General features: G+C 37.9%; 9 protein-coding genes across 14 annotated transcripts in view; 4 read left to right on the plus strand and 5 right to left on the minus strand.

The window, feature by feature from the left end:
* Positions 1-3,230: 3,230 nt before the first annotated feature.
* sh3glb2a (SH3-domain GRB2-like endophilin B2a) lies at positions 3,231-35,956 on the minus strand. 4 transcript variants are annotated; one of them, XM_067414510.1, is made up of 13 exons: positions 35,797-35,955; positions 35,369-35,510; positions 31,332-31,460; positions 19,924-20,057; positions 18,951-19,043; positions 15,851-15,862; positions 15,183-15,245; positions 13,157-13,180; positions 12,455-12,544; positions 11,422-11,522; positions 11,206-11,220; positions 10,903-11,113; positions 3,231-5,033 (listed from the first exon to the last, which is right to left on the minus strand). In XM_067414510.1, the coding sequence occupies exons 1-13, from the start codon at positions 35,857-35,859 to the stop codon at positions 4,926-4,928; spliced, it is 1,185 nt and encodes a 394-aa protein (XP_067270611.1). In that variant the 5' UTR covers positions 35,860-35,955; the 3' UTR covers positions 3,231-4,925. The 4 variants fall into 4 exon arrangements, with proteins under 4 accessions (XP_067270611.1, XP_067270612.1, XP_067270614.1 ...); XM_067414511.1 differs by lacking the exon at positions 15,851-15,862 and having other exon boundaries at positions 35,797-35,954; XM_067414513.1 differs by lacking the exons at positions 13,157-13,180; positions 15,851-15,862 and having other exon boundaries at positions 35,797-35,956.
* Positions 35,957-36,267: 311 nt separating this feature from the next.
* LOC137038317 (uncharacterized) lies at positions 36,268-40,665 on the plus strand. Its single transcript, XM_067412799.1, has 5 exons — positions 36,268-36,290; positions 38,063-38,321; positions 38,453-38,562; positions 39,164-39,379; positions 40,360-40,665. The coding sequence occupies exons 2-5, from the start codon at positions 38,125-38,127 to the stop codon at positions 40,497-40,499; spliced, it is 663 nt and encodes a 220-aa protein (XP_067268900.1). The 5' UTR covers positions 36,268-36,290; positions 38,063-38,124; the 3' UTR covers positions 40,500-40,665.
* Positions 40,666-40,762: 97 nt separating this feature from the next.
* On the minus strand, positions 40,763-88,260 carry eeig1a (estrogen-induced osteoclastogenesis regulator 1a). 3 transcript variants are annotated; one of them, XM_067414527.1, is made up of 12 exons: positions 88,139-88,260; positions 87,638-87,900; positions 58,480-58,600; positions 58,180-58,209; positions 55,317-55,433; positions 54,388-54,434; positions 54,123-54,247; positions 53,734-53,829; positions 50,434-50,602; positions 46,933-47,054; positions 44,381-44,450; positions 40,763-44,272 (listed from the first exon to the last, which is right to left on the minus strand). In XM_067414527.1, exons 2-12 carry the CDS (start codon positions 87,778-87,780, stop codon positions 44,227-44,229), a joined length of 1,086 nt encoding a protein of 361 aa, XP_067270628.1. In that variant the 5' UTR covers positions 87,781-87,900; positions 88,139-88,260; the 3' UTR covers positions 40,763-44,226. The 3 variants fall into 3 exon arrangements, with proteins under 3 accessions (XP_067270628.1, XP_067270626.1, XP_067270627.1); XM_067414525.1 differs by having other exon boundaries at positions 54,102-54,247; XM_067414526.1 differs by having other exon boundaries at positions 54,102-54,247; positions 88,045-88,157.
* Positions 88,261-90,062: 1,802 nt separating this feature from the next.
* On the minus strand, positions 90,063-97,430 carry naif1 (nuclear apoptosis inducing factor 1). Its single transcript, XM_067412800.1, has 3 exons — positions 96,693-97,430; positions 94,841-94,888; positions 90,063-90,975 (listed from the first exon to the last, which is right to left on the minus strand). The coding sequence occupies exons 1-3, from the start codon at positions 97,351-97,353 to the stop codon at positions 90,503-90,505; spliced, it is 1,182 nt and encodes a 393-aa protein (XP_067268901.1). The 5' UTR covers positions 97,354-97,430; the 3' UTR covers positions 90,063-90,502.
* Positions 97,431-109,727: 12,297 nt separating this feature from the next.
* On the plus strand, positions 109,728-116,523 carry slc25a25a (solute carrier family 25 member 25a). Its single transcript, XM_067414514.1, has 10 exons — positions 109,728-109,983; positions 110,766-110,892; positions 110,982-111,069; positions 111,538-111,649; positions 112,409-112,567; positions 113,613-113,765; positions 113,933-114,040; positions 114,471-114,638; positions 115,173-115,323; positions 115,418-116,523. The coding sequence occupies exons 1-10, from the start codon at positions 109,825-109,827 to the stop codon at positions 115,600-115,602; spliced, it is 1,410 nt and encodes a 469-aa protein (XP_067270615.1). The 5' UTR covers positions 109,728-109,824; the 3' UTR covers positions 115,603-116,523.
* A 1,721-nt stretch (positions 116,524-118,244) lies between these two features.
* On the plus strand, positions 118,245-125,499 carry zdhhc12a (zinc finger DHHC-type palmitoyltransferase 12a). The gene is made up of 5 exons (XM_067414518.1): positions 118,245-118,581; positions 119,481-119,617; positions 120,180-120,275; positions 120,365-120,531; positions 122,723-125,499. Exons 1-5 carry the CDS (start codon positions 118,485-118,487, stop codon positions 123,036-123,038), a joined length of 813 nt encoding a protein of 270 aa, XP_067270619.1. The 5' UTR covers positions 118,245-118,484; the 3' UTR covers positions 123,039-125,499.
* A 1,714-nt stretch (positions 125,500-127,213) lies between these two features.
* Positions 127,214-130,579, plus strand: seta (SET nuclear proto-oncogene a). Its single transcript, XM_067414515.1, has 8 exons — positions 127,214-127,517; positions 128,395-128,452; positions 128,558-128,700; positions 128,781-128,884; positions 128,966-129,079; positions 129,170-129,340; positions 129,513-129,635; positions 129,760-130,579. Exons 1-8 carry the CDS (start codon positions 127,445-127,447, stop codon positions 129,781-129,783), a joined length of 810 nt encoding a protein of 269 aa, XP_067270616.1. The 5' UTR covers positions 127,214-127,444; the 3' UTR covers positions 129,784-130,579.
* Positions 130,580-130,669: 90 nt separating this feature from the next.
* si:ch211-51h9.7 (uncharacterized protein LOC558400 homolog) lies at positions 130,670-133,141 on the minus strand. The gene is made up of 2 exons (XM_067414516.1): positions 132,546-133,141; positions 130,670-130,877 (listed from the first exon to the last, which is right to left on the minus strand). Exons 1-2 carry the CDS (start codon positions 132,910-132,912, stop codon positions 130,723-130,725), a joined length of 522 nt encoding a protein of 173 aa, XP_067270617.1. The 5' UTR covers positions 132,913-133,141; the 3' UTR covers positions 130,670-130,722.
* Positions 133,142-134,626: 1,485 nt separating this feature from the next.
* Positions 134,627-144,179, minus strand: part of gle1 (GLE1 RNA export mediator) — a 26,428-nt gene continuing 16,875 nt past the window's right edge. The window contains exons 10-16 of the mRNA XM_067414517.1: positions 144,083-144,179; positions 143,815-144,005; positions 137,867-137,996; positions 136,281-136,385; positions 136,117-136,199; positions 135,183-135,246; positions 134,627-135,102 (exon numbers count right to left, since the gene is read on the minus strand). The exon at positions 144,083-144,179 is cut by the window's right edge and continues 46 nt beyond it. Of these exons, the coding sequence (XP_067270618.1) occupies positions 135,034-135,102; positions 135,183-135,246; positions 136,117-136,199; positions 136,281-136,385; positions 137,867-137,996; positions 143,815-144,005; positions 144,083-144,179 (739 nt within the window). The 3' untranslated portion in view covers positions 134,627-135,033. The remainder of the gene's footprint in view (positions 135,103-135,182; positions 135,247-136,116; positions 136,200-136,280; positions 136,386-137,866; positions 137,997-143,814; positions 144,006-144,082) is intronic.

Raw genomic sequence — 144,179 nt, forward strand, 5'->3', positions numbered from 1 at the left:
AATCATTGATAGAGCTTAGAGCAGGGGTCTCCAACACGTCGCTCGCGAGCTACCAGTAGCTCGTGGCCTGATTGGAGGTAGCTCGCCAAGACGTACTTTGCATCTAATCAGAGTGAGCTAATTTAGACTGACTTACAATTATTATTTTTTACTTATGAACAAATGTAAATGTAAACATGCAAATGTAGAGTTGTCACAAGTACAGGTAGGCTACTTTAGTACTATGCAAGTAGCGAAATAAAAAAAAACAAAAAAACAAAAGACGATACCAGCATTTCTGTTGCCGGTAGTAGCCTACAGACTCCCGAATATATTTGGTACACGCATATTTCGTGTTAATTCAAGCGCAGGGCTCCAAACTGTAGCCGAATATATACTAGTGTCTGTGAATATTAAACTGCAAATTACTATTTAAATATTACTCCCGCAAATTCTGCGTCTCTGTGTGAATAACGGGCGCAGATGCGAGGGCGCGGCAGCGCGCGCCCACACACACTGAACGCATAAACTGTCACTTCATGAGAATTAAACGTTTCGTTTAAGAAAGCTGTCATATGAACACAGACACTCAAAGGTCTTCACGGCAACCCATCAAAATAAAAGTTTAGTTCAACGTGAAGTTTAACATGGAGAAATTCACAGGCTGCTATTGCAGCCCATACAGTAGATTTAACTACACCTCTATGTAATAATAATACGTCTCTACTAATAATAATAATTATGGCTAGATGGTTCCTTATTTTTCACTTGATATTTTATGTATAAACAATGATTACTTTTTAAACAGCATACAGTCTTTAAATGTTTATATATGATTTACTTATATCGCTGAATAATTATCATTGTAATATAATAATAAACGTATTGCATTTAATTGATTTTTTAAAAAAAAGTTAAATAAAAATAAATAAATAAAAAAGCATTTTGCTGTGGTACCAAAATTGGTACTTAGTAGCGTAAAATGTTTATGGTATTGGTGCAGACTACTGGAACTTACTATACTCTTTCAGGTGTAAAACTGTTTGGGTTGTTGTTAATATGAGAATTATGATGCATTATTTAAGAGTTTTAAGTATTGTAGAACATGAGTAGCTCTCGGTGACTTTCATTTTTAAAAAGTAGCTCTCAAATAAAAAAAGGTTGGAGACCCCTGGCTTAGAGATTATGTAATTTCTTCATAGAATCGGCACTTCCTGTCACCGGTAATTAACCTTGTGTCTTTGTTGACTTTATTGCGTGATACCATCATCTATAATTGCTAACAAACAGAATTATGTGCACAGTGATTATATCAATATATTTAATAAGCACTATTGTGTGAAATGTATTGAATTTATTCCCAATTTAAAAAAAAGCTATTTGTGTGTTTAAATGATCAGTGATGACCTTGAAAAGAAGATATAAATATCAATAAAATGACTTTTATTACATTGTTAAGCCTGATTCTCTCGGCATGGTTTGGAGAGCCTGCATTAAACACAACAAAGAGCAAAAGAGAGCTGGAAAAACCGGAAGTGATCAAGAGAGGGTGTCACTGCAGACGAGAGAGACTTATTAAAACCTTCTTGGCTTATATGGGTTCATGAATTCAGTTTTGGCTATTATACATAAACCACAATGATTTACAATCAAAATTAAAGAACAAAAACATCAATACAATAAATACAGCACATATCTAATTAACGTCACAATATCTAAATAATGTTTTGTAGCACTTTGGCACTAAAAATATAAATAAATAAATAAATAAATAAGCATGAAAAAAGCTATGAAGCCAAACACTACACCAAGAAAGGTCTGAAATTAATTTGAAATAAATACATCAATAGGCATCATATAAAACAGGTTGTGCAGTCAGTGGGTTCATGATGGCATAAATCAATCAAGTATGGTTTGAATCAACACTCAGAAACTAAATAAATAAACATAATTGTGATTATTATAATTACATCAGTCAGAATAATTTGAGCATGGCGCTGCTATTATAGAGCAAAACTCATTTAAATCAGTAGATGAGACTTAGGGTGTGTTCACACTTGAAGTACGGTTCGCTTGGACTGAAAAAACCCCAAAATAAATTCAGTTCTGGTCCGCTTCGTGTTCAAATTGGCATCATAACCGAACCTAAAGGCATAGGGACACGTTCACAACCCGATTGATCGGCTTTTATGATGCATATTTCACATCGAAACTTACCGAACATCCAAAACAATGCTATGTTCTAGGCTTAATGCGCTTGCATTTATCTATACACACACACACACACTTTTCATTTGTAAAAATAAATAAATCACATTTTAAATAGCAAATAACAATTTTAACCAGAATAATCGCAGTTAGATCTTTTCTCCAAATCGTGCAAGTCTAATTCACCCTTTGCTGGAGTTTGATTGACAGGCGATCTGACCCAACATAATCCGCCATTTTTGTCCGACAAAGCAGTCAAGAGAGTTCGTAGATTAACATCGGTGGACTTGAACTTGAAAAACGGTGTACTGACGTCTTTCCGCGGTTGAAACAACATTCCTTCTGAAGTTCATTCATGTTTATTTGATACTATACATTTAACTAGGAGGAAGAGATGATCAGTTCACGAGCCGATTGAACTGAGGCGTTATAGTGACCTGTCACCACGCATTTAAGAGCCACAATATGGTATTTATTGTTTACATTTCTTTACAAAAATTACACAATTTCAGAATTGAGATTTTGTTTCATACTAAAAGTAACCTGCTCTGTCCTGTCTGTCAGTGCGTTGTCATTATCTTTGCTCTGTGATGTGTTTTTCACTGTAAGAAGAACGTGCGAGCATGTGTGTGTGTGTGGGGGGGGGGGGGGGGGGGCAGCTTGTCAGACATAGTAACAGTAACTAAAGGGGGCGGGTCTTTGCAAACAGTCAATTCACACTTATTCAAATGAAGCGCAATAATGGAGCAGCGGCACAAGGGCCCGTTTGGAAGCGGAGCTAGACCCATTTTTTCAGTGATCTCGGTTCGCTTGTTTGGTTCAGATGGCAGCGTTCACACTAAGGGCGTTTTCACACCTGAAAGTCCGCAACAAGGTCCGAACCAAAGTTCGTGTTTGGACATTTGGATCGTTTTGGTTTGCTTTCACATTGCAGTTATGTCAGCACACCAAAGAACTTTACATGAGGCACTGGCGTCCTGTCTCCATCATCTATGTGGGCTGCATCTTAACATTGATTGGTTTGTTAGCGGACGTGTCAAACAATGCATTTTATTTTATAGTTATGTTTAAATATTATAATGTTATTTTTAAATTTCCTCTAGGCTATATTGATTATGAAACATGCACAGATGTACATGTCAAAGGGTCAGAAATAATTTTGACCACTTCATTAGGATTTGTTTTGTAGAAAGCTTTGTATTTTGTATCTTAATTTTAATGAATGTTTCATCATTTGCCTGAATTTAATAAATAAGCTTTAATAAATAATATAGCAGACATCCCGTGACGGAGCGATCATTTGCGTTGCACATGAACTGGAGCGGTCTCATAAATAAACCGAAACTCAGCATACAGGCTACTTCTCACAGACATTAGAAATATATATATATCAAGCAGGCACGCTGTTCACGCGAGCTGACATGACTACATAAGCGGTTCTGTTTAAAATGCTGCGGCTCCATCACTGTGTGTGCTGTGAGTTTAATCTGTGTTTTTTCACTAATCCTACACCAGAACTTCCAGTAAATGGTCTGAAAGTCCAAACTATACAGAAAATGCTTTCACACAAGAAACGAACCGAACCTTTGTTCTGTTTGGTCCGGACCGAGACGGTTTCACACCTGTAATTTTGGTTCGTACCAAACTGAAAAGTCAGAAAATCCGGACCAAACAAGGTAGGTGTGAAAGCACCCTAATTCAAATGTAATGCGCCAACAGATCTACGGCACCAGGCAGTTTGAATCAAATTAACATGCCAAGTGTGAACACACCCTTAAAAGAACAATGGAATGTGGCAAGAGCACTTTTCAAAATAATAATAGTTACAATAAAATTGCACACATATCTGGGCAAAGCTGAGCCTTAAAATGGAGTTACCGTCTAATTAAAAGAGATTAAAAAATACTTAAGTGGCACTTTTCTGAGCAGCTATTAGTGTCAGCTTCTTCATGCATTAAAAAACAAGTTTTGCCAGAGAAGATTTTAAGGCTAGAGATCAACATTCATATTCTGGACAGTGCATGGAATATTTCATTTGACGTTGTTTACATCGGTCTGTATGAGACACGGTTAAGGCTGCGTTTAATCTAGGCGTTATATGAATCTCTCTCACTAAACAGTGCAAATATGTTAGTGCTTAGACGGTGTAGATTAACATTCAATATTAAGTGAATATTTAATATCAGTGGTCAACTTAAGGAGAACCTGAATAATGATCATTAACTGTGTATTAAAGGCAGAAAAGACATTCTGACAGTTTCTAGTGCAGAAGACAGGCACATACAAGCATGTGCTCGTAATGAGTGATTGTTCCAGGCATTTGTGAATGAACTATCAGTTTTTTACTGGCGAATATTTGTGTGATTTAATGTTAGTCTGAAAATTAAAAAGAATTATATGTTCTATGAATTATAATGCTTTGGTATTAACATCATTTAATAATTCGTAAGGGTTTGAGGTTCGGTATTAAAAAAGAAGAATGGATTATAATATTACTGTGATGCCCTGATTTCCACTCAACGTCTGGCTTATCCAAAACTGTCAGAGACATTGAGAACATCTTAAATATTCAAATCGAACAGAAACAAAAGCCCCCGACATGCATGTAAACACACAATGCTTTCCGGTAAATAAACCCACACATGGGTCGATCTCACAAGCGTCCGTGATTCTGTTTGGGTGTTGAAGCTGGAAACTGTGTGTCAGGACGTGGAAGAGTGTGTGTTTTTCTCGCCTCTTTAACTCAACAGCTCCAGATATGTAACAGGCACCTTCCCCTTCTGGTTTCCTCGCTCTCCGATCAGCCAATCAGAGTCCATTCCAGGCACTGTGTACACTGTGATGAGCTGATCGTCCAATCAGAGGATGGAGAAAAACATTTAATCAGTTCAGAGTCTTATGCTGCCTTCACGTGCTATGGCAAATTTCGTAAATCCCACTTCAGAAATTGTGATTACGACCTTGTTGCAATCAAGTGCTTTGTTGTAGGAATTAACAGGAATCATGGTGGACACACGATTTATTCTTCACTATTTATTGGAAAAATTAGCCTAGAAATCTAGACGCACCCTAGCGGCAGCAAATCTAATTTGCAGCTAGTGTCGTCTAGCAACTCTCAATAGACTTACGAGCTGTAAAAACCAAACTCTGGTCAGGCCAATCACATCGTGTATAGAGTCGGTGGGAGGGATTAACAAAGACAGCAGAGTTGCGTGCTACTTGTTAACAAAGAAGCTGGCGAACGGCGGTCTTTCGAATCAGCTTTGGCCGCGACTCTGGAAGGCTTGGAGTTAAGCTTTTCTTTGAGAAAAGAACAAAGAACGGCACTGTAGTCAATCTTAAAGGGGGGGTGAAACACTCAGTTTCAGTCAATCTTAAAGGGGGGGTGAAACACTCAGTTTCAGTCAATCTCATGTCAATCTTGAGTATCTATAGAGTAGTATTGTATCCTTCATTTCTCCGAAAAGTCTTTAGTTTTATTCTATTTATAAAAGAAATATAGGCTGTACCGAGTCTTTCCGGAAAAAAACGAGCGCCTGGAGGCGTATCATGTGGGCGGAGCTAAAGAATGACGAATGCGCACAAAGTGGTGACGTCCTCAAGCGTGGAGAAACTCATGGCTATCGAATGTCAGCTAATAGATATATGATCTAGAATCAAATTCCGAGGCTGAAATAAATTGAACAGGAGAAACAACAACAGCAGGACGTCCGTCTCTGTGGTATGGACTGTATTTAGTGGCCTGTCAACATTTGTGTGTGTTTACTCGCAGTTTATGAGGACATGATTCGGTTTATGGACTATTGTATGCGACTAAACCTTAGCAGTAGCAAGCAAAACGGTTTTGCACGTCAGACTAGTGTAACGTTATACACAAAACAACAATGGAGTAACCGTTAGCGCATTTGAATGACGAAGCACGCGATCGTGTGGTTTACTGATGTTTACTCACGCGACGATAGCCAACAGCACAGGCATTTGAAGCAGTTTTACTCACCGACTGCTTCCAAAGCAGGACCGAACCTTTATCGCTGGGACCGCTCCGTCAAAAACACACTTCTTCGGTATGATTTGGTGAAGTCCTGTGACAGCAGTGGCGTGTAAATCCACTTTGAGACGCGACTGAAGCGATGTTGTGAAGCTTCCCGTCATTTCTGCGTTCAAATCGGTTCAAATGCAGCGCTGCCTTCCCGGAATGCTGTGCTGAAGCGTTGAAGTCGCTCGACGTCACCCATAGGAATAAAGTGGAGCACGGCGCGGACTATAGCGTCATAAGTGTTCACGGACGACTGGATTTGCACCTGAGAGAGCGTTTATGGGCGTGCATTTCCTCTCTCGCTCTAGTCGCGCGCGCGCAACCTACCGGGAGAAGAGCCCGTACGGCCCATACAAGGACCTTCCGCTCTGTTCACGTCAAGCCGACCCATACTCGAAAAAAACTCTCTGAAACTTGTGAGAAACCGGAAGGAGTATTTTTGACACAGAAATACTCCATCAAACGTCCAACATTAGTTTTTGAAACTTTGTCTATGTTTAGGATGGGAATCCAAGTCTTTAACAGTGGAAAAAGCTCAGTATGTATGAAACAGCATTTCACCCCCCCTTTAAGAAAGAAAGATGTGTTTGGAGTTTTGCCGACCGGATACTTTGAAAGTTTAATTATCAACTAGCTTCGCTTCACCTTCTTCGCTGCTCTGGTTGGTTGTAGCACTATCCTATTGCATACAGAGGGAGTTTGAAGGATAATCATTTATCCGCCCCTCGGATTGAGCACTGCCAAATCAATGGTGAGTTCCCAAACCCAACATTTTAATGTGGATCTGGCTTGTCAGGCTATAGGAAAATCTTATTAAAACCAAAATTGTATGTAGCGTCACATGCACTGACATTTACCTTGTTTATATGGTTGTCATATTTATCTAATCCAGCCTTTCTCAAACTTTTTTCAGTCAGGGCACCTTTCAAAAGTGCATACAATTTCAAGGCACCCCAGTTTAAAATATAATTTAAAAACACTGCATAACCCAAATTTAAATGCAAATGTCCTGTTTACAGGGTTGCCAACTTTTAAGTTCAGGTTGGAGTGAGATTTTTTGGGGGCCGGGGGGGGGGGGGGGGGATGCTTTTGATCTTGATTCAGTATCAGTTTATATCTAGTATATATACTGTACATAATAATATGTTTGTTTTAGCACTAGTTTAAAGATTTCTTGGGTCAAATTATATGTGCCATTCCTTAATATTCACTTGTGAGTGCTTATATAAGTATCATTATTCATTAAAAAGATTAGGATGCAAGTTATTTAAGTTTTGAAATTTCACATTTAAAGAAATCTAGTGTTTGATCATCATATCTAAATATTTATTAGAATGCAAAGACTGCAATATATTTTTGAGCAACTAGATTAGATACATGTATATTTATTAAAGAGCCATAAGGCACCTAATGGCATTACAAATAAACATTAATATTTTTTAGCCACAAAATGACTCTAATTTGCCTCTTTGAATTGGAATTCTCTATTTTAATATTAATTACTACACTAATTGTAATATAAATTTTAGAAGAAATACAAATATTAGAAGAAAAATATTTTAAGTGGTCATTTATTGAAAATAATTGTTGCACAAATAGTATTTAGTACCAAAAGATCTCCTCAAAATATTCAATAAATATAATTTAATGAGTATGAGTGTGACCTATTAGTAAGGAATACCTGAGGTCTAAATACAAGAATAACATTAATGTTAACAATGTTGAATCTCTATCACTCTCCATAATAAAACGATCCTGTAAATATGGCTGACTTAATAATCAATAAACAAAAACACTATGCTGTACTGTTTACCAAAACTTGCAGCAAACATCTATATGGTGAAACTGTTGTGTATCCGCTTAAGCCATTTTAATTCATTGGCACAGCGCTAAAAGTATTGAGCGCTCATGGGCCACGTGACCAGCGCGCGCCGCAGGGAGACGAGAGCCTGCAACTCCGCTTTTCAACGCCTCTGGCTTTAACATTATGCCACATTAGCGCCAAAACGCTATTTATTGTTTGAATTTCATTAAAACACATTAAAAAAAATTAAAGCTTATAGCTTTGTTTAATATCAAAAGCAGGTTTGGCAATTTGGCGTGAGATTGAGTTGGGCGGAGTGAGAGCGTGAGACAGAGCCTGAAAGCGTGAGAATCACGCCAGATGCGTGAGAGTTGGCAACCCTGTGTTTATTTAGACAGTAATGAACAGAGTATAATCCGCTAATATGTTTAACCCTTTCACACATAAATTTAAAACATTCTGGCTGACCTGACCCCCCAGCGTGAGTTTTCAAAGCGACCGTTATTAATGTGTCACTTTATGGTTTCCATGGTGACGCGTCATTGCTTGCCACGTGACACACACCGCAGCAACAACAGAGAATGAATGATGATCTGCTTTTATGTCATTTTTCCTTTTTTATTCAAAATATTCACAAATTTTTTTAGATATGGCCTGAAATATCTGATATTCCGATTGTCAAATATATACAAGTGGCAGTGTTTTATCGTTTAAACAACTATATAATGATCGCGTTAGTTGAGCTGTATGCACGATGGGCGCCGCCATCGCCGCCACAGGGGCAGTTCAGAAAATCGGATCTGTTAGATTTAAGTTACAAGACGTGAATTCATCCACTTCTCCCAAAATACATAAAAGTAAGTAGCAGGTGAACTGGCAGAAGAATAGAGTAAACTTTAAAGTTACTTACACAATGTGTATCTGATATGAATAAAACTAATTATAATGGAAATTATCATTATTGCCTCTTCATTTTTCATCATTGTGTATTTTACAAACTCTAAATGTATTGTTTTTTAGTACGTATTAGGGATGCACGATATTATCGGCACGACATCGGAATCGGCCGATAAACGCTTAAAATATAAAAATCGGCATCGGCCGATATGAAAACATTATGTCGATATGCCTTGCCGATATGATAACGTGTTGATATGCGCCTGCAATAACTCACGTGTGCAAGGAGTGCTACAGCCATGAGACCATGTCAGCACTGCGGTCATTCTTCAAGTGAAAACAAGAAAATACATTGCATGTACAGTGTTTTATATTGACTCTTTTTAAATGCTGCCTTGAATTTCTGAATGCACGTACAGAAGGACGTGACCGTCAGCAGCAGATTTGCCACGTTTTCACAACAAAACTAGCCCAAAACAAGCCCAATCGCGTCTCCCCACTCTCTAGCGCGTGCGGCAGCCTCCACAGCAGCAGAAGCTCCTCCAGGTCCTAGTGCCTGCCCCAGCCCGCTGTATATTTATACATGTAGTGGGGGCGCTGTTGTTACAGTAATACAATGAAAAGTAGAATACATAAATAAATTGAAGTTACTTCTTGTTCTGAATAAACAAATCAGTAATGATGTCATAAATCACAAGCATGACACTTGTAAATTAAATACTTTTATATACAGTGTATTAATCTGTAATAAATCTTTACGAAATGGATGATGAAAAATAATCCAAGGAGCTCTACAATAATTGTAGAGTTGAAAGACAGCATCAATGGATGTCATGCCACCCCCACTTCATGTGCACAAACGTTAAATCCAAAAATACAATATTTAGGTTACAGCTGCATCTGGGGTGAAAAATTACTGACTTTATTATTGTTATTTTCAGAGCTTTTAATATACTCGTATCATAAAAAGAACTTTATTAACATTTATTTATCTTCAACAAGAATCCTTTTAGTAAGGATACCTCAGAAATCTGAAACCAGAATGAAAAAAAAAAAGTTCTTGCTCAAAATGGTGTTGTTTCCATACAAAGGGAAAAAATAAACATATATCGGCATCGGCCAAAATGAGCTGAAAAATATCGGCATATCGGATATCGGCAAAAATCCAATATCGTGCATCCCTAGTACGTATATGTTTGAAACCTACAATAAACATTATGTGGCTGAAAACACTGAAAAGTTGTGATATATGACAGCTCTGAGCGCGCCTGTCTCTGGCTCAGTGCAAGCCAATGCGAAAGCACATTTGAATGAACGTGATGCACTGACCGTTCTAATCACATGCGTGTATGTGTGATCATACGTGCGAAAGAGTCAAAAAGAAGAAGAATGTATTTATGTAAATTCAAATATATTCTATATATGAAATTTCAGATTATTATTATTATTATTTATTTTTAGCCAACGTAATTTTTTGGCGGCACCCCTGACACAGTCACGGGGCACCCCAGTGTGCCGCGGCACCCACTTTGAGAAAGGCTGATCTAATCTGTATTTATCCAGTCCGCTTTCTGTCGATTCTGTAATTTCGGTCAAATGCAGGCTATTCTTGCAGTGTACAACATACAATGTGCTTTAAATAATTATTTGTATATGTAAATATGCAAGACCAGACAAGTTAATGACCAGACAAGACGATCTAGCTGTTTTTAGGGGAAAAACTAATAAATCATACCTTTCACAACAGTAGTTCTCCCCTCCCACCATATTTTAAGTTTATGGCACGCCCATCTCGGGAATTTTGGTATCAAAATTATTTCCGAACTTCCCAGGGGTAAACACGGCATCAGTTTTTACGCACGATTTACGATAATTCTGATAGCACGTGAAGGCAGCATTAATTTTTTTTAACTAAACAGTGCTGAGCGATTAAGTGAAAATTCTAATATGCAACAATATCCATACGTCTGTTTTTTACCTCGTCAGCCTGCAGCGAGAGCTCACTGGAATCTCCAGCATCGTAGGCATACAGGACTTTGGCCTTGCGTGTGCCGCTGGCGGGCGGCTGCACTTCTTCAATCTGAAGAGCGTCCGTGTCTGGAGATGGAGAGTTTAGTGGCAGGAAGGCAGATGGGTCTGTGGGGCTGCCGACACCGTGGGAATTCACCTCCAATGAGTCGGGGCATCTTCTAAAAGAGAGAAGATTTATGAAGGAGATGCATTGAGTGAGGGCTCTGCTGACTCGTGTGTCCACTAACAAGAAGACAAACTCAAAACTCACATGTCTCCACTGGAACTGCCAGCAGACAAGTGGGAAAAGTAAAACGGCTGTTTAGAATAATGTCTATAATATCATATAATGAAGTTAATAAAGTCTATAATATCATATAAAGAATTACTAGGATATTGGCTGTTTATTAGCACTTATTAATGCCTTTAATAGTTTCATTTTGGAAGAATTATTCCAATGATTGGATTAAATGTGAGGTATGCCCACCTGCCCAGCTCTCTCTGCAGCTCCTGCATGTATTTGTGGCACTGTTTGTAATAGACCGTCTGCGCTTCCACAAACTCACACAGGCAGCGCAGATGATTCACCTGCGCAGACACAAAAGACATCAACCTCTTTAAAACCCTCAGCATGCTGTGCAAACATAGACTGCACTTCAATTGTTTGCATGAGGATAATTACAATAAAAAGCCTTTTGAACTACGAGTTAACATCACTGAGTGATGCTTTGATATTCTTTGAGTTTCAAAGTGTGCATGTTTTGAGGGGTTATATAGAAAGCCTTAAAGCCAATCCTGGCAATGAGGGTTAACCGTTTAAAGTGGCTTGTTTACTTAACGTTAAACTATTCAACCACACACTTCTGTTTAGGTGTGTGTAGAGTTGGGTATCATTCATATTTTTGTGATTCTAATTCTTATTTATTCCAGTTTAATTAAGTATTTTTTACTTATTTTTGCAAAACATGTCTATGAAAATGTCTATGGTTTGAACAAAAATACCACAGCAAAAACAATTAACTAATATACATTTTTAAAAATATATTAAAGAAAAGCAAGCAGTCAGTAATAAAACAAGAACAAATAAACAAAGCAATAGCACAAATACAACTCAGCTAAGTTTTTCAGGCATGTCCAGTATTTAGGTACAGAAATTGAACTCAAATGTAAAATAACACTCCATAGCCATAACTTTCTACTGTAAATAATATATAGACCTAATAAAGTTACAAAAGTTGTTCAGTAAAGAACCGTGTTTTTCTCTTTTCTTTTGTTCTTTGACTAACGTTATTGACTCGGAAAGCAGCAGGATTATCAGGCTGCCGTCACTTTAAGGCTGAATGCACGGATCCAATATACTGTAACACATGCGTTTTCTTTCTCAAATGTTTATGTTCACTAAAGACAAACCTGTCTTCAGACGCACAAGTGCTGAATTGAGTTATCGTTCACTTCTTCTAGCGCTTGAATGGTTTAAAAATCACATTAAAATGCACACACTATATTTTGAATAGACTAACGTGTGTGCTGCTGATGCCCTCCACAAGCAGTCTGGTGACCTCAGCCTGTCTGTCAAACTCTGTCTGAGCAACACGCAGTTCATGCTCCGCCTGCAGAGAGAGAGAGAGAGAGAGAGAGAGAGAGAGAGAGAGAGAGAGAGAGAGAGAGAGAGAGAGAGAGAGAGAGAGAGAGAGAGAGAGAGAGAGAGAGAGAGAGAGAGAGAGAGAGAGAGACATTGCATAAGTAACATTTGCATTTAAACTCTGATCTGATGAAATCATAAAAAGTTCACAAGGAAAAAACAATGCATTGTTTTGCACAATTTCTGCATGTGTGACTATTTTTAATATTAAATTCTCATTTTCTCAATTTTGTTTTTCAAAAAAAATGTTTTGCCAGTTATGGAAATAATCTCACAATGTGAAACTTTTTAAAAGTCTTCACTATTAAAACGATGCAAAATATTTATTTTATATTAAAATATATAATGCATAATATTTCATTTCTTATTTTGAAATATGACCTGACATTTCATCATGAAATTCAGTCAAATTTAAATTCAAACTAACTTAATACACTTAAGAATGCACATAAGCATGTACAAAGTGACCTGTGATGACGAATGAATGACAACCAAACCAGAAGACAGCAACAAAAAATTATGACAGAATTCATATAAACATCAATGCATATATATATAAACATGGTGATGTCACACTTACTTTATCAAGCTCCTCATGCCAGAGCTGATCAGAGGAGAAAAAAAATGCAGATAGTATAATTCTGAACGCTGAGCAACTATAAACGTGTAATAAAACTTTCCAATTAGGAAATGCATTAGAATATGTGATTAGTTTGGTTATAGTGGTGAACATGAGGTTGCTCTTTAACTGTACTGTACATAAAAAAGACCAATGTAGATTTGTATCATGGTAAAATAATTACAAATAATCCCAATCTCTGGATGTACAGAATTAGTGCCTTTGACAAAATGTCAGGAAAATGAATGACAGATTGTGGGCCCTATTTTACCAATCTGAGCATATGGTCTGAAGCACATGGCACAGGTTCACTTAGGGCATGTCCGAATCCACTTTTGCTAGTTTGACGACAGAAAAAAAGCGATGTGCCCTCCAGGCGCATTCGCTATTTGCAAGTGGAAAGACTAAAGAGAAATCCTTTTATTTTTAATATTTAAAATTGTGCGTGTGCTACTCTGTGTGTGTAATAAGCAGTGTGTATGTACATTGTGAATTATTAGTAAAACACCCTTTAAATAACAAAAATATTGCCCCATTGACTTTAGAGCAGGTTTGTGTTAGTCAATTGCTCAGTCGTTTACAGTTCCTCAAAATTGCAACACATCAACAATGCTCCTGAACTAGTGTTGTCACGATACCACATTTTTGACTTCGATACGATACCAGACTAAAATACCTCGATTCCGATACTAAATCGATACCACAGTAAAAAACAAACAAAAAACAGGTAATATGAATAATATGACAACAGAACTTATTCATTGTTTAATTTTTTTACTAAATATTCACTTGGCCAGCATGTTCCTGCCCTGGTTTTTGACCATTCCCTTCTTTTATTGCTATAATAACTGCATGCCAGTGTGAAGATCTTTACAGAGATCATCATTATCACTCGTTATCATTCACTAACCTTTCACTTCTCAACAGGTTGGGATGACCAAAATCTTATTTTATGATACGAGTAATTGAATATTTTTTAAACGTAATCTTATAATTATAATATAGATTTTTAATAGTGCTTTATTTTTCAGCTTCATTAGGTCTATTTAACAGTAGCAAGTCAAGAAAGAAATTAAATAATCAAATATAAAACTGCTTACTTAGTCTCCACTCTATACTTTAACTATACACTGATTCTTAATAAATATATTTTAGTTATTTAGCCAAGCATGTTGTGGTTTTCTATTTTTCATTGTTGGCTTAAGACCTGCAGTGATCTAATTACCTCAGCTATATATGTTTACTAAAGACATATCCGATTGTGTTAACCTGAATACTCGCCAGAGCGTGGATTTTTACATATGTTTGACCATTCAAACCCAAATAATAATTCGCGAAAGAACTGAATGGCGATCACAATCGCATGTTTGTTGTCTGAACAGCGTGTGCGCGCGCTTCAGGTCAGAGTCCGGCAGCGCGAGCACGTCCCGCGCCCTGCTTTTTCTTCTCATGCGCGCATATTTCTGTTCCTTTCTCTGTCATGCGCTGCGGGTATATATTTAACTCTTCTACTACTTCCAATGTTTAGTTAACAGTGGAAGCAGAGCTCTGCACACACGTCCTGACACCTGCTGTCACACATCCATCCACGCACATTAATACAGCTCATATTAGCGCTATCCTTCTTAAAGTACCGGTACTAATAAAAGTCCATATCGTACCGTTTGTAATAGCAGGGTATCGCAATAGTTTTCTAGTACCGGTATATCGTGCAACACTATCCTGAACACACCTGGTTTAGACCAGACGCCCATGGGCAAACACTAGTGCATTTGCTATTTAAATAACGTGGCGCTGGACGTAAAAATGAGAACTGCGTCAGGCTGAAACTAGTCAAAAAAGACTTGTGTCGTGCCTGGAGTCGCATTGCACCAAGTGAATGATAGGGCCCTGTGTTTCTATACTGTAAATGTAATAGAGTATGTGCATATATGTGTGTGTGTGGAGGTGGACGTCTCAGACAGTGAAGATCGCAGGATGTTCTTACCGCAGATGCACTGGCAGACAGCACATAATTACGTGGTCTAGTCTCTTGAAAGTCTGGAGCAGCCTAAAACAGACAGCAACACACTTTGATGAACACCTCATTCCAAAACACACTCATCAAACCCATAATGCAGCAGATATTTTAAGTAAGAGGCTGACTGGCACCATTGAACTATGGGAAGATAACTGCCGTGCATTGTGAGAAGCTTCTAAATATCATGCTTCAGAACAACAGATACAAAGATCAGAATATTGTGTTCAAATCTAGATGATATTTAACTGATCTTTAAAGAATATGAGAATGAAAGTATCTGATCTCTGATCTTGCTGAATGGTAAAATGCTGAATGGTAAAAAAAATAAGTGTTCTCTATAAGTTCTGTTGCATTAATGAATCCCAAAACAATTAGAGTGGGTATATATGTTATGATATGATGGAAGAAATGATTACAATCACTGAAAAAAATTAAGCTTGTTGCAATGCATTTTGAAAATATTGACTTTAATGTTTACTCAGATGCATGTAATTCCATCATATCATTCAAAAGAAGATCTTATGTAGCTCCTGGCAAGCGTGCTGCATGAAAAATGAGGAACAAAACTGAAAAGCCATTCAAAAATGTTAAAAAGGCATTAAAAGCGTAATGAGGAAATTCCCTGCAATACTCACTTCTCCCTCACACTGTGAAGGTTAAAACAGAGACACACGGTTAGTGCTTGTAGTGTCAACAGGGGAGGGGAAAAAAACGCTAAATATTCACAACAAACACGAGGCAATAAGGAAGGGGAATGAGAGGGATGGGAATCGAGAACAGGTTCTTATTAAGAACTAATTACATCTAAGATGCAAGTCTTCGAGATTAACAAAGCTGTAAATGCACCTTTCTGTGATGGAAATGCAGAGGAAAGACATCTTTTGGGGTTTTTTTACAGACGTGGAGCATGTTTTTCTTCATGAATTATAATGTTTATTTCTGATTTGGCATGAGCGCTCTGTTGAGTTCATCATTTGACAAAACTTGAGGTCAGTAAATGATAAAGAGAATTAATTAATTAATGATAAAGGACACTCATCTTAATCACGACCAGATTTAGATTCTCTTAAGTATCCAAGCTGACAGAGCGTGTTAAAGTATAAAATACTGTAATTTTCTTCTATTAAAGGGGTCATGAACAGCGTTGTTTTTTTGTTTTATGTTGTTTCCTGGGGTTAACTTAAACCATTAGAATGCTTTTTACATCAAAAATTGTCATCATTTTGAAATAAAAGGCATTTTTCCTACCCTGATTTTAGCCTTCTGCTCAGAACTGCTCTTTCCATTTGAAAAAAAATATTATTTTCTCTTTCAGCACGTTTTTAAGATTACAGTTAACTAATCTTATTACACGGCTCTGTGAAATACTGGATTCTGATTGGTCAATCGCGCATTCCAGCGGTATATTATTTCCAGATAACACCCGCTCATCCGGGGAATACGAGTTATCTTGACCGGTACTACTTCTATGCTTAACGCTGGCGCCATCTTGTGGCTTAAACAGCCGTGGGTTACAATGGAAGACTTCAAGGCAGGTTTCCTTTATAACGTTTTTAATATAGATCTTTTTCTTACACACACGCATCGATTGGAATCAGAAGGCTCTATTAACCCATCGGAGTCGTGTGGAGCACGTTATTTGACGGACAGCTGCATTTTTTATGGACTTCAAACACAACTACAACTACTGCTGGGATTAACGTTAGCCTGGACTTTTTAAATATAACTCCGATTGTATTTGTCTGACAGAAGAATGTCCTATACACCTACGATAACTTGAGGGTGAGTAAATCATAGGCTTGGTTTCATTTTTGGGTGAACTAACCCTTTCAGCGTTCATTTTCAACATTTAGCAGCAATAGATAAAGGCTTAAAGCAGGTTGGAACTGTTTTCCTTCGCGGAAGCTTTGTGTAAGAGCTAATAAAATATTTAATCTCGAGACAATATTTTGTGTCTAATAATTATTTATTTGAGAGTAGTAGCCGTGTAATAAGCGGGATAATGTACACCCAGCCGCTTTTTAATCGCAGAATAAACCCCTTCAGAGTGATGCAAGACCCCTCCGCGATCACTCTGTCGGTGTTTATTCTGCGATAACAACCGCCTGGGTGAACATTATCCCTTACGTGAAAAGTGTTGAATTATATTTAGATCTATGGCATTATACTGAGATCTAGGCATGAAAGGTTACAGATATGATCATTATAGGCGATCACAGACACATGTTGAGCGCATGAAAGCAGGATCTCTTCATAGCAACTCAGTTTCTGTACACTAACAAATGCTTTCATCTTCACTGACAGTTTAAACGTGATATAGTTAATAGATTTGTTAAATAAATCGTGAGTCACTGATAAACTCTCGCTGTTTGATTGACAGCTCCAGCGATTGCAAGGGAGCTTTCTTTGATCGATTTTCTTTATAGAATTGAATCGCCGTTAAATAACTTATTTATTGTATTTATACCTTATGTATAACTTATTTAAATAACTTGATTATTTTCATCCTAAAAGAAATAATGCAAGTTGACGTTTAGCCACTGCTTTAATTTACTGACACACAGATAAAGAACATCTGACTACATGAATCATTAGGCCTACATTTCAGATCAGGCTAGGGGTGTTCGATTCCAGGTTTTTTGGAGTCGACTCCGATTCCCGACTCCAAGGAGTCTTTACATCACTTTACTTTACATCAAAACTACTATTGTTACCCACTTAAATTATTCCCCCTGACACAAAGTCCTAAAATCCTCTTATTAAAACCTCACACGTTTAGAGTGGCCGTCCAAATTAGTCCAATTTAGCGAAGACTTTGAGGCTATCAACGTTTCTGTATCTATTGCCAATGCATAATTTTCCATTAGAAAAGTCCCGAAAAAAGCTGTTGTCGAGTAATGGCGCTAAACGCACATGATCTTTGTCTTAGAGTGCGTTCACACTTGTCATGTTTGGTTCAATTAAAACGAACCCTGTGCGATTGCTCATTTAGTGCGGTTCATTTGAACATATGTGAACGCTGCCATCCGAACCCTGGTGCGCACCAAACAAGCGGACCGAGAGCGCTAAAAAGATGGGTCTCGGTCCGCTTCCAAACGAACTCTGGTGCGGTTCGATTGATATATGAACGCAACACGGACCAAAGACATGTAAACGAACCAAAAACCGGACGTAATGTCACAAGATGCGACGCATAGTCAGCTGATTTGACGACGCGGAAAGATCGGTGTATCGAAAATGAATAACGTTAACGTTAGAGGGCAAACGTAGAGCAACGAGGAAGTGCCTCATCAATATTGTAATGTGGTAATCAGTGACGGTTTTAATGATAATTAAATTTGAAACAATATTACTAACCATCAGTACATTTCATCACCAAATCGTTCCATCCCTACTCTAGAATAGCCTTCCTGATAATGTTTAGGGCTCAGACTCACTCCCCCAGTTTAAATCTGGATTAAAGATGTATCGCTTTAGCCAAGAATTCTCATAATGCATCTCATATCCTTAATACTCTAGATGAAATGCACATGAGTATCTTTTGCTTGAAATGTTATGAACAGCAGCACAAATTATTTTCCTTTTTTTTTTTACCTCGGGATGCCATTATCATTCAGCGAACTGCTCATTTAGTTCAGTTCAATATTAAAATTTGACTGTTAACCAGAAATGATAAATACCCTATGATTCCTATCCCTTGAAAAATGAGGAGAGAATGAGATAAATAGGTCTTACAGCCGCTCTGGCCTCGGCTGCTTTGGCCTTCTTGAGTCGAGCTTTACAGGCGTCAAGATCCAAGCGCCGATTCTCCAGGAGTCGCCGCTCTTTCTGTAAAGTCAAGAACATTTGTTCAAGCAGAATCGTGCTAATTAAAGGGGTACTTCAGCACTGGGAAGATGAATCTGTATTTAAACTGGGTCAGAAATGTTGTACAAATGTGAAATTATTTTTGAATTGGGTGCTTTCAAAAGACAGAAAATGTATTTTTGTCTCATGGGGATGAAGGACAACAATTCCCAGAATGCTTCGCTGCCCTACGAGGCCACTCCCAAAGCCACCGCTACTGAATCTCTGATCACTTTCCCACCAAATAACAATATGTTTATTTTCATAAAATCAGTTCAGTTAGAGAACAGACACTAAAATTAAAAAACGTAATGTGTGTTCAATATAATGTGATTTAGCCGCTGAGGAAGTGTCAGAGCACAAACGCTGCAGGAGTCAGATTACATTCACCGTGATGACTGAGCTGAATGAGCTCTCACCTTCACAGCGCGTGTTTAGTCTGGAGCATTTTCAGTTCATGCATTTGGCAGCTTAACTTTTAATAGGAATAAATTTGAGAATTTAAGACACTTACTTTGCTCCACACCGCTCCGCTAACATGAATGTACGCAGCTGCCTGAGCTGAGTCCTGTGAGTGTCATCCCATCCTCATGTGCGGGTTAAAAACACGTGTATATATCTCCCTCTGCTGGCTGTAGTCTTTAGCCTCCGGCCAAAAATTCCCCCGATGATGCAAATTGACGATATTTGCGTCATCGGAGGAATTTTTCCAGAAATAAAATGCATAAATCTCGTCACTCTTGTCACACAAGCACAATCATTCGAATATACTCCAGGGGTTTCTGATACAAAGCCATATGCTAATCGCTGAAGGAACCCTTTAACATAAATACCATCTCTCAAATCTATGAGTCAAACTCACAGAAATGGTCCTCCAGTCTCCCTCCAGAAAGTTGCGCAGAGGTGTGAGGAAGCTAATGGATGAGGTCTGCAGGAAGTCTCTCTCCGCGCCGCCCAGCCTCCTCTGGCAGTCGCCCACTTTGATCAGGGTGCTTCCTACACAGCCAAAGCACAGATGAGTCACGGTGTGGGCAGATTCAGAGCTCGACTCAAAATGACTTTCCCACACAAATAAATAAAGAGCATTAGGAATAGTTGTCAGATTTGTCCTGAGTGCAGACCATCTACTGAATTGCAATCAATGCAGAGTTTGTTAGTTAGTTTTTTTAACGACATGCCAGCCTTTGTGGCTAATTTCATGCTGTGAAAATAATCAGAATTGTCCCAACACAGAGACTAAGTTTGTTCATGGTGTACAGATCCCACTATGTTTGTTTATAAAAATAAAATAAAATAAATAAATATAAATATATATATATATTTGTAATTTTTCATTAAAGGGGGGGTGAAATGCTGTTTCATGCATACTGAGCTTTTTACACTGTTAAAGACTTGGATTCCCATCCTAAACATAGACAAAGTTTCAAAAACTAAGTTGGATGTTTGATGGAGTATTTCTGTGTCAAAAATACTCCTTCCGGTTTCTCACAAGTTTCAGAGTTTTTTCCGACTATGAGTCGGCTTGACGTTAATAAGAGCGGAAGGTCCTTGTATGGGCCGTACTGGCACTTCTCCCGGAAGGGTGTGCGCGCGCGTGACTAGAGCGAGAGAGGAAATGCACGCCCATAAACACTCTCTCAGCTGCTGATCCACTCATCCGTGCAACACTTCTGTCGCGCCGCGCTCCACTTTATTGCTATGGGTGACGTCAAGCGGCTTTAACGTGTCCGCACAGCAGTCCGGGAAGGCAGCGCTGCATTTGAACCGATTTGAATGCAGAAATGACGAGAAGCGTCACAACATCGCTTCAGTCGCGTCGCAAAAGTGGATCTCCACGGTCACTGCTGTCACAGGACTTCACCAAATCAACAATGTTACCAAAGAAGTGTGTTTTTGACGGAGCGGTCCCAGCGATAAAGGTTCGGTCCTGCTTTGGAAGCAGGCGGTGAGTAAAACTGCTTCAAATGTCTGTTGTTGGCTATCGTCGCGTGAGTAAACATCAGTAAACAACACGATCGTGTATAACAGGGCTATTCAAATCTTACCCTGGAGGGCCAATGCGGTGCAGAGTTTAGCTCCAACCCTAATCAAACACACCTGAACTTGCTAATCAATGTCTTCAAGATCATTAGAAAATCACAGGTGGGTGTGTTTGATCAGGGTTGGAGCTAAACTCTGCACCGCATTGGCCCTCCAGGGTAAGATTTGAATAGCCCTGGTGTATAACGTTAGTTAATTTATCAATGGAGCATGTGATGTATGGTGTGTGTTTAAATACATTTGTTTAGCTGACTAATATGTCAGTTTGTTTATTGTAAAACCACCCAAACATAAACCCTAGTGGACGTTCTCACAAAGCGTGCTTCTTTATTCAAATGCTCTACTACATTGTTTTTTTTATACACTCTGACGTACAAAAGCGCTTTGCTTGCTACTGCTAAGGTTTAGTCGCATACAATAGTCCATAAACCAAATCATGTCCTCATAAACCACAAGTAAACCCACAGAAATGTTGACAGGCCACTAAATACAGTCCATACCACAGAGACAGACGTCCTGCTGCTGCTGCTTCTCCTGTTCAATTTATTTCAGCCTCCGAATCTGATTCTGGATCGTATCTGTATTAGTTGAATCTGATTGATAGCCATGGTTTATTTGGGGTAACGTTTTCTTTTCCACGCTTGACGATTTCAGCTTTCAGACGCTCTCGTGCAGTAGCTGCGTGCTCGTGATTCTTTTTTAAGTTTTAAGTTTTTTCTTTCTTAAGTTTTTACTGTCGCCTTTGGCTTGGCTTGCTCAGTTGGGGACACTAAAAATATGATTAAAGTTATTCAACTTATTATACAAATAAAATGTATTAATTAGGTCTTATTTAATTCTATAAACTATAATACTGATCTGCCAACATTGTCGCTATATGATAAATTAAAATAAGCTGATAACATCACTGTTTTCTCCAGTACGACTGTACAGCCAAATCTAATTTTGTCGCAATATTGTCCTGTTTGACACTGTGAAGCTGCTTTGACACAATCGTGATTGTAAAAGCGCTATATAAATAAAGTTGATTGATTGATTGATTGATTAAATTTTTTTGTGCCTTTTAGTTATATTTGTGTAAATTTAAGTGTCATTATTGCAACAAACAGACACTTCAAACAACAACAACAAAAATTCTAACAAATTTATAATGTTTAAATCAATATATTCACAAAATTGTATATTATATTATATATATATAAAGTTGTGATAGCCACATCCAGAAAATCAGCCCTCTGCCGGATATATTTGGTCAAAAGTTTCTAAAACTGCATATTCCTAAAGATTTTCTTCTAACCAGCAGAATTCTGCCTCTTGCACCTAGATCAATATCCAGAAACACCTCGTATTTAATTTAGATCATCATTAAAGTATTTATTCAGAAAGAAAAAAATCTATGTAATATGCAAGCTAATGGTGTAGTTGAGTAATTTTGTAGCAAACAGATAAAATGATACCACGAAAAGATCTAACCCCCCGAAACGAGGCATAAATGTATAGTTGTAAAGTGAATAAGAAAAACATGTTAGATCTTTTTGTACAGTTTTTATACAAATCGCTCCATAAATATGGACCGTATGGCAGGAAATGAGGACCATACGGCGGTTAAGACAGACGCTTTATACATAACGGTCATCAGTTAACATTAGTTTACATTATTATATAGGATTGTGAGCAGAACCAGAAAATATGACCATATCACACCAGTCCTCAGGTCTTTACACTGGCTTCCAGTTACATTTAGGATCGATTTTAAAGTACTATTACTTGTTTATAAATCACTCAATGAGCTAGGACCCCAATACATCGCAGATATGCTGATTAAATACAAACCCAACAGATCACTCAGATCAGCAGGATCAAGTCAGTTAGAAATACCAAGAGTTCACTCAAAGCAAGGAAAGTCTGCTTTTAGCTATTATGCCAGCCGTAGTTGGAACCAGCTTCCTGAACAGATCAGATGTGCTCCAACAGTAGCCACATTCAAATCCAGACTCAAAACACATCTGTTTAGCTGTGCGTTTACTGAATGAGCTCTGAGCACTGTATGTCCGACTGATTGCACCCTATCTTATCTCTTTATTCTTTTTATAATTATTTTAGTTTACCTTTGTTCTTATCTTTGGTTATTGTTTATTTTATATGTTCTTTTGAGTTGAATATGACGAGTGAAAACTGGGTTTGATGGAAATAGTAAGTTTGACAATAAGGTTTGAGTATGTGTAAATCTGTGGAGGGTATGATGAGCGAGTAAGGGTTTTAACAAGAAGGTTTCTGAGTAAAAATCAGGGAATAGTGATTAAAATGGATGTTATGAACGTGTTTGAGAAAGAAATGAATGAGAGGTGTTCTAATTAAGATGGTACATGTATGTAGGCTGTAAACTGAAGAATGTTTATTTTTATATCAGATCATTATTGTGGATCTGACCATTTTATTATTATTTTTTTTTATTTTTATTTTTTTTATTATTATTATTTTAATTACTATATCTTTACGACTGTTTTAACTATGCTTGTTTTTAATTCTTTATTCGTCCATATGGTATTCTTTTTTTTCTCATGCATTTGTTACCACTATTTTAATTAATTTCTATGTAAAGCACTTTGAATTGCCATTGGGTATGAAATGTGCTATACAAATAAACTTGCCTTGCCTTGCCTTGCCTACATTAACTAATAATGAACTGCACTTATAAAGCATTTATTTATCTTTGTTAAGTATAAATAAATAATAAATAAATAAATATTTCAACATTTACTAATGCATTATTAAAATCTTGTTAACATTAGTTAATGCACTGTGAACTAACATGAACAAACCATGAAAAGCTGGATTTTTATTAACTAATATTAACAAAGATGAACAAATATAGTAACAAATGTACTGCTCATGGTTAGTTAACATATTAACTAATGTTAACTAATAACAATTATTCTAAAGTGTTGCCATTTGCGCTGCTCTTGGTAGATTGTGTTAGTCATTATGGAAATAATCCATCATATTTTTGTAAATTGCACGTCGTCAGTAGATCATGCGCTGAACTTTCCACTCCCATCAGTGCCTTTTAGGAACTGCGCTCTCATTCTAATTTGCCCTGTTTTGTAAATCTGGCCCTTGATGTGGATGCAAAATGGAGATTGGAAGGAATTGTCACAGCTGGTTGAGAGAGGGACGTTCACAAACACACATTAGTCAGAGCAGCTGTTCGGCCCACTGGATCAATAATCAATACTGAACGCCTCTACATCGACAGCACACTGTGGTTTTAACTGCAAATCAAATTGGCTAATCTAATCTTGTTTTAACCTCAAAATAAAGCTTTGAAAAAGCTCAGTGAAACCAATCAAATGCAATTCAATGAGTATCATGTGACTTTGTACAGATGGTCAGATGTGGATCATCCCAAATCCTGCTGGAGGACATTTTGGACAACTTTTAAATGTAATGGTTTTAAACCTGTATGTGAAAATGATAGCGTGCTTTCTTGCTTTAAGCAACCTAATAATGGCCTACAGCAAATCCAGTCAAAAGATTCATCCATTCATTTTACAAATAGACAAGGTTTTTTTATACTCTAGATCGGCTGCATTGGTCCTGTACTTATAGAGATAAGCCGTGTATTTCCACTCACACTACAGCCCACCCTAAAGCATGTGGTCAGTCACGGGACGTTAATGAGCCATTTAAAACCACTAAGTGCACTTTAGTTGGAGAACAGACAAACAAGAACGGCACTGTTCCCTCTCTACTGAATGGATCTATTAGATAGGAGAAGTGCCAACCAAACACAGCATTTATCATATGGATATAAACAAAACAAAAACACCTAAAAAATGTTTTTAAAACATATTGATTCACTTATTAATGGCTATTTACTAGTATATCCATATTTAATGTAGTTGAGTCTAAATTATTTGTATAGTGTTTTTGACAAGTGCTTTTGTCTCTTTATATCAAGTTGGATATTTTATTTTACAATCTTTTACCATGGATTTCTTCAATCAATCAACTTTATTTATATCGCGCTTTTACAATGCCGATTGTTTCAAAGCAGCTTCACGGTGTTAAAGCCGCACTTGGCTATTTTTGCTCTCGGGGTCCCCCTACAGTTTGGAAAAAATAATGTCCTCAACTACTATCCGTAAGAGCTGTCATCCTACAACAGGGGATGCCATCGCGTGTGCATTTGTTGACATGACAACCCTGATAGCCCTGAACTAGTGATGCGCGGGTCGTCTCATAACCCACGGACCCCGTATGTCTATTTAATGGTCGCTGGTGCGGGGCGGGTTGTAAAAATATATACAGTGGTGCGGTGCGGGCCAAATAACTTCATAAAAGTGGCGCCGCGGGTTGGTGCAGCACTAGTTCCCCTGAACACTGCAAGAGGAGTTGGTTCTTCTGGCGTCGCGTGTGAAATGTCTTCATCCCAGGTAACGTTACAGTCAGTGGCTTATGTTTCAGCATGTCATATGACATTATCATGGGTTTTATTTTTTTCAAACGCCAAATAATCACGATGCTCACGTTTACAAGCCAGCGTCATTATAGTAGTCTATTGGTTAGCGTTTTACAGAATCTATATGATACTTCAGTTCAATGTTTGAGTGGTCGGTAATCACCATAACAAGCAGGACAGCATCGGTCGGGCACACCTCCTTCAGCTCACGCCAACGAGCAAACACTGGTCACATGGTGATCCTCGTCCTGCCTTTAATCACATCACTTTTTCATTTCCTCTTATTGCTTTCCTCCAACAAAACCTTTTCTTTCTTATTTGTCTCTGCTGCTTCGGACATGACTATATTATCCGACGAACAAAGTTGGGCTCGCACGTCCGAATGTAAGGAAGTGTGTGTGTTGGTGGAAGTGACGTATATGCCGTAAAGCAGTCGAATTTTGTAGTTCTTTTTAGTCTCGGGTTACTACCCGAAACCCGAAGTTTAAAAGTACGATTAAAAACGATACAGACCCCATCAGGCTATGGCAGACGTGTCATTCAAACTATTGTAAGTCGATGTATCATCACAAGAGTCTTGAAAATATATTATGAAGGTTGAAAAGTTACCTAGTGCTGCTTTAAACAAGACAATATTGCAACAAAATTTTATTTGGCTAGATTGATTTGGATAGTTTATAGAATTAAATATGACCTAATTAATTAATTGTATTTGTATATTTAGTTGAATAACTTGGATCATAATTTTACTGTCCCCAACTGAGCAAGCCAAGCCAAAGGCGACAATTCGTGGAAAGATTCATTCATACCAGGGCCGTACCCCCCGGATTTTCTAAATACCGAGGTCCAAATATGAATTTTGAAAGGTTTGAAAAAAAAACATTTCCCTCCTTTACATATGCATTTTAAGACATAAGAAAATCAAAGAATCAGCTAACTGTAGCTTTAAAACCATGTCAGTGTGTGCAGTATAAATTATTTTAAGAAGACAGATTTTTATAAATGAGAATCTGGTTGAATGTTGCAAAAAAAAATTGACTCCAAATTAGAAAATCTGTTTTGTTGTTAAATTGAGCCACAGACAACATATGTGTGACTCCGCCTTTGAAAACCTAGCTAAAGTTAATTTTTGTGATTTACATTATGTAAAGAACATTATTTGAACATATAACCTTGATATATTTAATGTTGAATGAGTAAGATCATGTCAAAGATAGAAATCAATGAGAAAATATAACCAATGAGAGAAATCAAAATTTGATGCTCCTAATCTCAATATTAGATTATGAGACTTTAGCCTGGATTTCACAGACAAGAATCACATTATGTGTAGCAATTAGGAATATATTGTAGGCTAATGCTTTTTCTATTCTGAGCACAGTGGGCTACCTGCTCTTTCTGTCTCATCGCCATCATCTTCTCTCTTACTTTTCTCCCTCCTTCTCTTGCCCTGTATCTTTTCAAAGCTGAGCTTTGTTTGTTTGTTTTTGAAGCAGTCTTTTCATTTTCGTCTGTATCGGTAAAAACAAATGTAAATTTTCTGAAGGCTTCCAAGAAAACCAGGTCAAGAAAACGTTATTAGTTTGCATCCCTGATTATTAAGCGCTCTTGCGGTGTTGTGATGTCAAACATCAGTCGTTGTTCGAAGCGCCGGTTGGTGGTTGTGGCATTTGTCCCGCCTTTCCTCCACTGTGATTGGACATTGATGTTCACCCAAAGTTGAACCGTGGGCGCTCAACGCGTAAAAATGGACAAAACCTGCCAGCAGTTGGCGCTATTGAAAAGTGCGGCGCATCCATTGGAAACAATTGAAAACATACGTCGGGCGAGGCGAGAACACCTGTTTGTACATGCCACCTTAATAAGCTATTAGTTTGCAACTTCTATTATCTACACCTCGGAGAATTACCGAGGTCCAGACCTCGGGGACCTCAATGGTGGGTACGGCCCTGATTCATAGTGACATGAATTTTGCCCCAAATTATTATTCATGTATTTTTATGGTGCACATAACCTTTGGTTGCGCTTCATATCTACTGAAAGTTATAAACGCAAAATCTCTGTGGAATAAGAAAGCTGGCCAGGAAATGACATCAGACACTGCTGTGACCTTTATTGAAGACTGCGACGGGGAACATTGAGAAAGACCATGCATGGAGATTTATTGGTTTGGCTGTTTCCACACAGCCTGCAGGAAAAAACCAGAGACGGCGAAATCAATTATCAACTCAATCCCACTGAAAAACTTCAACATCACAGACTGTGCCATTTAATTATTCCAGCACTTAAAGAGCGCGCCTATTGTGTTTTCAAATTACATCTACAAGCAGCTTTAGAATTACAAACACTACCTTATGTTAATGAATTAAGTTAAGAGCAACCAAAATCAATGTATTTGTCCTCGTCCCAGCGGTGTTCAACTTATTTTACTCTTCCAGACAAAATAAATCAAGCATTTACTTGGCAGCCAAAACTGCACATGAACAACCCAACACTGAGGTGTGCAAAGATTCAACTTAAGCTAATTAAAGGCACAATATGTACGATTTTTGGATTAAAATATACAAAACCCACTAGAACAGTGTTATATATTTTGTTGACTAACTTGTTGTGTACTTACATTATCCCAATGTTTCCAAGAATGTTTAAATCCAGAGAAATAAGCAGTTTTAACCAGGACACTGACCGTGTCCGTACATCGCCTATCAATAAAATCATCCCCGCGTTAACCGAGAGTTCCGGTTTTATTTTGTAGAAACCATAGAAATACCAAATATGCTAATATATAATGTGTTTTATTAGGCAGGTGAGCAACTGTTTGACTCGCGGTCAAAAATGGTCTTTAGTGGTGGCTGACAGACATGGTCATCCACACACAGTAAAAAGTACCCTACCCGCACAATCTGCGAACCCAATTCTGACAATAAATGCAAAATAAATGTGCGGAACAAGAGGCAACATTTTTTTGAGAGCAATTTACATCCAGAGGTAATTCAAGTAATAAAAAAAATGTCCAAATGCACATGCAAAATGGATTTAGTCTTCCAACCTTTTTACTAGGGGTGTAACGATTCACCGACTACATCGATGTATCGATTTATATTCCTATGATCCAACTACATCGATCTGTGCTCGGCAAGTTGGCCTTCCAGACGACATATATCGATTTAATATCGCTTTAAAAGGTAATCAATCGATAATAGGAAATAACGCGTTTGATTTAAGCGCGTCAGACTTTATGTGGATGTTTTTTCTTAGCCCTTAGTAACACAGTCTGCCTATATGTGACGTCAGCCGCACGCGCCAGCAGCAGCGAGCGCAAAGAAAACAAAACATAGCGCGGACAGGATTTATCACGACAGCGGAGGAAAGAGCAGAAGCCAACAAGCGAGAAATGACCTAGCCACCATTGCGGTCCAGTGTGTGGAAACACTTTAGTAAAGACGGAGCTGTTGTAAATAAGTCTCTCGCTGTTTGTAGTAGTAGCAGGTTTAGCCACTGCTCATTCAACCTGAAGAAATGTTGGTTGCACTTTATTTTTGATATTAATATTATATTTGTATTATTTTTATGTTGAAAAACAATAGAAAAAGTAGAAGGTAAACCTACTGTTAATTAAACCTGAAGAGGTGTTAGTTTCACTTTATTTTTGATATTAATATTGTAACATTTTTATTTTGAAAAACGAGCAGCAGTAGCAGTAGGCTATGTTGGTTGCACTTTCTGAACTATTTGAAAATGAGCAGAAAAGGGTAACTTCCTGTTAATTCAACCTAAACTGTTGGTTGCACTTGTGAACACATTTGCCATTAATTGGTTACTTGTTTGTTTATAGCCATAATTAATTGATAAAAGAAACAACAGGAATCTAGGAAACTTCACCTGCACTTATATTTCAGTCGCACTGATTAAAATTTTTGGCTAAAAAGTTACTGAATTGATTTCAAGTCACTGAATCGTTTAGGATCGTATAGTTCAAAATGAACCAATATCGTCCTTGAATTGTATCGACAACCTCAAATCGTGATTCGAATCGTTGTTAAAACGAATTGTTACACCACTACTTTTTACCATTGTGTCAGTTCAGTTGATTTTGATTAATGTGTGAATGTGTGTGTGTGTGTGTGTTTGTGTGTGTGTAAGAGTTAAGACAGTGCTTGGTTTGAAGACAAAAGACTTGTTCGACTTCATCAAGCGATGAGCAGACCGATCGGCGGCTGACTTGAAACAGTGCGTGCCGGTTAGAAATTTTGTCCGACTTGAGGCAGCGGCGACGGCACGTGACGTGACGTACATCACCAAAGTACCGCAAGAGCGATTCGAGACCAGCCGGCTGATGCAGATTCTCAAGAGTGGTTGCTTTTAGCCCCGCCCTGCTTCATACTACAGTAACGTTAATAAATCTTTAATACATAAGCTCATCCAAGAATATGATTTCTGCCCGAGTCACATCAGATTCTTTTCCGTAGATGTAGGGCTCTACATAACGCCCATTTTGGGCGCATTTACGCCTAAAAACTACTGCGTGCGACTGTGAAAAAATATTTAGGCGCACGGGTGCGAGTGACCCGATCTATTCTCATGAATCGATGTGTAATACAATCGGAATAAAAACTACAACACTGAGTGAATCAACACTGAGAAACTGATAGGCTACGTTTCCTACTGCAATCAACTGCTTTTCATGCCTTCAGTCAGCAGAAGAAGTGCAAAAAACGACGATTGTTTACAAAGTGAAACGAGTGTGACGACACAGCCATGCGCACTTTATCAGACGCCTCGCGCTGTTGATTTACAGCCAAATCCAAATGAACTGGAAATACCACTCTCCCGCGAGACGCATGCGGTTCTGTTTATGAAGCGCCAGAGCGCCAAAAGTTACGGCTTGCTTTATCTCCGAGTATTGGCATGATTGCATGTGTGATACTGATCTCGTACAAAAATCTAATAGACAAGTTGATATTGAGTAACAACGTTTTAGCCACAACACTGTCTATTTGTGAAAATCAAAGGCACACCAGAACTGATTCGCATCTCCAAGCGATTCGATTCAAATGAATCTTGTGTTTTGAACTATTGACTGAATGACTTGCCGCCACCTACTGGCGGTTTTATTTTCATATTTATACTTTGCATGGGCTTTTTGTTTAAAATATTAAACTTTTAAAGTTTAATTTGTACTTATTTCTAAATTCAAAAACTTAAATGTTAAACATTCATACAACATTAACCCATGCATTAAATGCATAGGTGTTTGATTGTATGAAGTCCAGTTCTGCTTTGTGTGTGTGTGTGTGTGTATTTGCGCTGTACTCTCAGAAGTTAATGATAATATTATGTCAGAATTATGTTGAATTTAAGAAATTGATAGGACACATTTAATAAGATTAGAAAACATTCCTCTTATAATGGTAAAAAGGACCCTGGACATTAAAGGACAAATATCGTCCTGTAATAGGAAAGTTATAATTGGAATGTGTTTGATGGATTAGAATGTGCTCCTAAATTTTTGACTGTGCTCCTAATTTTTTTTAATTAGAAGCACAAGTGCTCCTCAAGAAAAAAGTTAGCGTAGAGCCCTGAGATGTGAAGACAACAACTCCCATGATTACGCAAAATCAAGCGCAGGCTTTTGTTTTGCCTCTAGCATCGAAAAATTACATATTGTACCTACAGTATTGATGCAAAAAAATGAATGGATGAATGCAAATTGTGAAGACACAAAAACAATAAATGAAAGGTGAACATGTCTGAGTTTGGATTCTTACCATACGGGGTTCCTGGTCCGAACTCCTTTGCTGCCTCCAGCATGAACTGGCCTAATATTTCTCCATTAGTAGCCCGTGGTGGAACCTTCCGGTCCAGCTTTTCATACAGGAACTCTTCGATGCGAGAACCTGCCGCACAAACAGACAAATAATCAGTCAGTGCTCCTAACCTTTATTTGATTTTTTTACAGGCCAATCTCGATCCCATGACGCCGTTACTACAAAGCGTTGGGAGATCCAGTGAGTGAATTAACAAAATCACAGCGAGATATGGTGAGATGCGTTTAGCGCAGAATCCGTTCCCTGAGTCCACTGCCTTTGTTGTTATTGTGAGTGTACACAAATAAAAGTAGACAATTTAACTCCCATACCCCGTTCACTTAACAGCCCTTAACTGTTCGTTCGTGGACAAATGTGGGCACAGAGGTCTCAGGTGTGATATTTTTTTTTTTTAATTATTATAAATGTTATATCACTGTCTTTCGATAAAATTTATTCTATCCACTTATGGTGTTTTTTTTATTTATTTTTGCGGTATTTGAATTTATTTACTCCTAAGAGTACCACATTTTCTTTGTAAATTATGTTTATTTTTATGTTATATTTAATATTTATTTAACTACATTAAAAATATAATTTCATTAAAGGGGGGGTGAAACACTCAGTTTCAGTCAATCTTGAGTACCTATAGAGTAGTATTGCATCCTTCATATCTCCGAAAAGTCTTTAGTTTTATCATATTTATAAAAGAAATATGGGCTGTACCGAGTCTTTCCGGAAAAAAACGAGCGCCTGGAGGCGTATCGTGTGGGCGGAGCTAAAGAATGACAAGCGCGCAAAGCGGTGACGTCCTCAAGCGTGGAGAAACCCATCTATCTCAGCTAATACAGATAATGATCCACAATCAAATCTGAGGCTGAAATAAACTGAACAGGAGAAACGGCAACATCAGGATGTCCGTCTCTGTGGTATGTACTGTATTTAGGGGCCTTTGTGTGCAGTTTATGAGGACATGATTTGGTTTATGGACTATTGTATGTGACTAGACCTTAGAGGTAGCAAGCAAAACGGTTTTGCACGTCAGAGTCAGAATAGTGTAACGTTATACAGAACAACAATGGAGTAACCGTTAGCGCATTTGAATGACGAAGCACGCGATCGTATCGTTTACTGATGTTTACTCACGCGACGGTAGCCAATAGCAGAGACATTTGAAGTTGATTTACTCACCGGCATCTTCCAAAGCAGGACTGCTCTGTCAAAAACACACTTCTTTGGTATGATTTGGTGAAGTCCTGTGACAGCAGTGACCGTGGAAATCCACTTTGCGACGCGACTGAAGCGATGGCTTGAAGCTTCCCGTCATTTCTGCGTTCAAATCGGTTCAAATGCAGCGCTGCCTTCCCGGAATGCTGTGCTGAAGCGTTGAAGTCGCTCGACGTCACCCATAGGAATAAAGTGGAGCGCGGCGCGTCATAAGTGTTCACGGACGACTGGATCTGCACCTGAGAGAGTGTTTATGGGCGTGCATTTCCTCTCTCTCCCTCTAGTCACGCGCACCCTACCGGGAGAAGAGCCCGTACGGCCCATACAAGGACCTTCCGCTCTATTTAACGTCAAGTAGACCCATACTCGAAAAAAACTCTCTGAAACTTGTGAGAAACCGGAAGGAGTATTTTTGACACAGAAATACTCCATCAAACGTCCAACATTAGTTTTTGAAACTTTGTCTATGTTTAGGATGGGAATCCAAGTCTTTAAAGGTGTAAAAAGCTCAGTATGCATGAAACAGCATCCCCCCCCCCCCCCCTTTAAGTTCTGAGAGTTAAAACCTAAAGATGAGGTGTCTTTACTGCCATCTAGTATCTCATATTGGTATTAAATTAAGAAAAAACTAATTATATTAATAGATGGCTGTATAGTACTCAATGGCTGCATATAGGCTGAACTCTGTGAACCACTGTATAAAATGAATTTGACCTCTGAAGTTTTTGATTATCACAAGTTAAAATTGCAATTTGAAGAAATATATATCTGTGTTAGGTGAGACTATACAAAGATGCCAAAATATGCTTAGATAAATAGGACTATGCTATAAGGAAAAGACAAAGTAGTAGATCATTTATAATTTATTTCAGAGAAAGAACATCAAATTTTAATTTTAAAACTAATTAGTACCAAACGGGTAAGAATGTATATATATATAACAATAAATAAGTAAAACAGCTAAGAACAAAAAGGTAAGAACAAACAGTTTAGAACAATCAATAATAATTATTTACATTATTTACATGCACTTGTGGCAGCAGGTACTTGTAACCGAATGTTCTTTGCAGATATATTCTCTGCATTTTCCACATACAGTTCTGGTTTTCTGTTGGAAGTACAGACTTACTCATTGTGCTGCTTGCAGTAAACTGATAAAATAACTGCCACTGCAAGTTCAGGTAGCATATGCTGCATAAACGTATTGTTTCGAAGTAATAAACACACCTTGCAGTAGCACTTTGATCTGACTCTGAAGTGTGCCTGCGTGTGTGTGCGTGTGAGAGAGAGAGTCTGATGAGCCAGGTGGATGATTGGTTCATACCAAAAAAACAAGGTCAGACATTGGCTCATTCAATTCTTTGTTTTTGTATGTGTGAGTGAGTTTTTATTTGAAAAAAGCCCATCTCTGTCATAGGCTCATTGAATGCATTGTTTGTTTGTGTGTGTGTGTGTGTGTGTGTGTGTGTGTGTGTGTGTGTGTGTGTGTGTGTGTGTGTGTGTGTGTGTGCCGAGGGGGTGATGAGCCAGGTGGTTTATTGGATCATTTCATTGGTTGTCATCATTGATTGGATCATTTTTTGTATGTGTGAGTGAGTTTTTATTTGAAAAAAAAAAAAAAAAAAAGCCCAGGGGCCTATTGCACAAAACTAGGATAAGGGATTAAGCCAGGATATCTTAGTGATCTTGTCAAAATTTAGTACACTACTGTAATGTAAACGTACCCTGAAGGCACACTCACACCAAGAATGATAACGATAATGAAAAATAACTCTATATTAGTGAATAAATTGAGCGATGATCACCAAGATATCCCGGCTTAATCCTTTATCCCAGTTTTGTGCAATAGGCCCCTGGGGCTATGGCTCTGTCATAGGCTCATTGAATGCGCTGTTTGTGTGTGTGTGTGTGTGTGTGTGTGTGTGTGTGTGTGTGTGTGTGTGTGTGTGTGTGTATGATTGAGAGTTTTTGCCATGTTGAGAGGATCAGCCCTTCATTTGTGTGTATGATAGATATACATTGCATAGGATTTAAATTTTTTTTTTTTTTTTTTTTTTTTACAAAAAAACATCAAGAATGCTCTAAATTACAGTTTTTCCCATTCATTCCTATGGGTGGTCATTTTTGTCCACGAACGAACAATCAAGGAGTTTTTTTTTTTCACCAACTTAACATTGCAGCATCGAGTGTTTTTTTTGTGTGTGTGTTCAGGTGGCAAACTTAGGAAAAGTAGCTAAGTCTTGTACCGCTCAGATCAAGGGAAGTATTTTTTAAAAATTAATTAAAATAATTTTGCCCACATTTGTCCCCAATAGGGTATTAAAGTTTATAACTATGTATTGAAATTATCTGTGTGGCTAAAAATTATGGAGTATTGTGAATTGCTTCCGCTGTCTTAAAGGGAAAAAAGTCAGGACATTTTTTAATATAACTCAGATTGTGTTCATCTGAAAGAATAATGTCATATACACATAGAATCAGGCATGTGAATAAAGCTGTTATTTTTGTGTTTGTTTCTCGTGGCTTCATAATTTGGCTTCCTATTTTAGCAAGGTTTTACTACATTTCTGGACCTTGAAAGTGTTCATTAAATTGCAGTCTACGGAGGGTCAGAGAGCTCTCAGATTTCATCAGAAATATCTTAATTTGCGTTCAAGGTTTGGAATGACAAAGTGAACTTTTTTTGTTGGGTGAACTATCCCTTTAACTGAAGCAGGTGTGTGTGTGTGTGTGTGTGTGTGTGTGTGTGTGTGTGTGTGTGTGTGTGTTACCAGGGTTCGGCTGCAGCAGAACTTCGGTCTGTCTGTAGATTTTCTCGGTCCAGTTTTTGGTGCAGTCGGCTCTGGTCAACAGACTCTCAAAGTGAGTGTCCAGCTCGGTCTTCTCAGCCTGTCCCAGTTTCTCCTCTGTAAACTGGAGCAAAAGTAACGAGAATCTATATTATATCCCTGAGAGAAAACGCATCAAAATAATAACAAACAGCCTAAAATGTGTAAATAAGCAAAATATCACTAATTGTCTGTTGTTAATAACGGATGTTTTTGTTGTACACAGTACACTGCATTTGTGATGATATCTGTGTGAAACGGTTTCTTGTTTTGGTGTAAACGCAGAGTCACGCGCTACACATCAACTATCACCGACACTCTAACCGTTGCGTTTAAACTCACATATGTATCGTTAAAATGGCTTTTTTTACCTGAACAGCCCGAGAGAAGAATATCCCAGCATCTGTAGCGAGTTTCCTCACGTTGAAATCCATGTTGTAAACGGAGAAAGAGGCGGAATCCCCGCGGCATCAGGCGTGTGTGTGTGTGTGTGCTGTGTGTCTTTCCGACCGTTTCTGTTTGGTCCAATAGGGGGCGCTGAGTGGCCTACAGATCAGTAACATTCAAATCTTTGTTGAGTTTAATTTTTTTCCTGTTGGAAACATTTGTGCAAGAAAGAGCATGATTGTAAGAATCTGTTAATTCTAATGATTAAAAGCTGATTTACAAAGAAATAAACAAAAATCTATCACATCGAATGACAACCGCTGGCTGTGATTGGTCCATTCTAACAGCGCTGAGTAAAGTAACAGGTATCACGTGAGGTGACGCAGTATATATTTCGTGTCGTTTTAGCCCATATCCCGATATTAACTAATGCTGCATTCGTGTGCTCTCGGAATTATTGTAAATACGAGTTTCCTAGGTAAGAATTGAACATGAACACCCTCCCATTTCAAAATTTGAATAGGATGAGTTCGTAATCACGAGAAGGGTCTGACTACAGAGCCACAGTTTTACCCCAACCATAGGTGAAACTGCGGCTCTGCAGACAGATATTTTTGGTAATCACGACCTCAGAAGTGGGAATTATCAAATTTCCGATAGCACGTGAAGGCGGCATTAGTCCTGAATATTGACATAGACACTGAGAACTACATAATTAAATATTATTACGTTTCAATTACTGACAGCTCCAGTTCCCACCTATTTGTAAAACTTTCATGTCTAGGGCGCTCATCATCAGTCTACAGCTAAGCCTGATTTAAAGGGCAATAGCACCATTTAGTGCATGCATGAACCTGTGTACAATTCCATTCATGAATGCTCTTTGGAAAGTGATTGATGTGGGGAATAATTTTGTAAATTATATATATATTTTTTTTCATGTGGTAAAAAATTCGTGCAAACACATAAAATGCACTATACTGACAACATTATTGGGACGCCTGCCTTTACATGCACGTGAACTTTAATGCCATCCCATTCCTAATCCATAGGGTTTAATATGGAGTCGGCCCACCCTTTGCAGCTCTAACAGCTTCATCTAGCACTTTGAGATTTTGTTTAATATAAAGTGCATTATAAATAAAAAATATTATTATTATTATTATTATTATTATCTCTTCTTGGAAGGCTTTCCACAAGGTTCAGGAGTGTGTTTAATAATAATAAATTAATAATAATAATAATAATAATAATAATAATACATTTTAATTATAATGCACTTTATATTAAACAAAATCTCAAAGTGCTACAGAATTTAAAAAAAACAATCAACAACAATAAATAAATAAGTAAATTAATAAAATAAAATAAATAAAACTGAAAAATAAAATAAAGAAGTAACAAGTCAAAAAAACAATAAATTTAACAAGTCAAGTAAAAAGCTCTGCTAAAAAGGTTTATGGGGATTTTTGCCCATTCTTCTAGAAGCTCATTTGTGAGGTCAGGCGCTGATGTTGGATGAGAAGGCCTGGCTCTCAGTCTCCGCTCTAATTCATCCCAAAGCTGTTCTATCAGGTTGAGCTCAGGACTCTGTGCTGGCCAGTCAAGTTCCTCCACACCAAACTCACTCATCCATGTCTTTATGGACCGACGCTTTATGCACTGGTGCGCAGTCATGTTGGGACAGGAATGGGCCGTCCCCAAACTATTCCCACAAAGTTAGGAACATGAAATTGTCCTAAATGTCTTGGTATACTAAAGCATTAACAGTACCTTTCCCTGGAACAAAGGGGTCAAGCCCAACCCCTGAAAAACAACCACACACCATAACCCCCCTCCACCAAACTTTACACTTGGCACAATGCAGTCAGGCAAGTACCGTTCTCCTGGCAAACACCAAACCCATATTCGTTCATGGGATTGGCAGACAGAGAAGCATGATTGGTCACTCCAGAGATGTCTCCACCCCTTTAAAGTCCAGTGGCGGTGAGCTTTACACTCATCAGACTGCTCACTGTCCTATACATCACCTACCATTATCTATCGGTCGGACGGACGGACGGACAGACAGATAGATAGATAGATAGACTCTTTATTGTGTTGTTGGTTTGAGCTGTTGGAATCTCACACACTGATGTTCATTATTATCACTGGTGTGTTAGCGGTCAGCGCTGCAGTGAGTTGGTCGTCAGACTCAGTGAACGTTCACTATGGTTCTCTCTGCTCTAACTCTGCTTTATTTCTCTTTAGGCCTCATCGCAGCGGATCCTTCGAACCGCGGCTGTATTAAAGTGAACCAGTGTAAATGTCTGATGCGGGATGGATCCGGGCTCATCGATCTGGGCTCAGTGGCGGATGAGGACGGGTTCTTACAGCAGATGAAGCCCCTTCCGTCAGCGCCGCAGGACTCGGATGAGCTGCTGTCCTTCAGCCCGTGTGTGGCCTTCTCACAGCCCGAGAGCTTCAGCGCCACTGACTGCACAGACGTGGCCGCTTGTGTCATTAGAAGGTCAGTTCAGCTCAGCTCATGTGCATCATCAAGATCAGAATATTTCATCGTCAACTCATTGTCAGTCTTATCTATAAATGTTGGGATGTGGCATGATGTTATTTAGCCCTATGTTGAAACTCTGTTTATAGGGTTCATCAGGACAGCAGCTTCATCACTCAATACTTGAACTACGGCAGACACGAGGGCAATACATTCAGCTATAACGACTCACAGAAGACGCTCTCGGTGTCTTATTACAGTAAGCTATCTATCTTTTTGTCTGTCTGTTTCTATTTTTATTTGTACACATAGTATTCTTTTTCTTATGCATTTGTTATCCCTATTTTAATTCATTTCTATGTAAAGCACTTTGAATTGCCATTTTGTCTGAAATGTGCTATATAAATAAGCCTGTTAATTTAGTTTAAAAGTGAAATATTGTGTCTTTTAGTTCATGTCTGTAGTTATGAGCACTTCTACATTCTATATAGGCTGACCTCAACAAAACATTATTATTATTTTCTTTTTTGCAGATTCAGTATTGTATATGCATTTAGATATTAGAGCATTTCTCTAGCTGGAAAATGGAGCAAAAATATTCTGCACCTATTGTGTCCAAAATTATACCTTCTTATAAAGTGAAACATGTTTCATGGCCTTAAAAACAAAAGGCATAATAATATGAGAGTAATATATAATTGTTTGTGGTGAACAAAACTGCACTCGACCTCAATGAATTCACAAGATCTTTGAGTGGCACTCCTCCTCCTTCATAATTCAGAGCAATTTAGATAAATGTTTCATGCTCTGTAAAAGCAGTATGTCTGTCATATATTCAGCTGTTGATTGTCTCTCCTCAGTGTTTGCTGACAGCGAGCCTCAGACTGTGGTTCATTACCGATGCAGCCCGAATCCCTCCGTCACGTCCAGCCTGAGCTTCAGCGCACGGGCGCCCCTGCAGATGTGGGTGGAGAGTCCCTGCGTGTGTCCGAACGCGTGCGCGCCGGTGGACGTGGGTCCCGGGACCGTCCTCCTCATCATCCTCTGCCTCAGCGCGACGGCTTACTTCATTATAGGTCATTCTGCATCTCTCGCTCAGATACATGTTGTGTTGAAGTCCAGTAGACAAGCCCAGTGTTGGGGGTAACGCATTAAAGGGTTAGTTCACCCAAAAATTTAAATTCTGTCATTAATTCCTCTCCCTAATGTCGTTGGACACCCGTCAGACCTCCGTTTATCTTCAGACACAGATGAAGATATTAGTGTTGAAATCCGATGGCTCAGAAAGGCCTTCATTGACACCAATGTCATTTCCTCTCTCAAGACCCATAAAGGCACTAAAGACGTCGATACAAAGCCCATCTCACTACAGCGGCTCTACAGTCATTTATAAAGAGACGAGAATAGTTTTTCTGTGCAAAAAAACCTAAATAACGACTTGTATAGTGATGGGCTGATCACGTGATCACGCCAATGTCACGTGATTTCAGCAGTTTGGTAGTTTGACACGCGATCCGAATTGATACACTGATTCGTAACCATTCGAAACATTGTTTTGAAATTGGCCCATCACTATATAAGTCATTATTTCGTTTTTTTTGCGCACAAAAACTGTTCTCATCGCATCATAAATGACTGTAGAGCCGCTGTAGTGAGATGGGCTTTGTAACGACGTCTTTAGCGCCTTTATGGGTCTTGAGAGAGGAAATGACATTGGTGTCAATGAAGGCCTTTCTGAGCCATCGGATTTACACATAGAGAAAAAACATCTCTCTCAATCCTGAGATAAAATGTCAGAATTGTGAAGAAAAAAAACTTTTTCACAAAAACTCAAACATAAAAGGTACTTTTTACTTATTTAACTTTATATGCAAATTCATAGACTACTTTTTTTTTCTCACACACTTTTCTTCTCAGAATTGCGAAAGTCTGAATTGTAAAACGTCAGTTACCACAGTTATTTTGTATATTGTGTCAGAATCACAAGCATCCACAAATGGCATTAGTACAACCCCCTGGATATAAAGGTAATGTGTGTCCTCTCTTGTACCTGCAGGATCATGTGCGCTCCGGCCCTTCAGGACCAGTAATGGTGTTCAGATGGCTCCAGAAGACAGTGTGTGGTGTATGATCTGCTGTCAGCTGACCGTCAGGAGGAGGAAACGCCACTGCTCGCTGAGAGAAGACACACTTTGACCAACTCATTACACCATTTCACTCACTTCAAATGCATGTACATGGAAATTCAATTGGCTGAAGTATGAGTAGCCTACACATTATTTTAAATACATAAGTAGGCATGTTCCTCTGGTAAGCAGAAGAGACTTCTTTCAAAATATTACACATAATCTAACCGAGCCCAAAATTGTATTACCTATACAAGCAATTTTGTTTCCATCTTAAAGTTACAAGCAGGAAAAGAGACGATGCTAATTTAATGACAACAAAACGGCAATGGGTAAAAGAACTTCTCAAAATTTATTGATTAAAAACACATTTGAGATTCACAAAAATAGTGTGCTACATATAGAACTACAAGTGAATTTCACTGAAATTATAGACATTTATTAAGTTATAGGTCTATTTTATTAATATAGCATTAAGCTGTTAGCTTATTTGCAAGAGATATGCTTATTTGCTTGTGCATTTTGTGCTCAACGGTTAAAGAGCATGTGAAGATCTCAGTGTTGGTGCTGAGAGGATGAACGTCATTCTGCTTGTATGATCCAAAGCTGAGCCTGCGTATAGTTTAGTGCTTATGATCGTGATTTAGCAGGCCGAGATGCTGAGGCACTAATATTAATGCGAGTATATTCTCATTCGAGTAAATGAGAATGGTTTGAAAGCTTAAAAAACCCTACAAGCAGTCAGTTCATATGAGCAGCACTGTCCGTCACAGCTTATCAAGTGCACTTGAGAAACACAAAACACACTTCGTCTGTCCTGTCCTGCTAAACTCGGCACTGTTTGTCTCTAGGGATAGTTTGTGAAGGATCTCACCAGCCAGCTGGCTCTGGATTGGGAAACGAGTCTTTGAGCTCAGTTGAATGATTTTAAAGGGATAGTTCATCCAAAAATTTTAATTCCCTCATGTCCAAACCTGTAAGACCTTCGTTCATCTTCAGAGCACAAATGAAGATATTTCTGATGAAATCTGAGAGCTTTCTGACCCTTCATAGACAGCAATTTAATGAACACTTTCAAGGTCCAGCACCGCAAAAAAATGCATTTCTTACTTAGTATTTTTGTCTTGTTTCTAGTCTAAATATGTATAAAAATCTTACATTAAGAAACATTTACTAGACAAGTAAAAATTATTGTCTTGTTTTGGGGAAAATAACTCAAAAGTAAGAGAGTTTTTGCTTAAAATAAGTTAAATAATCTGCCAGTGTGGTAAGTAAAATAATGTTGTTTTAAGATTATTATGCTTATTTTAAGATAAAACTCTTAATTTTGAGTTATTTTTTCCCAAAACAAGACAATTACTTTTCCTTGTCTAGTAAATACTTCTTGTTTTAATAATTTTTAGATGTTTGGACTAGAAACAAGACAAAAATACTAATAAAGAAAAGCATTTTTTGCAGAGAGAAAGGAAGTAAAGACTTTGTTAAAATAGCCCATGTGACTCCTGTGGTTCAAAATTAATGTTATGAAGTGGCGAGAATACTTTAGTGTGCAAAACAAACAAAAATAAGGACTTTATTCAATGATTTCTTCTCATCTGTGTTAGTCTCGTGCACTGTTGGTCAGCTCCTGTGTCATCATCACACACGTCACATGAACAGCTTCGGCCAATGGTAAGCCGGCGTTTACTACATCAACGTCGGAGTCACCGGAGAAGAAATCATTAAATAAAGTCACTATTTTTGTTTGTTTTTGTGCACTAAAGTATTCTCGCCGCTTCATAACAACAATGTTGAACCATCGGAGTCACATGGACTATTTTAACTTTGTCTTTACTTCCTTTCTGGACCTTGAAAGTGACTCAGATTTCATCAGAAATATCTTCAATTGTGTCTGAAGATGAATGGAGGCCTTACAGGTTTGGATCAACATGAGGGAGAGGAATCTTCATTTTAGGGGTGACCTGTCCCTTTAAGAGCAGCTGAAACTCACTCAAGACAGACTTTACTGCGTGTGAACCAGCAGCGGCTGCGATCATGATTACGATGTTGTGAATGATCAAACGGCCGCTGACTGCATTCAGAGAAATCAACAGCTCTTCATATCTGAACACACTGAGACTTTTCCCAGTAAACAGGCTCTTATAGAAGTTTCAAAAATGACTTTCTTACAAAGTATTTCCAGCACACATACAACATTCTCAAATCAAGATGGATTTGCTGGAGATGCAAAATGACTAAAGAAATGAAGTCTTGTTTTCTAAAAATGTGTCAAAATGAAGAGTTTGTGCTCAAAACAATAAACAAACGTCGGCCAATGGGGTCAAAAAAATGCAAAGGGAACCATTAAACCAGACTTAATTTCTTCAGTCATTTTGATTATATTATGTATTTTCTATTATATGTAAAAAGTATTTGGGGGTATAAGTGAATCTCATGAAATCTCTCAAGAAACGTCCAAGTCACATTTCATCCCAAATTCAGAAAATAAGACTATTATTAGTACCATTAAGATTTGTGACTCGTTATGATAAAGCACATTACCTCAAATGTCTTGTAATGCAAAATATGTCTGTGAGTGTGTCTGTGAGTGAGTGTGTGTGTGTGTGTGTGTGTGTGTGTGTGTGTGTGTGTGTGTGAGTGTGTGTGTGAGTGAGTGAGTGAGTGTGTGTGTGTGTGTGTGTGTGTGAGTGTGTGTGTGAATAAGCGTGTCTGTGAGTGTGTCTGTGAGTGAGTGTGTGTGTGTGTGTGTGTCTGTAAGTGAGTGTGTGTGTGTGTGTGTGTGTGTGTGTGTGTGTGTGTGTCTGTGAGTAAGCGTGTCTGTGAGTGAGTGAGTGAGTGAGTGTGTGTGTGTGTCTGTAAGTGAGTGTGTGTGTGTGTCTGTGTGTGTGTGTGTGTGTGTGAATAAGTGTGTGTCTGTGAGTGAGTGTGGAAGTGTATCTGTGAGTGAGCGTGTGTGTGTGTCTGTGAATTAATTCTATGTCTGTGAGTGTGTGTGTGTGTGTGTGTGTGTGTGTGTGTGTGTGTATATGTGTGAAAGTGTCTGTGTGAGTGTGTGTCTGTGTGTGTGAGTGTCTGTGTTGGTGTGTGCGTGTGTATATAATATATATCACATGTATTTGTACATCAAGACAGTATCTATTATACTGCCTATGCATTTAATCTAACTAAGAAAAAAGATATTGCAATGAAAGGAAATTACAAATATGCTCAATTATCATTGATGTTACAATAACAAAAAATCTTAATGATCCTAAAATAGTAATTTTCTCATCTTTTTGATTTTGATTTACTATGTGTCCCAGGCGTGTTTTCATGAGATTGCCCTGTAAAGTGCATCAGACTGGTTTTTATAACTCTATAATCTGTAGAGAGTGAGTTTTGCGTCGCACAGCAACACAGAAAAACAAGACGAGACAAGACGTCCAGTGGGTCAGAGAGCATCTCTGGTCCTTTCACAGCATTCAGACCGGCTGATACTCCAGGACAAACGCCCACGTCACACATCACAGCCTGTGTCAAAACTTAGTGTTTGCCGCAAATTAGAAACGTGCCATCGGATGTGCAAAAATACACGTGAAACCTCATTCAGAGACAAAGAAACATGTATGTTAACACGCAGCTGTAAGTAGACGACATACATGTGTCTGAAATGTTGTGTTGTCAGTGGTCTGGTTCAGGCACCTGCAGTGGTTTGGCACTTAAACATTTGGAAATGAAAACGCAGGAGGTGATTTGAATAGATCAGAGTGTGTTTGATTGTTCCAGTGATAAAACAGGACACACACTGTTGAATAACTCTAATGGCTCTCAATGACGACTGGCTCGTACACACCAGCTGAGACCCTGTGAACACAACACACAGATTGATCAGTACACTTTGTGTTTTTGCAACAGCAGAACAAACCCCGTTCCCGTGTGTGTGTGTGTGTGTGTGTGTGTGTTTTGAGCCACCTGTTTCCCAGCTGGATCCCGCTCAGCGCTGTAGTGCCGTCTCTGCTTACGAACAGTCTCAGGTTACTGTCTGAACACACACCCAAACAACAGAGGAGAAGTGATTGCATGACGACGGCTGTGTTTAACACACACGCTCTGATGCGTCTGCTGGCAGCACTTCTCAATGGATTTTGTCATACTTTTTATAGCATAAAAAAATAAATAACATGCACATAAATGCAATAAAAATTTACATACAATATTGGAACACATTTTTTGCAAATCTACAATAAATATTTGTATATATTTATTGCATTTTTTAAATTTACTGTTTTGATTCAGGTACATGAATAATACATTCTAATATGTTAATATATACTTTTTATTGATTATAATTTATTTAACCCACTCTCCCACACACACACACACACACACACACACACACACACACTCACTCACTGACACACACACACACACACTCAGACACACACACTTATACTCACTGACACACACACTTACACACACACACACACACACACACACACACACACACACACACGCACACATACTCACACACACACACACATACACATATAAAGACACACACACTCACTGACACGCTCACTCAATAACACACATACACTCACACACACACTCGCACAGACATGCACACACTTACAGAGACACACACACTCACACAGACGCACACTGACACACACTCACACAGACACGCACACACTCACACAGACACACACACTCACACAGACGCACACACTCACACAGACGCACACACTCACACAGACATGCACACACTCACACAGACATGCACACACTCACACAGACATGCACACACTCACACAGACATGCACACACTCACACAGACACACACTCACACAGACGCACACTCACACAGATGCACACTCACACAGACGCACACACTCACACAGACGCACACTCACACAGACGCACACACTCACACAGACGCACACACTCACACAGACGCACACACTCACACAGACATGCACACACTCACACAGACATGCACACACTCACACAGACGCACACACTCACACAGACGCACACACTCACACAGACGCACACTCACACAGACGCACACACTCACACAGACGCACACTCACACAGACATGCACACACTCACACAGACATGCACACACTCACACAGACATGCACACACTCACACAGACGCACACACTCACACAGACGCACACACTCACACAGACATGCACACACTCACACAGACATGCACACACTCACACAGACATGCACACACTCACACAGACATGCACACACTCACACACTCACACAGACACACACTCACACAGACGCACACTCACACAGACGCACACTCACACAGACGCACACACTCACACAGACGCACACACTCACACAGACATGCACACACTCACACAGACATGCACACACTCACACAGACGCACACACTCACACAGACGCACACACTCACACAGACGCACACACTCACACAGACGCACACTCACACAGACATGCACACTCACACAGACATGCACACACTCACACAGACACACACTCACACAGACATGCACACACTCACACAGACGCACACTCACACAGACGCACACTCACACAGACATGCACACACTCACACAGACACACACTCACACAGACATGCACACACTCACACAGACGCACACTCACACAGACGCACACTCACACAGACGCACACACTCACACAGACGCACACACTCACACAGACATGCACACACTCACACAGACGCACACTCACACAGACGCACACTCACACAGACGCACACACTCACACAGACGCACACACTCACACAGACGCACACACTCACACAGACGCACACACTCACACAGACATGCACACACTCACACAGACATGCACACACTCACACAGACATGCACACACTCACACAGACATGCACACACTCACACAGACATGCACACACTCACACAGACATGCACACACTCACACAGACGCACACACTGCATTTTATGCAGATAAATAAAAAATAGATTATTCTATAAATTCAAATTTTATGTAATATATACATATATAATAATGATTATAATTAATTTAATAAACACACAGGTGTATATATAGATTCATTTTTAAATAAAAAATAAGATGGAAATACAAAAATGAAAATATGCAATGCAAATCATTTCATTAAATCACATTTAATTTAAAAAGACTTTAATTGCATGTGTTGCAAAGCAGTACTGAGCTGGCGATGTTTAAAGCCTTTATTTTTATTGGTGCAATAATTATTGTTTCCATTACACATGTAAAACGCCATCCCTATACTTATGTATGTTTATGTATAGCTGTATGTTTTTGTTTGTGGATGTATACACACTTGCTCCAGTTAAGCATATATTCAAGACATTATGCTTGACATTCTTTGTATTACAATATGTATTTGTTTATCCTTATCCTGTCCATGTTTTTATCCTGTTATTATTGTAAAAGTTCAATAAAATATATATATAAAAAATAAAAAAGCCATCCCTGATTAGTGATCGGACATATTCAGCGCCGAGACTCTCACCTTCATTGTTACTGCTGTCAGAGAAGTTCTGGCTCTGGACGATCTTCTCCACGATGTCGTCTGCGTCTATACGCGTGTCGTTGACCCAGGTCGGGTGATCCTCCACCGAATCTTGTTTCCTCCTGGAATAAACAGAAGGAAGTGCCAAATGACATTTACTGTCAGACATACAAGTGGAGGGAAAATATTTCATGACCACATACATCCGTTTATACATTATGTTTATACGACAATTCACCATGACGTCACAACAGTATAAAACGTTCTTCCGGGTGGCAAAAGCCGAAGCGTTCCTATGGCTACGCTAGTATTCAGACATAGTTAACATGATTATTGAGGGACCGATTAATTAATTCAGGAGATAGCAATACATGAAATGCCTAACCTTGGTCTAGTAGATGTAGTGCTAGTCTAATACCACAATTTTTAAATGAGCTTCAGCCTACCATTGAGTAGTTATTTTAGTGACTGTTGCTGTTTGAATTACAATATGTTAGGCTATCGTAGATAGTCTATTTCCCTGTTCTCTGCTTTTCAACAAATCCTTTGCACACATTTTTTCTTTATTTTTTGTATCTGAAGCTATAGCAGCAACATTGAAAGTTCCGGTGTCTGTGTTTAACACGAAACCTTGTGTGATTGCGGCCGGCTCGCGGTGCAGTCATGCTGTTTCCCAGCTGATTTGATGCAATGATCCACTTTAATGACTCGTGGCATCTGCAATATCTCACAAACTCCCGATGTTAAAATATGTTATATTTATAATTTTATATGGAACTAATCACTACACCTGTTAGCAGTCATGTAAACATCCATTATTGATATAAAATAGCCGAAATCACATGAACAATCACACAAAAACCTTATTCCATAGTTATCGTGTGTTTATTAGCTTCTTAGTTCACGCATAGAAATTTAGAATAGGCCCGTTCGAGCCAGAATGAGGAAATGTCCGAGACAGTAGGAGAGAGCTCTGCGCATGTTTTAACTCTTTTATATCGAATAATTCCGTGAGAAATGAATAGAAATGGTATTCTGTATGACGAAATATTTTGCAAACGTGATATGTCAATATTTCTCCAAATATGAGGACTTTTAAACTAAGAGCTAAACTGAAAGCTGTTCTTTGCGATCTCTGTGAACACAAATGAGCCAGTGAAGACGAGAGAATAAAGTGCGTCTGATAATCTATTCAAAATATCGTTCATAACGGATCGATAATAATGCACTCCTGACATAAATTAAGAATTGAATGTCACTGCAACCCAGTTTTATCATAAACAGTGTTCAAATATCAAAGCTGGAGTCTTTAATCTTTCTGATGATACTGAGTTTGTCCAGATAATGTGTGATGAGCAGTGAATGTTGAACAATAGTAATCTGAGGCCATATGATCTTTGAATCGTAAGGGGTTAAAAGAGATCTAAAGTTTACTAATATTAGTCTCGAAATTCCCCAGCTGAAGATAATTATGCTCTGCTATGATTTTGTAGATGGACCATTTTGAGAATACTTCTCTGTAGCGCCACTTTTGACGACGTCCACTCGCTTTAGCCTCCTCACCCACAGGTTTTGCTGCATATATTTACTTCTTTCTGAATGAAATCGATAAAATCCTACACCTTTTCCTGTATATCTGATGGCGCAACCCCAAACACAACACGTTTTCGTCATAGTTTCAACTTTAATCAACAGCAATGTTCTTAACTATGTAACTGTTTACAGTAGCCGGCTGATCTCTTCAGTTTGTCAGTAGAAGCCGCTCGCGTTCTGCCACCCGGAAGTATCTTGAGGCGATTGTTTACAAACATTCTGAAATGGTCTATATCAGTGTGCTTAAAGAGGTCATGAACTGGCTTTTAAAAAAAATATATACTGTTGTCTGGGGTCAACTTACGATGTTCGTGTGGTTATTACATTCAAAAACATCCGCTGACTCTGGGTGTTCCTCTCAAACCATTGGTAGGCAAACTCCTTACCTCGAACGTGATATCAACAGTTTTTTTTAATGCATTTTTCCCGCCAAACGCCGCACACCAGAGATCCAGAATACTTTAAGCCCGGAGTATTATATATATATATTTTGTTTTTTGTTTTTTTGTTATTCTATTCTTAGGCGACAAGAACAGAAAAAGGTTAAGGAATTTTTTTAAATGCAATATTCTTTCTTTATTTTACTTAATAGACTTAACCTTTACTTAAACTTACATCTTTACTTAAAAAACCCATTCACAGTGTATTACATAATTTAAAATAAATATATATAAAGATTTACAATGGCAGCGATGTACAGTAGCATTTCAGTATGAAATTGAATAAACAAATGTAGGCTAAAATTAAAACTACATAGTCTTCAATATACAACACTGATAAAAGTTATTTTATTTGACTGCGCTGCTGTCAATTGAAGACCTGCTCGTATCTCATAAACATGCGATTTTACTTTCACTTTAGACATAACCGACTGTGTTTATATGTTAACCTTGTGTGTATTTGACAGTATTAGTGCAGTAAGACTGTCCAGTAATCACGTGTGTTCGACGTTCAGTGCGCGTGCTCAATGCAAAACTAATGAAATGTTTAACCGGCAAGGCTTTAAAACGCGGCTAACAGCCCCTAACTTTAGTGCATATGTTGGATATTTGCTCATATCAGCGCATAGACTCACAGGCACACTCAAACAGAGCCGAAATAAACTGAGAGAAATATTTCAAACTGAGAAAAAAGGAAATAAATAATTAAATGCAAAACCGGAAAAAACGCAATTCACCAGCGCGTATTGAACCGTGAATACCGTATCAAACGGTTCAATATTATATTGAGTATTGTGGCATCCCTAATATTATATATATATATATATATATATATATATATATATATATATATATATATATATATATATATATATATATATATATATATATAAAATGAAATATAATAATGCCGGTGATTTATATCAGGGGTTTTCAAACAGGGGTCCTCCAGATGGTTCTAAGGGGTCCCCAGAAAATTTCATAGAATAAAAAGAGAAAGCATAAATGGATTAAGTCTACCGAACATTCTAGCTGTTTAATTTCTAAATGTTCCTCACCTTTCTTGCCGTACTTTCCAGAATTGTATGTTTGCTTTGTGTCTTTCTAGTGCATTGTTCTTACTATAGTCCCCTTTATCTCGCTCACTGGTGTTCGTAACACAGTACGTAAGCTGCTTACATACATTTATTGTGAAAGTTGCTTATACAAATCCTTTTTGATTGAAAATGTTCTACTTCAGGTTTGTACATCCAACATTAAGTATAGCTGATTAAAGTTTGGAAACAATATGTTGTATTTATAATGTCACACTAATTATCTAACAGTTTAAATGTTTTTTCATACATAAAAATAGATGGATTTTAGGAAGGGGGTCCCTCATAAAAAAAAAAAAAAATTGAATATCACAAAGTTTAAAAACCCCTGATTTATGTATTTCCCATTTCAGGCCCGGCTGACGTGGGAATACCGTGGAGGTCTGTTGGAGGGTAACATGGGCCGCGGAGGTCGTGGAGGCCGATCGGGGCGGCTGTCGCTCTCAGAAGGGACGTCTGTGCTCACACTGCTCCCTGTAGACGTGTTTCTGCGATGGGTCAAATCAGACAGACTGGAGGAGCAGGAGTGCTCGGTGCTGTAGCCTGCAAGTCAAGTCAACTTTATTTATATAGCGCTTTTACAATGACAATTGATTCAAAGCAGCTTCACGGTGTTAAACAGGACAATATTGCAACAAAATTTGATTCGGCTGTATAGTCGTTCTGCACACACAAACACAGTCAGTAGACTACACACATGCACACTCAATTAACAAGGGTTTCATCATGCACCACTTCAACCTCCACCTGAAAAGCACTGCAGCATCACAGAAGAGCGACTTTATGAAACTATAAGATGGTAGAAAGCAGAAAGTGTGCAGAGTAAACTGTGTAAACGTGCATTCTAACAGAATAGAGTTCTGCCAATGGCTTTTTTTGTGAATACAAAGTACAAGTTTGTTTCATTATGCTTTAGAAAAATCTCAAAATGTCATTTTTTTTAGTCTTAAAGGCCCACTGAAGTGCCTTGAAACGCGCCGCATTATTCATTGTGTTGACGTGATTTCCTCTGAAACGGCTTCAGCTGTTAGCAGCTCCCCTTTTTTGAAACAGCCAATAGCGTTTCGTTAATATACAGTTTGACTAGAGCGCAAGAGCGGACCTTTCTGTTTGGTGAAGCCAGTTTCCTCTAACACTGTTTACCATCATAATCTCCTCCAGATCGCTTTGAAATGCAGAATTCAAATGGGTCGATATGTTTGTTGTCAACGCAGACTCGCTCATATGATCCGCTCTGCGCTCTCGTGTCTGTAGTAGACCAGAGCCGTTGAGGTGTGTGCGCTGCTGCGGTGCGTGAAACTAACGTGAAAACAGACTTAATTCGCCTCAAATGAAAGCATATTTACACTGAATCGTTTCCTATCACATATATAGTGTGCTATGTGCCTTTCACCGTGTAGAAATTAGTAAATGTGTGTTAACTGACCGATTTCTGCATCAGCAGCGTAGGGGGCGGGCTTTAGACTCTAGAGAGCATTCTGATTGGACAGAAGATTTGACGAAAAAGTGAAGTCTGCAATGATGTCACCAAAATCTGAGATTCGTTTTAGCGGAAGTGGGAGACTGTAAAATTTGAATGCTTATATCTCCTAAATGCAAATTTTGTCATAGTTTTGGAACATACCAGCTTATTCATTACTTTAAAACTTTGTTTTATTTATAAATTTATTTGTGGTTTAATTTAATCTTACTTGTCTCTCAGCTTTTCTAATATAAATTGTTACAATCTTCGTTCAAATAATTTGTTACACCTTAAAGTTTCTTAGGGTGCGTTCACACTTGTCATGTTTGGTTCGATTAAAACGAACCCTGGTGCGGTTGCTCGGTTAGTGCGGTTCATTTGAACATATGTGAACGCTGCCACCCGAACTCTGGTGCGCACCAAACAAGCGGACCGAGACCGCTAAAAAGATGGGTCTCGGTCCGCTTCCAAACGAACTCTGGTGCGGTTCGATTGATATATGAACGCAACACGGACCAAAGACATGTAAACGGACCAAAAACCGGACGTAATGTCACAAGATGCCACGCATAATGCAGCTGATTTGACGACGCGGAAAGATCGGTGTACGTTATCCAAAATGAGTAACTTTAACGTTAGAGGGCAAACGTAGAGCAACGAGGAAGAGCCTCATCAATATTTGGTCAGACGAGCATGTTTCGAAAATGCTAGAAAAAACACACAATAAGCAAACCTGGCTCTTCTCATCAAAGTTCCTGTGTTGCCCATTATTAGCAGGTGCAGACGACAGCGGCCGTCTCTGTTCTGCACAACGGAGGAAATCCTGCTGCTGTTTTGAATGTTTTGAACATTTTATGAGCTCTTCATGAGTTCTCAGCGGGTAAAAATAATGCCACATGTACACGCATAAAATGATCGCGTTTAATCCAGCACACAGCGTTGTTTTGAACATTTCATGAGCTCTTCATGAGTTCTCTGGTAAAAAATAATGCCAAATGTGTTACACGCATAAAATGATCGCGTTTAATCCAGCACACAGCGTTGTTTTGAATGTTTTGAACATTTCATGAGCTCTTCATGAGTTCTCTGGTAAAAAATAATACCATGTACACGCATAAAATGCCCGCGCGTGTAATCCGCACACAGCGTTGTTCTGAATGTTCGGTAAGCGAGCTCCTACGTCATATAAGCCGACCAATCAGGTTGTGAGCGTCTCCCTGTGCCTTTGGTTCGGTAACTTTAGGTTCGCTGTTAAAAATGCCCGTGTGAACGCTAAGCGGACCAGGACTATTATGTTTGTTTTTGTTTTTTGGTCCGGACCAAACTAACCAAACGAACCGAACTACAAGTGTGAACGCACCCTTAGAGTTCGAACAGAGCTATAAATAATGCTTAATAATTTACAAAAGATCTGAAAGCTGACTATGTTTCTATGGTTAAATGAGTTTAAGTTACCTTTAACAGATTATGTGTTTTCTCCTTTGGTAAACTGCTGTTGTAATTGCTGTGTTTTCTGACTGGATGTGTATTTTTATGTTTATGTTATTGTAGCTGCCTTCTTGGAAAGGTCACTCTTGTAAAGAGATTTTAATCTCAATAAGTTTTATTTTTAATTTTTTTAACCTGGTTAAAAATAAAGAATGAATCAAAAAATGTAATAATACACTATTAAAATCAAAAAGAGTCGGTGTTAATATTATTTAATGGACCTGAGCTGACATGAACTAACAATGAACAGTTTTTATTAACTAACATTACAAATATTATTAAATACTGTCACACGTGTATTGCTCCTTATTAGCTCATGTTAGTTGATGCATTAACTAATGTAACTTTATTGCAAAGAATTACAGATAAAGTACTAAACAAAAGTTAAACAAAATGCATAAAAAGAAATGATCTCATTGACAATCAGTCAAAATCACTGAAAATAAACTTAATTGCAAAGACGGTCACAGCATATGTCGGGTGAATTGCAGCAATAATTAGCTTCACAAGCACACAAACACTGAAGCTGATGTGTGTGTTTGCACTCCTGAAGTGTCAGTGTCAGTAGGAATATGTTAAACAAACATTCCCACACAATAGCAAGGACCTAAAGACAGGAAGATGTAGGCGTACTTCCTGAATCAGCGACTGGCAATGGCACGCAAGAAAACGTTCAGAATTCACTGAGGACCCCTTTACTATGAAGACACACACACACACACACCTGATAGTTTGCTTTGCTGACTGGCATAACTTGAGTTGCGCGAATGACCCGTGTGAAACGATTCCTCGGGACTCTGATCCAGCTCCTCAGGAAGCGCTACATGAAAACAAAACAGACAAAATAATAATTATGAGCCACTCAAGATTGTCAAGTAGTGTTCATTTCGTCAGCTATTTTTTTATTTATTCTCAAGCCCTATTCGGACGGTAATTGTTTCTCATGTGGGCATCCATAAAAATATATGTGCATGCCACCTCAGTGATACAACTTGTGCATTCGGATGGTGATTTTTCAATTAAAGCTGCTTATTTATTACTCATATTACCACTAACACAAATGACTCATATCATGTCTGTTATGAAATACACCTTTAATAACGTGACTTTTACCGGAGCCGAGTATAGAAGGCCTCTGTTTAGCCAGCAAAACTTCAGCTGTTCCTTCTCCTTTACAGTCCAGCTGCAGGGAAGAGTCACGGCCGGCCACAGATATACATTTGGCTGTACTTGGTGCACTAAATTATAGAAAAACACATTTCAGACAGTCATTAAGTCATTCACAAACTCTTTACTGCTTGTTGTGTTGTCATTTAAGAGCCTAAAGGGGGCGCCAGAGCACACTTTACAGCTGAAGATGATGAAAAGTCACACTCACGTTTTAAAACACGGATCTCCAGATAAGAGGGTCATTCCAATGGTCACCTTCACATGGACGGGAAAGAACATTAAGAGTTATGTTTGCTTAACTTACAATCTTAGACTTAAATTCTATATTTTGGGGCCAAGATGAAAATTTGGGTTTCAAGAATAAAACTCTTCCTCCTCTATTTCTCATTTCTTCTTCCCTTTTTCTGGTTTTTGCTACTCTGAGTAGAATACAAATCTTGGTATATAGGGCCCTTTTTGCGTTTCTTTGCCTCTTCTTGACGGATCGCTTCCTGTACTCCTGAGTTGTAAGTCGCTTTGGATAAAAGCGTCTGCTAAATGCATAAATGTAATGTAAATGTAAGAATATTGCATAACCACGAATAACAAATCATAGGAGAGAGCAGAAATGTGCATGTCAACCTGGTGTTATCGATTTTTCTTCTGTGCTTGATTTTAAAAGTGTTAAGTTAACTTAATTAATTACTTATTTTTGTGTAAATATTGTGTAGATATTTTTGTTATATCGTGTGTGTGTATGTATGTATGTATGTACATATGTGTGTGTGTGTGTATATATATATATATATATATAAAATGTGTATAATGTGTGTGCATGTGTGTGTGTGTATATATATATATATATATATATATATATATATATATATATATATATATATATATATATATATATTAGGTGTTTGTTTTTATATTTATTCTAAATACATTTCTGTCTACTGTCTCTTCTATTATAACATTTTTACTTTTATTTTTTATTTATTTATTTGTTGCAATTTTACTTGTAACTTGTACTTTTATCTCTTTGTGTACCGGTATACCTGCTAGAAAATGCTATACCAGCTAGTCTCTAATGAGGAAGAGTACTGAAAAAAGGAAAAAAGAATGATGCAGTATGTCAGCTGGAGTTTGACCTCTGACCTTCAGGATGGAGTTGTCCTGGCGCGTGTTCTTGGTGTCGTATCCCTCCAGCAGACAGCAGCGTGCGGTGGAGCCTGAACCAGCAAACTCCGCCATGTTCAGATCAGCAAAGCCCAGCTGGGAAGATCAGACGCATACAGACACGGACGACATTTGCTTTTGTTTATAAGCACAGGATTCCCATAATGCAACGGCAAATGTGAAATATGCGCTGATTATAGTTTGGCAGCGGTAGAGAGCATATGGTAGACGTCAGGCTTGTTCTGCTGTGAACTCCCGCCTGCTCTTTCTCAGCCAAACAGCTTGTTGAATTTTGCCTTTTCATAACTAATATGATTATACAGTAAGATTGAACTGTGCTACAGGGGAATACCGAATCCGTCCATACTGGAATATCACTGATGACAAAATTAATCATATGTTTCTAAGATAATGTGACAGAAAACACTTCCTCTGTAAGACTTTTTTTATTATTATTATGTTTTTGAAAGAAGTCTTTTCTGCTCACCAAGGCTGCATTTATTTGATCATAAATACAGTAAAAACTGAAACATTATTACAACTTAAAACAGCTGTTTTCTATGTGAATATATAGTAAAGTGTAATTTAATCCTGTGATCAGTTGAATTTCTCATCATTACTCCAGTCTTCAGTGTCACATGATCCTTCACTAATCATTCTCATATGAGGATCTGATGATCAAGAGACATTTATGATTGTTATCAATGTTGAAAATGCATATTTTTGTGGAAACCATTTTATTTTTCAGGAGTCTTTGATGGATAGGAATTTTAAAAGAACAGTATTTATTTGAAATGCAATTTTTTATAACATTATAAATGTCTTTACAGTCACTTTTGATCAATTTAATGCATCCTCAATCAATAAAAGTATTAATTTCTTTAAAATTGTAGGATTGTTTACATTTTCAGTTTTATTGAGCAAAAGTCTAAAATCATAAGTCTAAACTGACTAACAGACATTTTCTCAACTAGAGCGACTTACAGTAAGCACATTCATTAAGTTGGCGATTGGCTTTAGGTAAATGTTTAGTAGAGGGCTGCTAGTTAAACATCCTGTTGACTTATTGTCAGGACTCAAAAGGGGTTCGTTTCCCCGAACACCTACTGCTAACAGACGCATGTATTTAAAGAGCCCTTCACGAGTATTTTTAGATCCGGGAAATCCAAACTTAGCCCTGCTGCAGGGGAAAATACAAGGAAAAGTCGATTAAGAATGAAGAATGAAGCATTTCCCACTTGTGTGTGCTATCTAGAGCACTATTAAAGGTAACGCCGGGTCACGCCACGAATGCAATAAGCATTGCTTATGTAAGATAAGCGTCACATGCCTGAAGACCGCGGTCAAATGACCATGGCATCATAAGAAGCGTGTAAATCTTGTGACAAGCCAGACAAATGCATTTACAACATGGTGAGCTGTTGACTCCTGTACACGATAATGCTGTAAAGTTTAATATGAAGTATGACTCCAAATACACCTTGTGAAGGTCCTTTCACATGACATGCATCGGACAGCATGAAAGAACAGATAGAAAAGATTTATTTATGAGATTTTTATGCAGATTTTAAGGATAAAGCTGAGAGTATTTCAACTGAAGGGTTCATTGACCAATAGAAAAGAGGCATTTCCAGTATTTAATAATTTAATTTGCTATTTTACTGCATGATTTCAAATTGACACAGCACTTTATAGACCCTTTTTAGTTTTATGTGACAAAGTCATAGGCATATCATTTAGTACTAATCTTCTGTATATTATCCATGGTATTTTTTTTATGCAAAATAATAAGTAATAATAAAGATGCTTGATTCAAACATCACTAATACAACCACTGATATACACTAGGGATACACCGATACCAATTTTTCCATAACTAGTCCGATATTTACATTTTTGGTACTCGAGAATACCTTGTACCGATACCCGAATTTTCATTGCATTTGTAAAAATAATATTTAAATATAATAATTTAAATAAATTATTATTACATATTATAAATAATCATAATATTAAATAAATATAAAAAAATGTGTGCTGTCAAATCGATTAAATCGCACCCAAATAAAAGTTTTTTACATAAAAACACATGTTTACATAATATATGTGTATGTACGGTGTATAATTATCATTTGAATACACACACATACATGTATATGTTTATGTACACTAATATTTTGGATGCAATTAATTGTTTGATATATATTGGTTCGGAAAAAAATTAATCATATTAGTTGGCTTAATTCGTTGAGCAAATAGATGCATCCTTCAGTTATTTGCAAGCTTAATTATGTCTGCATTACTGTTTTTACTTTTTATATTTACCAAGGCTGCATTTATTTGAAAAAATATATACAGTAATATTGTGAAATATTATTAAAATTTAAAAGAACTGTTTTATATATGAATATATAGTAAAGTGTAATTTATTCCTGTGAGCAAAGCTGAATTTATCATCATTACTCCAGTCTTCAGTGTCACATGATCCTTCACTAATCATTCTCATTTGATTATTTGATGCTCAAGAAACACTTATGATTATTATCAATATTTTTCTGCAAACCGTGATGCATTTTTTTCATGAATATTGATAAACAAAACGTTCAAAAGCACAGCATTTATTTGAAATAGTCATCTTTTATAACACTATAAATGTCTTTCCTGTCACTTTTGAAAAGCATCCTTGCTGAATGAAAGCATTAATTTCCTTCTTTTATTAAAAACTTGAGATTTCAGTATTATTCATTCTTCAAGTATACAGTAAATAGTTTGAATGAACCTCTGAATGTTAAATTGCTTAGTTCTATATACAGAAAGGAAAGCTGTGGATGCTTTCACTCACCTTTGAATAAGTTTTTCCTCCTTTGAGTTCCTGTAATGAAAACAGGAAGAGTGTGAAGTTCAGTGACGGGACAGTCAGACACACTAAACGACATCAATGTTTATCCCAACATACCTTAACACAACCTCACCCAAACACACTCCTCATTAGCAACACTTCAAGCTGACAACGTGATAAAAAAACCTTCGCCGTTAATTTTAGTTCCAAGTTCAACTTAAACTCTGCATGCTCTCCGCCCATAAGTCCTGCGGGAGTTAAGACCTCAATTTTAACCTCACTTTAATAACAAATTCACCCTACCTTTCTCACAGAGACGCGACACACACAGGGGTCCAGAATGCCCGTGTTGGGGTTGGCGCTCATTTTGCATACAAAGGAGAACCTCTTCCTCCAGCGAACGGCGTTCTCGTGGACTTCTTCTCTGTGGGCGAGAGAACAAAGATTCAGAACTGTTATTTCAGACACACGCTCGAGTCGGATCCAGACTGACGGTGATGATATGTTGATGTTGGTTGTGACATCGACTCTCTGCTAATGTTTCAAGCTGTGGGTCTGTTTGTAATGGCTGGTCATGTAGTAAAAAGTTTTGAGGCCGTTTGTGACTGGAAACGATCCCGACCTTCAAAGACAAAGAACTGGGATCAATCAAGCCTCATGTTCCTCAACTAAACCGAAGGGAATTTGTTTCAATTTGACAGCCATTCTGAAGCGTTTAGTAATAATGTGAAGGATATCCACGATATTATATCACATCTGGTCAATGATTGACTCAACGCCAGCTTCTGTTCACACTAGTCGTGCATTGAATTGCAACAAATTTAAGATTTTCACTAAGCCAAAAAACTAAAAAAGTTTACTTAATAAATTAATCAAATTTATTTAATAATCAACATTCAATAAAAAGCAGAGTTGCATATAGACATTTCAAATTCTAGGTAACACAGTTTTTATATCAACCTTTTAAGTATATCATTATGTTTATACTACAATTTGTTGTTATATAAACATTAAATAATGAAGGAGGCATCAATAACGTGAAGTAAATATATGAATATGTCATATAGTGCATATATTTATCTCTCCAGAGTTAATTTTTCTAGCTTACTAATGTATTTATGGTCCTTGAATGGTTTTTCTGAGGTATATTAATTTTATGTGACATATTGTTTGTTTTATCAATGTCTTTCTACAGCTGAAATACTGATTGATCGACTGCATTGGACACAATACATTTCAGTAAGTTTTCCTGTATCATTTAACATGCCTTCTGTTGTTTACTAATGTTTATTTTCATATTTTCATATCAATATCGGTTCATCAAAAAGAAATTGAGAAATCGATATTGTCAGTGAAATATCAGTGCATCACTAGTTCCAACCTCTAAAGACTGCAAACGTGACAGGCTTTGCTCAAAAGCCTACATTCACAAACAACACTTATTTACTACACAAACACACAAGCGTAAAGTCAAATATATAGAGATTAGGTACTCAAGCTCAGAATCGAGTCCAGCTTTTAACAGACTTGAGTTGTCACAACTCGGATACATTTTTACTCAAACTCGATTGGTTAGACTCAGATTCAACTCACTCAACAGCTTAAAGACTCAGAGTTGACTCCGATTCAACACGGACTCAACAGGTTAAAGATTCAGATTCAACTCCAATTCAATTTGGACTCAACAGGTTAAATACTCAGACTTGAATCGATTAGTTAAAGACTCAGACTCTACAGGTTAAAGATTAAGATTCGACTCTGATTCGATTTGGACTCAACAGGTTAAAGACTCTGATTCAACTCGACCTCAACAGGTTAAAGATTCATAGTCAACTCGACCTCAACAGATAAAAGACTCAGACTTGAGTCGATTGGTTAAAGATTCAGTTTCAACTCAGATTCATGAGGTTAAAGACTCAGACTTGACTTAGACTCAACAGGTTCAAGATTCAGATTCAACTCAGACTCAACAGGTTAAAGACTCATAATTGACTCAATTGGTTAAAGATTCAGATTAAACTCAGACTCAACAGGTTAAAGACTCTGATCCAACTCAGATTCAACAGGTTAAAGACTCGGATTCAACTCAGACTCAACAGGTTAAAGATTCAGATTCAACTCATACTAAACAGGTTAAAGACTCTGATCCGACTCATGGTCAACAGGTTAAAGACTCGGATTCAACTCAGACTCAACAGGTTAAAGATTCAGATTCAACTCATACAAAACAGGTTAAAGACTCCGATTCGACTCAGACTTGACTCAGACTCAACAGGTTAAAGATTCAGATTCAACTCAGACTCCATTGGATAAAGACTCAAGACTCAACTCAGACTTGAATAAAACTCAACACTACAAAATATACACACAAACACAAGCACACAAACTCATGGTTGTCTTTGAGAATGTAAAGAGAACCATGAACAAACAGTACTGAATATTCATGAGCTTCTGACCATCTGCTATGCAAATATGTCTAATAATATGACTCAGAAAACTGCAGAGGCAGACTCAGACGGCTCTGAATTAGAATGGCAAATGTTACATCAATGTTAACAGTAAGCACCACATAGCAACATGTTAAAGCACGACTAAGAACATCTTAGCAACAATGCCATGGAAATCCAAGTTTGAGTGGATTTGCTAGCAGCTGGACAAAATAAACCTGTTGAATGATACTAAAACAGTATGTCATCATGGATTTGGTGAATATAAACAACACACATCTGAGTTTCAGGACAGAACCAGAGCAGAAATCTCCATCAACAAAACATTTAGAGAGCTGTAATATGGCTTATCGCCAACACCAGCATCTGTTCCTAATCCTTCGTCACACTCAAACACACACACACACACACACACACACACACACACACCCACACTCTCTCTCTCTCTCTCTCTCTCTCTCTCTCTCTCTCTCTCTCTCTCTCTCTCTCTCTCACACACACACACACACACTCTTCATACCGCTCTAAGGAGTGGCATTAGTGTGTGACTAATGTTCATGTTTCATGTTCTGGGACAAAAAACAAACTGCAAACATGTTTGCTTCCACTCATACACGTTTGTCTAAATCAGGTGACACCACAAACTCATTTATATAAAGCAAATAAACTAGACTAACCCAAACCATTACCCTGTGCTCTTTTTGGGTCTCAGAGAGCCCTGGCGTTGAAAAGCTCAAACATACTTAAAAGCATTTTTAAAACGTGCTTATGCTGGAAGAGCCACAGCCAGCAGGGAATACCGTTTCCATGAAAGGCTGAACATGGTCTCAGCAATGCTTATAGGTGGAGCGTGTCAAAGTAACATCCACACATGGATGGAGGACCCAAGGTTTCCCAGCAGAACATTGCCCAAAGCATCACACTGCCTCCACCGGCTCGCCTTCTTCCCATAGTGCATCCTGAGGCCATGTGTTCCCCAGGTAAGCCACGCACACAGAGCACAAAGCCGGCCATCCACGTGATGTAAAAGAAAACCTGATTCCTCAGACTAGTCCACCTTCTTCCATTGCTTCGTAGTCCAGTTCTGATGCTCACGTGCCACTGTTGGTGCTTTGGGCAGGGTCAGGGGTCAGCATGGGCCCCATACGCAACAAACTGAGATGCTCTGTGTATTCTGACACCTTTCTATCAGAACCAGCATTAACTTCTTGATCAATTTGAGCTCCAGTAGCTCGTCTGTTTGATCGGACCACACAGGCCAGCCTTCATTCTAAAATTCAGCTTTGATCCCAGGAATAAATTACAATTTACTATATATATATTCACATTTATTTATTTTACTGTATTTCTGATCAAATTTATTGCAGGTCTTGATGAGCAGAAGGGGCATAAGAAAATATAAAATTGAAAATACAAACATACACTCTCAGAAAAAAAGGTACAGTGCTGTCACCTTACTCACCCCTAAATGGTACATATTAGTACCTTAAAAGGTAAATATCAGTACTTTAAGAGTGAAAATTAGTACCTTAAAGGTACATAGCAGGGATGGAAATGAACTTTTTTGTCCACCGGCCACTGTGGCTGGTGGATTTCAAAATCTACCAGCCACTTTCTTGTTTTTAACCGATAATGTGTAACTGCACGTGAAAAATGAATACTACAAGCTCTACAATACTTAAGCAGTTTATTTAATCTCAAGTCTCAATGAAATGCTGACATTTTCTCTTATACACACACAAACCATGAACTGATATACATTTTATTAAATGAGTAGGGCTCTGTTTGCTCTTTTTTTTTTTTTTTTTTACCTGGATGTGGCATTTGGATGATTTGTGGTCTTTTATGGCTTCCAGTTTTAGGTTTTTAGTGCCAACAATGAAACTACTAGTTTTGGCATCTTCTGAAGCGTGTTGACGACACACCGAGCAGAACATTGTCAGTAGGGATGCACAGAAATAAAAATTATTGGCTGAAACCGAAACACTAGAAATTAAGAAATTATGCCAATTATCCATTGCATTTATGGCTAATGCTATGACTGTGTAACCTTACTAAAAAATCAAGGCATTACAATTCCCTTAATTAATATTAACGTTTCAAGTAATAAATCAATTACAAATTATGCAAATATTTATTTAGCACATTGCAACAACCAACAGTATAAAATAAAATTCAAACTAAAATGTGTTTTGTTCTTGACCTCACTTATGTGTACATTAAATAATAATGCACAGGCCTACTGGCCTGCAGAAAGGTACAGAAATTGAATAAAGTAATCAAATGTAAAATAACTGCATATTTAACTGTTTAAATTAAAGATTAATCCTTATTAAACTTACGAAAGCTATTCAATCAAGAGCAGTGCGTGATGTCCTTTTGTTTGACATTAAACAGAGCAGTAAAGGCTACTGCCCCTTTAAGACCCAATAGAAGGATATGCTCGTCTTTCTCGACTCTATACAGTTCACTTGAGGTATATACAGACTATGTCTGCTTGGATACTCATCAAGATGGACATGTTGACATACTTCTTGTGTGAGTTTGTCCGTTTAAGAGCAAGACTTGAAAAATAACTCAATATTTGCGCGCCGCGCTCTGAGACGAGTGCGCGCTCTCGGATGATGCGCAGTGACGGATCTTCTCTCAGCGTGCGCAAGTTCTTATTCGCGTCTTCTGGCACTACATCCGGGGAATGACAGCGAAAACGACTGGTCATTTCTCCATGGGTCATATTCGGACATATGCCCGCACTCGCATGCATTGATTAAAGTTTACAAAGAGGGGAAACAGTATGCTATTTTTATTTGCTGGCCAAGATGGCCGGTAGGTGATGCGAGTTTACCCGCCACAGCTCAAAATCACCCGCATTTGGCTGGTGGCGGTGCTAATTTCCATCCCTGGTACATAGTAGAACCTTAAAGGTACATATTAGTACCTTTTCGGTTTTGTACCTTAGAGTACCGCCCCAGTGACAGAAATGTCCCTTTTTTTCCTGACAGTGTACACACACCTTGATTTCAAGAACCTTCCCTGTCCACAACAGTATCTGCATATTATTTATGAAGCACCATTAAAATGGCCAATAAACCCCTTCAGGGTCATCAGAGGGTTTAGTATTGTCCGGTTCTTCTGTTATCAGAGCCGCTGTGGCTTATTCTCCCCCCTCCCCACACGCCACATTCTTTCACAGCATTCCAGGGGTCGTGGTACTTTGTTCTATCACTGTAGTAACCACAACCACCTCGCGTCCACGGTAACACTGACGGAGAAGTGTTTGAAAGAGAAAGTAAGCAACACCCTAGCAACCACCCTCAACATCTCGAGCAGCGAGTTTTGCATTCACAATCACCACTTTTTAATGAATTACTCCTTCCGATCATCAATGCAACCAAAAGCTGCACATCACATCGTCAAAGCAACAATCTTATAATAAATAGAGCCACAAACAACAACACAACAGGCTTTGTGCGTCCTCGCGGTTTCTCCTTTCATGCTCTCGGCTCGACTCTCTCCCACGCCGGCCAAAGGCAAACCCAATCAAGCGCTCCTGAATGGACCAATTGTTGGGAGACTCGGGACAATTTAGAGCGCACAAAAGATCCATGAGCGAGATTCATGTGGAATAAATATGCATTAGATGCTCGCTAGGCAGCCTAGCAGGAAGAAAAGGTTTTCTGGAAAAGAAGAATCACAGGCAGGTGGGGAAGATTCAGACATTAAACTCATAAATGATCAATGGCAGATAAAGACAAGATGATAAAAAATAACTAAAGCTTAAATAGTTTAAAAAGCATTGAAAGTTTGTCTTTTTTGCAATGTATTTTTTTTTATATTTGATTTGATCTCATACATTTTTACAAAAACACACAAGCTTTAATCACCTTTTTTTATATAATGAATATTTTTCATCAAAAATTTTTTAAGGTTAAAATTATCTTTTTCTAAGAATGGTGAATAACTATTAACCCCCCCCCCCCCCATATTATATTATATATATATATTTAGATATTACATTTAATATGTTTTTATTTAAATAAAATATTTAATGTTTACACACACACACACACACACACACATATATATATATATATAAAGATAAAATAGAAGTACAGTAAAAAGAGTGAAATATTACATTTTAAAATAATTGTTTTCTATGTGAATATATTGCAATTCATTCCTGTGAGCAATTCTGAATTTTCAGCATCATTGATCATTATATTATACATGTCTTTACAGTCTTTGTCAATGCATTTAATGTGCCCTTTCTGAATAAAAGTATTAATTTCTTAAATAAATAATAAAAACTTTATAACTGTAGTGTATATAAAAAGTGCTCATCAGAATGCATTAAAGTAGTGTCGTCAAAAATATCGATATTTCGATATATATCGATACTGGAATATCTGAAACGATACGATTCTCAGTTTTTACAGTATCGATATCAGCTGCGCTCTCCTCTCTGACCGTCAGCGAGTTGACACACACACCGGCATATTCTCCCTCAGCCCGGTTAACCTCTGAGCACGGCGAACGCGCGTTCTGCTGGACTTTTTCCTCATGACAGTGTGTTAGTGTGTTGACACACACCGGCATATTCTCACTCAGCCCGGTTAACCTCTGAGCACGGCGAACGCGCGTTCTGCTGGACTTTTTCCTCATGACAGTGTGTTAGTGTTAGTGTGTGATCGGTCTGAATTTCGCGCGGGATTGCACATAAATTAATTCTACTAATCCCCGCAGATTTCGTGCTCACATCTGAAGCGCACACACACATAGCCTACCCTAATAAAGCCGCCTCTGACATGATACAAGTGCAAACATTTGCTTCCTTTTCCAGCTTATTATTGGTCAAATACACTCAAAGAATTATCAGTGCACATCTGGAAGAGTATTAACGTAAACACAGTCGCAAACAGTTCAGGAAGAACGAGTAACAGGAACAGTGTGCAGGATCCATGCGTCTGTTAGTCTTAAAGGGACCGCAGTCATTTGCTATTCAAACTACAAAAAGACAAACGATCACACTGCTCTTGACTGATCAACTTGTGTAACTTTAATAGTTTCATCTGTACGCTATTGAATTTTTTACAAAGAACATTATCCAATGTTGTTTTAAATGTAATTACTATGCATTTTTTTAATTCAGTTCCTTATCTGAATGTTAGACCTACCTGAAAAAATAAAGCAGTCTGTTTAATTTGTATCTTCTATTCAATTGCATTTATTTGTGCTATTGTTTGTAATCTGTTTATTTGTTCTTATTTTATTACTGTTTACTCGTCTTTTTAAATTCAATATACCATTCGAAATCAAGCTTTCTTGAGCTGTGTGTAAGCTATTGCAACACAATTACCCCGTTGTAAAAAATACATTAAGATAGCAAAAATTTGTGAGATAATTTTAATAATAATTGATCAATTGATCAATAATTGTTCAAATCAAAACGATGCCCAACCCTAAGGAACATGCTGGCCACATGAATTTTTAGTAAAAAATAACAATGAATAATAACAAGTTCTGTTGTCATATTAAGCATCTTATCTTATTTATTTATTTATTTTTTTACTGTGGTATCGATTTAGTATCGATATATCGATATTTTAGTCTGATATCGTATCGAAGTCATAATTTTGGTATCGTGACAACACTACATTAAAGTATGAAATGCTTTTTTTAAAATTAATGCATATAATAAAACAAAAGAGTTAGATCACTCGTGCTGTCAGAACACCCTGAATATTCATCATTGTAAGACACAGTAACCCTGATTGTGCAAGGTTTCTCCTGAGACGTAGCGTGCTGCACACTCAGGGGAAGAAAATCAGAATAGAAAACAAAAGAGAGAGGCTTCATTAAAGAGAGGAAACCCTGAAAGAGGACAGATCCTCCCCCTGACCCAAAGCACCAACACAATGCTCACAATGACCTCCTCCAACTCAACAGCCAAACCTGCTGTATACTAACCACAGTACAACTGGAATATACCTCATCCAGACCACAGCTTAACACGTGCTTTAAACTCAAACCATCACAACACGTTGACTGGTTTAATACTGATATACACATAAACAGCTCCGCAAGGAGTATGATTAAACTAATCCATAGATGCACCGATTGCTTTTTTCTTGGCCGATTCTGATTTCTGAAGTGCGACCAGCCCATAGCGATTTTTGCCGATTGCAATTTTCACAGCAAAAAAAAAAGTCACAGCATATACCAAGAAAAGGTGACTTTTCTGCAATGCAACATCTAATTTTCATTTAAAAAACAAGTAAAAAGAGAGTAATAAAGTAAGAACAATTAAACAAATTTCAAACAACACCTCAAATAAATGCAATAGAATAAAGAGATATATTAAATAAATTACAATAATAGGGCACTATGACATTTTTTCTGGAAAGTTTTTTTTTTTTTTTTTTAATGAAGGCATAAAACATTATAATATTTAAATAAAATGAAATCCAAATAAACCCTTCCATTTTTTGGCAAACAATGTGCTGCTGCACAACAGAGGTTTACATTTAAAATCAAAACATGAAAGGAAAATAGTGTAATTATTCCTTTAAAAATAAAGTTTTAATAATTATTGCAATGTTGTTATTATTATTATTATTAGTAGTAGTAATATTACATTAAGACATTTACAATTGTGCATAGTATTATATAATAGCAAACTTATTTTGATGGGTTGCCGTGAAGATCTTCTTCTGTGTGTGTATGATATTGACAATAGTTTTTCTCAAATGAAACACTATATAATAAAAAAGATAATAAATACAGTTTAAAAAAGAAAAAACATTTGATCTACGTCAGAGCAACAGCGCGTCCACAAAGCTTTCTACAGCGTCGTTGGCAGGGCGGCAAGAGCGAATTTTGACGCTCTCGCCGGCGGCGGTGTGAACGCACGGTTAGAAGCTACGCAGTTATAGCTTTCATTTTCACAGTGGACTGTTGTAGTATCATTCAAGAGTTGATGCAACAGTTGTAAGATTGCACTTTTTTATTACCAGTGGGTTAAATCAAACTAGTTTCAAAACCTTACAGTTTTAAGTATATTGGTATTATGTAAATTTATGTTACAGTAAGATTGCACTTTGTGCATTGGAAGCACTTAATTTAACAGATGTCTGTTTTGTATAGTCTGCTCCTGTAAAACAGGAAGCACACATTTTATTTTACTTATTCATTTTTATAGAAGTTGTAGCATATTCCTTTTGTAAAGCTACAGACTTGTTTGACTCAATGTTTTGTAAGTTTGAGCCATGTGCTTATTAAGGTCTGCAATAAAACAAGAGGAGAGCTTCAATATTCCCAGCCCTTTCTGTGATGTAGTGTGCTTGCTTATCATAGGAAGTAATAAGAAATGACTCTTCACATTAAAGGGTTAGTTCACCCAAAAATTTAAATCCAGTCATTATTACTTAACCTCCAGTGGTTGGACAGTCGTCAGACCTCCGTTCATCTTCAGACACAGATGAAGATATTAGTGTTGAAATCCGATGGCTCAGAAAGGCCTTCATTGACACCAATGTCATTTCCTCTCTCAAGACCCATAAAGGCACTAAAGACGTCGTTACAAAGCCCATCTCACTACAGCGGCTCTACAATCATTTATGAAGCGACCAGAATAGTTTTTGTGCGCAAAAAAACAAATAACTAAATAAATTATTGTTTTCTATTAAAATATACATGAATAAAATGTAATTTATTCATGTGATCAAAGTTGAATTCTCAGCATCATTACTCCAGTCACATAATCCTTCAGAAATCATTATAATATGCTTCATATTTCTGTGCAAACTATTGAAGGATGCTTTGATGAACAGAAAGTTCAAAAGAACAGCATTTATTTGAAATAGAAATATTTTGGAACATTTTAAATCTTTTTACTTTGATCAATTTAATGCCTCCTTGATTTATTTATTTTAAAATGATAAAAGTTACCAAGCCCAAACTTTTCTGACAGTTTGCAATAAATATTTCAGATAGTCCAGTACCCTTATTTTCTGATCCTAGCCCATGTTACTGACCGCTGGAGTCAGATTCCAGACTGAATGTACTTTCGTGTGGCCTGTTTTTGTGTGAACCTCTTCGCTGTCTGTGTACCCCTGTTTTTGCAGATGATTCAGTCGAGCAGAAATGTGCTGCGCTGAAACCGGATCCTTATCTCCCATCCTGTAGCTCGGCCCGTGTCAGACCCTGACAGCGCTTGGACAAACATCCCAGAGCGCCGCGCTCCAATCAGACGGCCTGACGTCACCGCAGACCTTCCTTTACTATCTTCCAGCGGACACAGAGCCGCTGGCTTCCCGTGCGTGCTGGACGACAGGATAAGGGAAGGTGAAATGTACAGAGGGTTCGGCTCACTTCAGCAAGGAAGCTGGTGGATTATTTGGTGGAGTATTAAACAACAAAGATCAATAATCAACCATTTTTTAACAGCTGAAAACGCCTCGCTGTGGGCGCTTGAGAGCGTTTTGGTAGCACAGCGTTTTTTTTCCAGTTGAGAATATCTGTGGAAGTGTTACTTCTATCTCATTTCACAGATAGTTTGTGTCTGCCGATAAAAAAATGCCAATAAAATGTAAAGTATTTGCTCTGGCTTTTGTTTTAAATAATTTTCTTCCGTTATTATGCTCATTGTCCTCCCCCACTGTGATTGGACGGCTGAGTGAAAAGTGACAATGAGTGCTGCATTTTACTCAAAGTTAAACATTCTTCAACTCTCCGGTAAAAAACGCAGCACGATCAGCACTTGATCGTGAAATAGCCACTCATCGCCTCGTTTCGCTCATGGCGTTCTAAAAACGCAGCACTTCCATTGAAATCAATTGAATACGCCTGCCAGCCGTGTGAAAAACCGCTTTAGACACGTGGCCAAAGTAAGGGCTTTGATCAAAAATGTATTCAAAATCAATCAAATGCACAACAATAAAGCATCCTGCAGTAACTGCAAGGGAAAAAATTTAAATCAATGAATTATCCTTTGAATGTTTATCATTATGAGTACAAGTTGTAATCACTGCCATTGTGTCTGCTTAACTGAACACTGTAGAACTGCTATTTCATGCATTCTGACTTATTTACACTGTTAAAGAATTGATTCATGCTAAACATGGCCAAAATGTTACAAAAATAGAAAAATAAAATAAACTGCTTGTATGGCCACTTCTCGCGAATGAGCACGCACACGCACACGCACACACACACACACGCTCACACAACCCAGAGCGAGAGCAAGAGTGCATCCATCAACAATCTCTGTTCGGGTTACGGGATGGCGTTGTGTTTAGACACAAGATCAACAATGTCACTAAAGTGTGTGTTTGTGTGTGTGTGTGTGTGTGTGTGTGTGTGTGTGTGTGTGTGTGTGTGTGTGTGTGTGTGTGTGTGTGTGTGTGTGTGTGTGAAAGATCACCATGTTCAGCTTCACAAATAACCCAGTGTTAGGGGAACAGTGGATGCAGTTTGTGCTCCCGGAGTTCTGCAAGTGTGTGTGTTTGTTCCTGGTCATGAGTGGAAACCGCAGGCGGTGAGTGAAACTGCATCAAGTGTGTGTGTGTGTAGGTGTGTGTGTGTGTGTGTGTGTGTGTGTGTGTGTGTGTGTGTGTGTGTGTTTTATTGGCTACACGTAAGAGCATATAATGTGAACAACACCAACATATAGAGAATCAAGTCATCCAGGGATGATGCCATGATGTATTGTGTGTGTGTGTGTGTGTGTGTGTGTGTGTGTGTGTGTGTGTGTGTGTGTGTGTGTGTGTGTGTGTGTGTGTGTGTGTGTGTGTGTGTGTGTGTGTGTGTCTTTAGCTCCGCCCACTGCACGCCTTCACGAGCTGGGCTGTTTTCTTTACATCTCTGTAAAGCAGCTTTAAAACAATATGTATTGTGTAAAATGCTATACAAATATACAAAATTAAGAGCATCTTTTTTTTTAATTATTATTATTATTATATGATATTTATGTGCGAGACGGAAGGTCATCCAGGGATGAGGAGTCATCTAATAATACTAATGACCCAAACAAACCAGAACAGAATTAAACTAGAGAAAGTTATGATTAAAAAATAATAAATAGATACAAATAGTAATATAACAATATAAAAAGTTATATAAAATAATATAAAAATATATATGAATAATTATTTTTAAAAATAATTTACTTGATAAATCTATTTGCAAAAATGAACAAGATCACTCCCCAGCGAAAATAGACATCATGAGCTTTACATACGCAAGAATAAACAGGGTATATACAGCAATCCTTAAGTTAAATTTACTACTTTTTAATACCTTTTTTACTACCTTCAGAATATTTTTTAAAACCATCACCACACCGAATTGCAAGTGTTAATCAGCGACCTTTCTATTATTTACACCGATTTTGACATATATAACATACAAAAAAAGAATAGATTTAGAATCGACAGCAGGAGGAAATCTGTTATAAGTTATCATTCAGACACAGTAAAATACATCTCAACATTCACAAAGGTCGGTTCAGGAGAAGCATTATTGCATACACATTTGATTTCAATTAATAATTAGCAATTCAGCAATTAAATTATTAAATTATTTAGTGTGTTTTTTCCAACAACAAAACTTGAGACAAATATTACATTTCTATAACTGTGATAAATTGTTGAATTTAACAAAATACTAAAAACTAGTGCTGTCAATCGATTAAAAACTTTAACTAGATTAATCACATATTTTTCTGTGATTAATCGCAATTAATTGCAATAAAGAAAGATTTTTTGTACGTTTTTAATTATTTTTTATATAATAATTTCACAGTTATTCAAATTAATATAGAAACAACATAAAGACAGGATATTTTAAATACTTGTTTAAATGGCATCTTTTTATGAATGAAGGCCAGTATTACTGATATTAATACAGCTACTGATTTTTTTTTTTTTTACATTTATTATTAGGCTTCAAAAATATAACAGTTTTTAATTTAAGTAAACTTAAAACAATGCTAACATAAACCCATAATAAATGTCACGTTTACTCCTGCCCTTCCTGTCTTAAATTTATAAACTATAAATTAAATAGTTAATCCTTATTAAAGCTACAAAAGTTATTTAGTCAAGAGCAGCGAGTCATTTTCTCTGTTCCCTTTGTTCTTTAACTTTACTGACAGGAAGCTTTATTGGCTGCTGTCCCTTTAAGAGCAGACAGACACGCGGATCTGTTTATATGGATCGCGCCTCATTCTCTCACAACTCTTTTTGTTCATTTTAGGCTTTATATAAATCCTTTAAGATTGCTCTTATGAGGATAGTCGTTGAAGATATGCCTTGAAGCAAGTCTAAAATAAAACGTAAGCCAGCCACTTGTTGAGTGCGCAGTGTTCTGAGATGATGCCGAACGACCGCTGAATATGACGTCAGCATCAAACATACGTTGAGACGGAGACGAAAGATCTTTGATTATGTGCCCAGATATGCTGAAGCCCATATTTAAACGAACTAACGCGAACGCAGATAGAGTTTCAATCAGAATAGGACACCTGATAGTCTCTGAAAAAATAATACCTTTGAGACCACATTTAACACTTTTAATGGCCTTAAATTTGACAAATTTGATTTATCACTTTTTAATACTTTTTAAAACCCCGCGGACACCCTGATAAAATATCATCATGTTTAGCAGTGGTTTGAGCACAAAATCATCCCTAGCTTGTGAAGAATATTGTGATGCATCTCACAAAAAGGCTGTGAAAATGGCATTAGATACATTTATAATTACAAATGCATCTAATTCCTTTTTCCAACAAGGCAGGAAGCAATAGCCGATCAAAACAGGAAGTGACAGTTCGGCACATCCAATAAATAAATGCAATCTTTCTCCATCTCTGCCAGCCTGAACCCGCTCGTCTCCAGATCGGATGAGGAGGACCAGCTGTGTTCAGATCCGGCCGGCCTCAGGCCCCGCAACGGCACAGGGGCCAAATCAGATTCTGAGAGGACGTTGGTTTTAAAGGGATAGTTCACCCAAAAATGTTAATGATCCCATGATTTACTCACCCTCTAGCCATCCTTAGGTGTAAATGACATTCTCTTTCAGGCGAATACAATTGTGTATTTTACAGAAACACTAAATGACCCACAATATCTTAAGCACCACCACCAGTCCTAAGTTCTGTAAAAAAAATATAAAAAATAAAATTAGTTTATCTGTCTTGTGGGTAAACAAGAAAATGTACTAGCCAATGGTGATTCTATTGTCAAGGTGTGCGTAGAGGGTTGTAAGTGTCTGCTAAATGAACACATGTAAATGTGATGCTTAGACAAAAACTAACAGGTATCCATTTCTATTCATTTAATTTATTTGATATGTAAATGTCTAAAGGCCCTTTCACACTGGCCGGAATTTTGTGAATAATTTTGACGGGTGAATAATTTCGACGGGTGAATAATTCGTGCGATGGTTTTATTTTTTGATCAGCTGTTTGTGTAATGAGCGCTTCCACACCGAACGCGAATGTGCTGCGGCGAAAAAACGACATTTATTTTTTCCGTTTCGATGTCGATTTTTTTTTACTCTAGCGGCAACAAAAAAAACGGCTTCAACCAATCACATACAAGGAAACCAAGGTGACGAAATGTCCAGTTAATGTCACGAGCTATTCACTCAACACTAACCTCTGCCAGGTATGGCATCTCTCATGAGATTACAGCTGTAGGTCTAGTCAAAGCTGTGCGCCTGCAGTTGTGTTTACAGACAGCAATAACTTAAGTTAACATTTTATAAACGTTTATTCTTTTTCTAAACCTTATGTCCGCGATTATGGAAAGTGAAAGTGTTGCCATCAGGATGTCTGTGGCTTTACATTGTGACTCAACTGGAAACAGTCATCAATTCATCAATTGGTTCCCTGAAGTGCGTGGTTTGTCTCGTCAGATGCGTTGCTGTCTCGGGATGAGCTCCTCAAATTGTCCCACAAACTTTTGAAAGTAAGCGCAGAACCGGCCATGAAAAAGTTTTAGCTCCTGTACAAGATTAGCATCATCCCCTTCAGACTGGCTGCACCAAAAACCTTCTTTTCAGACCTTTAAATAAAATGAAAAGCTCGACTTCGCTGAATTATGAAGTGTTCGTGTTTTCTCAGCTGACGCAGCGAATGTTTAGGACTGTTGGAGCTCTGAAACATCGCAAATTCGTGTCGCGGCAACTGTGAATGGTTTTGACGCGAAATATTCGCTTCGCTTTTCCGTTATGCGTCCGGTGTGAAAGGGCCTTAAGGCTCATGGTGTCCATTGACCAGCAGTGGAGATGATTATTGTATGTAACTATAGATTTTCCTATTTATTTATAATTTTTATTTATTTATTTTTAATTATAGTAAAAAATATATGTTCTAACAATAATAATAATAATCTGCTTTGGGGGGTTGGTTGAGGTGCAAATAATTATATTTGTTCTTGCAAATAAAAAATTATATAATAAAAAATATGATGCTTCATGTACTTTAATTGCCACATTTCTTTAATGTGTAATTTTGAGCCACACGTCCCGGGAATTTTTTTTATTTATTTCAAGTTACATATGTAGTCCAGAGACTTTTGCACACATATTGGTCTGTATTTAGTTCAGTTCATGGCTATAACTTGTATACAAGATATCTACTAGATGCATAAATGCAGATTGTTAGAAATATAATATATTAATCCAGTTTATTCTGCTCAAAATTAACTACACTTAAACACTATCTAAAACAAAAGTAAAGTAAAACAGCAAGTTTTCAGATGTTTATGGGTGGTTAAACAACAACAAAATGAATATACAGTTCTGCTCAAGCACATCTTGATCAATGACATCTTGAATGTCATGAATCAGTCAAACACTAACTAGCACTTCCTCAAAAGTATAATTATTTAGCCTGGGAAACATTGCGAACTGACATGAGCCTGCACAAAACGGCTCCAAGAAATTGCATGAAGTCAGTCAATCAGATTTAAACTGGAGTTTTCAGGGGGAAAAAACACTTCCCATTGGTGTGTACAATATGCATAGAGCTATCCATGCACAGCCGCTGTAGGGTTTTTATCCATAACGTTTCCCTCTGGATTAAATCAATCAACTTCTCACGTGACTAACTGAACTCTATTTGTGTCAATCAATGAAGATCACATGCAACTTTTAAAAAGCTGAGGTCAAGAGGTCACAGCACGGCTCTGATCAGGCGGCTGACTTTGCATGATTTACAAACCCAGTTGCATAACCGCAAAACTGGACGGAGAGAAAGCCCAAAAAGGCTGTATGTCACCGTTTCCAAAGAGCCCTTGTTCAAGGCAATCTGGATTTATATCTATCAGACATCGGGGAGGGAAACTTCCAAAACACGAACGATAAATCCAAATGGTCTGATTACATAACGCACGCCGCACAAAGACGCTTACAGTTCAGAGCAACAAGAACAAGTCGTAAAGGGCAACGATTGACCCTTTGAACCGGCCAGCTGCTTACAGCATAAAAGACACGTCTCTCATTACGAGAGCAAGCTAAATATCCGCTTTGAATCATGATAAGTCCATGTTGTGCTTGTTTGGTGGGTTTATGGCCTTTAAACATCATACAAATGTGCAGGACGTAATGCAGATTGTGTTTGTGAGGTTCAACGTTCAAATTTAATTGCAACAAGGGATTTAGGGACCGAACCCTATCTGAAGCGTCTTATCCCTGTTGTTTTGTGATGTTGGCCACTTCTGTGATGTTGCTGGTAAACAGCAGAGATAATCAGATGAGACGGACTCTGTGTAGATACTGTAATGGGGACAGACACGAAGCAAGAGAGGACACATACACTATACTGCCAAAAGTTTTGGGACGCCTGGCTTTACATGAACTTTACTGACATCTCATTATTAATCTGCAGGGTTTAATATGGAGTCGGCCCACCCTTTGCATCTCTAACAGCTTCATCTCTTCTGGGAAGGCTTTCCTCAAGGTTTAGGAGTGTGTTTATGGGGATTTTTGACTTTTCTCCAAGAAGCGCATTTGTGAGGTCAGGCACTGATGTTGGACGAGAAGGCCTGGCTCTCAGTCTCCGCTCTAATTCATCCCAAAGCTGTTCTATCGGGTTGAGCTCAGGACTCTGTGCTGGCCAGTCAAGTTCCTCCACACCAAACTCCTCATCCATGTCTTTATGGACCGACGCTTTGTGCACTGGAGCGCTGTCATGTTGGGACAGGAAAATGCCGTACCCAAACTGTTCTCACAAATTTGGGAGCATGAAATTGTCCAAAATGTCTTGGTGTGCCAAAGCAGAAGATCCTTTGACTGGAACTAAGGCGCCAAGTCCAACGTTTAAATTGCATTATAACATTAAAAAGAACTTAATCTAAATCGTTTTTGCATTCGAGCAAAAACATCACAGCATATATAATTTAATTTAAAGAGGAATTATTCATCCATGCATGTGGCAGAATCGTAATGATTAATAACGGACCGACAAACTGAGAGCACGCTGGTAAAACACGCAGGTTTCACCAACGAGAGGAAAAATGCATATGTGGGGCAAAAGACAGGCAGTGGGGCCGGTATCATACACCCAGTGGTTTGCCTTTTTTATGGTTAACATTTCAAGAAGGGCAGCACAGCAGACCTGTCTAAAAAACTACAGGGCTGCATTTCCCGAAAGCATCATATTGCCACCAATAATCACTACCATCAACTTAACTCACAATGCTTTTGAGAAACAGTCAAGTTATGCAGCATTTCAGGAAAGACATCCATACAAAAGTTCAAGACATGTCATGTTTGCTTCCCTTTATCATCTTAAGGCCATAAAACAAAAGTTGCACAAAGGTTTCCACCTATAGAAATGGACAGTAAAAATATTAGTTCTGGAATAGATTATAATACATAAAATAACCCTGAAAATAAAGTAAAGCACTAAAAACTGTTGATTGCAACTCCTTGCTAAAGAAATTCAACATTTAGTCATATCCAGTCCAAAACATGAATACATGCATAGAGATATTTTGAAGTCGCATTTCTTCTCTGGTCACTTTCATCATATGGAAAAGAGAAGGCTAAATGTTCGTTAAACTGCTTTATTCTTAGTCCCAGAAAGTCTTACAGGTTTGGAATAACATCAGGGACCAGACGAGTCCCTTTTTTTGGTGTTTTGTCCCCGACTGGAGCTGTCCCCGTTTTACAGCTTGTTCAAAACAACCCACAGATATATTTCAAATAAAGCTCCCAACCTACATCCAGCAGCTGCTGGTTACAGGATCGTGTAGTGATTATTTTCACATTATAGATGGTGCTGTGAGATACGCTGACTCTACGTGGTCACACGCACCGCCACTACTACTTCATGAAGAACTTAACCGAGAGCAGAGCCCCATTATCTTCAAATATTAAAAGAAACAGTTAACGCTTTCAAAGTAGTAACATACTAACTATTCATGTTAAATTAAAAGTAATACTGTTTGTATGTGGTTTATAACAGAGCCTCTCGCAGTCACACAGCAGTGATTACCACACATCTGAACTGTAAAAAAACAAGTCCATTAAATACATATGCAGAATACATATACTTTTTTTCTTAAAATAAGCCTAATACACAAAATAACAAGACCAATGAAGTATAGTAAGAGTTATTTTCAAGCACAAACGTAACAAAACATTTGAAGTAAAAAAAAAGTAATTTATATAGGTTAGTATAAACTTGTGAAAATAAAAATATAAAATACAATTATAAAATGTTAAAAAATTTGTTGAATAGTTTTATTATATTTATGTTGTTAAGTCATGTTATATTGTTTTAAACAGTGGTTACTATTAACCGGTTTCATTGGGGTTTTTTCGTTGTTGTTGTTTTTTGTTTTTTTTTGCGGGTGCATTGAATTGAATTAAATTTAAATCCAGATCAAAAATCCTAATAATCAAACTAAATCCTAATAATTAAAGGGTCATGAAACCCCAAAACACTTTTTTTGAGATGTAAACAGATATGTATAGGCTGCACATCATTGAAAACACTAAGGGTACTCATTAATGGTATTCATATGTGAAAATTGTTATTTTTGCATTTTTCAGAGCGATTTCTGTCTTCCGGTTTGAAAAGCTTAGTTGGAGCAACGTCACAAATGCTGACGTCGGCGCGGCCTTTTCGGCCCAAGTATGGGCTGCTGGGCACATGCTGACGTCGACCGCTCCGAGCGATTCTCGATATATATTCATGACATGAAGCTCATTCAGTCCAATCCCTGCGCTGTAGTATGCATACAAGATAATTTAGTTAATATGCATGAGACAGTCACTTCTGTCAGGCTCGTCTTCCATCATTATTGTAAAGATATGGTGGGGAAGTTTTGGAAGCAGCGTGCGGAAAAGTCACGGAGGAAAGCTAGGCGTTGTGCTGATATGAAATAACGTAAAGGGCGCCGAGCGAGCTGTAACCGGCGCCGTCTGTGGAAGCCTTTGCTACAAAGGCTCGGTAAAGTAAAATTCACCTGAGGAATCGCACGCCGAACCTGCAAGCGTTGACTATCTATGTCAGGAGTGCAAAATAACCAATCTGTAATCTCTAGGCTAATGAACAAAAGCCACGTCCTCTCCGTTTTATTTGTCGTTACAGCCATGCACTAAACCGCATGTGTTCGGGCTCTCAGTGAAACAGTGTGATGCATATTTGGACAAATATAGATTTAGCTGCCGAGTGATAGACAGCGCGGATCGTCACGGCACCCCAGCGCGCGTCGCTCTGCTTCAGATGCGCGGTCGAGACTATGAAGCCTCAAACCTCTTCGCTTTTACCCCGATCTAGAATTACACATCTCTGTCGCATCGCATGTTGGGTGGTTCACGTTCTCTTATCACGTCGGCGCGTTGTTCATCTTGCCAAACAGCGTGCATATTTGGACAAATATAGTTTCATCACGTTTGCAAAATATTTTGTCATGCAGAATAACATTTATTTTAATTTCTCACTGAATTATGCTGGTTTGAAGAGCTGAATGATTTGCGATCTCTGCTGCACGCCACTCATAGCTCTCTCATTCGCTGTACTCATCCCTCATTTAATCTCACTGTGGTAAACAATGCCAACGTGAACCAAGAACATGTCTCAGAACCGCTGTAACTGCTGCTTTTGGTATCGCTAATCTTAATGCACACAATGACACTCCCCTATTTATGCAAACATTCCCTCTTTCCACACAATACCATCCCACCTTTTCACAGTCGACCACTCCCCTTTTAACAAGCTTTTTCAAATCGAAGGTGTGAAAAAACACCGCTGCAGCAGGGGGGTTTCATGACCCTTTAATGTTAATAATAATAATATAGCCCAGACGCTTTGTGTCCAGCCCAATAATATAGGGAGCCCACAACAACGACATTCAAAAATATATTGTCCCTGTTTTTTAATTAAAAGATAATAGCAAAGGAGATTTTGACCACTCAAATAGGAAATGTCCCCGGTTTCCATTTCAGAAATCTGGGCCACCTTAGAGTATACTGAAAAGAAGATTGGTGTACAACCCATTTCCATTTAGAAATTGCTATGGAATTTCACAGAAAGAAAAAGCAAGTGACACATTGAGTAAAATGTGAAGACAGACAATAATAAACACTCCTATAATAAAAAAATTTGCGGTGTAAAAGACTTTTCATTCATGGAGTATCCTTTAAAGTCACCTGCTTAAAGAATATATATAAAAAAAGATTAAATAACTATATATATATATGTAAACATGTAAATCAAACATGAGGCGTGTGGCAGGACACTTACAGCGCACAACCTGATGATTATGAATTATAGTAAATACAAACCGAGAGGCTTATGGCAGGTGGTTACATAAACTGAGAGAAGAATCTGCTATAAATATCAACTGTTGCTCAATGTATGAAATTAGTAACTCTTCTAAAGCCATACTGTCCCAGTGCCCGTGCAGGCGAATGAGGAATGAGATTGTGATGCTTTTAATTTAACTGCAGGCCAAACCCTCCTAATTATGAGGCTGGGACAGGCGATGATACGGCCCACCCAACATTCCTACGAGAGCCTATACTATTCATAGAAAATACTACATTTCTATGTATAACAATATGCATTTATGTGTCTGGTAGGTATTTTGACAAAAGTTATAGGCATCTAGAAATAGGTCAGACACTTTAAAAGCGCATTAAAAACAGCATTTGCCTTGTTCAACTCATTTGATACTGTTGTGGAAATAAATGCAGTATGTCACATTTACAACATTTAAAAGCAGAGAAGCAATGCAGCAGAAATATGCAATAAAATACATCTCATGAGTATTAAAGCATCAACAGTGTTTTATTAGTGTCTCTCGAAAGGGTTTTTATTGCCATACCAGTATTTATATCTATTTTCATGACAAAAATAAATTGATTCAGAATGCAATGATTTACTTTTAAAATGTTTACAGAATTGCATGCGTGGCTTTTTTTTAACATGATTTAGTACCAATATATGGAGGTAAAGAATGCTGTTTATGGCTATGAATTATCGGTGCAAATTAATGAAAATTATTAACTACAATTCTTTCTTGTGTTCACATTGTGAAAAAAAGTGTAGAAATGTATATCTTGATTATTTTTAAGTACCTATTTTAGTACTATTTGCTATTATTTTGAATATATTTTACTTCTACTAGTCAAAATATAGTTAAATAATCAAAGTTAAAAATAAATAATAATAAATGTTCACATATGTTCTAAATTGTTACACTGTTTGTTTAAGTTTATGTTATAATATTTTCTTCTATTATTTAGATTTTTTATTTTATTATTTTATTAATTTAGATTTTATTTTTTTATTTTTTTATTTATGATGATTTTATTATTTTATGTTCATATATTCCAAGCTTTGGCAATATTGTATTTTTACATTCATGCCAATAAAGCAATTTTGAATCTAATTGAATTAAATACATTAATATACACTGATCAGGCATAACTTTATGACCTAATATTCTGTTTGTCCCTCTTTTGCTGCCAAAACAGCCCTGACCCGTCGAGGTATGAACTCCACTAGACCCCTGAAGGCACCAAGATGTTAGCAGCAGATCCTTTAAGGCCTGTAATTTCCAACACTTCCAACTGCTCTGTGTATTCTGACACCTTTCTATCAGAACCAGCATTAACTTCTGGAGCAATTTGAGCTCCAGTAGCTCGCCTGTTTGATCGGACCACACAGGCCAGCCTTCACTCCCCACGTGCATCACTGAGAGGTTTTTGTTTTTTAAATGTAAATTATATAGATATATCACCCAGCAATAAAATTAGGAAATGCATCTTATTTATAGCCCTGAAGCAGAAAACAGCTGATGGCCTCACTCTTTCTGCTTCCTGTCTTCTGTCTGAAAGCGTGTGAATCCAAACACCCCATTTAGCAACAAACTTCCTGCGAAACATCAAGCAACTTTCCCTGTCGGAGGCTTCTGTTCCAGTATCAACCAGCATCCTACAATCCTCAAACTCAAGACATGCAAACAGCGGGATGATAAACTCAACTGGACAAACTACAGTCGCATCTGAACTTCCTCTCACTCATGTTCACCGACGTCTCTGTCCGTCTACCGTCTCCAGGCACTGCCATTTGACTTCCTCCTACCAAGCAACCCAGGCCAAAACAAAAGCGGTTTATGTGCTGCAAGAGATGTGTGTGTGTGTGTCAGCAGAATGTGTGTGACTTGAATGAGAGTGTTAAACAGGGTAAGTTTAAGAGAACCAGTGCCAGACCACAACCAGAATTCAGCCTAATTCAGTCGAGTCAACATGAACCATAACCTTTCATCAAAACGTAACTTTTAAGCTTTTTCTTGCTGAATATCCAATGCAAACCAATATGGTATTGCTCAGAGGTTGCTCATTCATACCTCAATTTACTTAATGAAGATCTCAGTTGTGTTTCACGCAACTTTATCTGCAATGTCACTGATGGAAAAACACTGCAGGTAAAGTTTATGCTTCGCTTAAACACAACTGAATCTACATTAAAGTGAAATCTGCATCAAATCAAACAGTCACAAACCAACACTGGACATGACAAACTTCTGTTCTTTCAATCACGACCAAAAACAAAGACAATCTTCATTCAATCTTCGTCCATCAGCTAAAATTAAATGATACTAAAACCACCAGTAGGTGGAGGCAAACCATTGTCTTAAGCCCCTTTCACACTGCACGTCGGACACGCAATATTCCCGGAACATTGCCGGGTCGCCTTCTGTGTGAAAGCAGCCACGTCCCGTAATTGATTACCGAATTGAACCCGGGTCGGGGACCTAGTAACATTGCGGGGTTCGATCCGGGACGAGCGCTGTGTGAACAAAAGCCAAAACTAATGCCGCAACGTGTACGTAGTTATCATGCGACTCCTAGAGCTTGTTTTTTCAATAATACAACCCTGCAGTGCCAGAAGAGCTCGTCGGTGTTTTAAACGCAGAGAGTGTTCGTATACAAAAGAAACTAAAATTAAACCAACAGAAATGTGCGCAAACTGGACACAAGTCGAGACCACGGAGCTCCTTACTATCCGCGCTGAAGCTGAGATCGCTCGCCGTTATACGTCACATCAGGATGTCACGTGTCAACTTGATCCGGGACCGTTACGGGTTGTGTGTGAAAGCGCACATTTTACGGTATTTCGCTGGCAGTGTGAATGGACCAAATCTAGCGGCCCGGGAACAAATGCTGGATCGCATTGTCCGTGTATTTGCCGGAATCGCCGTGTGAAAGGGGCTATAATGAGTTATTCATTGAATCATTCAGTCAAATGATTTGTTCAACAAAGTGACCGGCTGCATCTAAAATTGCATACTCTCAAGTAAGTACTTCTTTTGAGTAAGTAATTACATTGCGACCTCTAAAAAAGTATGTTCTACTTTCTACTGTATGTGTAGTATGAATGTAATCTGGACGTACTACATTTGCCATGCTATCGTTATCATTGGTCAGTTGTGTCGCTTCACTACCATTCACAAAACCTCTCCTGTGGCCTAATGGGATAGTAAATTGTTAGTCGTATGCACACTTCAGAATCTAGCCGAAAGATGTAGATCTTCCGGATACTTTTTGTGTAATTTTTTATGAGTACTGTGAATTCAGACATACTACTTTGTTCACATACCGTTTTTTGACACGGTTCGGTTCATATCACGGTATTGCAAACATGATGATTAAGGCTGGGGATTGACACAAATTTCAGAATTCGATTCGATTTCAATTCACAAGCTTGCTTGCTTGCAATTTGATTCGATTCAGTTTTGAATATTTTAGATATATAACAGGTACCATGGCACATTTTCTCAAGGAAAAGAAATCTCTTAACTAATGCTGTAAACTATGGGAGTCCGTTGTAGCCTACTAAGTAAAAATTAACTGATTTGTATTACAAACACTTAAATTACACTTCTTTTCTATAATAATAAATGGTGGCTGTCATAAAAACTTGCCAGATTTATTCATACATGCAATATATATTGAAGAACATCACAAAATAAAGAAATCAATATTTTTTAGCCAGCCCTAATGATGATACCTGGTAAATTTGACATTGCTTATAAATATTAAGAACTTATACAGACTTTTTTTGCACCGTATGATGTTTTTTGGAAGCATTTTTATTAACGTTTGCCAAAAATGCAAGCGTAGCCCTTCTGCTGCGAGACCTGTTTCAAGTGAAACAGCAAAGGATAGTGACAGTGACACTGATAGTGAGTATTTCCTGTTATTCTGAAAGAGATGAGCAAAGAAGAGAAAAGACACCGGACAGCCTGAAGAACAACAGCCGAACTTTCTGACCGCCTGTAAATCACACTCAAATAAAACTTTTATTATGCATAGATTAAGACTGACTTTACAACCATTCCTTACTAATGCATTTATAGGACATCTAAACTCAGTGTTTCTGTAATGTGAGAGACTGTGTGTGAATGGCTTCAGTGTTTGAGTTCACCAGTAAAACAAAGGAGAAGAATAAAATGCAATATCAAGACCTATTACTGAGCTCGTAAAGGACAATACAAAAGGACGAAGTGGAAAATATATACACTAATATCAGACTACACAAAAAAGGTACAACAATTCAACAGACACGTCTGTCTTCACTTCCCTCTGATCACATGCCATGATCTACATCCTCATGCAACCGTCTCCAACAAGCAGATCAGAACAGTGAAACTGAGCTGATTAAATGAGAAGCAGATCATTAGAGCCGAAGCCTGACAATTACATTATATTAAGGGTTAGTGATCTGAAAAACCTCCTTTAATAGCAATCATCTCAAATCATGCCGAAAGCATCCATGTAGCTGTCCTTAGCAACCTTTCTGAATACCCTAGCAACCATGCAACATGCAAAAAAGCATCTTCGCAACTGCATAGCAACGCCCTGGCAACCACCCACAACACAATACAAGTGCTACTTTACCAATGAAGAATCTAAAATGTATTAAAGAGTGTTTGTAGTCTCCTAGAATCAGACAGCAAATCAAGAATCATACAGTGAAAAATGCTTACTGATAGGGGTGACCCCGAATAGTCGAAGATTCGATGCATCGATATGCGGAGCCTGATTCGACCACCGATCTCACGGTCGAATCTTCGCAGGTGTTATGAAACGAGGATCATACCATTTTGGCAATATGGGGGTGCTCAATATTTTAAAGACTTGTCGCGGCGCTGAGCTGAGCTGAGCATCGGTGTGCGACCCCTTTAAGGGCGCTGAGCTTCGCACCCCGCCTTTAAAATTAGAACACGTTCAATGAGTGTACACACACCGGGAAGTTGTTTAATCCTGCTGCACCACAGAGCACTTTCGTGCAGCTCATCTGTCAGTCAATTCAAAATTGAGCTCGCGTGTATATAATGTGCGTGTCAGGTGTCGGTGTGAGTGAGATCCTGAGGCACACAGGGCTGAGCTTCACGTACGTCTTCACCCGCGCAATTGGCTTCAGAACGTGCATGTAAACGCACTCAAGTGTTCTTTTCCTCTCTAGGCAGGTATTTTTTTAGGTTTATTTATCAAAATGTTATTTTATATATTTGTATGATGTTCTGTATTTCGATCGTGGCTTTAACATGTTATGAGAAAACGGTTTATTAATGTTTATCCACCACATTACCTTTTAGGCTATTTAAACCTAAATAAGAAAGCCATTGTCAGTTCGTCTGTCAGTTGGCAGGCAGTTTTGGTCGCTTTATTAAAAGTTGTTGCTGTGTGCAGTGTGTAAAGGAAAATAAAAATAGTTTTACCCTTCTACTGACAGTGTCGTGCCCCTCCCAACCCATTCACACACACATAGATGATTCGACTATCAGTCGACCATAGAGAGATTCGACAATTCTGTGTGTGTGTGTGTGTGTGTGTGTGTGTGTGTGTGTGTGTGTGTGTGTGTGTGTATTAGATGTAATTAATCACGATTAATTGATTTGACAATAGTTTCTATTTAAATATATATATATTATATATATATATATATATATATATATATATATATATATATATATATATATATATATACATACATTGCCAATACAAGATCTGGACCAAAATTGATGCACCTCTTGACAGAAATAAAATCACAGCATTTTTTTTTCATCAATAGGTGGTTAAGAAATGAAAAGCTACACACTCCATCGATATAAGAGTTAGAAGAACTGCTACCAAAGATATACCCAGCAAACACATAACGTTGGCACAACGTACTCAACCTTCTAACAACGTTGACACAACATGGCCAAAAGGGTGCTATAATACGTTGTGTGGTGAAGGTTGTTACAGTGTTGTCACAACGTTGACATTGAACCACCGTCCGGACCATTGCTTAAAGTTGTGCCAAGGTATCTGGACAACCACTGGGCGACTTGCACTCGTCATCACTGTCCTGAAGCGTGAATATCAGCCTTTTAAATTTCAACTGACAGTTGAACCGTCTCATATTCTTCAACGAGTAGGCTATAATTAACTTGATACGCTGATCCGTGAGTATTGCTTTTAATTTACCTTAGCTGATACGTAAATATTCAAACAAGCTACAATTTCCGTGTTTACGTGACATTCATTCGTTCTTTATTTTACAAACTACATTTTTTTTAAATAAAATAAACGGACAAATCATGTTATTATTCATGGAGTTGCGATTTTGTGTAGGCCTATTACCATCATAACGCTATTTCTTTTAACGTTACCAGATTTACTCAGATCCTTACCATTAAGAAAGTGTTCAACATCTCATACCTGCTGGTTTCTGGACTTGCATTTCTCCTTTGGATTTGTTGATATTTCCTGGACATGATTCCGCTTACTGACCTCATCAGCAGGCTTTTGAATACGATTTTCTGCCATCTACAAAACCCGGTTTTGTTCTTAAATGTTCTGACCTAGGCCTATCTTTGCTTTTTTTGTGTTTGATGAAATATACTTAAACTAAATATTTGTTTATTCTATTTTATTTATTTTTTAAAAATGTATCTGTATGTATGGTCGCTTACCATGCTGTTATAATAAAGTTGAATTAGTTGAATAAACTTGTATATCATTTTTACTCTTCAAAAGTGTGTTGCAGGTGTTGATTATAATTAATTTACTGTTAGGCCCATAAATAATAGGATAAACAATAGGCATATAAAAAGTATAATGTCTGAAATTAAAAATGAACCACTATGGGGAATGGAAAATATAGCATAAAAAAATAAGTTGTCAGAATGTCGTCTTGAAGTTGCTGAATGTTGCGCAACAACGTTGCTACAGCCCCGTCGCGTCTTACAATTCTACGTTGTTACAATGTTGCGAGCACGTCGACATGCGACGTTGCCATAGTAGAAATGCAACGTGCTACAGACGTTGCCACAACGTAAACGTGTTTGCTGGGTAACATGCTAGAAACATAATCACTGATATAATGACCCAATCATTGACCCGTAAGCATTTGCCACTTTAAATCCAAACAGCAGGCAGTTTTTGCCTGGGCAGTGTTTTGCATAAACACAAACTTTTGTTAGATATGATTAATCGCGAATAATCAATTTGACAGCACTAATAAAAACTTAAACTTTAAATTTTACTTAAGCTAGATAACAAGGTAAGAACTTTTAATTTAAAGACTAAAGAGCAGCAAGTACTATGATGACAATAGTACAATATGGTACTGAAATTACTGCACCATGCTATTTACATAAAAAAAAGAAGTCCCTTGTACTTTTCAGGACTTTCAGCAGGTGTTACACTATTTTACTCTTTAAAATATACAATGCAAACACCCCGAGGCATGAATATGTACCATGACTGTACAATCACAAAGACTTTAAATGAATTTAATGTCTAGACTCGGACTCTTGGAGGTGAATATGATTCTTCATGCTCCCTCCCAACCATTCTTTCACAATGTGAGCCTGATGAATCTTGACATTGTCATCCTGGAATATGGCCATAATATGTCTTCCTACATGGTTGTTTAAGAAATTAAAAGCTACACACTCCATCGATTAGAGTTAGAAGAACTGTTGCCAAACATAACATGCTAGAAACATAATAATCACTGCAATAAGGATACAATCATTGACCCGTAAGCATTTGCCACTTTAAATCAAAACAGCGGGCAGTTTTTGTCCAGGAAGTGTATTATAAACACAAACTTTTGTTGGATATGATTAATCGCGAATAATCGATTTGATAGCACTAATAAAAACTTAAACTTTAAAAATTTACCAAGATAGATAACAAGGTAAGAACTTTTAATTTAAAGACTATAGAGCAACAAGTAATATGATGACAATACTACAATATGGTAACTTACTGAAATTAACTTAATGCACTAACGTTATACTGTTTACTTTTTCTTTTTTTTACCTGGTAACATACTTTTCAAGACTTTCTGCAGGTGTTGCACCATTGCACTCTTTTAAATGCACAATGTAAACACCCCGAGGCATGAATAAGTACCATAAATGTACAAATAGTGGGTAAAGGTCCAGTTTAAATAAACAAATTATGAAGATTATGAAGATGAAGACGAGTTTTACCTGGATGAGGCAGAGGTGAAATCTCCATCCAGCAGTCTTATTTTACAGAACAAAACCCCGTTGACAAACGGCACGGCTGTCAGCTCCTCCAAAGTGACATGAGTCTGAAACTTAAACTTCTTCTTCTTGACTAGAAACGCCATGAACCCGATCTCTGGATGATTTATCTCTGAAGAAAGCCAATTTTTAACTGGACGCGTGTAACGGTTTTAATCTGGCAGTGGAAACTCTCCCTGTGCGATCATGTTTTCATTGATGATCATCTGAGGGGGAAAAAACACAACACAACTCACATGAGAACAGATGAAAACTAACATATCAAAAATATAAGTACATGATTCATTATCATTTAGGGAAAAAAATACGTTTCTTTGTTATGTTTCTGTCAGGTTTTAGTTCACACACACCGCGTACAAACAATCGTCTCAGGTTTTCTCTCGTGCGCGCGCGAATAAACGGTCAAACTTTCAAACATTAGAAACATTAATCGCGTGAACTCACGTCTTTAGTATTTCTGTCTGTCCTCTCTGTGTGTGTGTGTGAGAGAGAGCGTGTGTTTGGATGTGATTCTGTCCCCCGGATCACTGCGTGTTTAGTTTTTCTACAGGGATTATGAAGCACCGCCTCTCTCTCTCTCTCTCTCTCTCTCTCTCTCTCTCTCTCTCTCTCTCTCTCTCTCTCTCTCTCAGGCCAATGACAATTATTAATATTGTCAATAATGATCGCTTTAAAACGTATAATTGTTATATTGGCCTCTAAATAATATTGTGTCCTTTCTAAAATATTAAAATATTTTAATATATGCAGATATAAGTTTTATCGTAATATAATAATGAAAAAAAATAAAAATAAATAAATTATATATATATATATATATATATATATATATATATATATATATATATATATATATATATATATATATATATAAAATGTACAGATTTATATATATGCACGTGGGGAGCGAAGGCTGGCCCGTGTGGTCTGATCAAACAGACGAGCTAATGGAGCTCAAACTGCTCCAGAAGTTAATGCTGGTTCTGAGAAAGGTGTCAGAATACACAGAGCATCTCAGTTTGTAGCGTATCGGGTGGCATAGCCACAAACCAGTCAGGGTGCCCATGCTGACCCCTGACCCCGCCCAAATCACCAACAGTGGCATGTGAGCATCAGAACTGGACCACAGAGCAATGGAAGAAGGTGGCCTGGTCTGAGGAATCAAATTTTCTTTTACATCATGTGGATGGCCGGCTGTGTGCTCTGTGTGCGCGGCTTACCTGGGGAACACATGGCCCCAGGATGCACTATGGGTAGAAGGCGAGCCGGCGGAGGCAGTGTGATGCTTTGGGCAATGTTCTGCTGGGAAACCTTGAGTCCTCCATCCATGTGGATGTTACTTTGACACGCTTTGACACGCATGAGACCATGTTCAGCCTTTCATGGAAACGGTATTCTGGTGACTGTGGCTCTTTCAGCAGGATAATGCTCCTGCCACAAAGCACAAATGCTTCAGGAATGGTTTAAGGAGCACAACAACGAGTTTGAGGCGTTGACTTGGCCTCCAAATTCCCCAGATCTCAATCCAATCGAGCATCTGTGGGATGTGTTGAACAAACCGATCCATGGAGGCCCCACCTTGGAAATTACAGGAGTTTCAGTATCTGCTGCTAAAATCTTGGTGCCAGATACCACAGCACACCTTCAGGGGTCTAGAGGAGTCCATATCTCGATGGGTCAGGGCTGTTTTGTCAGCAAAAGGGGACCAACAGAATATTAGGTTATGTATTAATATATATATATATATATATATATATATAAGTATGTTATACCTGATCGGTGTATATACACACATACACATATTTATTATATATTTGTCCATGTCAATAATATGAAGTCTTTCAGACGAAATATGGCGCGTTTTGTCTCCCTCTAGTGGCGGCAAAGTACACTACATGAAAGATGCATCACAGTAGTCAGAAAACCACATTTCCAACAGTGTTAAAATAAAACTAAATAATATTAATAATATATTGTTAAATTAAGGTAGGGACCAATTAAAAGTGACATTTCATAACATACATTTAAAATAAAAATATAATTGTATATAATAAATAGATTAAAATATATAACAGCATAATAATTAAAAATAAAGGTCTCAGTTTGATGTGTCTCATTCACTTCACTGACAGCATCACTATAACCTCCAATATATCATATATGTAATATAATACCTCCACATTATGTATTTTTTGTTAAGCAATGACATGTCGGCTCTAACTGTACATGGATATATTGATAGTAAAGCCTGTCCGACATCTGAACTTTTGATCACAGGAGGCTTTAGCATCAGTAAAACACGTCTGAAGACTCATAGGTGTGTGGAGAGTTTCTTTATTTAATATACATAAATAAAAATGGCTAAAGAAACAAATCCACCACAAAATCTTCCAAGGTCTCACCTGTAAAAGGAGCCATTAGATTTTCTACATAAATAGGAGAAACTGTGTTTTCTGTACATCTCTGACCCAGACTCGGGTTTTGGCGTTTGCATTCAATGCATGCAATGCTTTCATTCATTTTAGGGTCAATTTAACAAAAAACAAAAACAAGATTTGTCATCTATTTGCTTTTTAAGCAAACCAAATGTAAAAACAAAACCCACAAGTTGATGTTGAACTGAAAAGACGTTTTACTTCAAGCACAAATAGGCTCTTTTAAAAGTAAAATGCACATTTTAGATTTTGGCCACTTTTTTAAAATGCTTTTAAAAGTCCTAGTTTCGCTTTATCCCTGAAACATTCACACATATGAGCACAACTCTTTGAGGCACCGTGCTGTACAGTAACAGTCTATTCATATTCTGCTCTACGGTCCGTCTTCAGGCTGCGGCGGCGGCACGTTTTCCACTCCTTCTGTGGTCTCTGTGGCGGCCGCCGTGTTTGTGCTGTTGGCGTTCTGCAGAAACTTCCTGAGGTCCTTCAGAGCCGGTCTGAACATCTGAATGAGTGCGAGCAGAGCGGCCTGCGTGCCCTCCAGAGCCTGGGCTTGTCTCTCTTGAGCGCAGGCCTGGGCCTCCTGCGAGCGCCGGATCATCTGGAGCAGGTCGTTCTGGTTCTCCAGGTGCTGGGCGATCTCGCGCACGTGCAGGTTGGTGACGCGGTGCTCCTGGAGCAGTCTGGCCGAGTTGAGTGCGATGCGGCTTTTCAGTTCCTGAGGTTTGGCGGAGCATTCGGCCTGTGCCGCCAGCATCTCCACCGGCGCCTCTGCGGTGACCGTCACGGGCGTCTCGGTGGTGCAATACTCCACCATGCCCTCCTCCAGCGTGTGGTACGTCGTCTCTACAGGGGCATATATGGAAGTAAATTAATGACAAATGTATTTGAAAAAAAAAAGTGCATTTTTTTTCTTGCAATGTTATGAGCTGAAATTCAATCAATCAACTTTATTTATATAGCGTTTTCACAATGATGATTGTGTCAAAGCAGCTTCACAGTGTTAAACAGGACAATATTGCAACAAAATTAGATTTGGCTGTACAAATCTGTCGTACTGGAGAAAACAGTGATGTTACAAGCTTAATTTAATTTATTATATAGCGACAATGTTGGCAGATCAGTATTAAAGATAATAGAAATAAATAAGACCTAATTCATTACTTTTATTTGTATATTCAACATGCGTATATAAACAGGTGCTGGTCTTATAATTAGAATATTATCAAAAAGTTGATTTATTTCACTAATTCCTTTCAAAAAGTGAAACTTGTATATTATATTCATTCATTACACACACTGATATATTTCAAATGTTTATTTCTTTTAATTTTGATGATTCGAACTGACATCTAAGGAAAATCCCAAATTCATTATTTCAGAAAATTAGAATATTACTTAAGACCAAATCAAAGAAAGGATTTTTAGAAATCTTGGCCAACTGAAAAGTATGAACATGCACAAGGATCAATTGTGCATCAGTTTAAAAAAATGACACATAGGTCCATAGAGGGCAAAAATGTCTATGTCAAAAAACTGTCCGAAAATGTTTTGTATTGGGAGCACAGACTTAAGTTTGGTCTTACTTTAAAGAAGATTCATGGCAGATTATTGTTGAAGGTTATTGTTTATTGTTTTAAAAAGTGAAACCAAAAAAAAGTTTAAGAGGTTTAAGTTTATGAAATATATATTTTATGAAATATGTTGAACTCTAAAACTGCTAGAAAATCAATGACATAAATCAAAAAAAGCGGTGATCCATATTCAAAGTTGATTTCTCAAAAAAATGAGCTCAGTTTGTTTGAGCGCAGTGCCAGATTTTCCCCATTAGATGCCAGCAAAACTCCACTGGTACACACAGTGTTTGGATGTGTGATTTGCAGTTGAATGAATGAATGAATGAATGAATGAATGAATGAATGAATGAATGAATGAATGAATGAATGAATGAATGAATGAATGAATGAATGAATGAATGAATTCCAGTAAAATTACACGCCTGTGCCAAAATGTATGTAGTTGGCATTAACACAAATGCTAAACAAAAACAAAACTGAAAAAGACAAAATTATCCATAAGGATGCACAAGGGTTATTAACCCCCGAAGAAAAAAACATTTTTTTAAGGCCATTATATTACAGCATAAGAAACAAATGAATAAAAAAAAAAACATTTTTGAAAAATTATATTTTATTCATGTTATGCTATGTCCTCATAAGTGGACCCCAGGAATAAAATGACATGAAATGAAAAACAATGGGATTTTTTTTTCTATCAACAATCAATTTTTAGGTTTGACGATTTTCTTTAACCAAACTTTGTTTAAAGATTATTTTACTTTATGCAATATATGAGTAAAAACGCCATAAATGGGGTTTCCCATTCAATGCAATGTGTTCTTGTAGCAACATGTAATGAAAAGTAAGGTCTTTATACACCACTGAAAACATATTGATGTATATTATAATGCATTTCGGTCAATAGACCTTACTACAGAAATACTACACACTGCACCTTTAACTAGTTTAGTGAGGGAAAACTACAATCCCATGAATCATTGCGATCAGCGTTATCATTAAGAACGATGGAGAAATATAAAACTACTTATTTACAAAAAGTTGATTATATGTATAAAAACACTATAAGTGTATTGCAAAAAATGCATATATATATATATATATTAGGAATGCCACAATACTCAATATAATATTGAACCGTTCGGTACGGCATTCATGGTTCAATACACGCTGTTTACCGCTGTCGGTTTTGCATTTAATTAATTAATTTCCATTTCTCTTCGTTTGAAATATTTATTTCCGTTTATTTCGGCTCTGTTTGAGTGTGCCTGTGAATCTATGCGCTGATATGAGCAAATATCCAATCATATGCACTAAAGTTAGGGGTGTTAGCCGCGTTTTAAAGCCTTGCCGTTTAAACATTTAATTCGTTTTGCATTGAGCGCGCGCACTGAACGTCTGTTAAACACACGTGATTACTGGACAGTCTGACTGCACTAATACTGTCAAACACACACAAGGTTTACATATAAACACAGTCGGTTATGTCTAAAGTGAAAGTAAAATCGCACGTCTATGAGATGTGAGCAGGTCTTCAATTGACAGCAGCGCAGCCTATAGTGAACGCATGTCCTTAAAGGGACAGTTCACCTCTAAAATGATTTTAATTTTTTTTAAGCACCTTTAATACAGTAGCTTTTAATCAGTGTTGTATATTGAAGGATATGTAGTTTTAATTTGAGCCTACATTTATTCATTCAAATTCATACTTAAATGCTACTCTACATCACTGCCATTGTAAATCTTTATATATATTTATTTTATATTATTACACGTCTCTGTGAAATACTTGATTCTGATTGGTCAATCGCGCATTCCAGCGGTATGTTATTTCCAGATAACACCCACTCATACGGGTGCTACGAGTTATCTTGACCGGTACTACTTCTATGCTTAACGCTGGCGCCATCTTGTGGCTGTTAAATACTTAAAAAGCCATGGCTACAATGGAAGACTTCAAGGCAGGTTTCCTTTATAACGTTTTTAATATAGATCTTTTTCTTACACAAACGCATCGATTGGAATCAGAAGGCTCTGTTAACCCATCGGAGTCGTGTGGAGCACGTTATTTGACGGACAGCTGCATTTTTTATGGACTTCAAAAACACTAAAACTACTGTTGGATTAACGTTAGCCTTGACTTTTTAAATATAACTCAGATTGTATTTGTCTGACAGAAGAATGTCATATACACCTACGATAACTTGAGGGTGAGTAAATCATAGGCTTGGTTTCATTTTTGGGTGAACTAACCCTTTCAGCATTCATTCTCAACATTTAGCAGCAATAGATAAAGGCTTAAAGCAGGTTGGAACTGTTTTTCTTCACGGAAGCTTTGCGGAAGAGCTAATAAAATATTTAATCTCGAGACAATATTTTGTGTCTAATTTATTTGATACTAGTAGCCGTGTAATAAGCGGGATAATGTCCACCCAGCCGGTTGTTATCAGAGAATAAACCCCTTCAAAGTGGGGGTTTATTCTGCGATAACAACCGGCTGGGTGTACATTATCCCTTACTTATACACTGTAAAAAATTATTTAGAAAAAAAGTTACCTGGTTGCCTTAAAATTTTGAGTTCATTGAAATTAAAATTTTGAGGTAATACAATGAATTTTTTTTGAGATTCGACAGCCTTTATTAAAATATTATTTAAAGATTTTGTAAGCATATTGGGTAATTGTGCGTGTTATTTCTGATGACACAGTGAAACATGCCAAATTGTGCTATTTTCATGATTTATCACATTTTTTATGTGGTTCAGATTCAAAAATATTTTGAGTTTCTATTTATTAAACTAATTTCCTTCATTGTATCAACTCAAATTTTTAATTTCAATAAACTCAAAATTAAGGCAACCAGGTTACTTACTTTTTTAAGTTAAACCAACAAAAAACACCACAATTTTTTTACAGTGTACAATACACTGGGAAAGAAAGAGTATTGCAATAAAAAAAAATTCTCCTTAAACCTTTTCTGCTCCTGTCGCCTAAGAATAGAATATTTAAAAAAAAACAACCGAACTGAAAAACCATGGTAAAAAACCGAGGTATGTAATTAAACCGTGGACTAACTGTATTATTGCATCCAACATTTCATTTCAGTGGAGCTAATGTTTGAAACTGAACCCCTACCTTCAAGAGTTTTGATCTCACACGCTGCTGCGGCCGCTGGCTGAATGCCTGTGAAGAGACGATCACATTTATACAGCATTGAAATAAATTTATAAAAGTGTAAACTCAAAATGTAAATTATAAAATGGTCACTTTGAATGTTAAGTTCTTTCTTTAGCTGAACACAAGGGAAGATATTTTGAAGAATGTCAGTAACCAAACAGTTAACTGGAGCCATTGACTTCCATAGTATTTTTTTTTCCTACTATAGAAGTCAATGGCTCCAGTTAACTGTTTGGTTACTGACCTTCTTCAAAATATCTTCCCTTGTGTTCAGCTGAAGAAAGAAATTCATACAGGTTTGAAACAACTTGAGGGTGAGTAGGAGGGTGAGGGGAGAACCGGGGCGAAAGTAACGCGGGACGAAAGTAACAAAGCGATTTTCTCAGAGCCCTGACCACATTTGCATTCCAAGCTATGACAGCACATTCAGCACGCAACCCTTGATGGATCTGCCAAAAATCATGTGATTTCGTCATCGTTTCCCACGGCTGAGTCCGAAATATAGTTTTCGAGTACGGAAAGTAAATTACTGAAGCAGTTCTTTGTTTTCTAATTACAAGTTGTGTTTCTCGTTTCATGTGTCACTAATGCTCACTCTACAGATTATTTATTGCTGTTACACATCCTGAAGGTCTGTCTTTTCAGAGTTTTTCAGTATAAAAGTAAATCCTGTTTAAATGTCAGGACTCCCTGTCGGGACGAAAGTAACACTTGTTACTTTTGTCCCACTTTTATATATATAATGCATATTATGCTAATTTGATTTTCATATTGTTCATATTGTTGAAGAAAAAAATGATCAAATAGATCGAAATTGCACAAAAAAATTTACTAAACCTACAAGTTTGTACTGTCAGGATATATTTGAAACATTTGATTAAACTTAAAATGTAAAATGAAAATGTAATTTAATATATTTTTTGCAAAGATAAATTAGCTAAAAAATATGTTTGCAGTTACATATTAACAAGGTCATAGTCAGGCATGTTTAATAAAAACAAGAGTAACACAAAACAATCTAGCTTATATTGCTGTGTTACTTTTGACCCACCTGTGTGTTACTTTCGTCCCAACTGATGGGGTCAAAAGTAACAATCTTCATCTTATGTTCAAAGTGATATAATACTGTAGTCGTTCTGTATTTGTTCAAAATACCACCTGCTATTGATAGACCACACTTGTGAGTTATTGACCAGAGCAAATGTAAATCTCTGTCTAAAATATTTTCTTATAAAAGTGCGTTTTTCTGAAAAATGGTACTTTCGCCCCTGCTCTCCCCTAATCGATGACAGAATTTTCATTTTAAAGTGAATTATCCCTTTAAGACACGTCTTTTCCAACTGCACCTGACCGATAAAGACTAGCACTTAACTATCCAATTACATTTTCAACTTACAGCACTTGCAGGTTGTTGCCCTTGTTTGTTTCGTTGCTTCTTTTGCTCTCCACTTTTTGTAAATCACTTTGGATAAAGCTAAATGATTAAATGTAAATGTCATTTTACTTATCTAGCAAATGCATATTGATTTAAGAATTATTAGATATTTGGACTTTCATTAAATTAGTGCATATTCAATTAGATGTCTCATTTGCATATTAAAATAATATTTCAGGGGTGAAATATGAATGCAAAACAACTGTTTTAATGAACTTTAATTGATCAAGTACGAAGTATTATGATATATCTACTGTTAAAATATTTTTTTTTTTACCTGCAGTTCATGTCTTAAAGTGATTTTACCAGGTAGAAGAGTAAGTGAGTGTAACAGTTGTCGGACTCTACGCAATTAGAGTAACGCTAGTGTCTTACTTTGCGTTAGCGTGACGGTGGCGGCGGAGCTGATGGGCACCGCGATCTCCGCGCCCGCTTCTGCCGCGGGCAGGCTGATGATGGTCGCCTCGCCCAGCAGATTGCAGATGCGCTGCTGCATGGAGGTCAGGATCACGGGCACGGTGGTGCAGTCGCCCGTGCCCTCCATGGCCGCTCTCGCCTGGGCCACTTTGCGCCGCACCTCCGTCTTGAGATCGGACCACTTCTTCTTGACCTCGGCGAGCTCCCGCTGGCAGGTGCTGACGGCGTTCACGCGCTTCAGGATCTCCATCCACGCGCTGTTCTTAGCGATGTGCGTGACGCCCGCGTTAAAATGATTCACCAAAATGTGTTTTTGCTTCTCCATCTCCTCCACGATTATCTCCACCTCCCTTTCCGAGAAATTCGTTTTTCTCTTTTTGGCTTGAGATGCCATAGCGTTTATAATTGAACGCAGGGGGGATATAAAATTGCGTAGAATACGCAAAAATAGTAAGTTTTTGTCCCGACACAGTTGCGCAGCGTAATGGCTTCTTGAATCGACTTCTCTTCCAACAACAACGTTTGCGGCCGCAAATGGCTGAAGCCCCGCCCCTCTGTCGCTTCTCACGATTCCCATTGGTTTAGACTCGCCAGTGGCGATGACGAGCGCTCTTTTCATTTGTGGAAACTGTGATCAATCAGAGCTTACGTTTGCGCGGCTGGACTTATTATGTCAGCCAGAGGAGGGAGCTATTTAATAACTTTTAAGTATTTTTGAGATTTCTAATATATTTCTCATGTTACACAACTGTGATTTACTGAATAAAGTGCCAAGCGTTATGAGAAAACAGTGTTCGGATTTTTATCAGTACAAACATTGTAAAACAGGGTCTAGAAAAGTTAAGGCAAAAAATATTATTAATTTGCGCTGCTCTTTAATACTGAATAAAGTTTCACATAATTGGGTCTTTCTTTGGATTCGGTGCCTTTTGTGTCCCCAGTAAAGGTCATGGTATACTGCCTTAAATGTTAAACAATGTTAATTTTAGTCATAAATATCACTATTTGAAGTCTAAGCATACTGAACTTGATTAAAAAACATTTAACAGTATTTTGAAGAACCACATATCATAATGTCGCTGGGCCCGTGTTGCCCATTTTCATGCTAACTACAACACTTAGGCCTTTTTTTCATTGTTGGGTTTTGGAGGAAAAACAACTTGAACAAGATCCTTGATTATTTTAACTGTCTATTTATACCAATTTTATCTTTCAAATTTTATGTGGTCAACCTCAGTATGTCGACCCTAAGGGAAATATGAAAAAAGTTAGTAGAAAAATTCTAGTTTTAAAGCAATTCTTTATTTGATATACCTTCTGTATTAGCTTGATTTGCTCAGACACGGTGTATTGGCTGATTTAGATCAGAATGTCCATCCTTGAAGAGCAGTGCCTTTGGCACCCTTGGTAAATATGAGCAAAGGCGGCTGTAAAAATAACTGCATTGTTAATCCTTTTGATCTTACATTCAAAACATTATAACATATCTTTGAAATAAAACAATTGAAAGTGGGGGGGGGGGTCTCATTATGAAACAGGGTGGGCAACCCAAATAGCAGGAGGGACAAAATAAAACATGGTGGACAAACCGATAAAAGGGGGACGAAATAAAACATGTTGGACAAACCGATAAAAGGGGGACGAAATAAAACATGGTGGACAAACCGATAAAAGGGGGACAAAATACAGGGTGGGCAAAAAGATAAAAGGGGGGACAAAATAAAACAGGGTGGGCAAACCAATAAAAGGGGGGACAAAATAAAACAGGATGGACAAACCTATAAAAGAGGGACAAATTAAAACAGGATGGACAAACCGATAAAAGAGGGACAAATTAAAACAGGATGGACAAACCGATAAAAGCAGGGACAAAATAAAACAGGATGGACAAACCGATAAAATGGGGGACAAAAAACAGGGTGGACAAACCGATAAAAGAGGGACAAATTAAAACAGGATGGACAAACCGATAAAAGAGGGGACAAATTAAAACAGGATAACAGGATCCAGTAATTTTACTGGACAAACCAGTAAAAGAGGGACAAAATAAAACAGGGTAGGCAAACCAATAAAAGGGGGGACAAAATAAAACAGGATGGACAAACCGATAAAAGGGGGGACAAAATAAAACAGGATGGACAAACCGATAAAAGAGGGACAAAATAAAAAAGGGTGGACAAACCCATAAAATGGGGACAAATTGAAACAGGATGGACAAACCGATAAAAGCGGGGACAAAATAAAACAGGATGGACAAACCGATAAAAGCGGGGACAAAATAAAACAGGATGGACAAACCGATAAAAGCGGGGACAAAATGAAACAGGATGGACAAACCGATAAAAGAGGGACAAATTAAAACAAGATGGACAAACCGATAAAAGGGGGGACAAATTAAAACAGGATGGACAAACCGATAAAAGGGGGGACAAAATAAAACAGGATGGACAAACCGATAAAAGAGGGACAAAATAAAACAGGGTGGACAAACCCATAAAATGGGGACAAAATATAACAGGATGGACAAACCGATAAAAGCGGGGACAAAATAAAACAGGATGGACAAACCGATAAAAGCGGGGACAAAATAAAACAGGATGGACAAACCGATAAAAGCGGGGACAAAATAAAACAGGATGGACAAACCGATAAAAGCGGGGACAAAATGAAACAGGATGGACAAACCGATAAAAGAGGGACAAATTAAAACAAGATGGACAAACCGATAAAAGGGGGGACAAATTAAAACAGGATGGACAAACCGATAAAAGGGGGGACAAAATAAAACAGGATGGACAAACCGATAAAAGAGGGACAAAATAAAACAGGGTGGACAAACCCATAAAATGGGGACAAAATAAAACTGGGTGGGCAAACCGATAAAAGGGGGACAAATTGAAACAGGATGGACAAACCGATAAAAGTGGGACCAATTAAAACAGGATGGACAAACCGATAAAAGCGGGGACAAAATAAAACAGGATGGACAAACCGATAAAAGAGGGACAAAATAAAACAGGATGGACAAACCGATAAAAGCGGGGACAAAATAAAACAGGATGGACAAACCGATAAAAGAGGGACAAAATAAAACAGGATGGACAAACCGATAAAGTGGGGGACAAAATAAAACAGGGTGGACAAACCGATAAAAGAGGGATAATTTAAAACAGGATGGGCAAACCGATAAAAGGGGGGACAAATTAAAACATGGTGGACAAACCGATAAAAGGGGGACAAATTAAAACAGGATTTGTATCTGTCCCTAACAGAGTGGACATTTTTCATTTGATTTATTTTGTTTAATAAATGGTTACATTTATTTACCCGAGCTTGACCAAAATATTGTCTTCAAATGTTTTACATCACCCTATCATGACTACACAAAAGTAGTAACTACAGTTTGATTTTCTACATTATGATGGCCAAAAGGCACGAATACCAGGAATGACCCATTAACATGTCGGCTTTCAACAGATGTTTTCTTACTGCAAAATGAACAATCCATGCACAGCATCCAGATCTCAGTTGAATTATGAGGCTCTGCTGAACAGAATGAACAGAAGTTTCTGGACTGTATTTGTATAGGATGGAGGCAAGGAAACCAAAAGTGTCACAATAAACAGCAGCCCATATCCTAACTTCTCAGACTGTTGGCAAAACAAACGCTCTAAGAATAGTTATATAAGGACACTGACAGGATGCTTACAGTATTGTCAAGAGTGTGTGAATATGTCCACTTGTCTATAAATATTTGACCTGTGGCGTTTCTAAGCAGTTATTGCGGAAGTGTGCAAACTTATAAAGCCAATTTTTACAGAACAGGTCCAAACCAGAGCTTTTGAAGTTCTTAATGAAGCTCACAAAAACACGCTATGCCTTTGACAATGCCTTCACAGAATTAATAGCAGTGGACTGATATAGATCAGGCGTGACCGTTCTGAGAATTCAGATTTATAGGTTGATAAAGCTGGATTCTTCGAATAAAGTCACCTATTGAAATGAAACATAGGTGCATATAACAGCAAACACACGAGCAGCTCTTTAGTGAACACACTCACATTAATGGATCACTGTGATATTTACAGTTACGCTGCTGTTAAAGATGAAGTGTGAAACATTTGAATTCAGTTACGTGTAGCTTTTTTTGTATTATTTGCAACTGGAATTCAAAAGGAAACAACGACCATTAACCATTTACATCGTATCGTATCCTCAAGCAGTAGCTGCCCTCGCTTTCTGAAGTTAAAATGCTTCTCATTTGCAGATTTCTAAGAATTTGGCTCTTGTTCGCAGACATTTGGGAGCAATGGTGTCAGAATTAAAGTTCTTAGAATAGAGACAATCTACCATAATCTCTTAAAGGGCTGGTTGCATGCGATTTGACTTTAGTTAGTGTGTAATGTCGCTGCTTGAGCATAAACAGTATCTGCAAAGTGACAGTGCTGAAAGTTCAATGCAAACGGAGATATTGTCTTTTAAAGTTACGGCAGTTTATCGCCTACAAAAATGGCCGGTTTGGACTACATCGAGCTTCTTCCTGGGTTGGTGACATCACAAACCCTCACTAGGGTGCTTCTCAATATCCCTCCTCGTTTCCTCGCTCCTCCGTCCTCCATCCTATGACCCGGAAACCGATGGAGCTCAGCCATCTTGTAGGAGATCTCAATTCTCTAATTGCACCGCGAGGATGGAGGAGTGAGGCGCTTCCTGAGGAGTCATGAGCGAAGACACACAGGAGTATCCTTTGCAGAAGTGTTTTATCGACTAAACGTGACGCAAGCATTAATTCTCCTCCCCCTTCATATCGTGCCACAGTTTATTAATCATTATTATTATGTTAACATGTACAAGACACAAATGTTTGTCAAATAACAACACCTGACAGTTGCAGAATTATATCAAAGCACAAGAAAATGAAAGAAACAAATAGAAACTAATATTATACAACAAAACTGGAATTCGTTGTTAATAATAACTGGTAATAATGATTAAAATATGGACAAATGTGGTATTTTGTGGAGGCTGAAGCTCACAATATAAATAGTTATCTCTAATGTTCAAGAATCCCGACTAAATCCAGCGGTTTCATCATTAACTGACGCCGTGACGTTAAAGAGAGCGAGGATATATCATTTCACTTGATTCAATTCCTTCGTCCTCGCGTCTTTTCCTCGCGCCTTTCCCTCGCGTCCTGAAGGGACGGAGCTAAGGCGCGAGGAAAGGAAGCTAGGAAAGGAAACGAGGATGCACAAATAAGAATTGGGAAGAACCCCCAGTCTCCGCAGATGTGACTTCTGCCCGTAATGGGAAGGGGCGTTTCCAGGACAACCTGTGCTTGGCACTTCAGCCAATAAAAATACAGGAAACTACATTTGGCCATCTAACCAATCTAAGACCATTGCGTTTGTCGGAGGGATGGGCTTCATAGAAGCAGGAAGCAAACGAGCCGTTCAAAGGACAGACAGCGGTGTGGAATAAAGGGAGAATAGAAGAAAAATACAGCGTTTAAAAAAATAAGAAGTATTAAGACATGTTATACTGCGCCCCATATATACAACTAGAAAAAACCCTCAGAACCACCCCTTTAATACAGCAGTGGAAGTGCATTGACATTTTGAATTTGCTTTTAGAAGCAATGTCTAGTAGAGATCGTTCATGAACATCTGAAATGGTCCAAAACTGCAGCCAGTGTTCCTATTGGCCAACACTACAGCACATACTTTACAAACGCTGGAGCACAGAGTCACATGAGACTCGAGGGTCGGCCTGCGGGATTGTGAAGCTCCACATCGCTGGCTCTTGCCTCATCTTTTTGGTAGATTTCACACAGACCTGGCAGGACTTTGTGTTTTGGTCTCACTGTCATTATGACACACTTAAACACTTCCAGACACTTATCTCTGAAGATATCTCTGAATGCAAAACTCACTGAACAAGAAAGTCCAAGGCTCACGGCCAGTGAGTGAATATGAATTTCATATGTATCTGTGTTTTTGATTGCAATACATGCAATACATGATAACAACGATGACGTTTTGCTTTCAAGTGCATGCATATCATCTGCCACTTCTAAATGTAAAACACTGTTAAAATGCTCGGCAAAAGTGACATTTATAATGTTACAAATATTTATATTTCAAATAAATGCACGAACATTCACAAAATAATTCTAAAAAATAAATTGTATTATGGTTTCCACAAAAAAATATATGTTTTCAACATTGATAATAATCATAAATGTGTGTTGAGCATCATAATTCTCATATACACTAAAAAGTTCTGAATAAAAAACAACCCAATGTTAGGTCAAATATGGACTAACCCAGCAGTTGGGTTGTTTTAACCCAATGTTGGGTCAAATTTGGACTAACCCAGCAACTGGGTTATTTTAACCCAGCAATTGGGTTATTTTAACCCAGCAGTTGGGTTGTTTTAACCCAGCGATTGGGTTGTATTAAGCAAATATTTAACCCAACCGCAGGATTAAAACAACCCAATCGCTGGGTTAAAATAACCCAATTGCTGGGTTAGTCCAAATTTGACCCAACATTGGGTTAGAATGATTAGTGAAGGATCATGTGACACTGAAGACTGGAGTAATGATGATAAATTCAGCTTTGATCACAGGAATAAATCACATTTTACTACACTTTAAAAGATTCTGGGTAAAAAACAACCTAATTGGGTTGTTTTAACCCAGCGATTGGGTTGTCTTAAACAAATATTTAACCCAACCGCAGGGTTAAAACAACCCAATCGCTGGGTTAGTCCATATTTGACCCAACGTTGGGTTAAAACAATTAACCCAGCATTTTTTAGAGTCTATATAGTCACATAAAACATCTGTTTATACATTGTAAAAATATTTTTCATTTTTCCCTGTATTTTTCTGCCTTGGTGAGACTTCAGAAACATTAAAAATCTTACCGAACCCTAACTCTAAAATTGTGAAAATGTGTTGTTGTATTGTTTTCGTATGTCTTATTGAAAATGTTGCTCAGTAAATCAGATCTGTGATATCATTAACTCAACAACAGGCTTTATCCAGCAAACTGCACTTTTCTCGTGTTTCTGTCGATAAGGGCGTTTGTAAATCTCAGCACAATCGCTGTTGATCCAGTGTCCTGTTATTGAGAGACAAACTGTGACCGTGAAGCCTATAATTGCACGTAAATCAAGGAATAGCACATCCTGTTTTTCAGCAGTCAATCCGACCTCCAGGTAAAGTTTATCAGACGCACTTCACAGGATCAGCAATCAGAGGTGATCCAGCGGGATCAAAACAAACACAGGACACACACCGACTTAGAACATGACCTTGGCTCTGTACTGCGGTTAATATCCACCTGTAGCTCTTTGAGTTTGAATGTATGGATATCTTTATGAATGAGCCTTTATGGGTGTATTTCTACGTTACATAAACAGATAAACGGTTCGAACTGCCTTATCACGACTGGCCAGTCCATTGATCAGATGAAGTCCACGCTTTGTTTCATCATCTGTGTTCAGAAGAGCATTATGACCCAAGAGGTGTAAAGTACTCCTGAATAACTGTAATTCACATTATACTTTTTTGGAGTATTTGTGCACTTATTGATGACAATTATAGGCCTTAAAAGCACAAAGTACACATTTCACTAATGATTATTATGACAATCAAGTCAAATTACGCTTCAATAAAGCTTATTTAACACAGCAAATAACAATGGACTTCTATATAAATGGCACTATATGGTCATTTATGCTTGTGAAAACCATTCATTGTATATGTAACTTTCAGTATAAATAAACATGGACACTTTTTACTTTCACTCAAGTACATTTTTAGTTAAAAAATGCATCCATATTTAAGAATAATTCCTTAGCACTTTTCTGAACAAGCTAAAATACAGACTTTTCAATGTTGTCAGAGATTATTGGAGTATGTTACCATTTCAGCTTGTCACCTTAATAATTTCATGTTTAATTGTGCTATTGTAATTATTTGTGAGAAATAATAGTCAATTTTGAGTGAAAACTGTTTCAAAGTAAATCCTGCATTAATTTTTTTCAATGCAGTTAGGAAGAAAAAAACTCCAAAGAAAGTTAAATAAGTTTATTTCACTCAAATATTACTAAAAGTTTATTAAGAGCAAAAATGTTAAGTGAACTCATGATTATATTAAGATGAATATAAACTGTATAAGTGCAGCACATCTCCAGTACCCATCATGCTTTGCGTTAGACTGCATTCAGAGAATAAATGTTGAAATGAAGTGTTAATTTGTGTGTTTTTGTACATGATTAATATAGGCAGAGATGTGTTAATGTTTAATCTTCTGTCATGTTGGGATTCATAAGGATTCTGTTGCAGTTACCACAGTAGATGTGGTTAGATCGAGGATGGACTTAAATAATAGTTTTATTAAGATAAAGTAAGATAAGTGCGTTATTGCTACAGTAGCCAGTGTGGTTAATTTTAAAAGATTTAAGATAATGTTAAAATCAAGTCAACTTAGTCAACATTTTAATTAAATTCCATACACTGTAAAAAAAAAAAAAAAAAAAAAAAAGGTAAAACCTGGTTGCCTTAAAATTTTGAGTTCATTGAAATGTAAAAGTTGAGTTGATACAATGAAGGAAATTGGTTTAATTAATAGAAACTCAAAATATTATTGTATCTGAACCACATAAAAAATGTGATAAATCATGAAAATATCAAAATTTGGCTGCGTCATCACAAATAAAACACACAAAATGACCCAATATGCTTACACTCTAAAAAATGCTGGGTTAAAAACAACCCAAGTTGGGTTGAAAATGCACCGACCCAACAATTGAGTTGTCTAAACCCAATGGTTGAGTTGTTTTAACCCAGTGGTTGGGTTAAATGTTGCTTAAGACAACCCAATTGCTGGGTAACAACTCAACCATTGGGTTAAAACAACCCAATTGTTGGGTCGGTGCATTTTCAACCCAACTTGGGTTGTTTTTAACCCAGCATTTTTTAGAGTGTACAAAATCTTTTAATAATATTTGAATAAAGGTTGTCGATTCTCAAAAATGTTCATTATATTAACTTACATTTTTTACCTTCAATGAACTCAAAATTAAAGCATCCAGGTAACTTATTTTTTAAATATTTTTTTTCCAGTGCAGGTTACTTTAAGTTATTTTAATACAATGAAGTAATTAACACGTCTGTATTAACACAAATTTCTTGGAGTTTGTTAATGTAAAAAAAAAAGAAAACTAAAAGAACTCAAATATGAGTTCTGCCAACTTTATAGGGTTTGCATGTGGCAAACTTTATTTTCTGCGTTTAACTCTGGAACTAACGTTCTTGAATGAATCAAACATCATTTCACACAGGAGCAGTTGTCTTTCTCTCAACCTTCTTTGATGAAATAAGAGCTCTGTCCTGACTCCCAAAGCCCGCGTCTATCCCCCTGCATGTGTTTAGTGATCCCCGCTGTGTGTGACTTGACTAAAAATAGTCTTTAGAGAGCACAGGAGTCAAATTCTATCATAAGGCCAGCCTGATGCGCCGCTGCATACAGTACATGAGTGCACCACCTTCCTCAAGCTGACCTGGGTCGTGTTACGACGCTACCGAGCTCTTCTGATGCAAAAGAAATACAATACTCATACGGAAGAACATGCAAAATCAATGCAAGCTCACTAATTACTTCATAAGCAGAGTTATGTAATCAGATTACTTTTTAAAGTAACTAAAATAGTGCATTACTCTTACATTTACAACAAAGTATCGTAACGCAGTAACGCAAGTTACTTTGTTTTCCCATTTACAGTATTGAGTTGACTGACAGCTCTTGAGTTGACTTTAGTATTCCTATGTTGAGAGGAATCGTGAGTAAGTGCGAAGGCGTTGTGTGTAAACATCCCGGTTATTGTACTTCTAAACTAAATGTGAACATGCATTTACTCATCTTGCACAAAAACAGATTCAGTAGGCTATTTCTCAAAATTAATAAAAATATTAAAGATGCAAACAACTGAACATTAGGCAAACCTGCAACAATGTTAAATTCAAATATACTTTATGTATTTTATCTCACTTTATTAATAAATGTCTTTGCTGCTGACCTTTGATGATCCAGTACAACCATAGGTTAGAAGTAAACAAGCAAAAATGACTTTAGATAAACATCACCTTTGTGTTGTTGTTGAATGCCCTTTTCTTCTGTGATCCAGAACGGCAGCACAGCTGAAGGGTTTGTTTGAGCAGCGCCCTCTACTGTTGCATTTCCATCAGTCTGAGGCTCATTCATTTCACCTTTGGAGTGAAAGGTGTGGAAGATTAGAAACTCACCATAGACAGGGCTCAATCCGAGGGCCGGGATAAACGGTTGTCTTTCAAACTCCCTCTGCACGCGATAGGATAGCGCTAAAACCAACCGGCGCAACGAAGGTGAAAAAGAGCTTGTTGACAGATTAAACATTCGCCGTATCCGATCGGCTGAACTCTGAACACATCTTCCCTTTTTAAGAATGACTTCAGTGCCGTTCTTTGTTCTTTTCTCAGAGAAAAGCTTAACTCCAAGTCTTCCAGAGTCGCGGTCAAAGCTGATTTGAAAGACTGCCGTTCGCCAGTTTCTGTGTTTACTAGAAGCAGCAAACGCAACTCGGCTGTCGTCATTATGGCCCCGCCCACTGACTCTATACATGATGTGATTGGCCCGTCCAGAGTGAGGGGAATACAGCTCAGAAGGGTATTGAGAGTTCCTAGACGACACTTGCGGGCAGATTAAATTTGCTGCCACTAGGGTGCGTCTAGATTTCTAGGCTAGTGGAAGATTGTTTCTGCCACAGAATAAAAATCTCACAATTCTGACTTTTTTTTTAGCAATTGCTAGTTTATCTCACAATTTTTACTTTTTTTTATAGCAATTGTGAGTGTATATCTCGCAATTTTTACTTTATAACTCACACTTTTTACTTTTTGTCACAATTGCGAGTTTATATTTCACAATTTTTACCTTTTTTGCAATTGCGAATTTATATCTCACAACAATTTGTGCGTCATCATCCCTTAAAATTCTGACCTTTTTTCGCAATTGCAATTTTTACTTTTTTGCAATTGCTAGTTTATATCTCGCAGTTTTTACTGTATATCTCACAATTCTGACTTTTTCTCGCAATTGTGAGTTTATATCACATTTTGTACTGAGGTTTTTTTCACACTTGCAAGCTTATGTCTCGCAATTTTTACTTTATAACTCGCAATTGTGGCTTTATATCATGCAATTCTGAATTCTGAGATAAAAAGGTTTTATTTTTTTATTCTGTGATGAAAACAAGCTTTAATAGAAAGAACCTTTACATTTGCCAAAATCAGAACTGTTGTTTTGCTATTAAAAAACAAAGCAAGCCCAGGTGAGGAAAAAGTACACAAAAATAACAATGCATTACTTTCCATAAAAATGTAAGTTCTTAGGAAATCAAAATTGACCCTATTTACTTTATTTTATAGCACACATTACAGGTCTTAGGGTGAACAATTAATCAGTGCAAGTTAATACACAGAAAAAAAATGTGTTTGTCACAGTAATCTTTAATCAAAATCTGAAAAGTAACCTCCAGTCTGGAAACGGCATTCCTTCTCAGATGACGGCAGGTTCACGGCTTGGGTTTGAAAATGCTTAACCCTCCAATCGTTAGTCTGCTATGAGCGAGAGATGGAGTGGAGGAAGAAAACTCAATTAGTTACTTTTTTAGGGAGTAACGCAATATTGCAACATTTCTTTTAAAAGTATAATTTCCCCACTGTCATTTGACATTGCACGCCTATGAAAGCTTCCACCACCGAGTACCATTTCTTTTTTAAAGCAATAGACTTTTTTTCAGGATTGTCAGATATAAACAAATACAATTGTCAGATTGTTCGCTTGTGTATTTCTTCTTTACAGACAAATACAGACATGCATGGCCTATTCAGATTGCCAAATAAAAAAAAGAATTAAAAGTTGAACAGAATACCTAAAATTGGTTTTAAAGGGATCTGGATGTTCTTATACCAGATGCACATGTAATGGATGAAATGATATCTATGAAGATAATTATTTATAGTTATACGTCTAACAACCAGTCTTTTTATATACCAGGCTTTTCCCCTGCAGTGCACATACCATCTCCTCTGCAGGTTACAGATGGTTAATAGGTTGGTGTCTCCCTCTGCACAGATACCTTCATCTCTCTGGAGTGAGTCTTGGCACAGACACTTATCCTCCACCAGACTCTGACGTAAGTCTGCAACCGGAGCAGACAGCTTTGCTGCAGGATTATTACAGAGTCGCCGTTTATATATTTGGGCCTATTAAGACTGATTGCTGCAGCTAACTAAGAAAATATCCTGTACTGACCTGCCTACTCTAATTAGTTACATTTGGCTTAAGTCATTTTTTAAGAACTGTGTTACCACACAGGCCAGCCGTCACTCCCTAGGTGCATCAATGAGCCTTGGCTTAAGTGACCCATGACCCTGTGGCCGCTTCACTGTGAATATATCAGTAACAAAAATGTATTTGTGGTCTATGTTTTAGTTAACTATAATAACCATGACTTAAGGCATTTTAACTAGCTCTGGAGTGTCAATATTTTTTTAAATTATTATTATTATTATTATTATTATTATTATTATTATTATTATTAACTGTTTTCTATCTGACAATATACAAATATGTTAAAGGTCTTTGTCGGTTTCTGTGCCCTGTGGAGTTTCAGTCGATGTGAAAATCTATGAGTCACTAACATTGAAATTTCACAAATTTCACAGCATGTCACATGGCTCTTCTGGCGTTCAGGTTCATACAGGCCCAGAGGACTAGTGAAAGAGGAGGGGCCTGATTTACACACCAGTGACTTTAAGCCGTGATTGGTCTTTGAGACTCTGACGTTCGAATGTTCAAATGCGTAGAACCCCGGCTACCAATCAGACTCCGCCGCCCTTCACTCAGTGGGCGTGTCTAAGGACTTTTCTAGACGTGCTCCTCCGCTTACCGGCATTTCAGCGTTTCACCGCCGGCAAGGCGAGATTGTTCTTGTGTTATTTATTTATTTATTGCCGAAGACTTTTATAAATTTGAAGATGTTGTGCCTGTGCCTTTACGTGCCTATCCATAATTCAGATCATGTCGAGGTGGAGTATTTTGAGTCGAATGGATTACCGTCCGAGCTGAAGTCGCTCAAGTCTCTCAGCGTCCTTTTGCCCTCGCAAGAATTTACTACATACCGAAAATGGAAGAAGGTAAAAAAATATTAAATGTACATTGATAATCGTTTTATATATATATCAATCAGTATAATGTGACATGTGATTAAAGTTAAAAGTGTTTGGCTTTTTCCCTCCCGTTTTATTCTTTTTAAAAGAAACTACACATTTTTTACGCATGACGTTTCCGTTGCTCGTTCCTCTTTCCTGCGCGCGCGCTTCCGTTTTACCATATTTGGAGTTCCCCCAGTCGCTTAATATTATCGACTAGTTAAAGTTAATCAATAATGTTTTCTGTGTTATAGCAGCATCAGTACCGTGGTTCTGTAACTTAATAGTCTTGTGGGCTACTTGTAGATTTATAGGCTACTTGAATGTCGTCTGTGTTGAATTGAAGGCTCTATGGCGCCCCTAGTGGTGCAGTTTCAATGGGGCAATTAGAATTGACAAGTCTATTAGTTTATCGATTATGATTGTCTGAGCTTCTGCAATCATCTGGATGAGTGTACAAACATGATTATTATCATTCGAGCAGACTTTCTAGACAATGCATTAAGTGATTGGAATGACAGGAGAGCCTGTGGAGCAGTAGTTAATATTTAAATGTGTTTAGTAGCATTAAAGCATTGACACTTTTCCTGGGCTTTAGTTCTTGTATTATGTCAGATGTCTATTAAATTACATTTCCCATGTAACAAGACTTGTCAGCTGTTGGTATTCGCACACTAACCTTTACCGATTCGCAGCCGGAATGCATTGGATATTTTCACACACTGATTAGATTTGCATTAAAAATTGCCCTTCTTCCCCCCCTGCAGAAAACACTGAAAACTGAAGAGAAAGAGCATGATGGCCAGCTGGACTTTGAAGAGTTCGTTCACTACCTCCAAGACCATGAGAAAGACCTGAAGCTCGTCTTCAAAAGCCTGGATAGAAAGAAAGCTGGTATAGACATTGATGCAATACTTAGTTTACAATCTCAAATCTTAGCGATTTAAAAGAAAAAGCATGACATTTCCATTAATTTGTTCCAGGTCAAGTGAATGCCAGTGACATTGCGAACTCCTTGCGAGAGCTTGGTGTCCATATTTCCCTGCAGCAAGCGGAGAGAGTCCTTAACAGGTGAAATATTGTCTGAATAACAAAGGGGAAATATCGCCATGATATGCTTCTAATAAAGCTTAGGCTGTTATACTTAGTCATATTTATTATAGTATTTTTATTATGGTACAGAAAAACCAAACCCTTACGGTTATATAAATGCATTGGTCATTTGATCTCTTAAAGGGACAGTTCACCTAAAAATCAAAATTGTCATTTAGTCACACTCAAGTAGTTTCAAACCTGTATATATTTCTTAGTTCTGCTGAACACAAAGGAAAATATTTGGAAGAATGTTTCACAGCCATTGATTACCATAGTATTTGTGTCCCCCACTATGTTAGCTGAGATCTGCAAACATTCTTCCAAATATCATCAATGAACTGATTCAGAGCTTTGTTCGAAGCTTTTATCATCTGTTAAATTGATTGTAAAGGGCAGAGTTTTTTTCCACGCTCTAAACGATCTCATGTCTTTTTCCACATGTAGCATGGACAAAAACGGCACAATGACTATTGACTGGAATGAATGGAAAAAGTATCCCACTCTGCAGCCTGCCGAGAACATTCCCGAAATCATCCTGTACTGGAAACACTCAACCGTAAGAGTTTAATTCTAATCCAAATCCTCAACCGCTTCAGAACAACCTAATAGGCCTGTTTAGTAAAGTTGCTTTATTCATTAAGACTGCAAAGCGATTAACATTATTCAGATTCCTTAAAAGGTGTGTAAATTAGGCTTTGGATTGCTTTAGGCCTTATGGTTGATGACAGTCTTAACGTGACTTTGGCTGTGCCTAAAATATCAACAGGAACATCGTGAACTAGGACAGGCTCCGGTTTAATAGGTGTAATGTTGCAGCTACTAAATCTTAACTAGATGCATAAATCCATCCGTTAAATTTTGCAAATCAAAATGTCAGCGTTCCCAAATTAAACCAGGACTAATTGTCCCGTCCTTATGCATCAAGTCTTGTTGACTCACAATTAGCTGTTGAGTTTGAGGTGGACGTTTGATTGTTAAATTGCATTATCAGTGACCTACTTTTAGACTCGTATTCAATGCTGGTTTAATCTGGCCTGCACCCTTTGTCCTAAAGTTGCAACGAGATGGACTCTGATGCAATGTGCGCAACTTTACGAGGGTTTGTAAAGTCCATAATTGATTTTTGGATCAAGTGACGCCTTAGTGCCCCAAAAAACGCTTTTACTGCGTCATTGGTCGGGTCAGTGACGCTGTTGCCGCCAAGGTCATTGCACTTTAGTTCTCCTGAAGTTGCACACATGTAAAATACTAGTCGTCATGCACTGATTTAAAAGCAAATAGTTTCTTACAGTATCTATGATCCATTTCTTTGCAGATCTTTGATGTGGGAGAGAACTTGATGGTACCGGATGAGTTTACGTCGGAGGAGCACATGACTGGGATGTGGTGGAGACATCTGGTTGCTGGTGGAGGAGCTGGAGCCGTTTCACGAACCTTCACTGCACCGCTCGACCGACTCAAAGTCCTCATGCAGGTACGTCATGTCGCCTGCAAAACGCCCAAATCATTCTGAGTTCAAGAGAACTACATTAGCTTTACATCTTGTGTGTTTGAACCCTATATTAAAATCTGAAGGCTGTCTCAGGTTACTCACCTGAGACAGGTGTAGTCTTTAATAAATCCCAACCTCAACTTTTCCTGAGCACTAAAGAGGTTTTTTTTACACACGCATTTTCTTTTATAACTCAAGCCCCTAATCAACCAGTATATCAGATAAAAGGCAAACTAATGGGGAAAATATGCATCTACTCTATTAAATCCAGACATGACTTGGGGCCTATTGCACAAAACTAGGATAAGAGATTAACCCGGGATATCTTTATGATCCTGGCTCAATTCATCCACAAATATAGTTGTTTCGTTATCATTCTTGGTGTGAGTGTGGCTTCAGGGTACGCTTACACGACAGCGGTGTACTAAATTTTGCACACCGATGACAAGATCACCAAGATATCCCAGTTTGATCTCCTATCCTAGTTTTGTGCAATAAGCCCCAGGTGTTGTATAGGCCACTAGAGACTGAGGAACCAGCAAAATATAACTAATTCGGTTTTTATCAACATATTTTTTTAAGCTTTACCCAGAAAAGCCGTTCTGGTTAAGTTAGAACAATTGGTTTTGTTACCCGAGAGTCATAAGTGTAGTTAATCAGTATCATAAATGTATGTTCCTGGGAACAGAATAGTTATGCAGATTATTCAAGCGACTAATCAGTATCTGAGTGTTCAAGCACACCCTCTGTACTGCACTCTGATTGGTCGGATACGAGATGGTGTTTTGCAAGACAGTGAAGATCTGTGTCATGTTTACGTCAGCTGTTACTCAATTGGACTTTGTTTGCTCAGTTGAGTTGGTCCAAAACCTTTCGCCTACATTTTTTGACATATTCAACTTTGCTCCCCTACATGTGACGGGTCTGAAATTCCTGTTGAACTGATTACTGAAACCATATAAAGTGTGATTTATCATCTGTTATTATTGACACGCTGTTCTAATAAACCTCTTCTCTACTGTCGTAGGTGCATGGTACTCATGGAAACAACATGTGTATCATGAGTGGTCTGGCCCAGATGATTAAGGAAGGAGGGATGCGCTCGTTATGGAGGGGCAACGGCATCAACGTCATCAAAATCGCTCCCGAGTCGGCCCTCAAATTCATGGCTTATGAGCAGGTAATGGACCAGTTCACACTTCCTAACGATCTGACCTGAGAAGTATGATAAATTGCTGCATGCTTGAAAATAAGTAAACAGTGTACATTATTAAAACTAAAAATCAAAGCATTAAAAAAAAAACTGTCCATACCTGATCACACTAAATCTCTCTTCTTCCCTGACAGATTAAACGGCTGATGGGAAGCAGTCAGGAGACTCTGGGGATCGGCGAGCGTTTTGTAGCAGGTTCTCTGGCAGGAGTCATTGCTCAGAGCAGCATTTACCCCATGGAGGTGAGCCGACCTCACAAAACTGCTCGTATTTCAGTCAAAAGCAATGCATATATTTAGCTGAAAAGCCATTTCGGTAGCATTAAGATGTTTTGTGCTCTACTGAAATGTCTTCACATGCATGCTGTAATTACATCAGAATACATTGAATTAGGACAGTCGTTCCCAATCACGTTCCTGGAGTACCCCCAACATTGCACATTTTGGATGTGTCCTTTGTCTGACACACCCACATCAGGTCTTGGAGTAGCTATTAATGAGCTGATGAGCTGAATCAGGTGTGTTTGGTTGAGGAGACATGCAAAATGTGCACTTTTGGGGGTACTCCAGGAACGTGGTTGGGAACCACTGAATTAAGAGAGAGGTTTATAGTTATTTCAATTTGTAGTAGCTCTAAAATATGGTTTTAATGCTGTAATGCTCTTGTGTTCAGGTTCTCAAAACTCGCCTGGCGTTGAGAAAGACGGGCCAGTACAAGGGCATCGCAGATTGCGCAAAACACATCCTGAAGACGGAGGGAATGTCTGCGTTTTACAAAGGCTACGTACCCAACATGCTGGGCATTATCCCGTACGCTGGCATCGACCTGGCAGTCTATGAGGTGAGCAGAGGAACGAAAATTACTTGTATAAATAATTCATGTGCAGAATAAAGGGGTGGGGCCTGGTTGGGTTAGTTAGTGTGTTGAAACTGGCGGTTACGTTAAGTGGCGGAACATTTCTCAAACATTCTCGAAGTGCTTGACCAATCACAACACACTGCTCCAGCTGACCAATCAGAGCACATTGTGCTTGTCAGAAGGAGGCGCTTTATAGAGACGGGAACTAAACAGGGGTGCGTTTCCCAAAACCATAGTTGCTAACTATGCAATTTCCCATTGCCAACCAACTAAGTTGCTAACAGGTTAGCAACTATGGTTTTGGGAAATGCATCCCAGAGCGTTACTGACAGACTGGGAAGAGAAGAGCCACAACAATGGAGAATATGAGGAAATAATGAACTTTCAAACCTGTTCTAGTAGAGCGAAAATCGAGAGTTTGCTTTAAAGAGGCCTCATTGTGTCCTTTACAATCACCTGAGCGGTCATGAACGGTCTGAAAATGCTCATGTTTGTTTCCTAATTTGCTCTTTATAGACGTTAAAGAACTCTTGGCTCCAGCGCTACGGCACGGATAATGCCAATCCGGGAGTGTTTGTGCTTTTGGCATGTGGTACGGTTTCCAGCACGTGCGGCCAGCTTGCCAGTTACCCACTAGCTCTCGTACGAACACGCATGCAGGCCCAAGGTGAGCACAAGGGTTCATAATTCACTGTTCTTTTCTTTTTTTATCCATGCATTCACTGAATGTTGTTTCTCACGGTGTGTTTTTATTTCTGCAGCTGCGGTCGAGGGCTCTTCCCAGGTCTCGATGTCGGGACTCTTTAAGCAGATCATGAAGAACGAGGGCCCCATGGGTCTCTATCGGGGGCTGACCCCAAATTTCCTGAAGGTCATCCCCGCCGTCAGCATCAGCTACGTGGTGTACGAGCACATCAAGTCCACATTAGGAGTGCAGTCGAGATGAGGCTCGACTAAAGGACTTGATCTCGGGGTTTTTGAATCTTGAGGTGTGGAGGATCTCATTCTGTGAATGTGAGGGTGGAGGATGACACTATTAACATCTCGTTATTTATTTACTTCTGAATTGGTAGTTCGAAAGCTGAAATCAGGGACCAACATGTTTGATTTCATGTGACCACTGTGTGCGTGTGTGTGTGTGTTGAGATATATATGTGTGTGTCTATATCCGTAAGTGCCACTGAGAATGAATCAAGTGCTGTTATGATCCAGTTGGGCAATGCAATTGAATCAACACTACACTTTGAAATGCATTATTTCATGCGGATTGAAGTTGCACTGCCCACTTTATTACAAATGCTGCTTTATATTGACTAATGTATTGTATTTATACATCTTTAACCAGATATTTATTTATGTTGTGGCATCTGAGAGTATAATGTGTTCGTTGCACGGTGTCTGAGCCAGTGTTTAAACTGTCTAATTTAATCTTTATTCTGGTTATTTTAAATCAGCACAATGATGTTCTTCGCTTTGCCTTGCCTTAATATAAGAGAATGTCTGGTTGATCTGAAAACAAATGCACTTTAATTGCTTTAGTCAATTGTGAATGTATGACTGTGATCGTTGTCAAAAGGTGTGTGTGTGTTTTGTAATGGGGACCATTATGTTCGAGTAATAAAGGCACATGATATGCTTACTTGCAGTATTGAAGGTTTTGAGTTCACTAATCAACATGAATGCACAGGTTTGTGGAAACCTCTCAGGAAAACTGCTTTAAGGGTTTCTTGGGAACTGATGATTTGAGTTCAGAGTTTCATTGCAACAGTATTTGTTTCAGTTAAAGTGGCTTATTTTAGTTTGTTCCGTTTCCTTTTAAAAAATTCCTTAAATGTAATTTATTTTTTCAATAAAAACTTAACAGTAATATTGTTGTCTGGTGTTTCTTGCTATTCATTCGACTTGATGTTAATTTCAACATTTAGCAATGCATTATTAAATCAAGTTATTTAATGGATCAGAGTTAACAATGAGCAGTTGTGTATTTATGAACTGACCTTGAATATTTATGATTATTGTAACGTATTGCTCGTTGGTACTGTTAATGCATTACAAAGTGTTGCAATTTCATATAACTGCTAATATTGTGCTGATTACCATAATGATTATTAATTTTTATATATACTGTATATAAATAAATAGAAATACTTCATTAAATTTAAATAGTGGTAAGTTTATCTACTATGTAAATGAACCTAATGTTGTGAGTCCCCCTTTTGCTGCCAAAACTGCCCTGACCTGTTGAGGCATGGACTCCTCTAGACCCCTGAGGGTGTGCTGGGGTATCTGGCACCATGTTGGCAGCAGATCCTTTAAGTCCTGTAAGTTGTGAGGTGGGGCCTCCATGGATCGGAATTGTTTGATCGGACTTGTTTGTTTTGTGCCACTGTTGGTGCTTTCGGCAGTGGACAGGGGTCAGCATGGGCACCCTGACTGATCACTTTTGAAACTGACCACTGCAGACCGGGAACAGCCCACAAGAGCTGCAGTTTTGGAGATGCTCTGACCCAGCCATATCTAGCATCACAATCTGGCCCTTGTCAAACTCGCTCAAATCCTTACGCTTGCCCATTTTTCCTGCTTCTAACACATCAACTTTGAGGACAAAATGTTCACTTGCTGCCTAATATATCCCACCCACTAACAGGAGCCGTGATGAAGAGATAATATTTATTCTATTTAAAACATACCTGTTCTGTTCATTTACTCTGGAATTAATTGTTTCACTATTTCACTGTTAAAACTATTGATCCTCAAAATTGTGTCGTTTTTACCCTTACGAAACAAAAATATATTGCAATATATTTGAAAATATCATGCAATATATTCACATATATGGGATTTAATATTTATATTTTCCAATATATTGCAATATATTGAAAGCGGCAATCATTTGTATATTTTGCAATATATTGCATGAATATATAATATATTTTATAATACCATCAATATATATTATTCCATATATTAAAATTGGTAATATTGGTAAATATATTTTCCTTTCGTAAGGGTAAAGCATAGTTTGAAAATATGCTTTAAAAACGACACAATTTTGAGGATGAAAGCATGGTTGATAAAGAATCTGCCCTTCTTATGTAATGTGTAAAGCCAAAATCAAAGTTACACATCTGACCTATTTACACAAGATTACAGGTTCAGTCCTAGTTAGATTTGACCTGGTCCCTGTTCAGTTAGAGAGATCATATCTCTGCTTTATCAGACAAATCCTAAATTAAACTACAGTATCCATTTCACGCAGGCCTCTTCTTTGTCCTGGTAAGTGTTTGAACACTGACATCTGCCGTTCAAATCTCTTGTAGCATTGGAAACATGCTGGATTGGTATAATGTTCTTTATAATATCATACAGTCTATTTCCATCTCAAACACACTGGCATTTTAAGCGATGTACTCTAAATACTCTAAAAGTGTTTTGGCCAATTTATCACTTTAAACCCTGTATTTCTAAAATAATACACATTAATAGAATTAGCCAACCCTATCACGTTTTGGAATTGGTAGAGACTCTTATTTTGAAACTGGAACCTCGGGAAATTACTTTTATTTTGAAATCTGACCAAACGCGGAAATGTCAAGACAACAAAATCAGAGAAATAATAAAAACCTGTCTATGATAAAAAAACACACATGATCAGCGATTCGATTTCATATTTTAGAATTTTTTTTAGCGATTCGGACTTTGAACTTTGGACATCTGAAATGGTTTACTTTATGTTGATGTATTTTAATTCGAGAGTACACACAGAATAGTGCTTGTTATTAACCTAGTCATGGTTTGTTTTTTTAATGTAAGTTAATTATCGTGAGGATGTTTAAACGCGTGTTTAGATCAGGCTGTTTAGTGCGAACTGCGCATGTCATTCTGACCTGGATCACAACATTAGTGCTGTTTCTGCACAACACAGGTACTTTACATTTAATGAGTGTGATTTCATTGTGTGTGTGTGTGTGTGTGTGTGTGTGTGTGTGTGTGTGAGAGAGAGAGAGAGAGAGAGAGAGAGAGAGAGAGAGAGAGTAAGTGTGTGTGTGTGTGTGTGTGTGTGTGTGTGTGTGTGTGTGTTGAGAGAGTGTATGAGTGTGTATCTCTGTGAGTGTGTGAGTATTATCGTGTGACTGTCAGTGTCTGAGAGTGTGTGTGTGTCTGGGAGTGTGTGTGGAAGAGAGAGTGAGAGTGAATGTGTGTGTGTGAAGGAGTGAACGAGTGTAAGCTTGTGTGTGAGAGTGTCTCTCTCTCTCTCTCTGTGTGTGTGTGTGTGTGTGTGTGTGTGTGTGTGTGTGTGAGAGAGAGAGAGAGAGTGTGTCTTGAGAGTGTGTATCTCTGTGAGTATTATTGTGTGACTGTCAGTGTCTGAGAGTGTGTGTGTGAGCCCTGAGTGTAAGCGTGTAAGTTTGAGCGTTTTACTGTGTGTGAGAGGGAAAGAGTGTCTCTGTGTTTGTGTGTGTGTGTGTGTGTGTGTGAGAGAGAGAGAGAGAGTGAGAGAGAGAGAGAGAGAGAGAGAGAGAGAGAGAGAGAGTGAGTGAGTGAGAGTGTGTGTGTGTGTCTGTTTTTTTATATGAACTAACAATGCCAAATCTACAGCATTTACTTAATCTTACATTATCTACAGCATTCATCTTAATTAATGTTAATCTCAATATTTACTAAAACAGTTTTAAGGTCAAAAGCTGTTTCCTTTAACACACACATATATATATATAATATGTATATATGTATATATATATATATGTATATATATGTGTGTGTGTGTGTGTGTGTGTGTATTTATAATGTCTATGTGTCTGATGTATGATGTGTGTTGAGCAGATCTGCGCAGATGTCAGGAGCGTGGAGATCTGTTTGCTCCGCTGGTGTTCAGCGCTCTCGTCCTGCTCTCGGTTCTGCTGTACTTCACTGTGTCTCTGATGGATCCCGGCTTTGTTCTGTCCGACAGCAACACTGAGGTATGAGCGACACACTCGGGTCTGTTTAAGATCATATCTGGCACCATGGGCGTCGGAAGCAAATAAAAAGTGGTGGGTCCTCTCAGAATTGTTTTTACAATTGAGTAACATTAGATGGCATTTACATTAAATACAAATATACCGCCGTTTACTAAATGATTGATTGGGCCAGACAAAATAACGGAAACCACTGAGTTACTAACTGTGGCTGTAGTGTAGGGGTAAGACACGTCATCACGTTTTGATGCAAATCGATCAGAGGTTGAATCCGCCTTTTGTCACACTCGCTCTACTCTCTTTTCCCATTACATATCTGACCAGAAAGGCATTTATTTTCAATAAAAATTGAGTAAATGTTAGAAAAGTGGAAATAAAGCGTCTAACGTGTTTAATAATAAGTGTTTCTCGGTTAGAGGTAGGTGAACAGACATGTGCTGAATTAGACGATAAAAGTGAGTGGGTCCAATATCATTGGTTGTAATAAGTGCCACACACACACAATGGTTCCAACGCCCATATCTGGCACACATAATAACTGAGATGTTTTCCTCTCCTCTTTCAGCGAGCGTCTGTTGATCGTGATGAAGAACTGGAGAAGATGATTCCTGAAGAGCAGAGCTCCCTAAAGCAGCGACGCTGTGGATTCTGCTTCCTGCTGGTACTGCGGTCACACTGATACACAGAACACTGAGTTTGCATCCAGTCGAGTCTGTTGAGTGTTTTTGATTGTCTTTTTATGTGAACCAGCAACCAATGAGGGCCAAGCACTGTCGAGTGTGTCAGCGCTGCGTGAGGCGATTCGACCATCACTGCCCCTGGATCGACAACTGTGTCGGTGAGAGAAATCACAGATGGTTCCTCCTGTACCTGTGTGTGCAGCTCGCGGTGCTGTCGTGGGGTCTACAGACTGCATGGTGAGTGTGTGTGCTTTTAACGGAGCGTTTATTCCATTAATATATGTATATATAGTAGGCATGTGCCGATATAAATTTTTCATGTTGCGATTAATTGCAAAGCTTTTATCAAGGTATACAATATTATCACAATATTGAAAAAGTGTTGTCATAGCATAACAGCTTTAAGAACTATTTTTGTAATAACAAAAATAACTGAATGTTTAAATACAATAATACAATGCACCAAAAATATATACAGCTCTGGAAAAAATTAAGAGACCCCTTAACATTGAGAAATCCATTAAAAAAGTTATTTTGATTTTAATGTTATTAAACATTACATTACTTAGAATAATTCATTCTTTATAAGTATTTTGTCATTGTCAGGTTGGTAAAAATGAATTAACATGTTAACTAATGAAGTCCTATGTCTCAAAATTTTACTGAACAATAACAAATAATCATGTTGTAGTCCAGATTAAAACATAAAAATGTTTAAGTTTGAAAATAAATAGCCTATTAAGTATTTAAGTATTAAGTATTTGATGCTGTGATGAACAACATTGAGATTACAAAAACGAATGGCTGTTTTAAAAACTACACGTGGTTTCTTTTGTTTGTGGGGGTTTCCGGGGTAACCGCTTTATTCTGCAGTTTATCAGCGCCCTCTGCTGTCACTGAGCGGCACTTCAGCAGCGCTTCACTCGTTCATGTGCTTCTCATTTACACCTGAGCGCTTCCCTTTGACGCAGAATACAGCGGTGTTGAGCATTTATTCTTTAAGTAGAACCGGTCAAGATAACTCGTAGTACCCGGATGAGCGGTGTACGTTATTCCTTTTTGGTGGTTGTAAGACTGGAATTACATACCGCTGGAATGCGCGATTGACAAGTATCAAGTATTCCAGAGCCGTGTAATAAAAGCGTAGCCTAGAAATCTAGACGCACCCTAACGACAGCAAATTTAATCTGCCCGCAAGTGTCGTCTAGCAACTCTCAATACCCTTCTGAGCTGTATTCCTCACAATCTGGACGGGCCAATCACATCGTGTATAGAGTCGGTGGGCGGGGCCATAATGACGACGGCCGAGTTGCGTTTGCGTGCTTCTAGTAAACACAGAAACTGGTGAGCGGCGGCGGTCTTTCGAATCAGCTTTGACCGCGATTCTGGAAGACTTGCAGTTAAGCTTTTCTCTGAGAAAAGAACAAAGAACGGCACTGAAGTCATTCTTAAAAAGGGAAGATGTGTTCGGAGTTTAGCCGACCAGATACGGCGAAAGTTTAATCTGTCAACGAGCTCTGTTTCACCTTCGTTGCTCTGGTTGGTGTAGCGCTATCCTATCGCGTGCAGAGGGAGTTTGAAAGACAACCGTTTATCCGCCCCTCAGATTGAGCCGTCAATGGTGAGTTTCCAGACCAAACATCTTGATGTGGGTCTGACTTGTCAGGCTACACCTAATATATACTGTACAGCAAACACTGTACTTTATTAAGCTGATTTGCACTTTGCCCTCATTACACTCTGAACTCTGATCAGATTTAGATGCTTTGAAATACTAATTATTTACAGAGTTTATTTAAAGGGTTAGTTCACCCAAAAATGAAATGTCTGTCATTAACTCCTCTCCCTAATGTCGTTCCACACCCGTAAGACCTCCGTTCATCTTCACACACAGTTAAGCATATTTTATATTTAGTCCGACAGCGTATTCAAGTGTATGCACACTATACTGTCCATGTCCAGAAAGGGAATAAAAACATCATCACAGTAGTCCATATGAGACATCAGTGGGTTAATTAGAGTCTCTTGAAGCATCCAAAATACATTTGGGTCCAAAAATAACAAAACTACGACTTTATTCAGCATTGTCTTCTCTTCCGGATTTTTTTTCAATCCTTAAATAAAGATTAGAAAGGTTATAAATCAGCGTATTGATCCAAATCATGATTTGGATTGCGTGTGAAACTGTTGAAATCACGTGACATTGGCGATTCGAATCATTGATGATGTTTTTATTCCCTTTCTGGACATGGACAGTATAGTGTGCATACACTTGCATACGCTCGTACTAAATATAAAATATCTTAAACTGTGTGTGAAGATGAACGGAGGTCTTACGGGTGTGGAACGACATTAGGGTGAGGAGTTAATGACATAAATTTCATTTTTTGGTGAACTAACCCTTTAACCTCACGCGTATGTATCCCAGGTCTGGCGTGGTCTTCGCAGGCACGTGGCAGCAGTGGCTCACGCAGAACGGGTTCCTGTTCGCAGCCATCGGCGTGACCGGCGTGTTTTCTGTGGTGGTGCTGCTCCTGCTGTGCATTCACCTGTACCTGGCCTCCGTCAACACCACCACATGGGAGTTCATGTCCCGCCACCGCATCGGCTACCTCAAGCACTGCGACTCCGAGGAGAACCCGTTCGACAGAGGAGTCGTCTGCAACCTGTGGGACTTCTTCTGCGTCTGCGGGACGGTAGCGTGGGAGCGGATCTACAGCAGACGCACAAACGGGACTGTATGACTGATGCTCTTGTGTTTTACTAATGCTAATGTGATGAGGTCATTGTGATTTACTTTGTTGTAAACCTGCAGGGAACATGTACAGTATCTATTTGATAATTTAACGGTGGATGAATGGTTGTTCATTCATTTAACGTGCTAAAACTAGGGTGAGCAGACGTCCCGAAAAATTTGGGACAGTCCCGAAATCTAAACTGTTATCCCAAATCTGGCCCTAATTGTCCCAAAAATGATAATAAAGCAAAATCTTGAGTAGTTATTGTCTAATAAACATTAAAAATACCATAGGCGGCTAGCCTGACGTGGTCATACTCAATTCTAGTCAGAATATGAGTCTGATGCTCCATTGGGCTGTGATTATGGGGCGTGTTTCAACCGAACCAGGAAAGACCTCAATTGGACAGACCAAGAACCAATCAGAGCAACGAAGCGACGCATTACGTTTAGTTATGTCTGCGTTTTTTTTCCGCGGGTTGAAGCAACTATTATGTGATTATATAGACCAAGGAATGCAAATTTTAGCAGGAACCTTGCCAAAATAACACACATTTTACCCCCCAAACGCCATTTTCTTTCTGGAGGACCCCGCCGAGAAGCTATTGTTTAGGGCTAGTAGTTGGCGGGTTTTGTTGTAAAAACTTGGCAACCCTGTCTGCACGCGCGCTGGAATAAACGATCTTTGCCGGTGTTATAAAAAAAAAAAAGAAGACATAATATAATGATACACAGAGTACTTACCCAACATGATCATCATTTCTGAGAGAAATAGTGAAGGTGATGCAGATACGAACAAGCTCTCCGTTTAGGATTCGAACAAATATAATCCAAGCCCCTTTGATGACGTGATGATTACGTTCCTGTTGATCATCTGTACGTCATCGGCTAAAGCCTGCCCTGATGATTTCATTGCTCCGAACAGTTTCTGTTCAGAGATAATTACTCCTCTATGGAGCGAGGCCAGACCGAACCACCCGACCTAAAAATTCTGTGGGCGGGGCTAGTTCGGCTGGCATTTAGGCTAGTAGGCGGCTAGCTTAGACGCGAATTTAGATATGCATTGTTAAGCTAACTTTCATTCATTCCGTTGGCATGGCTGGTGTACCGGAACCCCAACACGTTTATGTGAATTTAAAGTTTTATTGTTTCTGTTAATTTATCTAATAAATCTATATGCACAAAGACAATATGACCTTTTTGTTTGAAGCCTTGATGAAGAGAGCGCAAGTTGCTGCAGCCGCTAGGACAAAAAATGTGTAGCAGTTATTGGAGTTTTTTTTTTTGTTTTTTTTTTCACGATGACATCTGAGGTTTTTTTTGTGGCAGAATAAAAATGACAGACTGTTGATCTTTGATTAAAAATGTTTGGTTCAGGTTTGAAATTCATTATCTTTTATTATAGGCTAAGACCCACCTCATCCCGAAATTCAGCCAATTTCATCTGGTCCCGCTAGCTAAAACATACTAGCGGTGGGTTAAAACATGCTAGCAACTTGTTAATTCATGCTAGCAATATATAAGAAACGTTAAAACATGATAGCAATGTGTTAATTTGTTAACAGTGTGTGTTAAAACATGTTTGCAGCATGTTAAATCATGTTAGCAATGGGTTAAAACATGCTAGCAACTTGTTAATTCATGCTAGCAATATATTAGCAATGTTTAAACATGATAGCAATGTGTTAATTTGTTAAGTGTGTTAAAACATGTTTACAGCATGTGTAATCATGTTAGCAATGGGTTAAAACATGCTAGCAACTTGCTAATTCATGCTAGCAATATATTAGCAATGTTTAAACATGATAGCAATGTGTTAATTTGTTAAATGTGTTAAAACATGCTAGCAACATGTTCAATCATGCTAGCAATGTACGCATTCATGTTTTCAACATGTTGAAACATTAGTAATGTGCTAAAACATGCTATTTCATGCTAGCAACATATTAACAATTGTTGCGTTCCAAAAACAAATACTTCCCCACTATATAGTTTGTCCGACTACATCCGAAGTATCCGAAATACAGCAATACAGCAAATATGCGCATTTGATGGAGACTTTACTGTCCCATGAGGCCATGGGAGAGGATTTATGTTAGCAATGCTAGCAAAACATTAAAATGTGTGTAACATGATAATTCATGTTAGCAATGTACTAAAACATGTTAGCAAAATGCTAAATAATGTCAGACACATGTTAAGACACGCTAGCAACATGATAAAACATGCTAGGGAGCTTATAAAACTTTGAAACTTTTACACAAGGCTTTGTAACGCCAACATAAAAGTTTATGCCGACGAACCTTACTTTCAGTTTTCTAAGCTTAAAGTCAGAACCTTAAAGTCAGTTTTCTAAGCTATTTTCTACTCATTTGTTGGATGATGTAGACCTGGTTCTGGATGGTTTGTTTAGTTCTCAAGAGTTTTTATTGGTTTGTACGGTTCATTTTATATGTGATTAAAATAAAGTTTTGCACACAATGTTTATTGACTCCCAAATTAATGATTCTTCTAAGCCAGAACAAATGCTTGACTGGATGAACTCATGAGTGGTTTCTAAAACACTTTCAGTCATGTCTGTCTTGAAATGAACTACAAACTAGGATTCATGAGACTTAAAGTGGTTCTCAACCAGAGGGCAAACTCACAAAGGGCCTGCAGATTAGAGGGAACATTTTAAAACGAGTAAGCTAGAAATCATAAATGGCTGGCAAAGGCATGCAAATTCACGAGCTAGAGGCCTTTGAATATTTGGGGTGGCCTTGGGGGCAAAGGTTAAGAACCAGTATTGTGGCTTCGTAGTCCATTTCTATCTACACTTGTGTAAAATACAACACTGAGATGTTGCTCCCTAAAATACCACAGTATTTATCAGAAAGGTCATGATTTTTGTATTGACATTTGGCCATTTTTTGACACAACAGTGGAGAAGTGATAGAGAGAAGCACATAGAGGTGCTTCATTATGTACAATATCCTAATTCACACTGTGAACTACACTGGCAGAAACTTTTATTCAATGCATTCGTATAAATCAAACCCAGGAACTTGCAGTACTTTGTGCCTCTATATTGTTAGAACTACAGGAATTAGGGGCCATTCACACATTTTAAAACAATTTGTTTAAAGTCACAATATGTAATTTTCCGCAGCTAGAGGTCGCTTATTCAAAACAAAGGCACAGCCTTTGACGATGTCTTGATTTGGGGGAGATTTTATTCGCTGCTTCTGCTCGTGTATATGTGCAGGTAACACAGCGCTGTTTTATCATATTACACACATTTAAGTGTGTGGAAAGTTTTGTTATAATGGTACTAATATGCTATAATGTTATAATGCTACTCTTTGCGTTCGCTCGGCCCTACTATAAGACACTTGTTCACACTGCAGTGAGCTAGGTCTATATTAGGCATGGTAAAACATGGTATTTGCGAATACCAAATGAAAGAAATCCAGATTTTAATAAGACTAACTGTGTTTAGTTTTCTGTCAACGAATGTCTCCAAAACAGTTGCTCACCTGTCTAATAAAACACATCATATTAGTATTAATACTTACTATTATCTAACATTTTATATTTGTATGTATAAAAAAAAAAGTTAGATAAATAGTAAGTGTGACATAAATACAACACATTGTTTCCAAACTTAAACTGGCTATACTTAATGTTCTATGTATTAACCTTTAGAAAAACATTTTCAATGAAAATGTACATGTTTAAGCAACTTTCATAATGTAGGTCTATTTAAGCAGCTTACGTACCGTGTTAAGAACCCCGGTGAGCATGATAAAGGGGACTATAGTGAGAAAAACTCACTAGAAAGATACAAAGCAAACACATCTTAAAAGTTTGTATAACAAGGAGATAAACAATTAGAAATGAAACCATTGGATTGTTCGGAGACTCCATTTTTACTTTCTTTTAATTCTCTGAAATTTTCTGGGGACCCCTTTAAACCTTCTGGAGGACGCTTGCCTTGGGGGTCCTCGGACCCCAGTTTGAAAACCCCAGTGGTCTAGAACCATTTTAACTTCAGATGACATGTTATGAGAGCTTCGGTAAAATCCCGCCCTTTTTGTGGAGGCTCCACGCCGCGCCCCGCCCCCCACGGCAACGCCCAATCAGAGCGCAGCTCCGCGGACCAACGTCGAGCTCGGCGGGTTGTTCTGGAAGGGGCGGAGTTCATTTTTCGAGCTCGTGTGGGGCGCGTTCTGTCCGAAAGAGAGCGCGTGAGAATCTGCGTTCGTTCCCTCGCCGTAAGTTTGTGTGGAGCAGCGCGGGCTCACTCATTTCTGTTCTTGTCCTATCACAGTCCCTAGAAACCGACTAAAAGGAGGACAATCTTCTACCTCAACGAGTTTAAACATCGCTTGATTCTCACTGAAAACTGCTCTCGTCGTGATCAGTGAAATCATGTCTGCTTCAGCGGCTAAAGTCAGTAAAAAGGAACTGAACTCGAACCACGACGGAGGGGACGAGACCTCGGGTAAGAAAGAACGATCGGCGGCCATTTTCACTTTCTCTTCTCTCGCCAGAAGGATTTTACTCGCTATTTTCGCTCGTTAATTAGCAGCGGCTCGCGTACGACTCATTTCTGTAGACAGTGGCGGTGTGCAGTGCTTGTGATTGGCCGTGGGTCTGCTTGGATGTTCTCGGAGGGACGGCAGCAGCCGGCGGCGGAGGCCATGTTTGATTTCTGGCCGTGCGCGAGCTAAGCGCGCCACAAAGCCCCATTTGAACACGAACAAAAACCGTTATATTTAAATTAAATAAATAAATGAATTAAGCACGAGAGTTCGTTTTTATGATGCGCGCGAATGGATTTTTCGAAGAAACGCGTGCAGTTAAAGCGCGTGAAACACGCGGCACGGAAGCGTCCGCGCGCTCTGCTTTATTGTTGTTGTGCTTTAGCTTTAGCTTAGCCAAGCCACGTCTCCGCCATGATGTAGCACAGACTAATGGCTGTTTATGCACTTTAAATTGTGAATGATACTGAAAATGAACGGTGAAGCGACTTAACACGCACGTCGACCGCTCAGGTGATTTTGGGCTCGAGACGGAAGCAGGTGCAGCGCGAGCGATTCAGCGCACATTTAAACCACGCGGCATCTGCGCGGCTCCCTCTGAGTTCAATGCATCGGATTGTATTCGCGTCACAGAGAATGTACCGATAACAATATAGTTTTGTTTTTGAAGAAATTATGCACGGATGTGATTTTACGAACTTTTACGTATTTCTGTACTCGTTGAAAATCGAACGAATTAGGAATAAAAGCATCTTCGCTCGTCTTGCACTAGTTTATTACTGTTTATACACGACATTGTGCTGCTTTGCATTAAATGTATCTTTTGTCTTTGTATAGAAAAAGAACAACAAGAAGCCATCGAGCACATTGATGAAGTACAGAATGAAATTGACAGGTATGTTAAACTTAATTGAATTTCAACTTTAAAAACACCGCGGTATATCGCGGTAATGTAATTTGCACTGATATAATTTTTGTGTGTGCGTGTGATCTTATTCAGACTGAATGAGCAGGCGAGTGAGGAAATTCTCAAAGTTGAACAGAAATACAACAAACTTCGCCAGCCGTTCTTCCAGAAGAGGTCAGAACTCATCGCCAAAATCCCGAACTTTTGGGTCACAACATTTGTCAACCACCCACAAGGTAAGATCCTGTGCAAACTGTTGTACTTTGTTTACACTATGTATCGAGACTGTTTAATGTAATATTGTTTGTTTTTGTAGTCTCGGCTCTTCTTGGGGAGGAGGATGAGGAGGCACTTCACTATCTGACCAGAGTAGAGGTGACAGAGTTTGAAGACATCAAATCCGGCTACAGAATAGATTTTGTAAGTGGTATAATTTTTTTTTGTATTTATAACTTTTCTTTTGTATTTATAACTCACCATCTCTTCTCCACTGCATTTTAGTATTTCGATGAAAACATGTATTTCGAGAACAAAGTCCTCTCCAAAGAAATTCACCTGAATGAAAGTGGAGACCCAACCTCAAAGTCAACAGAGATCAAATGGAAACCGGGAAAAGTATGGATGCTTTTTGTTTACTCTGTGCTTGATCTCTGTCAAATAGTTTTACAGTTCTGAGTTTGAGCTAAACCGTTTCTTCTTTTGCAGGACCTCACAAGTCGGGCCAGTCAGACACAGAGTAAAGCGGGCAAAAAGAGGCAACACGAAGAACCCGAGAGTTTCTTTACCTGGTTTACCGATCACGCCGATTCAGGGGCGGACGAGTTGGGCGAAGTCATTAAAGACGATATCTGGCCGAATCCCTTACAGTACTATTTGGTGAGATTGGAACTGCCACCACATACAGTTTTTGCATTTGCATTATGACCTAAAAAGTTTCCATTCCAGTCAGTTAAACTTTACCATTTTTTTCCTTTATGTGGCTGAATGGAAATTATTGCGTTATTAATATGCATTTTTAATATTAACTCGTTTGATCACATTTATGCAGGTCCCAGACATGGAGGATGAGGAAGGAGAGGGGGAAGATGAGGATGAAGATGAGGAAGGCCTGGATGATATTGATGAAGAGGGAGAAGATGATGGAGAGGAAGAGGATGATGATGATGGAGAGGTATGTAACCAGTCCATTTAAAGTTTGTTGTTCATTATGAATACTAAGCGTGACGGGAATATGATTTTGTTAATTGTATATTTGTGACATTTTGTTGCAACTAATATTTCATGTCTTGTTTCAGGACGATGATGGCGAGGATGACTGAAGCTAAATTAGAGGAATATTATCCACATTTCCCAGTCCTGTTTCCAAATTGCTTCTTTGGCTTTTTTTGTTGTTATTTTTGGGGAGCAAGATGCTTCTTTTTCCTCTTCAGATTGTTTTTTGGTTTTGAGCTCCATCTTTCCTCTATCCTGAACTTGCCATGTTGAAGTCGTCCCCCCCACCCCCCGAACAGACTCACAATAAACTGACTGCAAAATCTTGCCAACATGGCATCTACCATCTCAATTTCCAAATGCATTTCGAGGTAAAAAGCAAAACACTGTAGTTATTGGCTGCACGCCGTCTGGAGTAGACTTGCGAATAGTGTTTTCTGTTTGTTTTTTATAAATATATATGTACAAATATGTATAATTTTCTTCCTGTTAAAGTTTTGTGTGGTTAATTGAACAGAAGCCATGGTGCGCAGTGATCTGCTAGCTCTAGCGTTCTCCACCGTTTTCTTACTTTATTCTTGGTGTTTAAACCCCTTCATGGTTAGACATCAGTAGTTCATCCTCTTGTAACCATGTCTGTTCAGGAGGGCTGAGGAAAGAGGGTATGTGGACACCATCGAGTCTTTGATTTTTATCTTGTCTTGTTTTACAGACATTCACCAGATTTGAAATGGATTTTTGATAAAGAAAATAAAATATTCCAAAAAAAAAGAAGAAAATGAAATCATGCTTGTAACTTTTCCCCTACTGCCTCAATGAACTTTGTGTAGTGGTTGTATTACCGTAAGACACACTTTAAACTGTTCAGTTGGTTTTGTTCAATAAAACACTGTTTGGGATTCATCCAGTTGCAAAGAAAATGCAACAAAGGCTGTTTTCTGTTTGTTTTAAGTCAATAGGAATGAGGATTTTTTTCTTTCTAGTCATACAAAATAGTTCCCATAAAAATCTTTATTAAAACGGATAAAATGCACTCTGGCTAACCGTCAACTTCTAAAAGATTTTGGTGTCATCAGCAGTGTGGATGCAAAGTGTTCTTGCAGAAGTCTGTCAACTATGAGCGCCACAAATGTCTGGTCTGAACCTTCAAACTCCTCTCGGTTCACCGTCCTGGGCCAGTTGCTGGGCTGAAATGCCCAACCTTGATCGAAGAGAAGAAATTGCGTTATACCACTTGCACTGAAATTTCAGGTTAAATGTGAGAAGTGGTTTAATTTGTATTTTTAAAAGTTCACTTTAGTCAAAAACACTCATGTTACCTTTAAATGTGTAATGGATTACATTAATCATGCTGGGTGGTAACGGATTACATGTAATCTGGACTATAAAACATTCCAAAAAGTACTTGTAATTAGATTACGTTTTAAAACACTTGGAATTAGACTGGTTACTTTTTTATAGATAACATTCTGTATATTACAATAAAATATTCTATTCTCACAATACATTATTTACAATTAGTTTATTCTTATTTCTTTTAAATTTTCCTTTCCAAAAAAGCCTACTGTTTATATACGTTGAGCTCTTGCAGGTTTCTGGGATTGCACACAGACCATGTGAATATTAACTAAAAACTGATCCAAAGAGCATTAATCTGTGGATTTACAGAAATCAGCGCAGTGTATGTAATATAAAAAGATGGGATTCCACAATTTTTTTCAGTCAGCAGAACCTCTTTGACCTAATATATTAAAGTTGGTTAATAAGTTAGGTCAATAATAATATTAAGTTCAGTTCTCTGATATCAGTTAACAGTTACATGACATGGAAACCATTTTTAATTAAATGCAAACTTTTTAAATTCTTATTTATTGTAATTTAAAATTTTTATGAGTTAGTTAACTTAATAACAATGCATCTAAGGATACAATATTTAAAGCACCATGTTGTTGACAAGAAAAATATATTACACTCTTCGTTTCTCTTTGTATTTTTAATATGATATGCAATAATATGGTACACGATTATCCTATTCAAATCAATGTGAAAAACGAGTTCGGTCAAAAGTAGTCAGAACACGTTACCTAAAATGAGTAATCTAAGATGGGCAAGCCTGACGTAAATGTAATATTTAATGCACTTCATGTTGTTGAGGACAAAGAATGGAATATATTTTTTTCTATTGGTATATCAACATGGCACACTATTATCCTATTCAAATCAATGTGATAAATGAGTTAGGTCAAAAGTAATCTAGATTACATTACATTGTACATTACATTACATTACATTGAGTACCGGTAATCTAAAATTACCCAGAACTGTCAACAAACCACAATCTCACAGTATAAAACTAAATGTTTAATGTATACTGAATTATTTATAAAGACATATTCAGTTAATGGACACATGAGATGCAAGCAAACACTTTTTTTTAGTAAATGTTTTATTTTAAAATTATGAATTTAATAATTACGTTATAGCTTTTCATTACACAACCCCCAGTCTGGGAAATCTCAATTTAATATATTATTTAAATGTTGTTGATAAACAGTGGATATACATTCGATTTTCTTTCTCGTTGTATTTTTATATGAATATGGTACACGATTATCTTATTCAAATCAATGTGATAAATGAGTTAGATCAACTCTAATCAGAATACGTTACTTAAAAAGAGTAATCTAGATTACATTACTGCATTTTGTAATCAGTAACGGACTACATTTGGTAATCTAACGTTACCCAGGACTGTCAACAAATCACAATCTCACAGAACAAAACTACTTGTATTCATTTTTACGGAATTATTTACGGTGCATACCGTTTTTTAAATTGTATTTTATCTGAGTAAATACAGAACACCCACCTAGGTGTGTTTTGCACCGCGGGCAGGTGGCGACGGTCCACGAGTGACCCGGATACCAGGTGAAGTGCCCGTCCGCCGGCCAGTGCTTTAGTACATCTGCTCTCTTAAAAGTCACGACTTCAAACTGAAAGCCTTGCGGATTCTCGAAGAGCTGAACGGAGACGCGCTTTCCTCCGATAACCGTGTCGTTCCGGTGCGACAGTGCAAGGCGACTGGGCACGAACTTCAGGTCCGAGTCTTCCGCCACCTCGTGCCCGCAGGAGCGGCACAGCAACAGCCCCGAACACCCGAGACCGAACCGAACCCAATCACACAACAGCGCCACAACAACACACAACAGCGCCGCGGGAAACTTTACCTCAGCCATCCTCTGAGAGAACAAAACACTTCCCGCCACTGACAGCTGAAGCGCGCGCTGCGCCTCACGAGCGAAAATAACCAGCGTCTTTCCGCTTTAAAGCTTTAAAACAAGTTATTTTATAACGTGGAATAAAAAAATGTTTTTTAAAAGCGAGTAAGCAAACTACATTTCTAAGTGCCTACAGCTGAAATAGACACGCAAACTAGTGGACCGTCACTGTAAAAATCACTGCGTAAATGACAGCGCCCCATAACGGCGGGATGAATGAGTTAATTCAATGCAAAATCAAATGCGATTTATTTAGAGCCGCAGTGGGTTTACCTCAGCAGTTTTTGCCTGTGCAAAGATTTTTTTGTTACTATTTGTTTTGACTAAATCACGATAGAACGTGGTAAATCTTGGTAATTCATTCTAGAAACATAGTAAAGTATGCTAAATTGTGGTAAATATGATAGAATCATGGTAAATCATACTAGAACGTGGTTAATCATGGTAAATCAGACTAGAATGTGGTAAATCACGGTAATAAACTATGCTAGAATCATGGTAAATCATGCAACAATGTGGTAAACTGGTAAATCATACTAGAACACGGTTAATTACATGGCAAATCCTGCTAGAACACTAGAACGCAGTTAATCATGGTAAACTGTGGTAAATCATGCTCGAATGTGGTTTATCATAGTAAGCTATGGTAAATCATACTAGAAAATGGTTAATCACATCATGCTAGAATGTGGTAAATCACACTATAACACTAGAATGTGGTTAATCATAGTAAATTATACTAGAACGTGGTTAATCATGCTAGAGCGTGGTAAATCCAGGGTAAATCTTGAATGTGGTAAACTATGGTAAATCATGCTATCATGGTAAATCTAGAATGTGGTAAATCATGACATTATTTCCTTCCAGTTTCGTCACATGCATGTCAATGACAAAACTCTCACGACGAAATACACATGCACGGGCAAAACTGGCTGCAGTCAGACCCTTCTCATTTATTAAGGTCATTTCTGTTATTTGGCACGTAAAGGTAATCACAAATTGAACAAGGTTAAATTTAAATATTTCTTTGGTTTGGTTGCATTTATATTATTTAAGTTTTAATTTAATGTGTGTATTTATAGGCCTACATAATATGTGTGTAATGTTTTTTTCCTCTTTTTTTATTGTCATATTGTGAATAAGTTGAGCTATGAAAGTATTCCCACCACAGGATAAAAAGTAAATAATACTGAACATATAATTCAGAATAAATTTGGACTTTATAACTCGCAAGTGATGAAATAAACTCGCATTTTTGTGGGAAAAAAGTCAAAATTGTGAGCTTTATAAACTTGCAATTTTATTCCCTCGCAGAAAACAGACTTCCATTTTGAGCTGACGTAAATATTATAAATGAATGATAAATTCTATGATGTTTTGTGGTATTAATTGGTTTGTGACACATTGGTTCATTATTCTTGCCATTGTTTAAATAATATTTTTTTATAATAATGAATAAAGTTCATCAACTTTTTTATAGAAATACTTTCTTAAACAACAAAGGTTATATTCTTTTGGCCATAGAGGCCAAAAGTTACTTCAGAAAAGAAATTACCATGTTTGTAATTTTTTCTGATCATCTTTCAGTTTTCTGTAGTACTGTAAATACAAAAAAACGCCACTTTCTGATCCATTAGATTTGAAAACATACTCAGAAAAAAATCATAATACACTGAGTGTACTTGTTTAATCTCTATGTCATATAAAGTCATAAATATCTGCATCCATATACAGTACATTTCATCCTAGATTACACTCCATCATCAGTCCAAACATCAGGCTTATGATGCCTTACAGATTACAGTCAACAGTTGTTTGTCTAAAGCAGACGAGGTAAAGTTTGGGGATTATTTTCATAAATTTAAGATTGAATGGATACATTAAGACAACCACATTAATTAAAACAAATTCAGAAATATGAGATCATATTACATGCTCAAATAAAAGAAAACAAACTTAAACTTAAGATGGCATGATGCTCTATTAAATGAATCTTCTACTCTTACATGAACACATTTGTCCATTGCTAATACTTCATCTCAGTCTTGGGGTCAGAATATTTGGACATATTTCCACTGCTCAGGACCTGAAGAAGGCCGAGCCCAGCTCGCTCTTGGGAGCAGAAATCTGCTTGGTTCTTAAAGACGTCTAGGTGAGAGAAAGAGCAGATGCAGTGAGTATTCAGTGTGCATTAATTAATAAACATCTAGAAAATGAACGACGCTCACCTCTAGAAACTGTTTGAGTCTGGTTACTGAGCCCATCTGACCTGTGCTGGTGACCGCTTCAATTCTGAGGGAATAAAAAGGTTTAGTTAACACCTGATATTAATATTTGTTTTTGGTGATTTAATCACGGAGACACATTTCTGTTTACACCTGATCAGTGCCTAAAATGAACACTTGACACCATACACTCGCCATTGCAATTTTTACTCACATTTGGCGCTTGGCGAGTGTATGAAACCGTGTCACTCACCAGTTGGCTGGTAACATTTTTATGAATTTGATTTGAACTGATACAGCTGACCGGCCAGGACTGCATCGTCACATTTTTTGTAAGAATTGCCAATTTAAATATTTAAGCACAAGAAGACGTGAAGGGAGCTTGGTTAGTTACTCTATGGAAGTTTAGTTTATGCAAACATCCAAAGCGCACATCCATAAAGAAACATCAGATAGTGTACAAATACTAATATAGTTCTCTTCCACATCTTGCGCTTCAGCAAAAAATTATGAGTATCCTAAAAAAAACTAGTTGGTTATGTCTTAAGTGAATGTTAAGAGTTGAGAAAGTAAACGCATGTGTACATTAACAGTATATTTGATCTGTGCATTCACTCTTAAAGTGACAGCAGCCTAATATTCCTGTGTTTTTAATGATAATCAAACAAAGGTCAAAGGAAAAAAAGAAAGAAAATATCACACTGCTCTTGACAGAATAACTTTTGTAACTTTAATAAGGATTCATTAATCAGGATGTTTAATTTATACAGTGATGAAGACTATGCAGTGTGATTTTACTTTTGATGACTATTAAATTTCTGTGTTCATTAGATCACACGCAACTTTACACCCCCCTTTCAGGCTAATTTGCCCTATTTAGTAAATCTGGCCATTAAAGTGTAATAAGGAAATATCTTCATAAAGAGAGTATAAATACCTTGGGAAGTATTCCTCAATAATAAGCAATATCAGTTTCCAGAACTGGCCGCGATATTGTTTCATTAGAGCATTTCCACAGACCTAAAGAGACACACATGCCAAAAATCTTCAGTGTGAACAATAATAAAAAGCTATTAATTTGCAATAGGAAGACGCATTTACCTCCAGGAAGTCGAAAAGAATAGTTGCTGTGATGTCGGCGATCGGCTCCATGTTAAGAATTTGTGCCAGCCAGCGCCAGCCGTGACTCAACCCATGAGGATGAGGCTGTCGGAACAGATATCATATATTCGATATTCAGACTCATACATATCACACGTTCCGAATTAATCTCTGTTAACCCTAAAAAGCCTATGCACATTTCTAATGATCAACATGATCTGATAAACCTGTCACACATGATCTACTACACACCTTCTGTCGTCTGATAGACCGCTTAGACCAGGGGTGTCCAATCCTGCTCCTGGAGGGCCACTGTCCTGCAGAGTTTAGCTCTAGCACCAATTAAACACACCTGTAACAGCTAATTAAGGTCTTATTAGGCATACTACAAACTTTAGCAGGTGTGTTGAGGCAAGCTGGAGCTAAACTCTGCAGGACAGTGGGCCTCCAGGACCGAATTTGGACACGCCTGGCTTAGACTTTGTTTTAGCAAATAAAAGTCTTTTAGTATAATTGTAAAAACACTTACTGGACTCAAGCAGCTTCGGATTACGTGATTATCCATATATAATTTTTTTATTTTATCAAATATGATGATCTGGCTTTTGAGGAAGGTTTATTTGTTCATCTGTTAATAATCATTGTATTGCATTGCATTATATGTTTTAAAATGACAGAAGTTTGATCATAAAACTAAGAATTTAAATTTCATCTTAATGATATCTGTAAATGTAACACAGAAAACGACTGTATTCAGAATACACCAATACTAAATTTACATTTGATATACACTTAAACGAACGTTTCCAAAACTGGAGATCATGACCGCATGAAAAGCTAATTAAATCACCAAAATCAAAGATTTAAATAATACATTTTAAAATAAAATAAAAAAAGCTTACTTAAACTTAAATCATAAAAATGAAATAAATAAATAAATTAGTTAAATACATTTTAGCATTTACTAAAGAATCCATTAAATCATAATAAAAAAACAGAATTAAAACAAAAAAATCTAAATAAAACACACAAAAAACAAAAAACGCATAAAATGAAAATAGATCATTTAATTTTTTTTTAAAAAAAATCCCCAAAAATGTATTAAATCCAAAAAAAATTAATAACTGAAATAAATACATAAAAAAAAATCTAAATAAAACACTCATTTAAAAAATATATATATTTATTAGTTGATTTTTAGTAAGACATTATTGGAAGATATTTGATTTTATATGCATTTTATGTATATACTGTAATAAAGATATCATTGATTTACATTACAAGCATCAGAATTACATCTAACGTTTTGGCCCCATAAACATCTTCAGAAAATTACATATTTGTGCTCAGTTTGTGCCTCTGAATAAAATAGAGCTTTTTTCCCTCCTTAATGAGCTCAATATTCTCACTATATCAGACTATAAGAGCCACACAAGTCTGATGTATCAAATACGATCCAAAACACAAAATACAAATGCAGACTTTGAAAAAACATTGGTTTAAATGTTCAACAAACGGTTCCATAAAAAAAAAAAATTGTATATGAGGTTTTATAGGCTTAATGCATGTGGAGGAATATCACAAACCCCTTGTTTGCTGTTATAAGGCCATCTCATCTGGATAATTGCCGCGTAGAGTCGAATCATTCCTGACATTCTCTTCAGGAAGCTGTCCTGCCCTTCCACTTTGGAGTCTTCCACACGGTATCCCAGAATCCTGATGGGCAAATACAGTCATAATTAGGGGTGTAACGATTCACTAGATTTCTCCATGCATCGATCACAAATCCTGGCAATGCATAGACTGGGTAAACCCAGCCTGATCTGATTTGATTTCACCCGGCAACTCAGTCTGGAAACCTTTACATTAATTTCTACTGCTTTTGATTTTAATAATGCAAATATATTACACCTCTTTTGCAGTAAAAATACAGAGCAGACTCCCCAGACCAATGTTCAATCTTAAATTGAGCTTGGTCTGGTGATAACCAGACAAAGCGATGCATGCATCGATCATAAATCCTGGCGATGCATGGATTTGATTGTGATTCAGCTATCTATATACTTAACACATACACTAACAATCCTTTTAAAGCCATTTTAAATTTTGGCTTCTGTACATTTCTACAAATGCCAATTTTTATAGGCTATTAAAATAAGATTAATACTAATAGCATCATTAAGAACATTATCTAACATTAACAATGAACAAAAGTGTTAGGTTTTTTAGCCCTCACTCTCTGACCCCCTGAAGGCCACTGTGTAATTCACACCCTGACTAAGGATGCTTTCCCACCTACCTTGTTTGGTCCGGATTTTCTGATTTTTCAGTTTGGTACGAACCAAAATTACAGGTGTGAAACCTCCCTCGGACCACGGTCCGGACCAAACAGATGAAATTTGGTCTGACGAAAAGAAGTAGTCTCGGTCTGGACCAAACTGGACAAAGGTTCGGTTCGTTCCTTGTGTGAAAGCATTTTCTGTATAGTTTAGACTTTCAGACCATTTACAGGAAGTTCTGGTGTAGGATTAGTCTAATAAATAAACCGAAACTCAGCATATGCTACTTGTCTTTACAGACATGATACATATATTTATGAGACCGCTCCAGTTCATGTGCAACGCAAATGATCGCTCCGCCACGGTTTGTCTGCTATATTATTTATTAAAGCTTATTTATTAAATTCAGGCAAATGAAAATTTATTAAAATTAAGATATAATTTATACAAAGCTTTCTACAAAATAAAACTTAATGAAGTGGTCAAAATCATTTCTGACCCGATGTATTTGAGATATATTGCACATCTGTGCACGTTTCATAATCAGTATAGCCTAGAGGAAATTTAAAAATAACATTTTAATATTTAAACATAACTATAAAAAAAATACATTGTTTCCTGTCGGCGCCGATCAAATGTTTGCACAACGAGGACGTTAATTTGGTGAATTTGCCTTGAGTATAGTTGGTGCTGCAGATAGTAATTCCATAATATTAACAGTATTGGCAATGATATGCGTCTGTTCATTCATTCTTGTCAAAGTAAGCCGCTGAATTGACAACACACTGACGTCAGACACACGTCCGCTAACAAACCAATCAATGTTAAGATGCAGCCCACATAGATGATGACGACAGGACGCCAGCGCTTGTGTGAAAACGCCCTAAGACACATTAGTTGAAGCATTTAATCCTATGAATGCATATAAAACAATGCAGAAGTGAATTGAATTAATCGAATGTGAATTGTCTCGGTTGTCTCGAATCGAATTCGATTCACTGTCTACCCAAAGATTCACAGCCCTATTCATAATGCTTTACACCTCATGAAATATTCAGGCCAAAATTTAAGATTTCAATATTATATAAACATTTTCCATCCAATCGGACACAGCGTTAACATAATCTGTTAAATGTGATGCATTTGTCAATCATACAAAAATGAAAATGGTCAGATTTCTGTAATGGTTTTTCAGTCTTACACCTTAACTAATTTAATGTTGCTTGTTCCACAGTTAGAAAGTTAAACTTTTTAAGTGATTAAAAAAAATTGTTTTACACAATGAACAGATTGACGCTGATTTTTTTAGCTATTTAAATTAATGCATTTTGAAAACATGATGATTTAAATAAAATAAAATGCAAAGAGTTAATTAATAATAAACTATGCTATGACTTTTCAGAGTGCAAAAATCTTAACTGTTACTCGTTTAGTTACTTTATGTTAAAACTGTGTGAAACAAATGGATGGAAAAGATATATTGTAGGGTTGAAAATGAACAAAGACATTTGTTTTCCTCTTCCAGCCCCGTCTTTCCTAGCAAAAGGGCCATTTGGGATTCCTGAACGCTCAGAGGTGCTGACGGTGATCAAGATCTGCTAATTATCACACCTTTAGGACACTGGGGGAAGCTGTAATCTGCTGATTGGTCGGTTTGAATGTCTCACATTTGGTATTTAGTCATATGGTCAGGAAGGGGATAAAAGGCCCTGTTTACACCTGGTATTAAGATGCATTGGTCAACCAGATCACAAATGGACGACACTAAATACAGGTGTAAACTGGGTCTAAAACATTTTGAGCTTGTCCACTTTCGACCACTTCCAGAGGTAGTGGAAAACACATTGCTTTCGTAATGTAAACACTTATGTGGTCGAATGTGTTCAAACAGCCACAAAAGACGGACCTGATACGTAAACATAATGGGAAGGCTAGCCAGAAGGGATTTAAACTTTGTCAGCTAAAGACGCAACTTTGGCTTGAAGGTGGAAAATGTACCAAGCACAATGTTCTCTCACCATTCCTGATTCCTAACATACACTCACGTTCGGCTGGTCTCACGGCTGCAAAAGCTGATGCTTTCTGTCTTTTGCTGTCGTGTTCATATGTAAATTGCGTGAACTTATTTTTATCCATTAGATGGAAAGATCTAAAAAAAAAAAAAAACAAAAAAAAAAAAAAAAAACATACATTTATCCGCCCAAAGACCTTCCCCTCGAAGAAATCAGGACAGAAGTGGTTTAAAAAGTGGACAAAAGAGACAAATTAAAACACCAGGTGTAAACGGGTATGTATCTTCCTCTGCTACCTCAGGGATCCGATAGACCAAAATGCATCTTAATACACAGGGCCCTATCATACACCTGGCACAGTGTAATGCCAGACAATGCAAGTGTTTGTAGCTAGTTTCAGCCGGATGTAGTTATTTTCACGTCCAGCTCCATGTTGTTTAAATAGCAAATGCACCTGGGCCATCTGTTCACCCATGGGCGTGCTGGTCAGCTGTGTTCAGGAGCATTGTTGGTGCGTTGATATTTTGAGGGACTGAAAACGACTGCACCATTGACTAACAAAAACCTGCTCTAAAGTCAATAGTGCTGTATTTTTTGTTATTTAAATGGTTGTTACTCTAAAAAAATTAATGAATTACTAATTACCAATTCATCTTTAATAGTGTAATTAGATTATTGTACAAATTACTCTCTCCAAAAAGTATTTAAATACTTATTACTTTCCAAATCCTATATCAACCTTGACTAGAGATTCAAGGATAGACATGAAACGGCTCTATTAATTAATTCAAATACATAATATAAAACTACATCAATTATTCTTATAACCTGTCTAAAGTATAACAAATGTGAGACGCAAACATAAAAACATGCATTTTAAAGTTATTCTTTAAATGCATGTAATGTTTGATGTTAATTCCGCTATTGTATTATATATAATTGTTCTAGTTACAGTCTATTCACAACTTTCCTGCAAGTCTTAGTGGGCGTCGCTATGACACTCGATACTTCCGGTTGACGGTATCTCAGTTCCGGTTTAGCACACATAACAGTTATGCTGCGTTCACACCAGACGCGAGTGACGCGAATAAATAGTGCTATTCGCGCGAAGTTGGACGCGTAAACATTTTGAATCCATTCGCTTCATTCACTACACAACAGACGCGAATTTACATCATGGGAGGGGCTTCTGCCAGGCAGCGGCAGTCGTCAGAAGGACGAGCCGAGTTAAGGCTGCTCTCGCCGGGGTTAATGAGCGCTGAGCGCCGCTGATCGCCTGGGTCTCACACCTCCGAAACCTTGCTTCCATAAACCATGCAACATAAACGGACCCGTTTGACATCTTTCCTAGCACCCTACGACCCTACTCCCTTCAATGCCCAACGAGCTTCAAATAAACTCAAGAAATGTGATGTAGAAGTAATATTTGTATTTTAATTAGGGCCGGGACTCGATTAAAAAAATGTATCTAATTAATTAGAGGCTTTTTAATTAATTAATCGAAATTAATCGCATTTTAATTGCATATAAATATTTGACCTGAGAACAATGAGAAGTAATTTTTCACATGGATTTTTAGTATACCATTGAATAATAATGACTGAATACATAAGCTTAATCAACAAAATATTGTTTATTTATTTCAGTCCAGCAGACCAGCGCAATGTTTGCCATTAAGTTTAGCAAAAGCATATTTGTGATATTTGAGGCTCGATGTGCTGCGGTGATACGCTAATTCCTTGTATAGCTTGCACACAACCATGCTCTTGACGACGCTTCCATTCTTTCGTTTTTTTAAAACAAAATTTCCCATCCACGGGGCTATGCAAAGCGGTCTCATCAGCTAATTCGTTGATGTTCACTCATGGTTTGTTGTTGTCGTGACTCCGGAGCACTAGTTGGTGTTCCAGTATAATCGGTCCGTCGAAACTCGTTCATTGAAAAACGTTCCGCGGTGCAAAAATAAGTGTGGTTAATTTTTTTTTTTTTTTTTCGTAATTAATTAACACGTTAAAGTCACGTAATTAAATAATCTTAATTAACGCGTTAAAGTCCCGGCCCTAATTTTAATATGTGTAATTGTTGAAATGTTGTTCATGTCAGACATTGTCAGTTGACTTTTTTTAATCAACATGAAAATAGATGCATGAACTTCAATGAATTTAAGTGCATTGTAATAAAAATGAACATTTCATTGCTGTAAATGTAATTATTGAGTGTATATATTAGTTTAACCTATTTAAAATACTGCAGTAAAACTGTATAATTTTTTTGCAAGGGGTATGTTTATTGTTTTCAATAATTTACAGATTTAATGTGTAGCAACACCGCTCTAACAGCCTAAAAATAGAGACCTGCACTCCCTTGGGACCCAGCACAACCGAGTGCGGCGCGGGATAATATTTGATGAGTGAATGTGGATGCGGGTGAACAAAATAAATAACTAGAAACAAATAAACCTTTATTTATAATAAAATAAAATCGATTTACAAGCGCATGGACGGAAGGTAACTCTCGCGAGGTTCGTAGGAACAGCCAAGCCTACACACAGTGGCAAAATGTGTGCACCGCATAACTCGGTGAATCGCTTAGTGCTACAGATATTAGAAAGTTCTTGTAAGATAGTCAGATCCATGCGACCATCTGGGACATGTGATCATTTTGCCTGAAGCGTTGTTATAAAAGTCTACTCCTGAGTCCTGATAATCCAACCAAGCGTTTAGCTGATAACAGTACAGACTAACGTAAACCAGAACTTTGTTACCGGCTTGTTCTACGCTGCCATAGCAAATCATGGGAAAAGTCAGAGTTCGGGAAAGTTGTGGATACACAGTATTTAGTTCAATTACTTGTGAAGTAAATGTAATATGAATTATAGAAAAAATAAGAAAAATCCATTACTTTACTTTTAAAAGGATAAAGTAATTAAATTAAAGTAACTAATTACTTAGTAACTAGATACACCCAAAATTGTAGGCTAGTCCACATGCAATGCTGAATGCAGGCGTATATTAGCCGACCGGTCCGCTGGTCGACGCCTGCTTGTGCATTCAAAACACTTTCAAATGCTCCCGTGTGTTGATCATTGTAGCCAATTACAGACACATCTAATGAGAGCATGAGCACAATGGCCAGTTAGAGGCGTTTACGATTACAGCTCAACACACATTACACATTTTTAAATTTCAGTAAAGACTTGCTATTGCGGTTGGTACTTGACAACACTACAATCAATATTCGTACCTCTGGTAATCCTCCACAGATGTGCCACTTTCCATCGGTGGGTAGTGTGGCACAGCATACGGGCACTTCTTGTGGAGGTGGGCGAGTATAAGGTCTCCAATCTTAGGATGCAGCTCCATTATGCCCGACGCCACAGCACCGATGGGGAACGCTGCCGAATGATTAGACGCCACCTCCTCTTCTCCTTGTTTCTGCAAATGCATTATTACAATCAACTTCAATTGCCTCCAAAAATCTACATGTTTATTCATTTGAAAACCTGCCTTACCACAAACTTTTCTGCCAGTCTATAACTGACAAACTCCAGACCCTGCGGATGCAGCGACGTCGACACAGTCTTTCCAGCGGATGTCACGGGACGTCCT

The sequence above is a fragment of the Pseudorasbora parva genome, chromosome 13 (assembly GCF_024679245.1).
Source record: "Pseudorasbora parva isolate DD20220531a chromosome 13, ASM2467924v1, whole genome shotgun sequence".
Classification (NCBI taxonomy): Eukaryota; Metazoa; Chordata; class Actinopteri; order Cypriniformes; family Gobionidae; genus Pseudorasbora; species Pseudorasbora parva.

Bases quoted from the DNA above. Each gene is read 5' to 3' on its own strand.
- sh3glb2a (XM_067414510.1), bottom strand. From the start codon at position 35,859: ATGGATTTCAACGTGAGGAAACTCGCTACAGATGCTGGGATATTCTTC. The intron at 19,044-19,923 runs GTGAGTTTGACT...TTGACTTTACAG, and splicing joins GAGACTGGAGGACCATTTCT to AAAGAGCGGCGACTCCTGGA. The intron at 5,034-10,902 runs GTAAAAAACAGA...TTGGACGATCAG, and splicing joins TCTCGCTGCAGGCTGACGAG to CTCATCACAGTGTACACAGT.
- LOC137038317 (XM_067412799.1), top strand. From the start codon at position 38,125: ATGCGGGATGGATCCGGGCTCATCGATCTGGGCTCAGTGGCGGATGAG. The intron at 38,322-38,452 runs GTCAGTTCAGCT...CTCTGTTTATAG, and splicing joins GCCGCTTGTGTCATTAGAAG to GGTTCATCAGGACAGCAGCT. The intron at 38,563-39,163 runs GTAAGCTATCTA...GTCTCTCCTCAG, and splicing joins GCTCTCGGTGTCTTATTACA to TGTTTGCTGACAGCGAGCCT.
- eeig1a (XM_067414525.1), bottom strand. From the start codon at position 87,780: ATGGCGTTTCTAGTCAAGAAGAAGAAGTTTAAGTTTCAGACTCATGTC. The intron at 58,210-58,479 runs GTAGGGTGAATT...TTTTCATTACAG, and splicing joins GTCGCGTCTCTGTGAGAAAG to GAACTCAAAGGAGGAAAAAC. The intron at 53,830-54,101 runs GTGTATTTCATA...GTTTTCATGTAG, and splicing joins TAAAAGTCACGTTATTAAAG to CGCTTCCTGAGGAGCTGGAT.
- naif1 (XM_067412800.1), bottom strand. From the start codon at position 97,353: ATGAAAAGAGCGCTCGTCATCGCCACTGGCGAGTCTAAACCAATGGGA. The intron at 94,889-96,692 runs GTAAGACACTAG...GTCTCTTCACAG, and splicing joins CACCGTCACGCTAACGCAAA to GCATTCAGCCAGCGGCCGCA. The intron at 90,976-94,840 runs GTAGGGGTTCAG...ATGCCCCTGTAG, and splicing joins TGAGATCAAAACTCTTGAAG to AGACGACGTACCACACGCTG.
- slc25a25a (XM_067414514.1), top strand. From the start codon at position 109,825: ATGTTGTGCCTGTGCCTTTACGTGCCTATCCATAATTCAGATCATGTC. The intron at 112,568-113,612 runs GTACGTCATGTC...CTACTGTCGTAG, and splicing joins GACTCAAAGTCCTCATGCAG to GTGCATGGTACTCATGGAAA. The intron at 114,041-114,470 runs GTGAGCCGACCT...TCTTGTGTTCAG, and splicing joins GCAGCATTTACCCCATGGAG to GTTCTCAAAACTCGCCTGGC.
- zdhhc12a (XM_067414518.1), top strand. From the start codon at position 118,485: ATGTTTAAACGCGTGTTTAGATCAGGCTGTTTAGTGCGAACTGCGCAT. The intron at 118,582-119,480 runs GTACTTTACATT...TGTGTTGAGCAG, and splicing joins GCTGTTTCTGCACAACACAG to ATCTGCGCAGATGTCAGGAG. The intron at 120,532-122,722 runs GTGAGTGTGTGT...TATGTATCCCAG, and splicing joins TGGGGTCTACAGACTGCATG to GTCTGGCGTGGTCTTCGCAG.
- seta (XM_067414515.1), top strand. From the start codon at position 127,445: ATGTCTGCTTCAGCGGCTAAAGTCAGTAAAAAGGAACTGAACTCGAAC. The intron at 128,701-128,780 runs GTAAGATCCTGT...TTGTTTTTGTAG, and splicing joins ATTTGTCAACCACCCACAAG to TCTCGGCTCTTCTTGGGGAG. The intron at 128,885-128,965 runs GTAAGTGGTATA...ACTGCATTTTAG, and splicing joins CCGGCTACAGAATAGATTTT to TATTTCGATGAAAACATGTA.
- si:ch211-51h9.7 (XM_067414516.1), bottom strand. From the start codon at position 132,912: ATGGCTGAGGTAAAGTTTCCCGCGGCGCTGTTGTGTGTTGTTGTGGCG. The intron at 130,878-132,545 runs GTGGGTGTTCTG...TCTTCGATCAAG, and splicing joins GCGGTGCAAAACACACCTAG to GTTGGGCATTTCAGCCCAGC.